We start from the raw sequence: 144,179 nt of genomic DNA, 5'->3' as shown, positions 1-144,179 counted from the left end.
AGCTTGGCGAGGAATCGCATTGTGGTGAGACCACAACCACAGAGGAGGCAGTGTGGAGATGTGGCCGCAGCAAGAGCCTTATGTCGGCAGCTCATTATTGACTGGTTTGCTTGAATGGGGAAGGTGGGTTTGCAGAATTGACTCGCTACTCTATGCCATCATGCCGGCTAATCTACACTTAATTCTGCAATGAGACAAAAGACACCAATGGCAAAGTCAAGCAAACATTTTTATAGACATCAATAATTAACAATATTTCCCCCCCAAAAAACCCGAAACATCATAGGCAGTCTTAGGATGAGTCCTTAGATGGCTGAGCAGTCCAATACGAGAGCCACAGTCCATGCCACAGGTGGGACCGACAGTCATTCAGGGTAAGGGAGGCTGGGACAGGTTTGCCGCATGTTCTTTCCGCTGCCTGCATGCACTCAGCGATGAGACTCGAGTCGCTCAGCGCCCTACCGGATGCACTTCCTCCAGTTAGGGTGGTCTTTGGTCAGGGACTCCCAGGTGTCGGTGGGGATATTGCACTTTATTAGAGAGGCTTTGAGGGTGTTCTTGTAACGTTCAATCTGCCTACCTTTGGCTTGTTTGCCATGAATGAGTTGCTTTGAGAGTCTCGTGTCTGGCATGTGGACAATATGGCCTGCCCAGCGGAACTCATCAAGTGTGGTCAGTGCTTTAATGCTGGGGATGTTGGCCTGGTCAAGGACACTAATTTTGTCCTCCCAGAGGCTTTGTAGGATCTTGCGGCGGCATTGTTGGTGGTATTTCTCCAGCGACTTGAGGTGTCTACTATACATGGTCCATGACTCTGACCAATACAGGAGGCTGGATATTACTACAGCACTGTGGACCATGAGCTTTGTGGAAGATATGAGGGCCTGGTCTTCGAACACTCTTTTCCTCAGGTGGCCGAAGGCTGCGCTGGCACACTGGAAGCGGTGTTGAATCTCCTCATCAACGTCTGCTTTTGTTGATAAGAGGCTCCCGAGGTATGGTAAATGGACCATGTTGTCCAGGGCCACGCCATGGATCTTGATGACTGGGGGGCGGTGCTGTGCGGTGAGGACAGGCTGTTGGAGGACTTTTGTCTTATAGATGTTTAGCGTAAGGCCCATGCTTTTGTACACCTCAGTAAATACGTCGACTATGTCCTGGAGTTCAGCCTCTGAATGTGCGCAGATGCAGGCGTCGTCCGCGTACTGTAACTCGACGACAGAAGTTGGGGTGGTCTTGGACCTGGCCTGGAGACGGCGAAGATTGAACAGGTTCTCACTGGTTCTGTAGTTTAGTTCCACTCCAGCGGGGAGCTTGTCGACTGTGAGGTGGAGCATGGCAGCGAGGAAGATTGAGAAGAGTTAAGGCAATGACGCAGCCCTGTTTGACCCCGGTCCAGACGTGGATTGGGTGTATAGTTGATCCAAAGGTAAGGATTACGGCATGCATATCGTCATGGAGCAGGCGGAGGATGTTGACGAACTTTTGGGGGCATCCGAAATGGAGGAGGATGCTCCATAGATCCTCACGGTTGACAGTGTAAGGTCGAAGAAGTCCACATATAAGGGCTGGTGCTATTCCCTGCATTTTTCCTGCAGCTGTCGCACTGCAAAGATCATGTCCGTTGTGCCCCGTAGGGGCCGAAATCCACTCTGTGACTCCGGGAGGAGCTCCTCGGCCACAAGGAGAAGATGATTGAGGAGGACTCTAAAGACAACTTTCCCAGTGGCAGATAGCAGGGAGATTCCTCTGTAGTTGTCGCAGTCGGACTTGTCCCCTTTTTTAAAGATGGTCACGATCACTGCATCTCTGAGATCACCCAGCATGCTCTCCTCCTTCCAGATGAGAGTGATGAGGTTATGTATCCGTGCCAACAGCACCTCTCTGCCATACTTTAACGTCTCAGCAGGGATTCCATCGCTCCCATAGGCTTGTTGTTCTTGAGCTGTTTTATGGTTTTCCTACCTCGTGCGGCGTTGGGGTTTCACTGAGGTGGTGGCGGGTAGCATGCTACGGGATGGAGTCGAGAACACTCGAGTCAAAGGCAGAGTCTCAATTGAGGAGATCTTCGAAGTGCTCCTTCCAGCGGGCCCTGACTGCCTCGGTGTCCTTGATGAGTGTTTCCCTGTTCTTGGCCAGCAGTGGGGTGGGATCTTGGGAGTTTGGACCGTAGGTAGCCTTGACCGTGATGAAGAATCCTCGCACATCATGGCTGTCGGCCAGTTGTTGTATCTCCTGTGCTTTCTCCATCCACCACCTGTTCTTCAGGTCCCGGGTTTTTTGTTGGACATCAGCCTTGAGCCGCCTATAATGTTGCTTTGCTGCTCCCGAGTTGGGTTGTTGCTGAAGGATCAGAAATGCTCTGTGCTTGCAATCTATTAGTTCTTGGATCTCCTGATCATTCTCATCAAACCAGTCCTGGTGTTTCCTGGTTAAGTGACCAAGCGTCTCTTCGCAGGCACTGGTTATGGAGGCCTGGAGGCTAGACCAAGCGCTGTGGGCATTCTACGTCTCAGGGTCATCAAGGCATGCCAAGATTGCTGTGAGATGCTGGCTGTATAGGGCTCTCTTAGCTGGGCCTTTAAGTGCCCCGGCATTGACTTTTTTGCGGCACTGCTTCTGCTGTCCCCTCTGCTTTGGGGCAATGCTAATATCGATGATGGATCAAATTAGGCGGTGGTCCGTCCAGCAGTCGTCAGCTCCTATCATGGTGCGGGTGATGCGCACACCCTTGCGATCCCTGACTCGGACGATGACATAGTCGAGCATGTGCCAGTGGTTGGAACAAAGGTGTTGCCACAATGCCTTGTATTTGTCCCTCTGGCGGAACAAGGTGTTGGTGATGAGAAGTTCATGTTCTAGACATTTTGTCAGGAGTAGGGTACCGCTGGAGTTGGCTTTCCCTAACCCCTCTCTGCCAATCATGCCTCCCTAGAGGGCTGTATCTTTGCAGACCCTGGCATTGAAGTCACCTAGGAGGACCAGTTTGTCTTCACGGGAAGGCGGGACAGGAACTTTTCAAGGTTGAAGTAAAAACCCTCTTTAGTCTCATTCGTTGCATCAAGTGTTGGGGCGTATGCACTGATGACTGTGGCGCATTGGTTCCGGGATAGGGTGAGTCGAAGATTCATGAGGCGTTCGTTAACCCCGCAGGGGGAGTCTTTGAGACGGTCGACCAGCTCGTTTTTGATGGCAAAGCCGACTCCGTGAAGGCGGCGTTCTTCCTCTGGTTTCCTGTTCCAGAAAAAGGTGTAACTATTGTGCTCCTAATACAGATGAGGCTGCACACAGGGAGGTTAAAGTAACAGTGACCTCAGGATGCTGGGATCCCTTGGGACTTCAGGGGATGAGCTCCCTGGTGGCGGAACATGGGAGTGCATGCTTTACAGATACACAACATCACTCCCCACCAAAGTCAAAGTGAAAACTATTTACAAGGTGAGGCGGTCGGGAGCTTTTCTTTCCCTGGTGGACCGCCTCGGTACAAACGTCTGTTCTGGTGTGTTGGCTGTGCCCTCACTGGGCTGGCGTGTTGTTGGCCCTGCAGGGCTGCGAGGTGAGCCTGGCCTTGCTGGGCTGTTGGGCGTGATGGGTTCGATTTCCTGGTCCGGAGTGGTGTCGTTGATCCTTTGGGTGTGTGATGTGGGCTCGAAAAAGGTGGTGTCTGCTGTGGGTTGTTCAGGGCAGTCTGTGAACTGCAGCCTCGTTTGGTCCAGGTGCTTTCTGCAAATTTGTCCATTGTCTAGTTTGACTACAAACACCCTATTCCCTTCTTTAGCTATCACCGTGCCTGCGATCCACTTGGGACCATGACCATAGTTCAGCACATACACAGGGTCATTCAGATCAGTTTCCCGTGACACAGTGGTACGACCATCATTTACATTTTGTTGCTGCCGCCTGCTCTCTACCTGATCATGCAGGTTGGGGTGAACCAGCGAGAGTCTGGTTTTAAGTGTCCTTTTCATGAGTAGCTTAGCCGGGGGCACCCCTGTGAGCAAGTGGGGTCTCGTGCGGTAGCTGAGCAGTACTCAGGACAGGTGGGTTTGGAGTGAGCCTTCTGTGATTCGTTTAAGGCTCTGTTTGATGGTTTGTACTGCCCGCTCTGCCTGCCCATTGGATGTTGCTTTAAACGGGGCCGAGGTGACATGTTTGATCCCATTACGGGTCATGAATTCTTTAAATTTGGCACTGGTGAAACATAGAAACATAGAAACATAGAAAATAGGTGCAGGAGTAGGCCATTCGGCCCTTCGAGCCTGCACCACCATTCAATAAGATCGTGGCTGATCATGCACCTTAGTACCCCTTTCCTGCTTTCTCTCCATCCCTTGATCCCCTTAGCCATAAGGGCTATATCTAACTCCCTCTTGAATATATCCAATGAACTGGAACTGGCATCAACAACTCTCTGCGGCAGGGAATTCCACAGGTTAACAATTCTCTGAGTGAAGAAGTTTCTCCTCATCTCAGTCCTAAATGGCTTACTCCTTATCCTTAGACTGTGTCCCCTGGTTCTGGACTTGTCCAACATCGGGAACATTCTACCCTCATCTAACCTGTCCCGTCCTGTCAGAATCTTATATGTTTCTATGACATCCCCTCTCATCCTTCTAAACTTCAACGTATAAAGGCCCAGTTGATCCAATCTCTCCTCATATGTCAGTCCAGCCATCCCGGGAATCAGTCTGGTGAACCTTTGCTGCACTCCCTCAATAGCAAGAACGTCCTTCCTCAGATTAGGAGACCAAAACTGAACACAATATTCCAGGTGAGGCGTCACCAAGGCCCTGTACAACTGCAGTAAGACCTCCCTGCTCCTATATTCAAATCCCCTAGCTGTGAAGGCCAACATACCATTTGCTTTCTTCACCACCTGCTGTACCTGTATGCCAACTTTCAATGATTGATGAATCATGACACCCAGGTCTCGTTGCACCTCCACTTTTCCTAATCTGCCACCATTCAGATAATATTCTGTCTTCGCGTTTTTGCCCCCAAAGTGGATAACCTCACATTTATCCACATTATACTGCATCTGCCATGCATTTGCCCACTCACCTAACCTGTCCAAGTCACCCTGCAGCCTCTTAGCACCCCCCTCACAGCTCACACCACCACCCAGTTTAGTGTCATCTGCAAACTTGGAGATACTACACTCAATTCCTTCATCTAAATCATTGATGTATATTGTAAAGAGGTGGGGTCCCAACACTGAGCCCTGCGGCACTCCACCAGTTACTGCCTGCCATTCTGAAAAGGACCCATTTATCCTGACTCTCTGCTTCCTGCCAACCAGTTCTCTATCCACGTCAGTATATTACCCCCAATACCATGTGCTTTGATTTTGCACACCAATCTCTTGTGTGGGACCTTGTCAAAAGCCTTTTGAAAGTCCAAATGCACCACATCCACTGGTTCTCCCTTGCCCACTCTGCTAGTTACATCCTCAAAAAATTCCAGAAGATTTGTCAAGCATGATTTCCCCTTCATAAATCCATGCTGACTTGGACGGATCCTGTCACTGCTTTCCAAATGCGCTGCTATTTCATCCTTAATAATTGATTCCAACATTTTCCCCACTATTGATGTCAGGCTAACCGGTCTATAATTACCCATAGAAAATAGGTGCAGGAGTAGGCCATTCGGCCCTTCGAGCCTGCACTGCCGTTCAATAAGATCATGGCTGATCATTCACCTCAGTACCCCTTTCCTGCTTTCTCTCCTAACCCCTTGATCCCTTTAGCCGTAAGGGCCACATCTAACTCCTTCTTGAATATATCCAACAAACTGACATCAACAACTCTCCGCGGTCGGGAATTCCACAGGTTAACAACTCTCTGAGTGAAGAAGTTTCTCTTCATCTCAGTCCTAAATGGCTTACCCCTTATCCTTAGACTGTGTCCCCTGGTTTTGGACTTTCCCAACATCGCATCTAAGCTGTCCAGTCCTGTCAGAATTTTACATGTTTCTATGAGATCCCCTCTCATCCTTCTCAACTCCAGTGAATAAAGGCCCAGTCGATCCAGTCTCTCCTCATATGTCAGTCCAGCCATCCCTGGAATCAGTCTGGTGAACCTTCGTTGCACTCCCTCAATAGCAAGAACGTCCTTCCTCAGATTAGGAGACCAAAACTGAACATGACCCGTTGTCACTGACCAGTATGTCAGGCAGGCCGTGGGTGGCAAACATGGCCCTCAGGCTTTCAATGGTGGCAGTGGCAGTGCTTCCCGACATTATTTCACATTCAATCCATTTTGAAAAAGCATCCACCACCATCAGGAACATTTTACCGAGAAACGGGCCCGCATAGTCAACATGGATCCTCGACCATGGTCTGGAGGGCCAGGACCACAAACTTAGTGGTGCCTCTCTGGGCGCGTTGCTTAACTGAGCACATACGCTGCATTGCCGTACACAGGACTCTAATTCAGAGTCGATACCGGGCCACCGCACGTGGGATCTGGCTATCGTTCTCATCATTACTATACCCGGGTGTGTGCTGTGGAGATCCGAGATGAACGTCTCCCTGCCCTTTTTGGTAGCATCACGCGGTTACCCCACAACGGGCAGTCTGCCTGAATGGACAGCTCGTCCTTTCGCCGCTGGAACGGCTTGATTGGCTCTTGCATTTCAACGGGGATGCTGGCCCAGCTCCCATGCAGTACATAGTTTTTTACTCATGACAGCAGAGGATCTTGGCTCGTCCAAGTCCTAATCTGGCGGGCTGTGACCGGTGATTTATCATTTTCAAATGCTTCCATGACCATCAACAAGTCTGCGGGCTGCGCCACCATCAACAAGTTTGCAGGCTGCGCCATTTCCACCCCCATGGTGGGCAATGGTAGCCGACTGAGAGCATCCGCATAGTTCTCGGTGCCTGGCCTGTGGCGGATGGTATAGTTATATGCTGATAGCGTGAGTGCCCACCTTTGTATGCGGGCTAAAGCATTAGCATTTATCACCTTGTTGTCAGCGAACAGGGATGCGAGGGGCTTGTGATCGGTTTCCAGCTCAAATTTGAGGCCAAAAGGTACTGATGCATTTTCTTTACCCTGAACACACACGCTAATGCCTCTTTCTCAATCATGCTGTAGGCCCTCTCGGCCTTAGACAAGCTCCTGGAAGCATAGGCGACAGGTTGCAACTTAGCACGTTAGCTTGTTGTAATACACACCCGACTCTGTACGACGACGCATCAGATGCTAGCACAAGTCCTTTACATGGGTTATACAATACAAGCAGCTTGTTGGAGCATAGAATGTTTCTGGCTTTCTCAAAAGCAATTACTTGTTTTTTTCCCCATACCCAGTTCTCACCTTTGTGCAATAACATATGTAGGGGCTCTAAAAGGGTGCTTAACCCCGGTTGGAAGTTACCAAAATAGTTGAGGAGTCCCAAGAACGACCGCAGCTCCATGACGTTCTGTGGCCTGGGCGCGTTCCTGATAGCCTCTCTCTTGGCATCTGTGGGCCGAATGCCATCCGCCATGATCTTTCTCCCCAAAAACTCCACTTCTGTTGCCATGAAGATGCATTTCGACCTCTCAGCCGCAGCCCTACGCGATCCAGTTGCTGGAGGACCTCCTCCAGGTTTTGTAGGTGCTCGGTTGTGTCCTGACCTGTGACCAATATGTCGTCCTCAAAGACCACCGTGTGTGGTACCGACTTGAGTAGGCTCTCCATGTTTCTCTCGAAGATTGCTGCAGCTGACCGAATTCCAAACGGGCATCTGTTGTTGATGAACAGTCCCTTGTGCGTGTTGATGCAGGTGAGGCCCTTCGAAGACTCCTCCAGCTCCTGCGTCATGTAGGCCGAAGTCAGGTCGAGCTTGGTGAACGTCTTTCCTCCTGCCAGCGTCGCAAAAAGGTCATCTGCCTTAGGTAGCGGTTATTGTTCTTGTAGTGAGAAAAGATTAATAGTTACTTTATAATCGCCGCAAATCCTTACCGTGCCATCACTTTTGAGTACTGGAACAATTGGGCTGGCCCACTCGCTGAATTCCACTGGGGAGATGATGCCCTCACGTTGCAGCCTGTCCAGCTCAATTTCCACTCTCTCCCTCATCATGTGACATATCACTCGCACCTTGTGGTGAATGGATCGTGCCTCTGGGACCAAATGGATCCGCACCTTCGCCCCGGAAAAGTTTCCAATGCCAGGCTCAAAAAGGGAAGGAAATTTATTAAGAACCTGGATACATGAGGCCTCATTGACATGTGATAGCGCTCGGATGTCATCCCAGTTCCAGCGGATTTTACCCAGCCAACTCCTTCCAAGCAGTGTGGGGCCACCGCCCGGGACAATCCAGAGTGTCAGTAGGTGACCTTGACCATGGCGCTGCCCAGGACAGTGATAAGCTCTTTGGTGTACGTTCTCAGTTTCATGTGGATGGGGCTCAGGCTGGTCTGAATGCCTTGTTGCACCACAATCTCTGAAACATATTTTTACTCATGATGGATTGGCTAGCGCCAGAGTCCAGTTCCATGGCTACAGGTAAGCCATTCAATTTTATGTTTAGCATTATAGGTGGACATTTCGTCGAAAATGTGTGCACCCCATGTACTTCAGCATCTGCCTCCTCTCTCTGAGGCTCGAAATTGCTTTGATCCACCATGGACCGATCTTCCTCTGCCACGTGGTGGTTAGCAGGTTTTACAGAGCTTGCAGCTCGTTTGCAACCTCGTTGGAGGTGCCCCATTGTTCCACAGCTCTTGCAATCATACCCTTTGAAGCGGCATGAATCGGCTGAATGGAAGCCTCCACAATGCCAACAAGGTGTGAATTGCCTTGCATTCATCCTTTGTTGGGGACTCTGAGTCATCTGGGTCACCTGAGGCCTGCTGGCAGTTGCAGACTCGTGGTTTCTGCCCTGTACATTTCTGCTCCTAAACACAGTTCCAGTTAAATCATGAACATTGCTAGCACTTGTGTGCTGAGAGATTTGTTTGGTGTTATCACTGGTGGACATAAACGCCAGTGCTATCGCAATGGCCTTACTGAGGGTCGGTGACTCTACAGTCAAAAGTTTTTATAGGATGGTCTCGTGGCCAATGCCCAGCACAAAAAAGTCTCTGAGCATTTGCTCCAGGTAGCCATCAAACTCACATTGTCCTGCAAGTCGTCTTAGCTCGGCGATGTAGCTCGCCACTTCCTGACCTTCAGATCGCTGGCACGTGTAGAACCGATACCTCGCCATCAGCACGCTCTCCCTCGGGTTAAAATGCTCCAGAACCTTTTTTTTTGTATACTGTATCCAAAAAGTAAACCTTCCAGTGTGTTACAGGACTGGTAATCCAGAAGCTTAGGCTAATAATCCAGATTCGTTCAAATCCGATTGAGAAATTGAATTCAGTTTTGAAAAAAATCTGGAATAAAGAGCTGGTATAAGAATACAATAAAGAACCAGTCACCGTGAAGCTGGCTGATTGTTATTAAAAACCCAACTGGTTCATCAATGTTCTTGGGGCAGAAAACTTGCCTTCCTTGCCTGGCTTGGCCTATATGTGACTAGTTCTCCACCAATGTGGTTGATTCTTAAGTGCCTTCTGAAGTGGACTAGCAAGCCACTCATTTGCATCAAACCAAGACAAAAAAATGAGTAAAACCGGAAAGACCACTCACCTGCAACCTCGCCATTGGATTAGGACACGACAACTGACAACCAACTCAGTCAACCCCACAAAGTCCTCTTCACTAACATCTGGGGACTGGTGCCAAAGTAGGGACTGCTGTCCCCCAGACTAGCCAAGCAACCGCCTGACCGGTATTATTCTGTGAGTATGACTATCAGCTAATCTACCAGACTAAAAGGACATAGGCTAACTAAGTGGGCAAAAATTTGGCAGATGGAGTATAATGCTGGAAAGTGTGAGGTCATGCACTTTGGCAGAAAAAAATCAAAGAGCAAGTTATTATTTAAATGCAGAAAGATTGCAACGTTCCTCAGTACAGCAGGACCTGGGGGTACTTGTGCATGAAACACAAAAGGATAATATGCAGGTACAGCAAGTGATCAGAAAGGCCAATGGTATCTTGGCCTTTATTGCAAAAGGGGATGGAGTATAAAAGCAGGGAAATCTTACTACAGCTATATAAGGTATTGGTGAGGCCACACCTGGAATACTGCGTGCAGTTTTGGTTTCCATATTTACGAAAGGATATATTTGCTTTAGAGTTAGTTCAGAGAAGGTTCACTAGGTTGATTCTGGGGATGATGGGGTTGACTTATGAGGAAAGGTTGAGTAGGTTGGGCCGTTACTCATTGGAGTTCAGAAAAATGAGAGGTGATCTTGTCGAAACGTATAAGATTATGAGGGGGCTTGACAAGGTGGATTCAGAGAGGATGTGGGGGAAACTAGAACTAGAGGGCACGATCTTAAAATAAGCGGCTGCCCATTTAAAACAGAGATGAGGAGAAATTTCTTCTCTGAGGGTTGTAAATCCGTGGAATTCGCTGTCTCAGAGAGCGGTGGAAGCTGGGACATTGAATAAATTTAAGACGAAATAGACAGTTTCTTAAACGATAAGGGTATAAGGGGTTATGGGGAGCGGGCAGGGAAGTGGAGCTGAGTCCATGATCAGATCAGCCATGATCTTATTGAATGGCGGAGCAGGCTTGAGGGGCTGTATGGCCTACTCCTGTTTCTATTTCTTATGTTCTTATGTTCTTATGAACCAGTGTACACAGCTCCTCATACGACTTATCTGTGGGTTTCACCGGAGCCAGAAGATTCTTCATGAGGCTTTAGGTCGGTGCCCCGCAGACTGTGAGGAGGACTGCTCTCCTTTTTGCAGCGCTTCCTTCTCCGTCCAGCTCGTTGGCTACAAAGTACTGGTCTAGCCGTTCGACATAGTCTTCCCAGTCCTCACCCTCTGAGAACTTCTCCAGAATGGCCACAGTTTGCTGCATCTTTGCGTTGGATTCGTATTCTCGTCACCAGTTATTGTGTTCCTAACACAGATGAGGCTGCACATAGGGAGGTTAAAGTAACAGTGACCTCGGTCTTTAATAAGACACTCCAGAGTGAGGAACATGCCTTAGGGGCTGGGATCCCTTGGAACTTCAGGGGATGAGCTCCCTGGTGGCGGAACATGGGAGTGCATGCTTTACAGATACACAACAGTAACCTCCCCCAAAAAAACCCAAACTATGCAATGGATAAAGTAAATGTAAATAAACACAAAACTTCTTCCTGCAGTAAACAAATTGTAAAGAAACACAAGACTGCTTCCTGCAGTGAACAAAATGTAAATACATAGTAAACTGCTTCCTGCAGCAAGACAATTCAATATGAGTTAACTATTATCACGCAACTCTGTACGTTTTTTACAATGCTACATACATCCATGAGCACCAACTTGTGCCAGGGCTTAATGGCTCTTATCCACACTTTTTCCCCTCTTCCCTTCAACCCCCTCCAACCCCTGCAGCTCCTTCTCAATGGGGCCTCAGTGCCTAGAACAAGGCTGCTAGAGGGCTGCTGTGTTGGGGGGGGTCAGACAATACAGACGGCGTCTGAGGATGCCTTGGTCCAGATCTTGGCCTGGAAGGTCTGGCTGTGGACCGCTGCACCCTATCATCGGCGGGAGCAGTCACTGGTGGCTGGGGTGTCAACCGTATATGGTGCATGGTTGGCAAGTCATTGGTTGGAGCCAGAATGCTGTCAACCTGAGGAAGGACAGCACTTTCCATTTCCTAGGACTAACTGACTCTCCGACGGGGCTGAGCCTGAGCAACCGGAGCATGATGTGTCTCCACACCTGCTTCGGCACAGTCCCTTCCCTGTTCAACAGTGGGGAATGCAGAGAGTATGGTAGCAGACATCGACTGCATCTCTTGACCAAGCTGAAGCGAAGCTTGTGCCTGCAATGCGCCCAAGTCTGCGACGTGATCAAGGGAACACCACTGTCATTGCTCGAGGCCACCAGCTTCTGTATGTGGGCAATGATGGCTTCGCTAGACTCCCGGGCCACACTGACAACCTGTGACATTGCCTCCGCAGCAGTCGCAGTAAGTTTGTCAATGCTCTCTGGGATCCATTCCATAGCATCCATAAGCTCATGTCTGCCTGTCGTTGAGTAGACCGACTTTGCAGACTCACCCTCCAAAGGGCTGGCCTGCGAGACTCTCCTCTCACTTTGTGTTGCTGTACGCAACTGGGGCCAGGAGCCTCCGACTCCTCAAACCCTGGGAAATTCGCCTTGTCCCCAGATGTAGTGAGGTCAGATGGGGCAACTGGTGGGCTCTGAGGCTCAAGCAGAACACTCTCTTCCCATCCCTCATCATCTCCCCCATGGCCAGGTGTAGAAGGCTCCCTTGAAGTCTGCTGAGCTTGTGGCTGGTCATCTGCAAGTAGAAAACAACAGACGTGTGGTTAGCAGCAAGGGAGTGGGTAGAGTGACATGAGGAAGGTGTTCATTTCAAGGCCTGCTGCTACTTAATTATACGTCACAATGCAGTCTCTTTAGTTGCTCTATCCATTTACATACCCGCACTACCCGAAGGGGGCTCAGCATCTCCCCCAGCAACTGTCTGACCTGGTCTCATTCGTAGGCAGTCCCTCGGAATCGAGGAAGACTTGCTTCCACTTTTAAAATGAGTCTTTAGGTGGCTGAACAGTCCAATAGGAGAGCCACAGTCCCTGTCACAGGTGGGACAGATGGTCGTTGACGGTAAGGGAGGGTGGGACAGATTTGCCACACGTTCTTTCCGCTGCCTTCGTTTGATTTCTGTATGCTCTCGGCGATGAGACTCGAGGTGCTCAGCACCCTCCAGGATGCACTTCCTCCACTTAGGGCGCTCTTTGGCCACGGACTCCCAGATGTCAGTGGGGATGTTGCACTTTATCAGGGAGGCTTTGAGCATGTCCTTGTAACATTTCCTCTGCCCAACTTTGGCATGTTTGTCGTGAAGGAGTTCCGAGTAGAGCGCTTGCTTTGGGAGTCCCGTATCTGGCATGCGGACAATGTGGCCTGCCCAGCGGAGCTGATCAAGTGTGGTCAGTGCTATAATGCTGGGGATGTTGGCCTGGTCGCGGACGCTAATGTTGGTGCGTCTGTCCTCCCAGGGGATTTGTAGGATCTTGCGGAGACATCGTTGGTGGTATTTCTCCAGCGACTTGTCATTGCACGTCAAAGGCAAGCGACCTGGTACACCTATGAGGGTCGATACCCGTTCCTGACATCATCAGTGGCAATAATTGGGGTGGCCCTCCACCTATGCGCAGTTGCTCCCTCCTATTGTGGGAGTGCTTCGACTGCAAAGAGAAAAATAGGAAGGGTTCAGAAAGAGTTTATCTGCTGTTCTGGCTCATGTGCCTATCATAGTACAATATGTTCCAGTGGCTTCTGTTCAATCTGTTTGGATGTTGCAGGTGCTTCATGAGGAATTGTTAGGAGGTTAAAGGGATGTAACATGGGGGTTGTTGGTGAGCTTTCTGAAAGGCATAGCAGCAGTGTATTGTGTATTGTGAGGAAGGATGTAAATGATTGAGTTTATGTGCATCGATCATTAGAACCCAATGGATGCAGAAGTAAGCCTTCATCTTTCTTATTCACTGTGAAAGCTATCCCACAGATTGTTGAGAGGGACCATATCCATGAAAAACTTCACAAGTGTGTGAGATTCATGTTAGAAGTAATGGAGACATACATAAATGGAAATGGTACTCACCCTGACAATCCTGTTAAGGTATTTGGACTTTTTACGACATTGTGTGTCAGTTCTCACCACAGTGTTTGCAACAGACACCTCCTGCGCTATGTCCTCCACAGCCTCTTAAAAACAAGTGGGAGTGGTCTGGCTCCCCAGCAAGATAGAGTGAGGATCACCTCCTCTCAACTGCGTTCACTAAGGCCTCACTCGGCTCACTGGTGAGGCACCTGGCACGCTGCCTTCCCTCCTGCTCCTCCATCTCTGCATAAGTGGCTGAAGTGATGGTTTATATGTGCAAGCTGCCACACCCTACATTAGCGTTTGCGACCGGGAAAAAAAACATCACTGTGCATGCGCAAAATGGCCACCTCCTTTAACGCCGCAAGTTTTGGCTCGGGCACACACAATTAGTTGTGCAATGCCTGACTTAATGCCAACGCTCCTCCAACTTACATTTTTGCCGAAACTGGCAGGCGAAGGCGCAAACTATGTTCAGGCGCTAACTTTAACACTCTGTTGCGATTAATGCCCCAAAATCCAAAAAGCCCAAAATTCAGCCCGTAGTTTAGTGTCCCAGGAAAGGTGAAGTTCATCATCATGGTTGGATTAACGTCACTGAAGTTTCAGTTATCCGCGCTGCCCATCCCCATCGGCATCACTTTGTTGTCTTCATCTACATTAAATCCAGCCAGCTGAAGCTCCTGATCAAACATCTGCCCCACCAAAAGGCATATTTAAGCTGAAAATGCCCACTGAAAAATGGCATGAGGTACCCATCAGGAAATAAATAATGCAGGAGAAGAAGGATGCATATAAACTGGAACTGGTTTCTAGACCAGCAAGTAATGCATATGCTATTGATTGAAGAACCATGACGACAGCAACAAGCAAACCTGAAATGGTATCCCCTAAGATACATTCTTTTAGTTTGTACTTTGGGAGCCACTGGAGGATGGGAAAGAAAGCAGTAATCAGGTTTTTAAGGTTGTCCAGTGAACATGTGTAACTTTCTTGCAGCTTCTTTTCAATTACTTTCTTCATGTCAACTTTTTCCTTCAATCTGTACTTGAGATTCTAAATGAAGTTCCATTTTAGGCAATTGTTCTTCGTTTTCCATTCTTCTCCGGTACTGTAGTGCACTGTAGATGAGTAGTTCTAAAGTTCTGTAATTATAAAGTACATTACTTCACACAGCAAATAAAACTTTTGCTTATGCAAAACACCAACTCTATCACTGTTTCACTCCAGTGATTTTTATAGTATGTGAGTATTCTGGATCAGACAGGTATTAATTTGTGTCAAGATCATAATTGCAGGTTACTAAGATAAATATGCTAAAATTGCAATATTTTGACAAAAAGCTATTCATTCAATGTAAAGTGGATTTTGTCTGGATCACACAAGTGAAGTAGGGAAGAAAGTGTTGTGTGTTTTTCTAATCTACATTGAATGTTTCAACTGCCAGACTCTGTGCCATGTGCAAAATGCCGAGATGTAAAATAAATGCTGAAACTTCAAAATGATCATGTAGAGTGCCATATTCTATAAAGACATTAGGGTATTTCCTCAGAGAATCAATAATACTGCATTGAACTAATTTCATACCACCGATTTCAAATCAAGAAAATGTTTGTTGAAGCTGATCTAAGGTAAGCTTTTATAATATCGATAGTTATAGAGCTGTGGTATGAGCAGTATGATTTTCAACCTGCTACTTCTGATCACATTAATTATAAGTTGGGGTTTGTGATTGTCATAAATGTTGACCAGTATTGGGGGTCATTTAAACAGATACTTTTCAATTGCGGTCGGAGGCTTCCTTCGTTCGAAAGTACCTGGTGGTCCTGGAGGAACGTAGAGATGCTGGTCAGAGGCCAAGATTCGCTGCGTAGCACACAAGGAGATGTTTTTCAGGTACGTATGTACAAGCTGGAGTCACGTGGGCCTGGACCACCAATCACTATGCAGTATTCTTATTGATAAAAATGGGAGCTCTGTTTGTACGGACTCCCATTACTATCAATGAAAAATCGTCCTAAAACACCGAAACACAACATAATAAATAAAACAGCTCACATATTTAAAATTAATTAAATGTTTTAGAAAAAATATATATTTTGGGGAATTTTTTTAATGTGTTTTAATAGTGTTAAAAATAAACTTACAGGGTTTTTAATATAAAAATGAGTGTTTAAATTTAACTTTTATATGTTTTAAAATTCTTCCGCTGGTAAAAGTAAGCTATGCGCCTGCTTTTACCAGGCGTAAAAGTTTGAAGGACATTCGCTGGGCATGAGTTGGGCAAATAGCCGAATCTCTCTTGCGCCAATGTCCTTCTCCCAGGGATGCGGAGGATCTGTCAAGAGAAATCTTAACAGAACGGAAAAGGCAGTTTTCAGTGTATGCGCAATGCGCCCCAAAAATTGGCTTTTGCAAGGCCTCACCGGGTCCGCGAGGCCGGAATTTTCAGCCCATAATTTAATTTTATTAAACTAGCATAGATTGTCTATATCTAATTCTGGTTATAAATAGTAATTACATGTAATTATTATTAGAACCATTGAAGTTTACATTACATTCAGTCCATTGTGTCTGTGCTGGCTTTTGACACGTACAATTCAAAATAATAACACTATCAATTATTATACTAATAATCTGTTATGTTACCATTTTTAGAAGGATGACACCTAAGCCTCGACTTTAACTCGGGGATGAATCGGCATGTGAGGGGTTGGGTGGCCATCAAGCATCCATGATTGTTTTGGCATGAAGCCCGAACCATTTTAACTCTCGAATCTCATTTTAATAAGAGTGATGGACTGGTCTCTCAATGACATGATGATTTGGCCAGGCTGCCTCATCTTACGTGTAATTCTAGCCCAACTCCTGAAGCAGAGGTGTACCTCTTAAAGTGAGATTACGTCCCTTGTCTGTGTTTATCTGTGAACAATTAGCACACCGAGACAAATTAGTCAAAGGGCTTCCCCCACCCCCACACTTTTCAGGTGCCTTCCTGGAGGTTGGAGCTGAAGACGAGGAGGGAGCAGCTTCTCCCCAAAATCCGACAAGAGCATTCCCAAGGCCCGAATGAAGCAGGCTTGAACAGAGGCAGCTGAAGGGGTCAGTGCCAACAGTATCACCCACGGGTGGAATGCAGAAAGAGCTTCAATGACCTCACAAAACAAACAAGTATACATCGCTTAATTTCTCCCAACAAAAGCTGGCATCACTCTTTACCTCTTCTTCAATATTAACATTCTCCATAATATTAATCCCTGCTCTTATCATGAAAAGTGTTAAATTCCGAATTAAATAGTGGGAAACAAACTTCATAGTCCTCTCAATTTTGAATTTCCTATTTCAAACATTTATACCAAATCAAAATTGTACATTATCAGTTTAGTCAAAGTATTTTCTGTGTCTTTCTCAATATACAAATAGTGAATTCTTCTAAAGTAGCTTCCTGCAATTTTTATACATCATTACATAACTTGTGTTTTATTAACATTTCACTAAATGTTTAAGAGGAAATCTATATTTGCATTATTCCTGGGACTAGTTAGGACTATAGAATGAAAGACTCCTCTGAAAATTAAAGCAGCAAAACCTGGCTGACATTCAGGCATGGGCTGATAAGTGGCAAGTAACATTCACACCATACAAGTGCCAGGCAATGACCATCTCCAACAAGCAAAAGTTTAACCACCTAACCTTAATATTCAATGGCATTACCAATGCCGAATACCCCACCATCAACATCCTGGGGGATCACCATTGACCAGAAACTTAACAGGACCAGCCAAATAAATACTGTGGCTACAAGAGCGGGTCAGAGGCTGGGTATTCTGCTGCGAATGTCTCACGTCCTGACTCCCCAAAGCCTTTTCACCATCTACAAGCACAAGTCAGGGCTGTGATGGAATATTCTCCACTTGCCTGGATGAGTGCAGCTCCAACAACACTCGAGAAGCTCGACACCATCAGGACAAAGCAGCCCGCTTGATTGGCACCCCATATACCTTCTTCAACATTCACTCCCTCCACCACTAGTGCACCGTGACTGCAGTGTGTACCATCTATAAGATACACTGCAGCAACTCGCCATGGCTTCTTCGACAGCACCTCCCAAAGCCACGACCTCTACCACCAAGAAGGACAAGGGCAACAGGTGCATAGGAGCACCATCACCTGCAAGTTCGCCTACAAGTTACACACCATCCTGACTTGGAAATATATCGCTGTTCCTTCATTGTTGCTGGGTCAAAGTTCTGGAACTCCCTCCTTAACATCACTGTGGGAGTACCTCACCACAAGGACTGCAGCAGTTCAAGAAGGTGGCTCACCACCACCTTCTCAAGGGCAATTAGGCAATAAATGTGGCCAGCGACGCCCACATCCCAGAACAAATAATTAAAGAAAAGACGAAATAAAATGGATTGTGTTTTTCCCTATTTTTGGTTCTCTTCCTAAACGTATTAATGATTTTTTTTAAGTCTAGAAAAAGTAACATGTAACTCCCACAATGTCTCCCTGCCCTCCCCCTCCTCAACAGTATGCTTGCATGTTTGTGTAAAGCTACTCATGTCGATCATTCAAAAGCAAATATTGAGAAATTTAAATTTAAATTGTTTTAAGCATTTTAGATCCTCTTTAAAAGTGTTTAGACTTCAAGACCTGGTTGAAACTTGTTTAGATGAGGGAAAAATTGATTGTTGTTTCTGTTTCTTGCAAAATCTATTCGAAACTTAGAGGGGAACAAAAGTGTTTTTATCGCTCATTTTTGTGAAAAGTTAACAAAAATCTTTGGGGGGAACTTGGCCTCTGTGCCTCCGGGGCAATAATAAGGCGCTACCGGCTGTGCGGCTGGGCCTGTGATCTTGCCAAGGCGGTATCCCCTTGCGCCACGATCTCCTGCGTTCGGAGATCATGACATCATCCAGCTGCACAGGACCCCAGATACGAACATTGGTTCCTCCCCTGCAGCATCGGCAGGCGTCAGCAGCGGCAGCTGCAGGGGGTGTTGTAAGGGAGGCCGGCCGCTTGGGAAGCTGAAATTAAAGGTAAGGCAGCTTGGGTAAGTAAAAGCATCTATTTTCACCGTTTAGGATGTTTTTTCACCATTTTGCTGTGCCGTGATTGATCAGCCCTGTTAGAGTGCTTGGAGCTGATCATCACGGATCATGGCTGCCGTCGGTGAGGAGGGACATCGTTTCCGTGCAGAACCTGCAGCAATGGCCCTTCCGTTTTAGGGAGGGACGGAGCTTCGGATCCCAGCAGCGCGACACTGGACATTGTGCAGCGCTGTAACGCTACCGCCCCTCTTGCCGGCTTTATGCTCCAAGGGAAGTGGTAGCGCTTGATGTGGCACTCCACTTCCTTTCTGGTGTGCAAAACTGGAAGTTTGTATCAGCTTCACTTGTGTAGCGCCGAGCAATACTTTTGCACTACCGCAATAGTTATTGCCCCAAACAGGGCACTACACAAATTCTAGCGCTTTCAATTCTTTCAAGTCTCTGCAGCTTTGACAGAAGAAGTTGCTCCAAGTTTCTCTTTCCCTTTTCAATGCTGTCATTAAATATACAACAAAAAAATAATAAAATAAACTCTAATTCAAAATGGAGCTCAAATAAGACAGTGAATAAAGTGGTTAAACTTCTGAAGAAAGCTATCTATCCCCAACTTTGGCGATGTGTTTGGATCAGTTTTGGAGAAGTTGTTTCCTCTTTTTCTGCTACTGTTCCCTCCAACCTCACAGACGTTGTGGTACAAAAAGGGCTATAGATTTTTTTTCTCCTCTCTCATAACATGATTTAAATAACCCTGATAGAATCTTTCAAAAAGGAGATCTGGCAAAATTTAACTGGAACTTACCATGGGACATTCAACATCACTTTCCCACATTTTTTTCCGGCTTTAAACAATTTTCTATTTTTTGTTAATTCTCATTTTTGTTTCACCGGGTGCCTAAAACTTATTTGTTTTAGCCTCCGTCCAACGGCCATGGTACATGTGCTGTGCCTCCATTTGTGTTATTCCAAAGTGCGACCGCCGTTCAATCCCCAGGTACAGACTACACGCGTCTGGACTCTCTCCGTCCATCCACCCTCTCTCTATCTCTCTCTCCGTCTGTCCCCCTCTCTCTGTCCGTCCCGCCCCCCTCTCTCCATCCGTCCCCCTCCTCTCTCTCTCTCTCCATGCATCCCCCTCTCTCTCCATCTGCCCCTCCCCTCTCTCTCTCTGTCTGTCCCCCTCTCTCTCTCACCATCCGTCCCCCTCTCCCCTCTCTCTCTCCATCCGTCCCCCTCTCTCTCTCTCCGTCCATCCCTCTCATCTCACTCTCTCTCCGTCCATCCCTCTCTCTCTTTCTCTTTCCATCCGTCCCTCTCTCTCCGTCGTTGCCCCCTCTCTCCGTCCATCCCCCTCTCTCCACCCCATCTCTCTTCTCACCCAGTCTCTTTCTCCACCTCCCCAGTCTCTCTCTCTCCACCTCCCCAGTCTCTCTCTCCCAATCTCTCGCTCTCTCTCTAGATTCTCTCTCTCTCTCCCCATCTCTCTCTCTCTCTCTTCCTCAGTGCTTCTCCCTCTTTCCCACAATCTCTCTCTCTGTCCCCAGTCTCTCTCTCTCTCTCTCTCAGTCTTCCTCTTTTTCCCCAGACTCTCTCCTCCAGTTGCTCTCTCTCTCTCCCCCATCCTCCAACCCCCCAGTCTCTCTCTCTCTCCCCCCCAGTGTCTCTCTCTCCCCAGTCTCTCTCTCCCCACGGTATCTCTAGCTGCTCTCCAAGTCTCTTTCTCTCCCCCAGTCTCTCACTTGCCCCCCCAGTCTCTCTCTCCTGTCTCGCTCTCTCCCCCCTCTGACAAGATAGCCACACTCTTACATTGGATATCTGATCTAGATATCCGACTTAAATATTGGCCCTGAAATTCCGGCCTCCCTGGGTCCGTACGGATTTCCTTCAGACCCAGGAAGGCATCGGAAATTACGGTTTCCAGCACGCAATGCGCATGCACCGGAAACTGGCATTTCCGATCTGTCAAGTTTCTGGCTTGACAGATGGTCGCATCTCGGAAGCGAGGACACTTGTAAGTGGAAACTTTCGATATTTAGAAACATAGAAACATAGAAAATAGGTGCAGGAGTAGGTCATTCGGCCCTTCGAGCCTACACCGCCATTCAATGAGATCATGGCTGATCATTTCTTCAGTACCCCTTTCCTGCTTTCTCTCCAGACCCCTTGATCCCCTTAACCGTAAGAGCCATATCGAACTCCCTCTTGAATATATCCAGTGAGCTGGCATCAACAACTTTTTGTGGCAGGGAATTCCACAGGTCAACAACTCTCTGAGTGAAGAAGTTTCTCCTCATCTCAGTCCTAAATGGCCTACCCCTTATCCTAAGACTATGTCCCCTGGTTCTGGACTTCCCCAACATCGAAAACATTCTTCCCGCATCTAACCTGTCCAGTCTCGTCAGAATCTTATATAGTTCTATGAGATCCCCTCTCATCCTTCTAAATGCCAGTGAATAAAGGCCCAGTCTCTCCTTATATGACAGCCCAGCCATCCCTGGAATCAGTCTGGTGGACCTTCGCTGCACTCCCTCAATAGCAAGAACGTCCTTCGTCAGACTAGGAGACCAAAACTGAACGCAATATTCCACGTGAGGCCTCACTAAGGCCCTGTACAACTGCAATAAGACCTCCCTGCTCCTATATTCAAATCCCCTAGCTATGAAGGCCAACATACCATTTGCCTTCTTTACCGCCTGCTGTACCTGCGTGCCCACTTTCAGTGACTGATGAACCATGACACCCAGGTCTCGTTGCACCTCCCCTTTTTCTAGTCTGCCGCCATTCAGATAATATTCTGCCTTCGTGTTTTTGCCCCCAAAATGGATAACCTCACATTTATCCACATTATACTGCATCTGCCATGTATTTGCCCACTCACCTAATCTATCCAAGTCACCCTGCAGCCTCTTAGCGTCCTCCTCACAGCTCACACCGCCACCCAGTTTAGTGTCATCCGCAAACTTGGAGATATTACACTCTATTCCTTCATCCAAATCATTAATGTATATTGTAAAGAGCTGGGGTCCCAGCACTGAGCCCTGCGGCACTCCACTAGTAACTGTCTGCCATTCTGAAAAGGACCCGTTTATCCCGACTCTCTGCTTCCTCTCTGCCAACCAGTTCTCTATCCATGTCAGTACATTACCCCCAATACTATGCGCTTTGATTTTGTACATCAATCTCTTGTGCGGGACCTTGTCAAAAGCCTTTTGAAAGTCCAAATACATCCACTGGTTCTCCCTTGTCCACTCTACTAGTTATATCCTCAAAAAATTCGAGAAGATTCATCAAGCATGATTTCCCTTTCATAAATCCATGCTGACTCGGTCCGATCCTGTCACTGCTTTCCAAATGGGCTGCTATTTCATACTTAATGATTGATTCCAACATTTTCCCCACTACTGATGTCAGGCTAAACAGTCTATAAGTACGCGCTTTCTCTCTCCCTCCTTTTTTAAAAAGTGCCGTTACATTAGCGACCCTCCAGTCCATAGGAACTGATCCAGAGTTGATAGATTGTTGGAAAATGATCACCAATGCATCCACTATTTCTAGGGCCACTTCCTTAAGTACTCTGGGATGCAGACTATCAGGACCCGGGGATTTATCGGCCTTTAATCCCATCAATTTCTCGAACACAATTTCCCGCCTAATAAGGATATCTTTCAGTTCCTCATTCTCACTGGACCCACTGTCCCCTAGTACATTCGGAAGGTTATTTTCTTCCTTTGTGAAGATAGAATCGAAGTATTGGTTCAATTGGTCTGCCATTTCTTTGTTCCCCATTATAAATTCACCTGAATCCGACTGCAAGGGACCTACGTTTGTCTTTACTAATTTTTTTCTCTTCACATATTTACAGAAGCTTTTGCAGTCAGTTTTTAATGTTCCCTGCTAGTTTCCTCTTGTACTCTATTTTCCCATTCTTAATTAAACCGTTAGTCCTCCTCTGTTGAATTATAAATTTCTCCCAGTCCTCAGGTTTGTTGCTTTTTCTAGCCAATTTATATGCCTCTTCCCTGGTTTTAACACTATCCTTAATTTCCCTTGTTAGCCATGGTTGAGCCACCTTCCCAGTTTTATTTTTACTCCAGACAGGGATGTACAATTGCTGAAGTTCATCCATGTGATCTTTAAATGTTTGCCATTGCTTATCCACCGTCAACCCTTTAAGTATCATCTGCCAGTCTATTCTAGCCAATTCACACCACATACCGTCAAAGTTACCTTTCCTTAAGTTCAGGACCTTAGTTTCCGAATTAACTTTGTCACTCTCCATCTTAAAAAGGAATTCTACCATATTATGGTCACTTTTCCCCAAAGGGCCTCACACAACAAGATTGCTAATTAGTCCCTTCTCATTACACATCACCCAGTCTAGGATGGCCAGCTCCCTGGTTGGTTCCTCGACATATTGGTCTAGAAAACCATCCTTAACACACTCCAGGAAATCCTCCTCCACCGCATTGTTCCAAGTTAGGTTAGCCCAATCTATATGTAGATTAAAGTCGCCCATGATTACTGCTGTACCTTTATTGCACACATCCCTTATTTCTTGTTTGATGCTGTCCCCAACCTCACTACTGCTATTTGGTGGTCTATATACAACTCCCACTAGTGTTTTCTGCCCTTTGTAGTTCCGCAGCTCCACCCATACCGATTCTACATCATCCAGGCTAATGTCCTTCCTTACAATTGCATTAATTTCCTCTTTAGCCAGCAACGCCACCCTGCCTCCTTTTCCTTTCTGTCTATCCTTCCTAAATGTTGAATACCCTTGGATGTTGAGTTCCCAGCCTTGGTCACCCTGGAGCCATGTCTCCGTGATGTCAATTATATCATACCCATTAACTGCTATCTGTGCAGTTAATTCATCCACCTTATTCCGAATACTCCTCGCATTGAGGCACAGAGCCTTCAGGCTTGTCTTTTTAACACACTTTGCCCCTTTTGAATCTTGCTGTAATGTGGCCCTTTTTGCTTTTTACCTTGGGTTTCTCTGCCCTCCACTTTTACTATTCTCCTTTCTATCTTTTGCTTCTGCCCCCCTTCTATTTCCCTCTGTCTCCCTGCATAGGTTCCCATCCCCCTGCCATATTAGTTTAACTCCTCCCCAACAGCACTAGCAAACACTCCTCCTAGGACATTGGTTCCGATCCTGCCCAGGTGCAGACCGTCCGGTTTGTACTGGTCCCACCTCCCCCAGCACCGGACAAATGTCCTCAAAAATCTTGTGCCTGAAAAATCAAGTATATAGCCTATTACAGGCGCAAGTGTTTTAAAAAACGCAAAAACATATAAAAATACAGTTATTAAAACATATTTTATCATTAAAAACCCTCCCCACAACAGTAAGTTTATTTTTAAAAACTTTTTTAAAAATCGGAAAATTATTTTTTTAGGACATTAATAACTTTAATTTAAATGAATATAGTTTAATTATTTTCTATTTTTTATTAGTGTTTTGTGTGTTTGGGGCTGTGTTTTGGGTGTTTTGGGTTCCATTACAATCATATAGTAATAGGAGTTTAGGACCTTGCAGAACTCCTATTACTATGATACCTTACCTAATTGGCTGCCCAGAGCCATGTCGATGTGCACACACTGCGAATCGCAGTCGAAGGAGGCCACAGCATCAGAAACTCCAAAGTGGGCACCAGTTTAAGGTAGGTGCGTATTTTTTCTCTAAAATGCCCGCAGGAAGACCAAACCAGAATTTCAGGGCCATTGACATTTGATTTGCTTTGTTACTACCATACAAAAGAAGAAGTGTGATGGTGGGGATCATAGGAGGAGGCCAACATTGATCATCCACTCAGCTTTTCTGGCTGAAGGTGGTTGCAAATGCTTTAGCCTTGATTTTTACACTCGTCTGCCATCATTGAAGATGGGGATGTTCTCCTCCCGTTAGTTGTTTAATTGTCCATCACCATTCAAGACTGGATGTGGCAGGACTGCAGAGCTTTAATCTGATCCGTTACTTGTGGGATCACTTAGCTTTGTCTATAGCATGCTGCTTCCGCTGTTTAGCATGCATGCAGTCCTGTGTTGCAGCTTCCCCAGATTGGCACCTCATTTTTAGGTATGCCTGGTGCTACTCCTGGCATGCTCTCTACATTCAGCATTGAACCAGGGTTGGTCCCCTGGCTTGATATTATTGGTAGAGTGAGAGATTAGCTGGGCCATGAAGTTACAGATTGTCGTGGAAAACAATTCTGCTGCTGCTGATGACCCACAATACCTCATTGATGCCTAATTTTGAGCTGCTAGATCTATCCTGAATCTGTCCCATTTAGCATGGTTGTAGTGTCACACAACACAATAGAGGATGATCTCAGTGTGAAAGAAATAAAGACTTGCATTTATATAGCGCCTTTCACAATCACTGGATGTCTCAAACTGCTTTTCAGCCAATGAAGTACTTTTGGAGTGTAGTCACCTTTGCAATGTGGGAAACGTGGCAGCCAATTTGAATAAAGCTCTGGGGTCCGGCATGCAGGGAGGTTGGGAGGCAGTGCAGGTGGAGAGACAAGTGGGGTTGATAAGTGCGTGGCTTCAGCGGGTCGATGGGTAGGTGAGTAGGTCGGACAGAAAGCAACCCTGCATAGCCAAACAGACAAGCTGGCAAGTATTTGGGATTGGTCAGCAATAGGGCAGGAAGCATTCTTCACACAATGGATAGTGCAAATCTGGAACTCTCTCACCCAAAAAGCTGTTGAGGCTGGGATTTAATTGAAAATTTCCAAACTGAAATTGATAGATATTTGTTGGGCAAGGGTATTATGGGTTACGGACCCTAAGAGGGTTAATGAAGTTGAGAAACAGGACAGCCGTGATCTAATTGAATGGTGGAACAGGCTCTAGGGGTTGAGTGGTGTACTCGTATTCCTATGTTCCTTCCTTATATATAACATATAGTTGACTAAATGATCAGGATCATCCATTCCCATTCCGTGACTGTTCTATTGCTGGATCCACTTGGGGTCCCTGATTGGCTTGGTGCCCAGGCAACAGCACAGTCCTAAAGCTGCTGCTGCCAAACCTTCCCACACTAAACCCTGAGGGTACATTTCCATTCTGGATGGCCAGTGTCAGTGTAAGGTACAAGGAAAACTGGGACAGGGAGATGGCCAGTCCGATAGGATCGGCCTTTGGATGAGTTTCATTTCAATTTCCTGACATATTACCTTTTCCCTAACCATTCTCTTCTGCGTATATGCTCTAAGTCTCTCTCTTCCTTTCTCAAAGCTCATCCCATTAGCCTTGTCCATGCTCCCCACTCACCAAATTCTGAAGACATCACCTCACCGCACAACCTTTTAGTTCTGAGACTTTTCAATATTTCATTGCGTTTTCACCAGCCAATCATCACCACAAACTCTTACCCATTCACCACCAAACCCTTCCCCATTCATCACAACCCCTTCCCCTCTCACCACAACCCCTTCCCCTCTCACCACAACCCCTTCCCCTCTCACCACAACCCCTTCCCCTCTCACCACAACCCATTCCCCTCTCACCACAACACTTCCCCCCCCTCAACACAACATTTCCCCCTCACCACAACCCATTCCCCTCTCACCAGCAAACACTTCCTCACTCACCACCACAACTTCTGGTGGCCAATCCAATCGCATCAGTTTCCCGCTGGGAGGGTGAGGTTAATATTACCCCCATTTCTCAAATAAGACAACCTGCCTTTAAATTTGAGCTGCAGCCAACTTTCTCACATTTTTTTTCCCACCAGTTACTGTCACAAACCCAAAAAGATGCCAGGAACTTATAGTAATTATTGAAATGAACTGACCATGCAGACTGCGGGTAATTAGCTTAATGCCCCTTTAGCCAGCTTTGTGCGAACAGCTCACCATTCCCTTCTCCACTTCATCACTTTCACAAAATGGGCTACTCGAGATCCAGGATATGAGGAAATGAATCAACATTTACAAAGAATTATATGGATTTTACAGCACGGAAACAGGCCATTCAGTCCATCAGGTCTATGCCAGTGTTTATGCTCCACACGATGACTTCAAAGGAGATTGAGCGGAGTGTGAAACCAGCGTTGCACCAGATCACATCAGTTTCCTGATGGGTGGCTTAGATTAAAATTGCCCCAATGTATTTCAGGTCTGTGCTTAACCCCAACCAGCCTCAAACAGCTTGCAGTCCTTATATGGGCTCGCAACCGAGGGCCTGCATCAACCTCTACATTATAACTGAGGAGGTTATGTCACATGACATCACAGTGAAAACCATGGCAACACAGAGGGAAGTGGGTTTCACTAGGAGCTGAAGTGCAGATGCTGAAAAGCTCTCGACAAGTAAGGTGCAAGTTTGTTTCAACCTTACCAAAGTCTTCAGAATCTATGGAGATCAAAATCGTTTGTTAACACAACTCAGTTTTTAAACTCATTAGGAACTGTGGTGCTCAAAACCATTTGTTTCTGGAATTCAGTTCTTAAATACATCAAATTAAAACTGGAGATAATTCTTCCTCACAATATCAGGGAAAAGTCATCAAGGAGACAAAGAGTGACTTCAGACTGTGAGTAAACGAAAGAAGGAATCCTTAGTTGAGAATTACCACAAGTTTTTAAATGATTTAACACTGAGATTTCCCTTTAGTTTGAACAGGACAACCCCTTAATCTCAGGAATCAATCTTGTGCACCTTCTCTGAACAGCCTCCAATGTAAGTATATCCTTCCTTAAATAAGGAGACCAAAACTGTATGCAGTACTCCAGGTGTGGTCTTACCAATGACCTGTACAGTTGTAGCAGGACTTCCCTACATTTATACTCCATCCCCCTTGCAATAAATCCAACGTTCCATTTGCCCATAATTACTTGCTGTACCTGCATGCTAACTTTTTGTGTTTCATGTACAAGAACCCCAGATCCCTCTGTACCACAGCATTTTGTAATCTCTGCCCATTTAAATAATAATTTGTTTTTTTATTTTTCCTACCAAAGTGGATAACTTCACAATTTTCCACATTATACTCCATCTGCCAAATTTTTGCCCACTCACTTAGCCTATCTATATCCCTTTGTAGATTATTTGCATCCTCCTCACTATTTGCTTTCCCACCTATCTTTTTATCATCAGCAAATTTAGCTACATTACACGGGGTCCCTTCATCCAAGTCATTAATATAAATTGTAAATAGTTGAGGCCCCAGCACTGATCCCTTTGGCACCCCACTAGTTACAGTGTGCCAACCTGAAAATGATTCATTTATCCCAACTCTCTACTTTCTGTTAGTTGGCCAATCCTCTATCCATGCCAATATATTATCCCCCAACCCCGTGAACTTGTGCAGTAGCCTTTTATCCCTCAGCTTCCTACATTCAACCAAACTGGTCCATTATGAGCTGGAAGTCGTGTAGCATGCAGCACACTACAATGAATTCAGAGACTTGTTGAGGGGATCATTGAAGACTGCCTCCAGAGCAGTCCAGATATCGGAAGTGCTGCTTGAGCGCCCCAATTGTCTGTTCAATGGTGTTGCAGGTGGCTGCATGGCTCTCATTGTAGCGCTGCTTGGCTTCCGTGGTGGGGTTGCGAAGGGGGGGTCGTGAGCCAGGTGGCTAGGCCGTATCCTTTGTCCCCAATCAGCCAGTCGTGTCCTTCCCTTTGTCACTGAAACATTCGTGAGGCACTGCTCTCATGCAAGATGGAAGCATCATGTGCATTCCCTGGATATGGGGCATTCACTGCGAGGATGCACTGTATGTGGTCGCATACCAGCTGAACGTTTAGAGAGCGGTATTCCTTTCGGTTTCTGAATACCTCTGCGTTGTCGAGTGCTGCTCGCAACGCGATGTATGTGCAGTCAATGGCTTCTTGAACCCTTGGAAAGCCTGCAATTCTGCCAAACCTTAAAGCCCTTTCATTCTGGCTGCCCCTGCTCATTGGGAATTTTATGAAGTCTATTCTGCGGTTGTAAAGAGACTTCGTGATGTGGCGAATGCAGCGATATGTAGCATATTGAGAGATGCTGCATATGTCCCCTGCTTCTGTCTGGAAGGAGATGAAGGCATAGAATGCCAGTCACCTTCACTGCAATGATAGCACAGTCCTGTTGGCGCTGACAGGTTGTCGGTCTGCTTGTAGGAGCTGACATATCTCTGTCAGCACTTCCTTTTGGAAGCGCAGCCTTTTCACATACTGCTCCTCAGAGAGCTGGAGCATTGGCCCCTGTAAAACCGTGGGGAATAATGCCTCCTCCCCAGATGTCTTCGGCCTCTCCTCATATATGGCCCAACATGGCCAGCAGCCCTTCTTCTAGCTTGACGCCGTCTACCAATAACAACCAGCATAATATGCTGGCGAACTAGTAATGCCCCCATTACTCCATTGATTCCCACACTGACCTTGAAAGGACATTATAATGGCAGATAACAGTACCGTTTGTAAGTCGGAGCTTCACACAGCATGCTGTGTGCAATCGTTGCAGTCAATGTGATCTGTGATGTCAGATCCTCCTCACTCTATTTAAATATGCCACCAATATCACCTGCTGCACCATGGGAACACAGTATTTTTCAGACGTTTCCTGGGGTGGACGTTAAATGAGGCATAAGGGCCGAATTTTCCATCCGGGGCGCTAGCGCAGCATTGCACGATGATTGACATCATGATCTCAATCAAACTGGAGGGTGGGGCAGTCAGTCTTTGCACCGCCGCAAATCAGGAGCAGAATTTACCAGCCAGGCGCTAAAACCTGGACTCTCGGCATTACACTCAGAAACACTATTTACCGCCCCTCCTGGGTGCAAACAGGTGCAAAAGTGCGGAAAATCCAGTCCTTCAAGTACTTCTGAACAAGCTTCTCCCATTTCTTTCATTTCTAACTGTTTCTGCATTCATTTCTCAGCAATTGCTTCTTGCGCATCTGGGGTGATGAGGTATTGTCTCTGGGGAGAGGGGTCCACTTCCTCCATGACCACCTCAAACATCATTCATCTGGCAGACCCTGTGCCAATCAAAGATTTTTCCTGTTGCTCTTCCAAACATGCTCCAATAAGGGGACGGCTACCCCTATCCTGAACTAAGGGTCCTTAAAGAATGACTTGTATGGTTAAGGTGCGGCCTCCCAATTTCAATTTCCTCAGTTTTTCTTTTAACTTTTCTACCTCTTTAGCCAATCTATCCCTATCCCCCATCAACTGACCAGTCGGGATCCAGGCACTGCCTAGTCCTGTTCCCTTCATGCGACCCCTCCCAGGATTTATCCACTCAGGCCCTTTCCATCGCTTTGACCCCCTGTCTCACTTCCTTGACGGAGATGGCTGCAGCTCTCTGGTGCAGGCTTTCCACTTTTGTCATCCATTTATCAACACTCTCGTCCCTGCCCCAGGCATCTATTTATGGCACTACTGAGGTGAGTAGAAGAGTCAAAATAATCTCTCACTGTGTATATTCCCCATAATAACTGATGTCAATCCAATTTGTTCGCAAGCTTTTACACAACTGAAATATAATTCTCGCTTCTCTGGGTCCTTCTCCTGGTAGCATTGCAAGATGCTTTATCAACTGTGGCCCTGAGCGTGCACCGAAGATTGCAAATATTATACTAGGGACCTAGAGTTTGATTCAAAACCTTGTTTCCCCAGTGATTCAATAAATCTCAGAAAATTGCATGAACCCTCAGTTTCAACGATATGTCGCCCAACAGCCAGCTAGAATATTACACCACCAGAATATTTCCCACATTACAACAGTGACTACACTACAGAAAGTACTTCATTGGTTGTAAAGCGCTTTGAGACATCTGGTGGCCGTGAAAGGCGCCATATAAATGTAAGTCTTTCTTTCCATTGAGAATACTTATTAAGATCCTGAAGATTCCACTTCACCAAAGATAACTCTCATGTTCTGTACCTTTATCCCGCTTTGCTCATATCAGGAATCCCCAAAACCACTAAGGTAGCGTTCCCTTCAGGACCCCCATAGGGAGCGGGAGATTCATGATCATGCTCCTGCCTTGTCCGCCCGAATGTGCTCCCCCACTCTCCGCATTACCGGAAGGTCAGTTGTAATATTGTGAGGTGACAAGCGTCTGAGCAGCTGAAGAGGCAGCTAACTGCCCCACCTCCGCACCTAAGTCGCTACTCGAACCATGCGGATTTGCGTCTCTGAAATTGAAGAAAACAAGGGGGTGTGGAAGGGAATGGTGGCTATGCTCCCTGTCCCTTAAGCCCCTTTACAACTCTTGGACCTTGGAAATCCTCTGAATATCACCAGGCTTCATCAATTTCTGCCTCTGCTCGGCAAGCTAATACCGCCAACTGCTGCAGCTTAGATATTCCTTTCTCTAGTTCTTGATTCTTGTTCTGTTCATTAGCAAGATGCTGATCCAGCGTCAGACTAGTTCTGGCTGCTCCTAGCGCCTGGAATCGGCAGTTTTCTACCTCTTTTCTGGGCTCTGTAGGTTCAGCTCGCTGCTCTATAAGTTGTGAGACTTCTTTATCTCTGGCCTCAGCCTCTCCTCCTAACTTCTGAATCCCCAGCATTAGACACTGTAACACTGTAACATTCATGCTTTTCTCTTTTTAATGGGGCTGAATTAGCGATCCCACAAGCACATATGAGATGCACGTGGGGACCTTGCAAGTTCCGGGTTTAGGCATGTGAAGCACATGCGCCTCTACCTGGAACTTGCGATCTGTCAAGAATCCTCTTGACAAATCGCACGAAGCTGAAGTAAATGGGCATTTGCTGGCAGTGTAAGACTTTTAAAAGAAAAAATTAATTTTTTTTCAATAATTTAAACATTTTAAATCATGTTAAATAAGGTAAGTTTATTTTCAGACACATTAACATATGTAAATTTATTTATCAAAAAATTTAATTTTTGTTTTAAATAATTTAATTAAATTTTGACTAATTTTAAATATGTGATTTAAAAAATATATATTTTAAGTATTTTTGGGTGTATTCCCATTCATACTTATGGTCATTCTATACAAACGGAATCACCATAAGTATGAATGGGGATTCCTCTTCTTTGATTGGTTGGGCCAGCTCACATGATCCCAGGGATGCATACGAACCACCTATGACCCTGGGATATGTGGGCCTCTATGCAGGCCTTCGCGTAGAGGCCCAAGACTGCAAGTTTACGAACCTCCCGATCATCAGGTAAGTTCGTAGACATTTTTGAGGTCGGAGGCATTTGTCCGCGGGAAGCCTCCGACTGCAATTTCTGCGCCATTCATTTTTAACCTAAACTCCGTTATCTTTTTTAACACTCTCCACTAAGGACTGCCGTGCCTCTCTCCATCCTCCTGTCATTTCTTCCTGCCTTATCCCAAAAGGCCCCCCTTTAGACTCAATCTATTGATTAAGAAAGGACCAGACCTCAACCAGAGTATTCGCTGATCCTCCAATTGCTAATTGGAGATCCCTTTAAGTCGCAACTACTAAGAGAATACTCAGCCCTCAAACTGATGTGTGGGAAACACATCCGCGAACCAACTCCAATTTTAATGAAATGTGAAATCACGTCGGACAAACTTCGACGTGCAAACTTCGTAAATATCACATGAGACGAAGTTAGACAACGATATTTGAAAAAAAAATCATGTCTGACCAACTTCGGCTGAACAAACTTGACAAAATCAAGTCAGGGTAACTCTGACTAACAAAATTTGAAAAAAATCATATTGGGGTAATCAAGATGTTGGAATGCTTTCTTGTTCTGTTTTGTTTTGTTAGTTTAAATGCCAGATTACACACATACTCAGTTGCAGTAATGCAGAATCAGGTCTATATTGAAATCTCATACTGTCCACAACCAATGTGAGTGCACAAGCCTTTTCATATTACACCATTCCAGTATAAGAATGAGCTGCTGTTGAGACATCACTCTATCGATGATTCCAATGTGAGCTTTTAGGACATACTTTCACGATTCCAGCATCAGCTGCTAAACAGTGTTCCCTTACATTTCTTATACCAATTTTCACCTTTGATCACTACATTTCATGCATACTACCAATAAATCACAGTAAGAAAGAAAGACTTTTACTTATATAGTGCCTTTCATGACCACCGGACGTCTCCGAGTGCTTTACAGCCAATTAAGTACTTTTGGGGAGTTGTCACTGTTGTAATGTGGAATACGCGGCAGCCAACTTGCGCACAGCAAACTCCCATAAACAGCAATGTGATAATGGCCAGATAATCGATTTTTTGTTACGTTGATTGAGGGATAAATATTGACCAGGACACCGGGGATAACGTCCCTGCTCTTCTTCAAAATAGTGCCATGGGATCTTTTACGGCCACCTGAGAGGACAGATGGGGCCTTGGTTTAACATCTCATCCAAAAGAGAGCACTTCCAACAGTACTCCCTCAGCACTGCACTGGAATGTTAGCCCAGATTTATGTACTCCAAGTTTCATGAAGTGGGACTTGAACCTACAACTTTCTGACTTAGAAGTAAGTGTGCAACCCACTGAGCCACAGCTGACACTATACAGCAAGGATACAAATGACAACCAAATAACAGCATGAACTAAACAACCATGCACTTAACAGTCCTAATTGTTTTATTGCTGTAATAAAACTCTTCCCATTCATTTTATTACCATAACCAAAAGCGTCCAAGCTGACACATTCCAGACTAATGTGTCTGTCAGCACTCTAGTAATGACTCCACGAGGTAAGGTATTGTAATTGAACTGTTGTGACCTTAGTCCATTTATTGCAGCTCCTGAATGAGGGTACAGTATAGTGAGCTCCCTTTTATACCTGGTTACCTGCAGTGTACAGGTGACCCCTAGGTCTCCACCAGTTGCATCCTCTGGTAGCACAGGCATAGTGTATATAGTGTCAAGATACATTCAGTGGTCTTATGTAACTGTACATTGAGTTTACAGGGTATATACTTATATTATACATATACAACACAGACCATTACAGATGTGGTTGAATGACTCTTACGCATTCTACTGTTTAACATTCCTGTGAAGATATTCTAGCTTTAAAATCCTCTTACCTAATTTACAACCCATGCACAGTAGAAAGCTGTTTTAACTTTTAACTCGTTTGCTGGTCGCACAGACTGCCCAGGAAGAATATTTGTGGTACCTAGGTAGTGTGAACCCACAACATCCACCTTCTCTTCTTTTAAAAAAAGTGGTAAAGATCCTCACATATGTGTCTCTTACAGATCAGACTCCTTTTACTTTGTGCTTCAGTTTTGACCAAAACTCTAGCAAACTATCTGAGTAGACTTGGCCCATCCTGGTCAGACAGCCTTTATCTATCAAACGCATTTGTATGATAATGTTTTTATGGAAAGTACTAATTTAGTTCTCTTCCTTACTGCTGAAAAGGCATTTGGCCAAGTAAAGGTGTTTTTTCTTGAGTGGTACTGCAGTTTGGAGAATCTTTACTCAGTGGATTTGTTGAAGTACTCGTACTCTTGGGGGTCAAAATTGGTCGTCTGCCCATTTCTCGGCGGTATGCCGGTGGTATGTTGTTTCATACTGCCGGGTTCCTTTGGGGCGGAATTTGCGCGATTGTCAACAGTTTTTTTCTCGGTGGTATGCCGAGCGGAGTGCTGTGGGCGGAGCGGAGTGCAGCCGGCGGTGTGCAAGCAGTGAGTCCTTATCACTTGGGAATCTTCGGGTCCCGGGTTCTGCGCATGCGAATGCTGCTGCGAAGCTCTGCCCCCCCGAGAGACACAGACCAGAATTGACAGAGACTGCAGGCCTGAGAGCGCTGTGCAGGTATGTGGGGTGGGGGGGGGGGTCACTTCTTGGGGGCAGATTGCTTCTTGGGGAGAGATGGCTATTTGGGTTGAGGTTGCTACTTGAGGGAAGATCGCTACTTGGGGGGGGGGGGAAGATTGGTTTATGGGGGGGAGATCGCTGTGGGGGGGGGAAACAGGTCACTGTGGGGGGAGGGGACGAGACTGGGGGGTGGGAGAGACTGGGGGGGGGTGACAGATAAAAAAAAATTCACAGGTAATGATGCATACCGCCGACTGAAGATCAACTTAAAACCAACTTTTCCAGGGCGGTCTGCAAGGTCGGCGGTATGTCATCAATTTGGCAATTTTGGGTGGTATGTCAGCGGTGTGCAGGGGCAAATGGTATACATACCGCCCGGCAGTATGTCGCTGATGAATTTTCCATCGGGCAGTATGTGGGCAGTATGTTGGTATTTTTCAATCAATTCCGCGATTGTGGGCATTATGTCTGTGGTCCGCGGGTGGTATGCGGTGCTATGTCCTCCAATTTCGTGCCCTTGGTCTTGTCATTGGTAGTTGCCAACAAGATTGAATTCCTCTCTTTCGAATTTTTCAAAGGCATGCACTGGTGGATGTCTGTTGTACCCCTCTTCTGCTCTTTGCACTGGTTATTGAATAATTAGCTGTGAGTGTACATACTTCCCTATTTTTCTGAGTGATTTGAATAATGAACACAAAATTATTCTTGAGGTAGAGTGTTGTGTATATCCCTTATTAGCTCTCATTAGTTCTGAAGTCTATTCAGTAGTGTGGTCCTTTTTTTAGTTTAAAATCAATGTTTATAAGTCAAAGTCAGTTAACTTGGATCAGCATCTAGTGTTAATGAGCTCTGCATTGTCTTCTCCTTGGTGTAGTTAGCTTTGGGTATTCCTCCCTTTTTTTTAAATACTAGATCGCAGTACATGTCAAATGCTGGAAAATGCATCAACAAGTGTTAAAATTCTAAATTTCCTGGGAGTCATGCCCTAAAGAAAAGTTTTACATCAACTTCCCCCAAAGAAAAGTTTTACACTCACTTCCCCCTACAAAAATGTCTAAATCTACTACGTGAAAAATTTCATTTTTTGTACTTCAATATTTTCCCTATAATATAATTGATGGAATATTATGTATAAAATTACATTAAATGATTTAGAATTTACAACATAAAAATAATCCATTCAGCCCGACTGGTCTATGCCAGTGTTCATGCTCTACACAAACCTCCACCTACCCTACATCATCTAACCCTATCAGAATAACTTATTCCTTTTTCTCTCATATATATCTATACAGGTAAACAACACATGATAGCAAGTTCGACATTCTAGCCATTCTCTGGATAAAGATTTTTTTTTCCTGAATTCCTTATTGGAGTTATTAGTAACTATCTTATATTTATGACCCCTAGTTTTGGATTCCCCCACTAGCAGAAATATTTTATCTACATATAGCTTCACCTGAAGACTACTTCCTGTCCAACAACCCTCCCATTAAAGTTTTAACTTTTTATGGTAATAGATGATGCAATTAGGTTCCAGTTTTTAGAGGAAGCCAACCTGAATTACAGAAAGTGATCCTGAAACACTAAGAAAAATCCTGAAATATAATGGCATAAAAATCGATTTAACTTCTGCAGTAGACTTGGTCAAAGCGCTTTATTTAGGGTTGTTTTCTAGTTGTACAGTGTTTCTTTTTAGTTGTCAGCAATTTGGGGTCTGCGTCAGTTTTTTTGAAGCTGATCTCTGGCTTTTCCAACTTTTGTAGATTGACACATATTTTTATAATTGATACCAATGTCTTTTTGAAAACAAAATCACCTGGGGCTTCTCCCTATTTACTGTAACTTTGAAGGAAGATTGATGGAAACCCAGAAGCAACTATGTAAATGTGCCTCTTCTGATATTTCTACAAGGTCGCTGACAGCGTTCAGAAGTTAATTTCCAGGATGTATCCAGGACAGATTTCTGATACCGGGACCTCAATTTTCACTTCTCCCGATCATTGGGGGTGGGGTGGGGGGGATTTAAAAGATCAAGCAACCTGACTGCAACCTAACCCCATTCCCAGACTCCATCTGGAGTACTGTGTTCAGTTTTGGGGACCACATCTCTGGAATGATAATTTGGCTTTGAAGGGGGTAAAAGGCAGATTCACCAAAATACCAGGGCATTGAGTGTTAAATTATAAGGACAGATTGCATAAACATAGGCCACGATTTCTCCTACCTCGGCGGGTCTGGCATGGCCGGGGTCGGTGGTGGGTCCTGACCTTGTTGCTGGCTCCCACCAGCTGTGTAGAAATGATTTTACTTTGATTGGGCATGTTAAGCCTTCCAAGCGTGACCCTTCATCATTGACCTGAACGTTATTGTTCTGATGAAGGGTCATCGACCTGAAACGTTAACTCTCTTTTTCTCTCCACAGATGCTGCCTGACCCACTGAGATTTCCAGCATTTTCTGTTTTTATTTCAGGTTCTAGCATCCGCAGTATTTTGCTTTTGTGGTATCACTTTTCCATCTCACTAGTCACCCTTCACACCCACCCTCATCCTAGTCCAATCTTACCAACTAACAACACACAAAGGTAGACACTTGGGTGTTTTAGCCATTGTTTATGTAAAGTTTTTATTAAAGTGGTGTCAAACATTGAAATCTTTATTTTTAACACTTTGTATTCTTGGACAGATTTGTGTGCATCTTTGGAGTTGCAGTGAATGGTGAGACATAACAATACCCCTCACAATGGTGATGAGTGTGAAAGGAATGGCTTTGGCATTGTAGGGATGCTTTATGGTGTTGTATGGTATTGGTGTGCGGTGGTGTCAACCTGGCGCATCATGTGGTAGCCAGGATGTACAGCATCAAGTGAAGTAACTCTGGCCATGGTGAGGCCATCCCTGGCGTCCCAGGCAGCAATGTGCTCGGGTGTTGATGCTGTGTCCTGTTCAGCATCAGTTGATTGCGGAGAAGGTTGGTGTTGTTGTTGGTGCTGCTGATGTGACTGGTGCTGTTGGTGTTGGAGCTGATCGTGGTGGGACTCTGAGGACGAAGGTGAAATAATTTCAAGGGTATCGATGCTAATGTGATAGATAGCAGTTGAACTTGAGATGACAGAAGCAATTTGTCAATGGTGAGAGGTTGTTCCAATGAGGTGAAGCTGGATTGAGAGATTGCTCCAAACACTTGCAACTTGCATAAAATTCAATGTGCCTTCTAAATGCAATAAGCAACAGCTTTTGATATTAGAAAGTAAACAGCTGTGAGATGGGAGCTTTTATAGCACAATGGCAGCTGTCAAGTAAAGAAATAAATTCATGGTCACAACTCCTAACGTCCTTACCTGACATGACCTGGTGTCAAATGTATTTGTTTTGTGTTAAAACACTCCTGTGAACCACCTTGGGATGTTTTACTACGTTAAAGATGCTATATAAATACAAGTTATTGTCATTGTTGTGATCCCTGAGCAGCGTAAACCCCGTTGACAACCTGGTAAAATGGCAAGCTCAGCTCAAAATTCTTTTTAATAGGCTCCCAACAACGTCATAATGACCTAAATTGCATGCCACTGCATGTCAGGTCTGTTCAGCGTTAAGACCTAACATCTGGGAAAGTAGCATCATGGCAGGTTGACAGCAGATTCCTAACCTGTTGTCAATCATTTTAAATGTAACAAGTGACCTGCCACCCATCCCGTCTGCTGGGCATGGCAAAATTCTGGCCTTAGCTTTTATTCCCTTGAGTGTAGAAGATTGAGGGGTGACTTAATTGAGATGTCAAATTTTTTTTAAGAATTCAATTGGGTAGTTACTTAAAAACTATTTTTTTCTGGTGGGGAATGCGTACAGTTTTGGTCTCTGTGTTTAAGGAAGGATATACTTGCATTGGAGGCTGTTCAGAGAAGGTTCATTAGGTTGATTCCAGAGATGAGAGGGCTGACTTATGAGGATAGGTTAAGTAGGTTGGGCCTATACATATTGGCATTCAGGAGAATGAGAGGTAATCTTATTGAAATTTATAAGGTAATAAGGGGGCTCGACAAGGTGGATGCAAAGAGGATATTTCCCTCATAGGAGAAACTAAAATGAGGGGACATGGTCTTAAAATAAGGGGCCACCCATTTAAGACTGAGGTGAGGAGAAATTTCTTCTCTCAGAGGGTTATAAATCAATGGAATTTTCTGCCCCAGAGAGCTGTAGGGACTCACAGAATAATAATCTCCTCCGTTTTCTGATTCATATTTTCTTGTGTTCCCTTTTCAGCTTATTTCACCCTCTCTCCGCAACCACTTGCCTCGCTTCGCATAAACTCAATTTGCCACTCGTTTTGTCCTGCTCCCGCCCCTCGCCTCTTCTGATTGGCTACATAGGGAGCTGCCAGATCCGCAGTAGGCATTGGTCGAGCAGCTTGTCAATCGGGAGCAGTCTGAGCGCCAGATGCCCCCTTCGCTCTCTGCCTCGTGTGAGGAGGGGTCCGCGTTTGCTGACGTCAGTGGCCGAGTTTTGTTGTTTGTTGGAAACACCCAGAGGCGGAGGACGCGGCGGGCGCTTTCTTCAGAGCCGGAGCGTAGAATAAACAAGGTGAGGCGGGGCCGGAACCAGCACTTGGTGGAGGAGACGACGCCAAAAGTTTACTTCGGTTTAATTTTTTTCTCGCCTCGAACTAATCGGTAGATCACTGACGTCACAGCGGGCGATGGACAAACACCGATCATTGCTATTTTATTCCCTCTCTCTCGAGCAGCAGTCTCATCCGGTTGGACCGCCGCTTTTAATTTGGTTAAAATTCAAGATTTTCTCGCGATTGCGCTACCGCGTTGTCCGGCGACAGCAGAAACATGGATGGGTGGGGCGCGGTTGGCTGGCGTCGACTTTAGTTCGACACCAACAACCCCACCCCGCCAGACGCACGAGCACGAAGCCTCCCTCGCTGTGGAAATTCAGGTCCTTGAGGGACCCCTGTGAGGAGAAGGGTGGATTCAACTTTCGATCAGCCCCATGTGCGCGGCCCAGCCTCACCTCCTTTGCCCCGTCTCGAACACAAGTGAGCTGAATAAAGGGTTTCGGCCCGGTTCCCGCTGGCGCGCGCGCTGCCTCCCCGAACACGAAACCGTTTAACTGGAAAAGAACCCGGCAACCGCGGCGTGCCATGGCCCCGAGGCCCGCCGCGCCGCGCCACGCGCTGCCGCCACACGATGCTCGTCTTGACCGTCGAGTTAACGGCCCGCCTTCATTTCAAGGGTATCGCTGTTCGGTGGTAGGGAGGGTGGGGGCTCGTTTTCTGTTCCTTTTTATAATGAGGTGATTTGGAAAGTCAGCAGCCCGTCCAGATCAGGTCGCCGTTAGATTTAGAATTCAAAAACGAGCCAAAATAATGTTATACCCGTTTAACCAAGGAACCGTGCCTATTCTGACTGCAATGACTTGTTTAAACCAACAGAAAATGCGCACTCTTCTCACACGCGCCCTTTAACAAAGAATAGGAATTACTGTAAATCACAACCGTGGCCAAGACAAATCACTGGAAACGGATTCATTTTTTTTGTGGGGAAACCAATTATATGGATTGCAAGCCTCAGTGAATAGTGCTGGCATAATTACGTTCATGTTACAACTATGTTCACCATAAGTCACATTCTTCATTACAGAGTCATACTACAGCAATAAGCAGCAGAGAGGAACACCTCAAAGTTGATGTTTCAAAAAGTCTATGTGAACATTTTTCTTCATTTTGGGCCCTTGTTTTGATAACCTGGATTTAATTAGTTATGTGTTTGAGCGTGTTTCACTGTTTATGGAGGGCTAAACAAAGTGTCTTCAATAGTTGTGCATGATACGGGTTTGTGCTTCCTTTGTCTCAATTTCTCTATCAAGACTTGCTGACGCCACTTGAAGCAAGAGAAAGCAATTTTTAAGGACTGTATAGGTCACAGGAGTGAGGACGAACACTGTTAGAGGAGGAGGCTTAGGTAGTGTAATGCATCTTGTTCCCTGAGATTGGGTATGTATCTTAATCAAGGATGCCTTTCAACTCAAGTGTTTGATATCAATATTTGACAATAACTTTGGAACTGCTCTTGGCAGGTACAAGGTAAGTTTGTATTGGTTATGCCCTAGTTGTCTGTCCATTACTGCTGATCTGCAATAAATAATTTCAGCCTTTTTAATATTTTAATACATTGTGAAATGACAGCAACCTAATATATCCATGTTGGAGATTAGGTTCAAGTTGAATTGTCTCTTGTGCTTTCAGAAAGTGCTGGCCATTTTATTCAAGAAGCAAGGTGTCTTCAGCATTGATCAGTTCTGGAAGCAATAAGAAAAATAAACTGAGAAAGGAAATACATTCGATAATTACCTCCATTTTTATCCTGCTGCTATAACTAAAACATGAACTTCAAGCTCAGGTCTTTTAAAAAAGCAGAAAATATGGTTAACCTTGTGATATGGTCTGAAAACCCCTTCCAGTACTTTGTGAGAAAAAAAAACTACGAAGTATTGGGAACCAAAGTTGCACCTAGGGCTTCTTTTACCTTGTCGAATCAATCTTGGTGGAATCATTAGATCACAGTTTTGATCTTAATGAAGAAAGTAATGACTCATCCATCCAGAAAGACTCTATAGTTCCCCCTCTCCTTCCATGGATGCAACTGTTCCTTAAATGGCACCAGAATTTGTAACTCCCAATACCCTGCTAGAAATCCAGCCCATTTGTTGATTATTTGTTGTGAAGATGAACCTCCTGATATAAATCCTAAATTTACCCTTTGACCTATACTTTGAAGTCATGTTAAGATTTAGCTTTTATATAACTTACTATTTGATGTATTTCTATAAGATCACCTGTTGCTTTCTTGCACAACTAAAATGTCCAAACTTTTCTAGTCTTTTTCATACTTCAACGCTCTGATGCTATGAATTGGCCTTAACCAAACTATATTGGACAACAACAACTTGTATTATTTATATAGCACCTTTTAATGTGGTGAAACGTCCCAAGACGCTTCACAGGAGTATTATGAGATTTTAAAAATTGACGCTGAGCCGCCTAAGTAGAAATTAGCACAGGTGACCAAAAGCTTGGCCAAAGAGGTATGTTTTAAAAAGGCATCTTGAAGGAGGAAAGAGAGGCGGAGAGGTTTAGGCAGGAAACTCCAGAGCTTGGGGCCGAGGCAACTTACTCCAAACTAACTTAGAATGGAGCAAGTGTAGATTTTTGTACGCTCAGAAAAACCATGCCTGCACTTACAAATCAGGCGTAGGGAATGAGAGGTGGGGGAGGGGGGAGGGAAGTTTACAAACATTAAACACTTCACTTTTACAAATAAAGAGCCATCATCAATAATAAATGATAAATAAATCAATAAATCAATAAAAAAAAATTTAAAAAACAATAAATAAAAAATTAAGTTTCTACTCACTTACTGCAGCACTGGGAGCCCTCCGACAGCGTGCTGGGGCGCTGCCCCCAGTGTCTCCCTCTCTGCTTCTGTCAGTGTCTCTCTCTCTCTCTCTCTCTCTTGTCAGTGTCTCTCTGTGTGTTTCTGACAGCGAGGTGGGGGGGGAGAGAGACTGAATGGGCCGCCGCCGGCGACACTTTGGGCGGGGCCCGCCCCCAGTGAGATGCCGGGTGGGCAGGCCCTGCCGACGACGTGGAGGGAGGGGGGAGAGGAAGGGGGAAGGACTGAACGGGAGGAGGGGGTAGGGGAGAGGCAGATCTGGACGGAGTGGGAGAAGCTGAACGGGAGGGAGGCCCGAGTCCCAATCTTCACCCGGGGAGCCCATTCGGCCAGGGCTAGGGCTGGTGTGCTTCGTGCCCCTCCCACGCAGCCTCAGGGGCGAGCAGCTACTGCACATGTGAGCACACTCTAGCGCGCATGTGCAGAGGTCCACCATTGTGCTGTGCCACACCGAGCACGAAGACGTCCTGTGGAGATTGGAGAATCACAAAGTAAGTTTTTGGCGCCCTTTTTATTCCAGCGAGTCGTCGCACCTTATGGAGGTGCGCCGTTTTTACAGAGGGCGGAAACTTGGGCCCAATGAATGGCTTTTCTTTCACCTCTGGGACCTAAGAATGAATGGGATGAAAGTCTTATCTCAGTTTTAATTCACAAAGTAGAGTGGGAAAATCGTATGTAAAACAATAATGTGTATAAGGTATAATATTCTTCTAACAGTGAAATACAGCTGCCATTGAAGTTCTAATCCTATGGTAATCAAATTAAATCTGTCATTCATTGCTGTTTTCCATAATACCCATCAACACCGAAAAAAAATAAATCTCGCTGAAAATAGAATATAATGGGGCTAAAATTCCGGCCTCGCTGGGTCGGTGAGAAGTGCGCACGGACCCGGCGAGGCCTTGCACAAGCAGTTTTTGGGGTGCGATGCGCAAACACCGAAAACCAGCTTTTCCGATTTGTCAAATCCTCATCCCCGGGAGAAGGACATTCGCGCGGGAGAGATTGGGCTATATGCCCATCTCTTGTCAGCGAATCTCCTTCAAACTTTTACGCGTGGTGAAAGCAGGCGCATAACCTACTTTTACCAGCGTAAGAGTTTTAAAACATATAAAAATTAAATTTAAATACACATTTTTATAGTAAAAACCCTGTCTATTAAGGTAAGTTTATTTTTAACATTATTAAAAGACATTAAAAAAAATTACGGAAATTTTTTTTCCTAAAACTTTTAATTGCAATTAATTTCAATTAATTTTAAATATGTGAGGTGTTTTATTTATTATGCTGTGTTTGGGTGTTTTAGGGGATTTTCTCATTGATAGTAATGGGAACTCGCACAAACGGAGTTCCCATTGTCAGTGAAAATACTGCATCGTGATTGGTTGTCCAGGACCACGTGACTCCAGCTTGGACTTGCGTATCGCAAAGACAGGTCCCCATGTGCTGCGCAGAAAATCTAGGCCTCCGACCGAGATCTTGCGTTTCTCCAAGACCAATAGATAGATTCGTAGATTTTTTTCGGGTTGGAGGCGTTCGTACGAAGGAAGCCTCCAACCTCAATTTTATGCCCATTATAATGTGTCCCAAAAACTTCGCCTGTGTAAAATAAGGAACAAAGCTAGACCTGAAAACAGATCCTGAAGGTGTTTTTTATACTATGGTATAAAGAAAAACAAATGAAAGCAATGTCATGATAGATTAGGAAAAGGTAATAAAAATTAGACGTTGTTGGAGCACTGAAGGTTATATAGTGCACAGGGATATCATTGACGAGATCATACTTGTATGCTGCATCAGCTTCATTGGTGCTAAGTCATTGATATAAATAAATCCAAAGGAAAAAAAATCACTTGGACCATGATTAGCATCAGGTTCACTATTTTATAAAAGAAAAGACAAATGACATATTCTGTAAATGGAAAGCACTAGAAGCGTATTTCAAAACAGTAACAAAGTCCGGGATTCAAAAATCATGTGAAGTTTGCTTATTTGAATCCATTGTTTTGTTACAATATTTGCTTGCTATATATTCTGCATTTATACAGGAGCTTTCTTGTCCTCAGGTTTTGCATTAGTGGAGACAAAACGTATTTTTTTCCTTTCTGTGTTTTCCAGCAGAGCAACAGAACATTTTTGGAACGTGGATGTTTTGTTGTGCTGTAGAACTCTACTGTTGCCACAGGGGGACACTAACAAACTAGTTTCTTGAAATATATCTGCTAACTCTTGTACAATCTCTTGATTGCAGTCACTAAGTCAGGGTATCTCGATTTTGCGACTGTCTATAATTACATATATGAGACATTTTGATGGTGAAGGTTATTATGGTGCGACTGCGCCATCAAAATGGTACAATTGCAAGTACTATTGGACAAGGAAGGTGTTTTTATCTGGTGAAAATTAATAAATGGAAAATTAAAGAAAGGGAAACTGTAAATTTGAAGTGAAAGGAATAGAACAAATTAAAAGATAGAAATGAAAATCTCAAATAAGTAAGGAACTTTTCAAGGATTGTCATGATTAACATTATTTAAATGTACAAACATACTTTTATTATTTCACCCACAAAAAGGTACTTTGATAATTATTCATTCCTCTGCATATTTTTATAAACCTCTTTATTTTTACAGACCTCTGAAAAATATTGGTAGAGTGAAAAAGCTCTTAATTCATAATAGCTGGAGATTTTGTGATTTTTTTTTTAAACCAGAAAAAACTTGCATTTATGTAATGCCTTTCATGACTTCAGGTCTTCCCAGATCACTTTAAAGCCAGTGAAGTACTTCTGCAGTGTAGTCACTGCTGTAATATTGGGAAATACGACAGCCAGTTTGCACACAGCAAGGTACCACAGACAGCAATGATTCTTAATATTTTTTAATAATGATGTTGGTTGAGGGTTAAATATTGGGCAACTCTCCTGCTTCACTGGGATACTTTACATCAATGTGAGTGGATAGACAGGGCCTCGGTTTAATGACATCAGAATGACCGCACCATCGACAGTACAGCACTCCCTCAGTACTGCACTGAATTGTCAATCTAGGGGGCTTGAACCTGTTACCTTCTGACTCGGGGGCAAGAATGCTACCACTGAGCCAAGACTGGCACTTAAAACGAATAACTAGAATTTCTTTTTACAATAACAATTTATTTTCTAATGCAAATGTGATATCGGTCCCCAACATGTTTTCTTAATTTGTTATTGCTGAGAATATGAAGGCCCTTTAAAGGTCAGAGGAGAAAGATAGTGGTTAAGGTAGAGAGTAACAAGTGAAGTGTGCAAGCCAGATGCATTGGTGATTCATCTTTGGATAAATCACTGACATCCATTTTGCACCTTATTTGTACTAATTTTTAAGTTTATTTGAGCTAAGGTTTTAAAAATTTAAGATAATGGAGAAATTCAGCTGGGGTTACCGACTGGGCGCGACAAACTTCCTTGGTGGTTTTGGCTGCCGCGAAGACTTACAGCCTCGGTCTCTAGCGCCCCGTAGGTCGTGCTGTCATCAAGTGCACAGTGCTATGTTACCGCCCCAGATGAGAAATTTGTTCCTGCCCCCTGCTGCATTGCCGACCGTCAACAAGCAACAAGAGGCATTGTCACCTCGGCTGGCTGCTTGGGGAGCGATAATTAAACATAGAAACATAGAAAAAAGGTGCAGGAGTAGGCCATTCGGCCCTTCGAGCCTGCACCGCCATTCAATGAGTTCATGGCTGAACATGCAACTTCAGTACCCCATTCCTGCTTTCTCGCCATACCCCTTGATCCCCTTAGTTAGTAGTAAGGACTACATCTAACTCCTTTTTTAATATATTTAGTGAATTGGCCTCAACAACTTTTTGTGGTAGAGAATTCTACAGGTTCACCACTCTCTGGGTGAAGAATCTTCTCCTCATCTCAGTCCTAAATGGCTTACCCCTTATCCTTAGATTGTGACCCCTGGATCTGGACTGCCCCAACATTGGGAACATTCTTCCTGCATCTAACCTGTCTAAACCCGTCAGAATTTTAAACGTTTCTTTGAGATCCCCTCTCATTCTTCTGAACTCCAGTGAATACAAGCCTAGTTGATCTAGTCTTTCTTGATATGTCAGTCCAGCCATCCCGGGAATCAGTCTGGTGAACCTTCGCTGCACTCCCTCAATAGCAAGAATGTCCTTCCTCAAGTTAGGAGACCAAAACTACACAATACTCCAGGTGTGGTCTCACCAAGGCCCTGTACAACAGTAGTAATGCCTCCCTGCCCCTGTACTCAAATCCTCTCGCTATGAAGGCCAACATGCCATTTGCTTTCTTAACCGCCTGCTGTACCTGCATGCCAACCTTCAATGACTGATGTACCCAGGTCTCGTTGCACCTCCCCTTTTCCTAATCTGTCACCATTCAGATAATAGTCTGTCTCTCTGTTTTTACCACCAAAGTGGATAACCTCACATTTATCCACATTGTACTTCATCTGCCATGCATTTGCCCACTCACCTAACCTATCCAAGTCACTCTGCAGCCTCATAGCATCCTCCTCGCAGCTCACACTGCCACCCAACTTAGTACCATCCGCAATTTGGAGATACTACATTTAATCCTCTCGTCTAAATCATTAATGTACAATGTAAACAGCTGGGGCCCCAGCACAGAACCTTACCCCACTAGTCACTGCCTGCCATTCTGAAAAATACCCATTTACTCCTACTCTTTGCTTCCTGTCTGCCAACCAGTTCTCAGTCCACGTCAGCACATTACCCCCAATCCCATGTGCTTTAACTTTGCACATTAATCTCTTGTGTGGGACCTTGTCGAAAGTCTTCTGAAAGTCCAAATACACCACATCAACTGGTTCTCCCTTGTCCACTCGACTGGAAACATCCTCAAAAAATTCCAGAAGATTTGTCAAGCATGATTTCCCTTTCACAAATCCATGCTGACTTGGACCTATCATGTCACCTCTTTCCAAATGCGCTGCTATGACTTCCTTAATAATTGATTCCATCATTTTACCCAATACCGATGTCAGGCTGACCGGTCTATAATTCCCTGTTTTCTCTCCCTTTTTTAAAAAGTGGGGTTACATTGGCTATCCTCCACTCCATCGGAACTGATCCAAAGTCTATGGAATGTTGGAAAATGACTGTCAGTGCATCCGCTATTTGCAAGGCCACCTCCTTAAGTACTCTGGGATGCAGTCCATCAGGCCCTGAGGATTTATCGGCCTTCAATCCTATCAATTTCCCCAACACAATTTCCCGACTAATAAGAATTTCCCTCAGTTCCTCCTTCTTACGAGACCCTCTGACCCCTTTTACATCCGGAAGGTTGTTTGTGTCCTCCTTAGTGACTACCGAACCAAAGTCCTTGTTCAATTGGTCTGCCATTTCTTTGTTCCCCGTTATGACTTCCCCTGATTCTGACTGCAGGGGACCTACGTTTGTCTTTACTAACCTTTTTCTCTTTACATATCTATAGAAGCTTTTGCAGTCTATCTTAATGTTCCCTGCAAGCTTCCTCTCGTACTCTATTTTCCCTGCCCTAATCAAATCCTTTGTCCTCCTCTGCTGAGTTCTAAATTTCTCCCAGTCCCCGGGTTCGCTGCTATTTCTGGCCAATTTGAATGCCACTTCCTTGGCTTTAATACTATCCCTGATTTCTCTTGATAGCCACGGTTGAGCCACCTTCCCTTTCTTATTTTTACGCCAGACAGGGATGTACAATTGTTGTAGTTCATCCATGCGGTCTCTAAATGTCTGCCATTGCCCATCCACTGTCAACCCCTTAAGTATCATTCGCCAATCTATCCTAGCCAATTTACGCCTCATACCTTCAAAGTTACCCTTCTTTAAGTTCTGGACCATGGTCTCCGAATTAACTGTTTCATTCTCCATCCTAATGTAGAATTCCACCATATTATGGTCACTCTTCCCCAAGGGGCCTCGCACAACGAGATTGCTAATTAATCCTCTCTCATTGCACAACACCCAGTCTAAGATGGCCTCCCCCCTAGTTGGTTCCTCGACATATTGGTCGAGAAAACCATCCCTTATGCACGCCAGGAAATCCTCCTCCACCGTATTGCTTCCAGTTTGGCTAGCCCAATCTATATGCATATTAAAGTCACCCATGATAACTGCTGCACCTTTATTGCATGCACCCTTAATTTCCTGTTTGATGCCCTGCCCAACATCACTACTACTGTTTGGAGGTCTGTACACAACGCCCACTAAAGTTTTTTGCCCTTTGGTGTTCTGCAGCTCTACCCATATTGGCCCCAAGTTTCCACATGCGGCAAAACAGGCGCCCCTCCGAGCTGGGCGCCCGTTTTTCGTGCCGAAAACGGCGCCTGAAAAATAAATGCGCTATTCTCGAGCGCTTTGCAGCTCGATGCCAGCTTGGCGCGGCGCCCAGGGGGCGGAGCCTACCACTCGCGCTGATTTTGTAAGTAGGAGGGGGCGGGTACCATTTAAATTATTTTTTTTCGTGCCGGCAACCCTGAGCGTGCGTGTTGAAGTGTTCGTGCACGCGCAGTGTGAAGGAAACATTGGCACTCGGCCATTTTTGTCGTTCTTTGTAGCTGTTCAATTTTTATAATTTTTTAATAAAACCACATTGCCCTTCCATGATCAGCACTGAGGCTTCTTACAGCAGTGAGAAGGCTGCAGGACGCCTCAGAAGTTGAGGCAGCCGTTTCCCGATGGGCCCGACCGACGGCAGGGGGGCCTCCCCACCCCTGCCGTCGGGAATGGCTGCCTCAACCTCTGAGGCTTCCTGCAGCCTTCTCACTGCCTCCCCCCCGTTGCCGTCGGGAACGGCTGCCTCCTCACTGCTTCCTCCCCCCCCGCTGCCGTCGGGAACGGCTGCCTCCTCCCTGCCTCCTCCCCGCTGCTGTCGGGAACGGCTGCCTCCTCCCCCCCCCTGCCGTCGGGAACGGCTGCCTCAACTTGTGAAGCTTCCTGCAGCCTTCTCCCTGCCTGAAGCACTTTCACACAGGTTGGAACATGGTTTATTTAATCTTTTCTTTGCTTATAAATTTTTATTCAGGTTGGAATTATTTGTATAAGTATAACTAAGGATTTATTGTAGAATGTAATGACTTCCCTCCCCCCCCCCCCCCCCCCACCTTGTTCCGGACGCCTAATTTGTAACCTGCGCCTGATTTTTTAATGTGTAGACAAGGTTTTTTCAGGCCTACAAAAATCTTCACTTGCTCCATTCTAAGTTAGTTTGGAGTACGTTTTCACTGTGGAAACTTTCAAATCAGGCGTCAGTGGCCGGACACGCCCCCTTTTGAAAACAAAATTCTGTTCCAAAGTGAAACTGTTCTGCATGACTAGAACTGCAGAAAACTTAAATGTGGAGAATTGCGATTTCTAAGATACTCCGTTCTCCACCAGTTGCTCCTAAAAATCAGGAGCAAATCATGTGGAAACTTGGGGCTATAGATTCCACATCATCCAAGCTAATGTCCTTCCTAACTATTGCATTAATCTCCTCTTTAACCAGCAATGCTACCCCACCTCCTTTTCCTTTTATTCTATCCTTCCTGAATGTTGAATACCCTTGGATGTTGAGTTCCCAGCCCTGATCATCCTGGAACCACGTCTCTGTAATCCCAATCAGACCATATCTGTTAACATCTATTTGCACAGTTAATTCATCCACCTTATTACGGATTCTCCTTGCATTAAGACACAAAGCCTTCAGGCTTGTTTTTTTAACACCCTTTGTCCTTTTAGAATTATGATGTAGTGTGGCCCTTTTTATTTCTTGCCTTTGTTTACTCGGCCTTCCACTATTGCTTTTTACCTTTCTACCATCTGTTTCTGACTCCATATTACTTCGCCCTGTCTCGCTGCATAGGTTCCCATCCCCCTGTCATATTAGTTTAAACACTCCCGAACTGCATTAGCAAATGTTACCCCCAGGACATCAGTTCCAATCCTGCCCAAGTGCAAACCATCCCTTTTGTACAGGTCCCACTTCCCCCAGAACTGGTTCCAATGTCCCAGGAATTTGAATCCCTCCCTCTTGCACCACTGCTCAAGCCACGTATTTATTCTAACTATCCTGCTCCCTCTACTCTGATTGCACGTGGCACTGGTAGCAATCCAGAGATTACTACATTGAGGTCTTACGTTTTAATTTAACTCCTAGCTCCCTAAATTCAGCTTATAGGACCTCTTCCTGCTTCTTACCTATATCGTTGGTACCTACATGTACCACGACAACTGGCTGTTCACCCTCCCTCTCCAGAATGTTCTGCAGCTGCTCCATGACATCCTTGACCCTTGCAACAGGGAGGCAACATACCATCCTGGAGTCTCGGTGGCAGCCGCAGAAACTCCTATCTATTCCCCTTACAATAGAGTCCCCTATCACTATAGCTCTCCCACTCTTTTTCCTGCCCTTCTGTGCAGCAGAGCCACCCATGGTGCCATGAACCTGGCTGCTGGTGCCTTCCCCTGGTAAGTCATCTCTCCCAACAGTATCCAAAACGGCATATCTGTTTTGGAGGGCGATGACCGCAGGGGACTCCTGCACTACCTTCCTGCTCTTGCCTTGTCTCTGGGTCACCCATTCACTATCTGTCCTAACCCTTACCTGCGGTGTGACCAACTCACTAAATGTGCTATCCACAACATTCTCAGCATCGCGCATGCTCCAGAGTGAGTCCATCCGCAGCTCCAGTGCCTTCATGCGGTCTGTCAGGAGCTGCAGCTGGACACACTTCCCGCACACATAGTCGTCAGGGACACTGGAAGTGTCCCTGACTTCCCACATAGCACAGGAGGAGCATGACACAGGTCAGAGCTCTCCTGCCATGACTTAACCCTTAAATTAATTTACTTACTAAAATTTACTTAAACACCAAACAGCTGCCTAGTAGTTCACTGCAAATTAAACCAATCTAAAAGTGAAATTAAAGGCAGTGGTGGTCAGGTCGGCCAAACTATATTCTTTGCATCAGTCTGGTGCCTGCTGAAAATTTTGGAAGCCTCATTGCTGCATGATGCCTGTGCCCTCCACTCACTGAGAATGATTGGGGCTGTAATGGAAGTCGCGCAGGTCCCAGAACTAAGAAGAAGAGTGTTGCAAACCATCATTGACTTTTCGCTTTAAGCGAGTGAAGGAGCCTCTCATGCAGCACTGCACTGAACATTCTTCAGTGCTCTGCTGCTACCGTCCTTCTCTCACACTTTAGTGCCCTAAGAGAAGTGGTTAGCGCTTGATTTCGCGCTTCACTTCCCTCTTGGAGAGCTAAAGCTGAAGTTCCCGGGATCAAAAAAGGATTATTGCCTGCTGATAATTTTCTCACATTTCCATAGTTACTGCCCCAAATGTTGTGCAAAGGAATTTACAGCCCAATATTTTTATTTTGTGGAAAGTTACCTTTGTGGAAGGATGCTTCATGGTAAACAGTTGACGTACTGTGAAGGTTATATGGCAATAGCAATAAATTTGCACTGCAAGTGTAGTTAAACTTGTGGGGGCCAATTTTCACTCACTGACAGGTACAAACGGATAAAATGGCAGCACAGTATTTGCTGCTCCATTTGCACTTGCATGGTGGCCGCTGCCATCTTGACTCTTGGGATCCGTGCAGCCCAGGTGATTGCCTGAATCCAGTACCATCATTATTAAAATAGGGTCCTATCATGCAGATAGGGCTCTGTTCCAATTTTCAGGTAATTCAGCGGGACTACTACTGAGAGCAGCACCCGCACATGAAAATGGGCATTGTCGGAAGCCGTGGGCTGGATTTTGCCGGCGCTCAAGAGGGTCGGTTCAGAGGCGGGTCTGCTATCAAAATCTAAAAGACTGACAGCGGGGCAGTATCCCGCTCTGAACCCGTCGCCATGTAAGTTTCCCAAGTGCCGGGCCTGTCTGCGCTTTACAGACCCGGCACTAAGCGGGTGCGCCAATTGAAATAGTTAAGAGGGTGTTTAAAGGCAGTGGAACAGCATGCCACCACCTACTAACCATTTTCCCAACATTTTTATGAGGTTCACATTGCTTTGGGATCACGTCAGGTAAGTAGGTTGGGTTTTCAACAACTTTCCATTGCTTTGAATAGGTGACAGCTGCAAAAGTGGTATAAAAGCTACCATTTCACAACTGTTCACTTTCTTAGAAGCTAGAGCCTTACTTTTCAGCTTTAGGAAGGTAGCAAGTGTTTGGAGTAAGCTATCCACTGTCACCTTGGAGCAACCTCTCTCACCGTTGACAGATCGCTTCTGTCATTCTCAACTTCAGCTGCCATCTATTCCAGCAGCATCGGTGCCCCTGAAAAAAACTTGTCTTGCTCCTCAGAATCCCACCAAGATCAGCCCCAACACCAAAATCACCAGCAGCACCAACAACATCACCAACTTTCTCCGTAATCACTTGATGCTGCACAGGAATCAGGGCATCAGCACCTGACTACATTGCTGCCTGGGAGGCCATGGATGGCCTCGACATGGCCAGATTTACTTCAGTTGACACTGTACACCCTGGCTGCCACATGATGTGCCAGGTTGGCACCACCCCACACCACCACCATAAAACATCCCTGCAATGCCCAAACTATTCCTTTCACATTCATCACCATTGCGGGGGGGGGGAGGGGGGTGCCCTTAATGTCTCACTATTCATGACAACTCACTAAGCCACATCCAAAATGCACATAAATCTGTCTACAAGAAGGCAAAGTGTTCAAAATAAAGTTTTCAATCTTTGACAATACATTAGCAGAAACTCTACATGAACATTGGCTAAAAGACCCAAGTTCCTACCCTTGTGTGCTGTTAGTTGGTATGATTGGACAAGGATGAGGGTGAGTGTGAGGGGTGGCTAGTGAGATGAGGATGTGATAATGTAGATAGAGATAGATGGATGGTTGGAGGTGCAAGGTAAATTGGTGTGAGGAAGGATGTGCACCAGTAGAGTCGGGAAGGCAGAGTGATGGGGATGTGATGAAAGGCACAGCAGGATGAGGTTTGGTGTGGCTTTGCCGTAACGTTTCATGATCTACTGAGATCATTGAAAGGTTTGCGCCACTGCAGCCAGGTTCTCCTGATGACATCCCTACTTGTGCCTTCCTATACAATGTGCAATCAGGGTGCATTGGTGTCCTAGGGAGATCTCTTCCTCCCATTGGATGGGAAGAGAACCTCGCTGTATATGGAAGGAGTCATGGAGAGTCTGGGTGCAGCCATGCACCTCTGTGCAGTGCTTGTCAGTGTTTGCAGCAATTTGTCAGCCCAATCATGACAAAATAACTTCAATAGATTGCGATGGGACCGGGAGCGGGTTTGCAGTCCGTCACTTATCTCGGCTGCACTTAGCCCGCAAAATCGTGGCCCGCCTGTGTGTTTGGAGCGCTATTTATAGGGATGGTTATAGATAAGTAGCTGAATCATAGGACCTGTTTGCGAAGAAATTATTGTTTTCTCCAAAGTGTTGTATATTTGTGGGGGAATTTGCAGCAGACTTTTCCTGGTCTTGAAAAGGTCTGATTAAAATGGGAGCCATTTTGGCTATCCCTGCATGGCTGGTGGAGGAGGGAGAGAGGCAGTAGCATAATATGGAGAGCCACAACCAGGTGAGGAGGGTGCAAGAATCTAGCGAAGAAAGGGAGGAGCAAGAAGCCTACCGTGCCCAACTCAGAAGGTGTACCTCGCTCACTTACCTTAAGTTCTCAGAGGAGCTGTGCCTATGGCGGCTGTGGTTCACGTGGAGCCCAATACATGAGAAGGACACAATATACGAGAAGGCCAGTGCCCGTCAAAATTATGACTACCCCAAACTTCTTCTTTCCTCTGGTCCCTTCCAGGCCGCAGGTGATATGGTGTATATTAACCAATCTGCCATCCATTCCTTTATTCAATAGGTTACGTACATGTTATTTTGGAAGACCAGCACATACATAGCTTTCCTCCTGGACAGCAGCTGGCAACATGCTGGCTGATCGCTTCTCAGGAATTGTTGGCTTTCCCCAAATGCATATTTGGCCATTAGGGTACCTCCCCATGCCGCATTCTTTAATTAAAATGAATTCACTTGCTGAATGTTCAGCTTTTCAGCCAGCATCACATGAGGATAACCGATGTATGTGCAGTCCCAGAGAGGTGCCATGATGCCACCATATTGTGGGAGTGGAATGTGCTACCAACTTTCCAACTGAATGACAAAGGCTATCATCTGAACACCTGACTGATGGCCCCATTATGTCACCCTCGCACCCTGGCAGAACATCGCTACAACTAGAGCCACATCAATCCCCATGCTATGATAGAGCAGGCGCTTGGTGTGCTAAATCAGTGCGTCCGATGCCTGTATTTGAGGGCACCCTTATTGACTGCATCAAGTTTCCTGTATGGTGATGGTGGTTTGCAACATAATACCATAATTTAGTACACCCAAGGATGGAACATTAGCACCTGGATGCTGGCTATGACTGAGGAAGAGGATACTGAAGAAAAAGGCGATGACTTTCAGTAGCACCATCTGGCAATTTGTGCAGCTAGACACAACATAATAGATCTGCGAGTCACATGGTTTTCTTCCCAAATATCACCTTGATCAGACCACACTTAAGATTACCATGGTGTACAATATCTTTACCAGGAAATGTTATCTAACCATGTCTTTTGGTTATTGCTGTAGTAGAGTCCCTTAAGCTATAGTTAGTAACTGTGACTGGAGGCCAGTAATAAGAGAGGACAATTTAAAATGCCTCAGCGATTACGCACACAGGCATGCACGGCAGTTTGAGTCACATGATTTTAGTAGTCAAATCTTAATGCCTGCCTCATAAATAATCCACTGCAAATAAACCACCTATATTCAGTCCACAAGTGTAGGATTCTTCTCTGTTTAGCTTAGAAGTGTAAACGTTTTACTTTTACTAACTCATCTAAGTTATAGCATGTACAAGTCAAAAGCAAGATGCCTTATATTAAAGACATTTTCTGGAACAAATCATGTTTTATTATTGTTTTCTCATACAGATTTAAAGTACTCCTTGTGACCATGACAGCAGAAAGCCTGGACATGACAAATGGTTCCAATAAACTTGGTTCTGTGACCCAGAATGAGGCAGCACTACTTGCCTTGATGGAACAGACAGGCTATACCATGATACAAGAAAATGGACAAAGAAAGTTTGGTGGACCACCACCAGGTAAGAGTGAAACGTAAAAACTGGAATTTCTGTGAGGTTTCCCCAATTTCCCATCATAACTTCAACAGAAGATTGGGAGAAACCTCAGAGAAACATCATAAATAGCAGAAGATCTGAGAACCTCCATGGAAATTCCTCCATAGATAATTGAAGATGAAAACATTTCTTGAAGTATTTTTACTACAACTTTACGAGGTTACATAAGCCAAGGCCTGCAGATACGCTGGGATTGTAGCTACTGATTCCCTCCAGCTGGAGCATGTGAATTTACTGGGAAGGCACTTTCATGGGGCTGATGTGTCCCCATACCACTACAGGTGCATATTGGACTGGTCCCCCTATCAGATAAGTGATGTATATACCTATTACACATTTTGGATCTTGTCTTAGTTCTCTTAGGTATCATGGTACCAGTTACTCCATTAACTGGTCTGAGTGTCTTGTATTTTGGGGTGTGCCTGTATTACCCAATATCTGACTATATAAAGTTGTAACTCAGAAATATAACAATAGTAACCATTGCAATCTGAACTGGATATTTGTGACTTTTATATGTGCTTTTTAAATTTTTTCAAAGATGGACTGAGAAAACACCTGGTAAGACAAGGTCAAATAAAAATCATTAAGCTGCTTTATTTCACATACAATTAAAATCTGGTGGTAATTTAGTACCATCAACAACGACAATAATATAATCAGAAACCGCTGGAGATACTCAGCAGGTCAGGAAGCATTTGTGGCGAGAGAAACAGAGTTAACATTTTAGTCCGTTGACCTTTCATCAGAACTGTTCAGGGCGACGACCTGAAACGTTAACTCTGTTTCTCTCTCCACTGATGCTGCCTGACCTGCTGAATATTTCCAGCATTTTCTGCTTTTATTTCATATTTCCAGCATCCACAGTAATTTGCATCTGTTTTAGTGAACAACAACAACTTGCATTTAGTGAAACGTCCCAAGGCATTCTACGGAAGTATTATCAAACAAAATTTGAAAACGAGTCACATAATGAGATATTAGAACAGCTGACCAAAAACTAGGAATAAGCGGTGGAACCTCTTAAAGAGGAGAGAGATGTAAAGAGGCAGAGGGGTTTAGGGAAGGAATTACGGACCCTAGGACCTAGGCCGTTGAAGGCACAACTGTCAATGGTGGAGCAAGTAAAATCTGGTATGCGCGAAATCACGAAGGCTTGTAGGGCTGGAGGAGGCTAGAGGTAGGGGGGGGGGCGAGGTTATGGAAGGATTTGAAAACAAGGATGAGAATTTTTAAACTGAGGCATTGCCGAACCCAGAACCAATGTAGGTCAGCCAGCACAGTGGTGATTGGTGAACGGGACCTGGTGCGAGTTAGAAGTTGGCAGCAAAGTTCTGGAGGAGCTCAAGTTTATGTAGGGTGGAAGATGGGAGGCCGGTTATGAGACCATTGGAATAGTCGGTCCTGAGGTAACAAAGGCATGGATGTGGGTTTCAGCATCAGATGAGCTGAGGTAGGTGCGGAGTCGGGCGATGTTACGTAGGTGTCTTGGTGATGGTGCGTAAATTTGGTCAGATACGACACCTAGGTTTCGAACGGTCTGGTTCAGCCTCAGACAGTTCCAGGGGAGAGGGATGGAGTTGGTGACTAGGGAACGGAGTTTGTGGTGGGGCCCGAAGACAATGGCTTCAGTTTTCCCAATATTTGGAGGAAATTTCTGTTCATTCAGTACTGGATGTCGGGAAGTGGACCTGTCGAGAGAGGTGGTGGTGAAGTAGAGCTGGATGTTGTCAGCCTAGTTCAATTACATTTTATTTTGTATAACAATATAAAATAATGAATACACCATACTTCCCCACATCAATTGTCTTGCTTGACTGAACCAAAAGATATCGGGGTAAAGGAGATCATGGAATGGGTGCAGAATATTCTGCGGGGGGAAGGGGAACAGCCTGAAGTTGTGGTCCATGTTGGAAGAGATGACATCGGGAGAAAAAGGTTTGAAGTCTTGCAGTCAGAGTTTCAGGAGCTACCTCAAAGGTAGTAATCTCTGGATTACTCCCAGTGCCACGTGCTAGTGATTATTGGATCAGCAAGATAAGGCAGGTAAATGAGTGGCTCGAGAAATGGTGCAGGAGAGAGGCTTTCAGATTCCTGGGGCACTGGCACCAGTTCTGGGGCAGGAAAAACCTGTACAAGATGGACAGAGTGCCCCATAACAAGGATGGGACTAATGTCCTTGCGTGGAAGTTAGCTAGTGCTGTGCAGAGGGTTTAAACTAATCTGACAAGGAGATGGGCACTAGTATGAACCATTAGAGAGGAGAAATAAGATACATATAGGACTAGAAGAGATTAGACAAGAGCATTAGAATAAAGGGTAGTTCAGAAGTAGAAGGGGTCAGACGGGGGAAATGCAAGGCAGACTAGGATGAGTTTGGTGTGCATGCGCATAAATGCACAGAGCGTGGTAAATAAGATTGGTGCACTGCAGGCAGAAATTGCCACCAAGATTATGATATAGTGGCCATAACGCTGTCCTGACTCAAACAAAGAGGACTGGGAATGCAATATTCATGGCTACAAGGTATTCAGGAAAGATAGGGGTGAAAAAAAAGGTTCTGTGGCAGTAGGATCAAAGATACTGTTACAATACCAGACAGGGTTGATGTACTTGAGAGTTCAAAGTCAGAATCTATTTGGTTAGGATTAAGGAACAATAGAAGAGCTGTTACACTGCTGGGTGTATATTATAAGCCACCAAATAGTGAGAAGAAGATAGAGTGGCGTATCTGCAGGAAAATTGCAGAAAGATGCAAGAACTTTAATGTAGTGATAATGGGGGACTTCAATTATCCTAATGTAGACTGGCAAAATGGGGCAAATGGAGCATGTTTCAGTGGGGGAATATTTGAGAAACTGATCATAATTGGGCCTGAAATTCCGATTGAGATCTTCCCATGGGCAAACGAGTGAAATCGGGAAAAAAGATGCGCACTTACTTGTTGCTGCTGCGCCCGTTTGAACTTCCGAGCCTGAGGCCTCTCGTGACTGCGCATCGCAGCGTGTGCACGTGGGACGTGCGCAGCCGGGAGCTGGAGACAGCAGCCAATCAGGTTAGTATATTTTCTCATTCATAGTAATAGGAGTTCCGTAAGTCCGGAACTCCTATTACTATGAATGAGAACCCCCCGCAAACACCCAAAACTCAATAAAAAATAGAAAATAAACTACATATTTAACATTCATTTAAATTAAAGTTCTTAATAAAAAAAACATTTCCTGACTTTTAAAAGTTTTTTTAAATAAGCCTCAAAATAAACTTACTGTAGTGGGGAGGGTTGTTAAAAATAAAATGTGTTTTTATAACTTTATTTTAAAATGTTTCTGTGTATTTTTAAACACTTGCGCCTGTAAAAGTAGGCTATACACCTGCTTTTTCAGGCACACGATTTTAAAGGACATTTGCAGGGTAAGATATTCGGAAATTTTGGAAATCTTGCCCTGCAAGTGTCCTCGCTCCCGATATGCGTTGGATTTGTCAAGTCAGAAACTTGACAGATTGGAAAAGCCGGTTTTCAACGCATATGCGCATTGCGTGCTGAAACCCGGCTTTTCCGATGCCTTCCCGGGTCTGTAGAAACTTCGTACGGACCCGGGACATCGGAATTTCAGGGCCATTATGATTACGTTTAGAGTAGTTACAGAAAAGGACAAGGAAAAATCAAATGTAAAAATGCTCAACTGGGGAAGGGCTAAATTCAGTGAGCTGAAAAGGGGTCAGGCCCAGGTGGATTGGAATCAAAGATTGACAGGTAAAACAATGAAGGAGCAATGGGAGGCTTTCAAACAGAAGATATTTTGGGTACAGACTAGACACATTCCCACAAGAGGGAAAGGAAGAGCATCCAAATCCAGAGTTCCCTGAATGATTAAAGATATAATGCGGGAAATTGGAGCCATTTGCACGGCCGTTAAGTCCGGCTTTGAAGAAAAAATGGCGACCGCCTCACTTCCACCCGCTTGCAGCACGGAACGTGGCGGCTGCCATTTTGGGCAGGTCGGCAGCGCAGCCGTTGCCTGCACTCGCTTCACATATTTAAATGATCCATATCGTGACGTCAATTTGGGATTTTGGATGTTGCCGCTCTTGCTAACGCCCTCTCTAAACCATGCACGGCAGAACGTGCGTCCAGCAGTACAATGGAATTGCAGCAATAGCCAGAGGAAATAATCCAGCAATTAACCTGGAAGTAGTTCAGCATCCCTTTAAGTAGCACTGATGGAGGGGGTCCTTCATGCCGTTCAGCTATGCGAGGTTAAGAGTGGGTGTAGGCTGGGATGTGGAGCTCCAAAATGGCAGCGCTGGCATCAAATTAGCATTACATGCTGATTGATGTCATGATCTGCCTGCTCTGCATGTTGCCAATGGCCGTTCGCACAAACCCTTTATACATTTGGCATCTGGTCCTGTATTAAGGCTTGATGCTAGCACTCCTGCTCTGTGTCAGTGATAGCTCAGTGGCAGCACTCCTGCCTCTGAGTCAGAAGGTTATGGGTTCAAGTTCCACTCCAGTGATTTAGGCATATAATCTAGGCTGATACTCCAGTGCTGTAATCTTTCGAATCAGATGTTAAACTGAGGTCATGCCTACCCTCTCAGGTACATATAAAAGCAGGGGAGTTCTCCTTTGTGTCCTAGCCAACATCTAAAATAGATTATTTGGTAATTTATTTAATTGCTGTATGCAAATTGGCTCAAGTGTTTCCTACATTACTACACTGAATACAACACTTCAAAGTAATTAGTTGTAAAGCTGTTTGGAACATCCTGGAGTTGTGAAAGGCGTCACATAAATGCAAATCTTTCTCTTTGCTCTGATTTGGGAGGCTCTGCCAGGTGCCTTATCTTACAAAATTTATCCTCGAGATTATTCTTTTCCTTAAAATAAAAATGTGTGCTTGCACGCCATGTAAATTTGAACATGTGGCATGTCTGATCTACACCAGCACTGATCTAGCTAGTATAAATTGGCTGGATTTCAGATTCAGTGTGATAGTTGAAGATCAGTATTCTGTCATCACACCTATGAAAGCCACCTAAGTAAACTAATTGAGAGGCAGACACAGACGCAGGAAAGAAGGTATTTTTAGTTCAAAATATTCCTCAGTTCCACATTGTACAACGGTATAAATATATATTGGAAAGAAAAGGTGAGAAAAACCTGTTAGACTCATCACTGATCACTGGATAGGGCATCTTGTGCACTGCTCTTCCTAGCTGCCAGGTACTATTGACTCCTGGGAAGGCAAAAAGTAACAGCAAAACATGGTGGCCAATTTCAGGAAAACCTATGGAAAATTTCTTGTCACACTATAAAGAAATTCCTGGTTAATCTTAACATGATGGCCCGGATTTTGCAGTCAGCAGGGAAGGGACGCCGCTTGCCACTGACCTCGAAAAAAGCTACCCATAAAGATTTAGCGGCCTCAAGAGTGTTGATTTCCCCTATTCCGATGTGACTTTAAATCTGGGGGCAACTAGAGGAGACCTATGGCATCCAGCAGCAGTGACACCATCAAGCAGGCTGATCAGCCAATCAGATTGAAGAATTCTCACACAGTAAACCAGAACATAAAATGCATGGATCATAATTCACTTTTTAATCATTTAAATATCATCCAATTTGTAAGTGTAAGGCAATGACACTCCACACTTATGAAGTTAGTTTTTCAGGACCAAAGAGGTTGTTCAGCAGTAACTACGACATAGTATATCATTAAAAAGTCAGCTACATCTTATTCAACAAGACTTACATTTTCAATGGTTTTTACAGAACAGAATACTGTGTAAAAATCATGTCAAATCATCAAATCTGTGTTGACTGAAACAGCTCACCCTGTGGAGGAGCAGGGTATCACTGATAGCAACTTCCAGATTTCTGCACCTAACTGTATGGGCCCAAGTTTCCACATGATTCGCGCCTGATTTTTAGGAGCAACTGGTGGAGAACGGACTATTTTAGAAATCGCAATTCTCCACATTTTTTTTTCTGCAGTTCTAGTCAGGTAGAACAGTTCTAGTTTAGAACAGAATTTTTTCTTCAAAAAGGGGTGTGTCCGGCCACTGACGCCTGATTTGAAAGTTTCCACAGTGAAAATGTACTCCAAACTAAAGTAGAATGGAGCCAGTGAAGATTTTTGTAGAACTGAAAAAACCTGTTCTACACATTAAAAAATCAGGCGCAGGTTACAAATTAGGCGTCCAGAACGAGGTGGGGGGGGAGGGAACTCATTAAATTCGACAATAAATCCTTATTTATACTTCTACAAATATTATACAAATAAATCCAACCTGAATAAACATTTATAAGGCAAGAAAAGATTAAATAAACCATCTTCCTACCTGTGTGAAAGTGCTTCAGCCAGGGAGAATTCTGCAGCCGTTCGTGCCACTGAGCGGGAGGGGGGGAGAGAGAGAGAGAGAGAGAGAGAGAGAGAGGGAGGGAGGAAGGAAGGGAGGGGGGAACAGGAGCGCGGGTCGGGTCAGTCGGGGGGGGGGGGGGAGGAGTGGGTGTCGGGTCGGGGGGGGGGGGTGGATTCGGGTGTCGGGTCGGGGGGGGGGTGGATTCGGGTGTCGGGTCGGGGGGGGGGTGGATTCGGGTGTCGGGTCGGGGGGGGGGGGAGGAGTGGGTGTCGGGTCGGTGGGGGGGTGGAATCGGGTGTCGGGTCGGGGCGCGGGGGGATCGGGTGTCGGGTCGGAGCGGGTCTCGGGTCGGGGCGTGGGGGGGAGCGGGTCTCGGGGCGGGGAGGGGGGGCTGGCGGGTCTGGTCCGGAGGCGGGGGGGGGGGGGGGGGAGGAGCGAGTGTCGGGTCTGGTCGGGGGGGGGAGCAGGAGCTGGCCGTGGGAGGAGCCTCATTGACGCAGCCCCAGTGAGGCCATTCAGCCAGGGCTAGGGGCTGCGTGCGTCGGGCCCCACCCACACAGTTGGGCACCTGGAGCTACTGCACTTGCATGCCGACTGTAGCGCGCATGTGCAGAGGTCCCGGCACTGTTTTCAGCGCCGGGACCTGGCTCCGCCCCCCCACAGCTCGTGCTGGCTGCGCCGAGGGCCACAGGAACTGTAAGTAGGTGGAGAATACCAAGGATTTTTTTGGGCGCCGTTTTAGGCGTGAAAAACGGGCGCCCAACTCGGAGGGGCGCCTGTTTTTTTTCTTGTGGAAACTTGGGCCCTATATGTGTGGAAGGCAGAAGTTGCTGTCAGTTTTGCACAGTAATGATGGCGAGTGCTGACAGTTTTGCTGTCGTTCTATCCGCAAATTCAAGGTCATTATTAAGTTGAAAGAAAGAAAGACTTACATTTATATAGACCACCGGACATCTCAAAGCGCTTTACAGCCAATGAAGTACTTATGGAGTGTAGTCACTGTTGTAATGTGGGAAACATGGAAGCTAACTTGCGGACAGCAAACTCCCACAAATAGCAATGTGATAATGACCAGATAAACTGTTTTTGTTATAAATATTGGCCAGGAATGTTGAATTAATTTCCACCCAATCCCCCCAATGTCTTTCTCCTTTAAGAACTTGTCAAGTCTCTTCTCAAAGGACTGGCTGTATGGGTATAACCACACATATAGGAACCTATTTCAGAGGGTGGCAAAACTCTTAAGATGTAAGTACTTCCTGGCATCTAACTGACTCTTTGCCTATATATTCAATACCAGCAAGGATTTCTTTACTCCTACTATCATTATCCATTTTGAATATCCTATCCAAATCTACTATTTCCAATCATTTAATAATTACATTTCTCCAAATTAAAGAACCCTAACTTTTTAGCTAATCATCATAACAGGTATCTAGATCCAGGTACTATCATTGTTGCTTTGCTTGGCACCTTCTCAATATCCAAAGCTGGACATGGTACACCCATGTGCAGAGGAACCAAAGCTTATAAACCAGTTAATTATGTTCCAGCAATACTTCAAGATCCATATTTGCTTGCCACCAGTGATTGGTTAATGACTATTATGAGTCCTTCCCTGCTCATTGTATTCATTGGACAGCTATGTGTGGAATAAACATGCCTTAGCCCATGTGCGTATCACAGTATTTCTCCACATTATATTGTAACTTTGCTATCACCATGTACCCGCACCTCCCCGCCCAACCATGGCAGGCTTAAAGATATAAATGCAGGGAACACGTCCTCATCACACTGCAACGGTGGCGGATATTGAGGCATCTGAGTGTCCCGCCATGGAGAGGTGGGACACTTCATTAAGATATTTAAATAGGGCTCCCACAGTGCAATTATGTTCGGTAGGACCTCCGCATCCCTGGCCTTGCCAGGTTCTTCGCCCGCTTTCAGCGCCGCTGCAAAACCCAACCAAAGGATTGTGACAGGGCGCAAGAGACCTGAACACCACTTTTCACGCGGCTCCGGGGCGAAACCCAGAGCGCAAAGGACCAGAAAATCCAGCCCAGAGAGTTTGCTTCATATCAAAGAATAAATAGCTCTTGGGATTTGAGGAAATTCCCACACAAGACTTACTATGCATCTATAAATGGCTGTTTCAGGGTGCTATTTTTGGAGAACTCAAAGATCCTTTGCTCACCCTTTTAGTTACAGTTAGTGCCTAACCTGGAGGGAGCAGAGAAAAAGGGACAAAATAATTTGAGGAAGATGGGTTCATAAACATGCCAAAACATAATGTAACATAAAAGCAGTAAATGCTCACCAGGTCAGGCAGCATTTGTGAGAAGAGAAGCAAAGTTAATGGCTGGAATTTTCTTTACCTGGTGTGACTGGTGTGGGTGGCTACCATGGCGGGTCGTGAGCCCATTGCTGGCTTCATCCTGCTCCACAGAGCGACTTTACGTTAATGGAGCCTCGTAAGCCCATCCTGCATGGTACCCGGCTCAATAAAAAGGTGCGGGTCTGGTGACGTCATCGATGATGCGTTTTCAGTCGAGGTATTTAAAGGAACCATGGCCATATTGCATTTGATGGTTCATCTAGGAATGTGCAGTCAATGCACTTAACAATTTCACTGCTGCACACACCACCAGGGATGACTGCACAGAGGCAGAGGGCTGCACCCAGGTTCTCCAATGACTCCCTCCATATGCTTGTGGAGGGAGTCAGAGAGCACGGAGGGAGGTCCTCTTCCCTGCTGATGGGAGGAAGAGACCTCCCCAGCAGAGCAAAGGAGCCTGGCTCCAAATTGCAGAGGAGGTGAATAACAGAGATGTCGTCAGGAGGACCTGGGTGCAGTGCCGCAAACGTTTCAATGATCTTGTGAATCAGGAAAGGTGAGTCCAAAGCCACACTCACCTTCATCCTGCTGTGCCTCTCGTCACATCCTCATCAATCTACCTTTCCAAAGCTACTCCTGCACATCCACCCATCCCTCTCTACATTACCGCATCCTTAGCCACCCCTCACACTCACCCTCATCCTAATGCAATCATATAAACTAACAACATGCAAGTAGGCCACTTGCAAATGCCACCCCACTCCATCATAGTCACCCTCTACAGATGTAACAAATCATTCCTTACACTCATTCCATCACTCTCACTCAACCTCTTTTCCTTCTTGCAGGTTAAGAGAGCCCACAATAAAAGGGAGAGAACTGGCAGTGGAACAGCATCAATGACCACCCTGACCACAGCAGAGGAGGCTACCTTAGAGCTGGCGGGAGTCACCAAGCACCTGGAGGTGGGAGACTGAGAGCGGGGGACATCTCAGCAATCTGTTGACAGAATTACATATGGCATACATCAATCACTCATGGGGGCTGATGTCAGCAGCCATTCAATGGTCATTATGTGCATAATGGTTTCTGCACCGCATTCTACATATGACATATCTAACTCATCACTTTACTCTCCCACAGGTTCATCAATAGCCCTTACCACTACAGGAGCAAGAGGAAGACGACTTTCTCAGAGGAGCCTCCAGCCTCTGAGGGCGCACTGTCACCAGACAGAAACGCACCCAGTACCAGCGCAGATACGTACACCTTGGTGGGTCCCTCGCGAGATAGAGTAGTGTTGTCAGCTGGTGTGTCACAATTCACAACCGAGTAACAGCAGAAGCTGGGGACAGGGACAGCAATAGAGACTGCACGTTGGAGGACGCAGGACTCTTGCTGCATGCAGTCGCTGAGCCTTGGGGACCATCCAGAAAGACGGAGATCCTGGAGTTGCAGGAACAAGTGCAGGAGGCTCTGACAGGTTTTGCGAACGCGATGACTGCCAGTATTCAGAGAACGCAGGGGTCCATCTCCAACATGAGCACCATCGTGTTGCAGGCGATGGCGACTGCAGGCTCTTTCATGGGTAGGGAGGCCACCTACATGGAGCAGCGAATGCAACACTCAGAGCAGCACATTCTATCTATGCAGAATAGATGGCTATCTATGGAGGATAGATGGCTATGGAGAATAAATATCAGAGGCTCATAGATGTCCTCTCTAGGAAGGATGTCAGCATAGATGTGGGTCCCCATGGTCCCACTGATGTGCAGCAAGGTGCTCTCCAGCTCCTTGCTAGCAGGGAAGTGCAGATGGCCCATGAGAGGGATGATGGTGAGAGGAGACATGGAAGTGAAAGCGCTCACACTTCTCCCCCGTTGCCACTCCCTCAGTCAGAGCTCCAGATGGCTCCTCGGATTGCAATGGCGGAGTCTGCCCCTGCACAGTCGCAGGAGGAGCAGACTTTGGCGGGGCCATCAGAGGCTCCAAAACCCAGAGGATGACTGCCAAAAGTGTTTAAGCAGTCGCAACAGGGAAGTGAGGAGGCTGCCTCTACCTCTGCTGAAGCCACAGGGGTAGTACACGTAGAAGCATGCGTAAGACAAAGATGCCACACAAGTAGATTCACAAGAGTAGCCACTTGGGTGTTTTATTCAATGTTGATGTGAAGTTTCAGTTTATTTAATGTGAACCATAAATGTCTTTCCACAGATTTGTGTGCACCATTGGAAGTGGCTTAGTTAGTTGGAGTGAATGGTCAGACATAACTGTACCTCGAGCAAAGGTAGTGACTTTGAAAGGAATGGATTGGTCATTGTAGGGATGCTTTATGATGTGGCTCTGGGGTGTTGCCAACCTGGCGAAGCATGTGGCAGCCATATGGGTGTATAAGTAAATCTGGCCATCCCTGGCCTTCAAGCTAGTAATACGCTCAAGCGCCTGTGGCATCTGCACTGCAGGTTCCTCCAGTTCCTGCTGCTCCTCATCTTCCAGCTGATGCTCCTCCTCCTCTGAAGAGGCTGTGCATTCAATGCCTTGCTGCTCATGCAGCACTAATTCTCACTACTGTACTATGTCATGCAACGCGCGGCAAACCACACGATTCTGGAGACCGTGGCTGGTGCGTACTGAAGGACCTCCAGATCTGTCAAGACATCTTAATCGCTGAATGACACATCTGGTTGTGGCTTTCATTATATCTCTCCTTGGCCTCAGTACTTGGCCTCCTCGTGAGTGTCATGAGCCATGTCTTCATTGGATAGCCCTCATCTCCAAGCAGCCCTCATCTCCAAGAGAATACACTGGTGCAGGACAAAAGAGTCATGACAGCTGCCAGAGAATTTGGCACACACATGCATGATGATCTTCCTATTTTTGCAGATCAGCTGTACATTGAGGGAGTGGAAGTCCTTGCGGTTGACAAAGACTCCTGGGTGATGATGGGGTGCCCTGATGGCCACAAGTGTGAAGTCGATGAGGCCCTGTACCCGTGGGAAGACAAGCAGATTGACAAAGCCGAGCGCCTGCTCAGTAACACTGGCTTCATCAGTGGCAAAGTTGATATAATTGGCTGACTTGTCAAAAGAGGGCATCGGTGACCTGGGTGATGCATCTGTGGGTGACCGACTGTGAGATGCCGCAAAGGTCCGTGCCGTTCCCTGGAAAGAGCCTGAGGCAAAGAAGTTGAAGGCGCTGGTGACTTTGACAGCCACTGGTATGGTGTGTCCACCCGCTCCTCTGGGCTGCAGGTCGTCCTCCAGCAATGTGCAAATGTCTGCGAAGACCTGGCGTGATAGCCTGAGCCTCCTTTGGCACTGCTGTTCAGTCATGTTGAGGAAGCTCATCCTCTGCTGTATATCCTGTGTTGGATGGATTGCCTCTGGCACGGTGCAGCCCTGTCTAATGCTCTCTGTCCTGTGGATCATTAGGGCGTTGAGGAGAAGGTTGGTGGTGGTGGTATTGTTGTTGGGGCTCATCATAGTCATATTTGAGAAGCAAGGTGAGACAGTATAAACAGCACCCGTGCTGATGGAAGAGAGATGGCAGGTCAAGTAGAGTTGACAGAAACAATCTGTCAATAGTGAGAGAGGTTCTTCGAATAAAGTGACACTGGATGGAGACTTTCCTAGAAAGACTTGCACCCTTCAGGAAGCTCAATCTGTGCTGGGAATGTAATCAGCAACAGCTTCTGCCTGAGGAGAGTGATCAGCTATCAGGTGGGAGCTTTTAAACTACATTTGATGCTGTCAAGTAATCAGCTGGAACAATGGCCACTCAACTCCCGCCTCAGCCTCAGGTTGACAGACAGCTGTGTGAATCCCGTGCACATGCAGGGAAATTTAAAAATGTAGTGGGAAAAAAGGCTCTTAAGTGTCTGTGAACAAGATTCTAATAATTTCAATTAGACAGTCTACCTCTGCCAGTCGGGTTGCTGCCGCTTCGGCAAACGCAAAGGGTTGTTGCATCTGCCCATAATATAAAACTTAACATAAGAAACTGTTTTGTAAGTAAATTCATCTTTGTGATTCTATTCAGATATGATTTACTGCAGATAAATATTCAATTTGAATTTTTGTGGCATTAAAAATAAATCCATTTTTATACCACTATGGCGAACCATGTAATTGTGTACCTCTGTTTTTACAGGTTGGGAAGGTCCTCCACCACCTCGTGGATGTGAAGTCTTTGTAGGAAAGATACCACGAGACATGTATGAGGATGAACTGGTACCTGTGTTCCAACGAGCAGGAAAAATTTATGAGTTTAGACTGATGATGGAATTTAGTGGTGAGAATCGAGGTTATGCTTTTGTTATGTATACGACTAGAGAAGAAGCCCAGAATGCAATCAAAATGCTTAACAATTATGAAATTCGACCTGGAAAATTTATTGGTGTCTGTGTTAGCTTGGACAACTGCAGATTGTTCATTGGCGCGATTCCAAAAGAGAAAAAAAAGGAAGAAATCCTGGAAGAGATGAAGAAGGTTACTGAAGGTGTTGTTGATGTCATTGTCTACCCCAGTGCCACTGACAAGACAAAGAATCGTGGATTTGCATTTGTAGAATATGAATCTCACAGAGCTGCTGCAATGGCTAGAAGAAAGCTTATTCCAGGTACTGCATTGATTTAGGAACAATTTAATGTGTCAGCAGGAATCACCACATTTGCCAATTCTAATTTTATTATAGAAGTAGTTTAGGGGAGAAATAAAAATGGACACAAGAAATTCTTCTAAAAGTGGCTCAACTTGCTGATGTAATGATACCCACTGCTGTTGTGCTCCTGATCTCAGCTGAGTTTTTGGTCGAGTTAGTGAGTGAATGTCTGGCACTACCCGATTGGGAAGAACAAAGGAAAAATCCAAGTGCAAATCACCTCGTTGATTTCACACTGGCCTTAAAGCCTACTGCAGAGTGACTTAGAAACAGGAAGTGCAGTATATCTGCCCTTTAGTTGGAAATGGGTGAACCTAAAAAGAAGGGATAAATTATCATTAAAAATTGATCATTTTCTCTTTAGTTTGATGGAGAATATAGGGGCCAATGTTCTTGGAGCTTCTCCCTCTCTGCCACCGTAACTTTAGGGAAAAGTGTGGCAGGAAGCCCCTTTATATGTGAAGTTAGTGGTTGAGCAAGAGAAGTTCTGAGAAAATTCAGCCCCATGACAAGGGAAATTTTTAATTTGAATATAGTACACTTTAGAATCAACAGCTTCTTAGTAAGTTTAAAGGACTAGAATTTCTACGGGAATTCTCCAATCTCCCGTCGTAATTTTGGCGAAAACCCCATCGAAATGAGGTTTGTACTGAAGTTACGCCAGGAGGTTGGAAGAAACACCACTGAAATTCCAGGCAAAGTAGTTTAGATGGAACTTTTTGTAAGCTGAACAGGTGTTTCACTCATGATAAGTGGGTACTCGAAGGAAAAAAGCTGCTGTTTCCATTCTACCACACAGCAATGATTCCTACTCATAATATATAGTGGCATGATAGAAATTCACAACCTAAATTGCTATAAATTTCTTAAAGATAGCATCCTCCAGTGTATTTTTTCTCCTAGGAATCATATTTGTATGTGCTGGTTGAATAAGAGGAACCCTGTCTGGAATAGATATATGTAACATTTTTGGAGCAAAATAACTCCTTAAGAGATTTCTACAATTTGGCACGAAGCAAATTCCAAGTTCTACAACAATTTTTTAAATTAATGGCAGTCAGAATTACGGCAAACTGGCAGCGTTCACCATCATTCCGCCTTTGAATTTGACTGTAACTTCAAAAATCCTGAAGTTGCGGTCTGCCAATGACCGCTCCAAAACTGGCTGCATGGTGCTCCATCCCCTCCCCTCCTAGAGTCGGCAATCTGTGCAATCAGTCAAATCAGAGAAACCGACGAAAACTTTGGCACTTCCGCAGCAAGTACACTGTTAAATTCCCCATTAAAAGTTAGACCCAAAGGGATGAACTGTAACTGGGGTTTTGTCAGTGTTATTAATGCTAAACAAATGTTAATTAACTAATTTTAATTTTCTGCAGTGAAATTTGTTCAAATTAATAAAAATTTTAATTTTGAAGTAACTTTTCAAAAACATTTTTTTAAATAAAATTAGTGCATCTTTATTTAAGGTGTTTGCTTTTTCCCTGTGTGAGAGCCCCAATCTTCGTTTTGCTCTTTCTAACATTTTTTAAAAGTTAGCATTTTAAGAGCTTACTCACTTCCTTGTTTGCTTGAGAATGATGCGTTTCGCTTCGCTGTATAGACAGCCTGTTGATGTCACAGCATTTTGCACAAGGGGATCCCCATTAACTTCCATTAATTGGAACTGAAGGTCGGAAAACCTGAAGTTCATGAAATGCGAGATCCTTGTGGGAAGCATACTTTGGTGCAAGCAGTCAATGTCTTTGTTTCACTGCTGACCGCAAATTCTGGACCGTGTTTTTGAGGTGTCAACTTAGCTCAATTGGTAGTAGATCATCTAAATTGGCATTTAAATTCAATACTGAGGCATTTATGAATTGTTGTAAGTGCTGTACTTTGGATGAGATATTAAATGGAGGACTGGTTCAGGTGGATGGATGAGAAAGAGTAGGAAGTTTTTCCAGTGTCTTAACCAACATTCTTCCCTCAGCCAACATCACCATAACAGATTCAGGTCATTCATCTCATTGCTGTTTGTGGAATTTTGCTGTGTGCAATAATAATAGTGCTTTGGGATGTCCTGAGAGACATGGCAAGATGTTATATCAACTCAATTCTTAAATGTCGGACATGGGAAAAATAATTTTAAGAGTATTTTTTGGCAAAGTGCTGTAATTAGTATGTTATAAATACAGCAGAATCCCTGAGTGGCAGCAATTTTTTTTGTGCATTTATGATTTATCTCCCAATTTTCAGCTAGCAAAATACACTTGATCAATAAAAATTTGATTTTTGAAGAAATCTGGATTTAGTTTTAAGTTCAAGAACAAGAAATTAGGACAATATTTTAGGCAGTTTTATACTCCAAACCACCATATTGTAAGCACTTGTACCAAAGAATTTGTGAACTGTGCTTCAGTTTGATAAGCCTGATTAAAATATTCCAGAGTTTAATCATGGCACTTAAATGGCTGTCTAACAAATGTTTTAAAATAACGTCAGTAGGCCTTTGTACATAGGAACAGGAGTAGACCATTGAGCCCCTCGAGCTGATCTGCAACGAATTTCATAGGGGCCGAAATTGATGAAAGTTAAGTTCTGCCCGTTTTTCGGCGGTACCCGGGCAGTGCTTGGTTTTTTACCGCCCAGTACCGCTGGGGCCGAGTGGGTGGGAGATTCATCCCGCTTTTCTCGGCGGGGGCGGGAGTGGAATGCAGCAGGCGGAGGAGGCCTTCTGTTCCCGAGTTGTGCGCACTCGCGCTTGTCAAGCTCCGCCCCCCAAAAAGCACCAACGAAAGGCCAGAGACTGCCGACCTGAGATCGCTGTGGGGGAGGGGGAAGAGAGATCGCAGTGAGCGGGGGGGTGGGGAGAGAGGAGAGGGATTGCTGTGGGGAGGGGGGGTGGGGGGGAGAGATCGCTGTGAGGGGCGAGGGGGGGGAAGAGAGAGATCGCTGTGAGGAGCGGGGGTGGGGGGGGAGGAGAGAGATCGCTGTGAGGAGCGGGGGGGGGAGAAATTGCTGTGGGGGGCGGGGGGAGGTCGCTGTGAGGGGCGGGGGGAGAGATCGCTGTGAGGGGCGGGAGGGGAGAGATCGCTGTGGGCGGGGGTGGGGGAGATTGCTGTGAGGGTGGGGGGAGAGAGAGATCGCTGTGCGGGTGGGGGGAGAGAGAGATCGCTGTGCGGGGGGGAGAGAGAGAGAGAGAGAGAGAGAGAAAGAGAGATAGATCGCTAGGTGGAGGGGAGAGAGATCGCTAGGGTGGGGGGGGTGGGGGAAGAGGGATCGCTGGTAGGGGAGGGGGAGAGAGAGAGAGATCGCTAGGTGGAGAGGAGAGAGATCCCTGTGGCGGGCAGGAGGGTGAGGGGGGTGGAGATAGAGATTGCTGTGGGGAAGGGAAAGTGGTGGGGTGGGGGGAGAGATCGCTGTGGGGGGGAGTGAGAGATCGCTGTTCGGGGGTGGGGGGGGAAGAGTCGCTGTGGGGGGGAGAGAGAGAGAGAGATTGCTGTGGCGGGCGGGGGGGGGAGCGATCGCTGAGGGGGTGGGGAGAGAGATTGCTGTGGGGGGGTTGAGGGAGTGAGATCGCTGTTGGGGGGGAGGAGAGAGAGACTAATAACATTTTTATTATAGTTCATAAAGGAGTAAATCTTTATTAGACCATTTATAAAATAAAATCAATGTGAACACGCACATAATTTCTAGACTCAGTGGTTATATTGCTATTCAAACTGCATTATTGGCTAACACTAGAAAATACTAGAAAACCAATCCATTTAAAAATACATCAACCTGGAGAACAATAAAGATCTGTGTAATATCAAACATGCCACACTTCTGTGAAACAATTATACTTGTCAGCTCTGTGTCCATACCGCCCACTTAAGATCCACTTAAAGCATCTTCTCCAGGACGGTATGCAGTGTTGGCGGTATGTCATGAAACTTGCACTTTTAGGCGGTATATATATGGGTGGTTCTACATGGGCGGACAGTGTGCAGACTGCTCGACATTAGGTCAATCATGAATCTACCGCTGAGCGATATGTCGGCAGTAGGTATCTGTTTTTTGATGAAACTTGTATTTCTTGGTGGTAAGCGGGTGGTAGTGGGTGGTATGTCAATAAATTTCAGGCCCATAGTCTTTGGCCCATATCCCTTAATACCTTTAGTTAACAAAAAGCTATCAATCTCCGATTTAAAATTAACATTGATCTAGCATCAATTGCTGTTTGCGGAAGTGTTCCAAACTTCTACCACCCTTTGCATGTAGAACTGTTTCCTAATCACTCCTGAAATGGTTCTAATTTTTAGACTATGCCCCCTAGTCCTAGAATCCCCAACCTGCGGAAATAGTTTTTTTCTATCTGCTCTATCTGATCCACTTAATACCTTGAAAACTTCGATCGTGGAACCCCTTAACCTTCTAAATCCTAAGGAATACAACCCTAATTTGTGCAATCTCTCCTCGTAACTTAACCCTTGAAGTCCAGATAACATTCTGGTAAACCTATGCTGCACCCCCTCGAAGGACAATATATCCTTCTGAAGGTGTGGTGCCCAGAACTGCTCACAGTACTCCAGATGTGGTATAACCAGGGCTTTGTATAGCTGCAGCATAACTTCTACCCCCTTGTATTCTAGTCCTCTAACTTTAAAGGCCAGCATTCCATTAGCCTTTTTAGTTATTTTCTGCATCTGTTCATGACATTTTAATGATCGATGTACCTGGACCCCCCAATTTTCTTCGGCCCTCCACTGTTTTTAGCTTTTCACCATTCAAAAAGTACCCTGTTCTATCGTTTTTAGATCCAAAGTGAATGACCTCACATTTCGCTACATTGAAATCCATTTGCCACAGTTTTGCCCATTCATTTAATCTGTGGATATCCCTTTGTAGTTGTATGCGTTCATCTACACTGCCTTTAATACTGCCTATCTTTGTATCATCGGCAAATTTGGATATATGACTTTCTATGCCACCATCTAAGTTCTTAATAAATGTTGCGTTTCTCTCTTTCAAATGCTACATTGAACTCGATCATGTTATCAACACTATTGGATAAATGTTCACACACAGTTAGGCTGTTAACTAAATCTGTCTCATTACTTATTACTAAATCTAACATGGCATGCCCCCTTGTTGCCTCCAGGACATATTGTTGTAGAAAACTATCCTGGAACATACAAGAAATTCACTACCTTTCTGACAGGTGCTAGTCTGCTTATCCCAATCTACATGAAAGTTAAAATACCCCATTAAATGCACTCTGACTTTACTACACGCTTGTCTAATATCTGCATTTATACAATCTAGCACTTCACAGCTGCTACCGGGGGCCTACTGACACCTGGAGTCCCTGGCCATAGACCGCCTTAAGTAGAGGAAGTGCATTCAGGAGGGCGCTGAGCTTCTCAAGTATTGTCGCCGAGAGCATGCAGAAATCAAGCGCAGGCAGCGGAAGGAACATGCGGCAAACCAGGCTCCCTGCCCACCCTTTCCCTCAACGACTATCTGTCCCACCTGTGACAGAGACTGTGGTTCTCGTATTGGACTGTACAGTCACCTAAGAACTCACGCTAAGAGTGGAAGCAAGTCTTCCTCGATTCCGAGGGACTGCCTATGATGATGATACACAACTCCCACTACAGTCTTCAATCCTTCCCTATTTCTTAATTCTACTCAAAGTCTCCACTGCCTGCTTGCCTCTCGTTATATCCTCTCATCATTGAAGTGACTTCACCCTTAATCACTAAGGCGACTCCTACCCCTCTGCCATTTTCCCTATCTTTTCTGTAGACCTGATAACCTGGCATATTTAGTTCCCATTCCTGACCGTCCTGCAGCCATGTTTCAGTAATGGCTACCGTAATAACTTTGGGTAGGACTGCCCATGCCGGACAGATTGAAAGGTAATAGGTAGAATAAACAAACCTTTAACTGTGAAAATGACCCAGAGACAAGAAAAATTTGTTACAGACTTGCAAATGCAAACATAACTGGAGAATCGAGATCTGCTGAAAGCAAGTTAATATGATACTCTGACCATCAAAGATCTAGCTGTGGAAGAAATGGGTTGCCTCATGCCACTAAGCACAGGAGACTCTTAACTCCTTGTGTTGCTTTCCTATATTTAAGTCCACTGTAGCCCTATTGGAGGTACAGCGAGATTGGTTCCTTTGTATATGTGCAAATGTTATGGTGAATGCAGCAAACTAAAAATGACTTAGGATTACATAGGATATACAGCACAGAAACAGGCCATTCGGCCCAACCCGTCCATGCAATGTTCATACTCAGCTCGAGCCTCCTTCCATCCTTCGTCATGTAACTCTTACCAGAATAACCCTCTATTCCCCTCTCCCTTATATGCTTGTCTAGCCTCCCCTTGTTCTGAAGACAGATCACAAAACACATAGAAAAAATGTCTGCACGGATGAATTTTCCATTCTTGCTGACTTCTTAAAGCAATATTTATGGGGAGTAAGGGAGGAAGAGAACGGGGGAGCCTGTCAGCGGCCAGGAAATGCCGGGAACATGGAGTTCCTGCCAAATTTAATTGCACAATCTCATTAGACTTTTTCTACTCTGTTTCCCACCTGGCAGCCAGCCAGCCAGATTGAAGGCTTGACAGGCCGGGTGCAGTGGCGCGCGCCTGTGATCCCGCTGCTGGGAGGCTGAGGCTGCAGGATTGCTCGAGGTCAGGAGTTCTGGGCTGCTGTCGCCTGTGCCGATCGGGTGTCCACACTACGACCGGTATCCACATGGTGATCCTCGGTTAACCTGGGATCACCAGGTCCGATGAAGAGGGGTGAACCGGCCCAGGTCGGGAACGGAGCAGGTCAAAGCCCCCGTGTTGGTCAGTAGTTGGGTCGTACCTGTGAATAGATGCTGCAGTACAGCCTGGCCAATACAGTGAAGGCTTGACAGATGGGAAAGGCGACAGCACAAGGCTACAACAGTCAGAGGTCCCTGCCAATCAAGAAAATTGGTGTGGGCGGTCTTGGAGTGAAGCAGAAAGGAGGGAGGATGGAGAGTTGCGAGGCGGGGGAAGCGCCTGTTTTCACGTTTTAACTCTTTCACCAAAATAACCCCTAAGACTTGAGTCACATATAGGCCAGACCAGGTAAGGATGACAGGTTTCTTTCCCGAAAGGACATTCGTGAAATATTGGATTTTTACAACATTTCACTGATGCTGGGGTTAATATTATTTTTTAAACTGATTTCAAGTTCCCAGACTGCCATGCTCTCTGGATTATTAGTCCAAACCTCTGAATTACGAGTCCAGTAATAAGAACATAAGAAATAGGAGCAGGAGTAGGCCATATGGCCTCTCAGGCCTGCTCCACCATTCAATACAATCATGGCTTATCCGATCATTGACTCGGGTCCACTTCCCTGCCCGCTCCCCATAACCCCTTATCCCCTTATCGTTTAAGAAACTGTCTATTTCTGTCTTAAATTTATTCAATGTCCCAGCTTCCACAACCCTCTGAGGCAGCAAATTCTACAAATTTACAACCCTCTGAGAGAAGAAATTTCTCCTCATCTCAGTTTTAAATGGACGGCCCCTTATTCTAAGATTATGCCCTCTAGTTCTAGTCTCCCCTAGAAGTGGAAACATCCTCTCTGCATCAATCATGTCAAGCCCCCTCATAATCTTACACATTTTGATAAGATCACCTCTCATTCTTTTGATTTCCAATGAGTAGAGGCCCAACCTACTCAACCTTTCTTCATAAGTCAACCCCCTTATCCCCGGAATCTACCTAGTGAACCTTCTCTGAAGTGCTTCCAAAGCAAATATATCCTTTCGTAAATATGGAAACCCAAACTGCACACAGTATTCCAGGTGTGGCCTCACCAATACCTTATATAGCTGTAGCAAGACTTCCCTGCTTTTATACTCCGTCCTCGTTACAATAAAGTCCAAGATACCATTGGCCTTCCTGATCGTTTGCTGTACCTGCATATTATCCTTTTGCGTTTCATGCACAAGTACCCCCAGGTCCCGCTGTACTGCAGCACTTTGCAATCTTTCTCCATTTAAATAATAACTTGCTCTTTGATTTTTTTTCTGCCAAAGTGCATGACCTCACACTTTACAATGTTCTACTCCATCTGCCAAATTTTTGCCCACTCACTTAGCCTGCCCATGTCCTTTTGCAGATTTTTTGTGTCCTCACACATTGCTTTGCCTCCCATCTTTGTATCGTCAGCAAACTTGGCTACGTTACACTCAGTGCCTTCTTCCAAGTCGTTAATATAGATTGTAAATAGTTGGGGTTCTCGCACTGATCCCTATGGCACCCCACTAGTTACTGATTGCCAACGAGAGAATGAACCATTTATTCCAACTCTCTGTTTTCTGTTAGTTAGCCAATCCTCTATCCATGCTAATATATTACCCCCAACCCCGTGAACTTTTATCTTGTGCAGTAACCTTTTATGTGGCACCTTGTCAAATGCCTTCTGGAAGACCAAATACACCACATCCACTTGTTATCCTTTATCCACCCTGTTCGTTACATCCTCAAAGAATTCTAGCAAATTTGTCAAACATGACTTCCCCTTCATAAATCCATGCTGACTGTGCCCGACCGAATTTTGCTTATCCAAATGGCCTGCTACTGCTTCTTTAATAATGGACTCCAACATTTTCCCAACCATGGATGTTAGGCTAAATGGTCGATAATTTCCTGCCTCTTTTTTTAAATAGGGGCGCTCCATTTGTAATTTTCCAATCTGCTGGGACCTCCCCAGAATCCAGGGACTTTGGTAAATAACAACCAATGCATCTACAATCCCTGCCACTACTTCTCTTAAGACCCTAGGATGCAAGCCATCAGGCCCAGGAGATTTATCTGCCTTTAGTCCCATTATCTTACTGAGTACCACCGCCTTAGTGACTGTGATTGTGTTAAGTCCCTCCCACCCGCCCCCCGCCCTATAGCCCCTTGACTATCCACTGTTGGAATATTGTTAGTGTCCTCTACCGTAAAGACCGATACAAAATATATGTTCAGAGTTTCTGTCATATCCATGTTCCCCATTATTAATTCCTCGGTCTGGTCCTCTAAGGAACCAACATTTACTTTAGCCACTCTTTTCCTTTTTATATACCTCTATGTTGTGGAGTATATAAATTTCACACTCGACAGAAGTCTGTATATATGGAGAAAAGAGTTGTTTATTTCGCTCAATCGATCAAGGGAGAAACGGCTCACACCAGTCCCGGAACTGGATACAACCCCCAAAGCTCTTTCCGAACAATCGTCGGGTCACTGTCTTTATTCAGTCAACATACATACAAAATCATGAAGTTCCGCGCGGAAGTTTTCCATTTGTTGTTTCGCCTACCTACTACGATTACATTGGTTAATACAATTATAGTGACAGAAAGTTTTGTTGCATCCCCCTGTGCGCCCTTTATCTGATTAGTTATGTGCCGCATCATTTTCATGTCTGATCCCTTCCCCACTGCCCCCTGCCCCCCCAGCTGGGATGTTCTCAATTAACCTTTGTTTCCCATTATCTCCTACCACTCCATGTGACACCTATCTTAGCCTTGGAGTTTATTTTTTGTTGAATAATGTGTCCAACCTAACCCAACTGTCTGGTTTTTCTGCGATAAGCTGATTTATCTTCCTGAGAGTTCTTTTGACCTCAGCCACGACATTTGCTAAGTCTCAGAATGTTCTAGTTCCCTGTGTTCAGCAGCGTGTGTTTTTTCTGACTTTTCTTTCAGCCTTGCTTATGATTTTAACTTTACTTAATTAGGTTCCCTCTGATTAATTTTTCCCCATTACAATCCCCCATTTAGTCAGATGATTACCCCAAATACCCACCATGACCAATAATTCACCTTGTCTGATTCTCGTGTGCTCCGCCCCGGTCTCGGTGATCAAGCGATAGGTTGGGTGCACCCACAAATCATATCAGGTATTCATTCTGCAACAATTTGACCTGATCCCTAGCTTGTAGCTTTGCTCGGGTATACCTCTTCTGTCTTTTGGACTTGTTACATAACATCACCAACTAACTCAAGACTACTGCTATCTGTACTGCCACTAGAGTATGTGAAAGGATCCTTATCCACGGATGTATTTCAACGTTCATCTCAAGTACCAAGGCGGGTTTTTCAAGTTATCCTTTATTTCACTGTCCAGTTCTTTGCCTTTAACCTTTAGCTCATAATATCTTTTAATGTTATTTCTTAATGGTCCTTTGAGCTCAGTTAAATGTTCAAGTAACAGGGGAATTGGTGGTGCTTGCTCTTCCATGTAATCATCAATATTTTTCTTAATCTCATCGCTTATATTTAATGTCATTTTCTTCCTGCCGTGTATATACATCATATGTGCTCTTCCCACCGCCACCGGTACTCTGGGAGTAAAGCAAAAGTTAGGCATTGTAATGTTACAAGTCAAGCCTCCGTAATCGTAAGTTCCCAGGCTAGTTACCACACAATATTCTCCTCGTCCTTGATAGCTGTCATATGTGGGTTCGGGCAGGGCAGGGCTCATTTCAATGACGCATCCTTCCATAGTATTGTCAAACTTGCAGCTATCCTTGCTCCCGTCTCCCACTGGGTGAGGGCACATAGTTAGGCTTCCTTCTCTCCGGCACCCAGATAAAGATATTCCACTCATCTTTCCATTCTTTTTGATCGCATAATGGTCCATCGGGTAATGGCGGATGTACTCTTCCCCTCGTATTATCCCAATGTTTTCAACTTCATATTGAGGATACGGGTATGAGACTTGGTTTATTACGGGGATCACTAGTATTATCCCTATGATCGGGGTTTGTTTCCCCTTACATCCTCCTGTAACCGCATGCACCCTAGTCATTCCTTTCAGGGTGCTGTGCCATTTCTTTCAACTGGGTGCTATTTATCCAATGTGGAAATCGCCCAGTTTGTATCTGATCCATATTGTGTCTCACCTGACAGATCATCCATCCCCCATAGGCATGACATGTGTTTCTTTTCCTGTCCTCGGCATCGTCCTCTCGTTCCTAGTTACTTAACTCGTTAATTGTTCATGCATGGCCTTCCGATACGGATATACTCTATAGCAGTATTTTGGATGTTTTAGATCCTAACTCTCAAGATTCTGTCCCTACCAGGGCCTGTTTCCTCATTAGGACCTCCATCGTTCCCTCAAACTATTTACCCCTGCTTGGATCGCCTGTATATCTAGTGCATTTACTGTATTTATTCCAATTAGTACGTCATTTACTATAGATCTCCTCTGTCTTCCTCCTTTGTGTCTCAGCTGCTTGTGATACTCCCTCGTTCCTGATGCGTCACTAGCTTTTCTCAGGATTGTGTGTAGCAACCGTGTATACAGCGCTTTAGTCTTGGGGCTACACTTTTCTGGCAGGTATAGGCCTGTTAAATTTATGATCACAGGTAACATTTCATGCTGCGCATTGTCAAATAACAACATTCCCTCCGATCTCGTCACCAACGCACCAGGCGGACCTTCAGTGTTGAATGGTCCTGTGGTCGTGACTATAGGTTTTTGCCAATAAATCATCCTGAACACTTTCTCTCTTCCTGACATATGACCCATTCTATCGCTTTTAACGAGGATGGCTCCAAGACCGTTTCTCTGGGTCCAGACAATGTACTATTATTTCTATTCCAGGTTTAACTACCACGCGCTTTCCCGAGGTTACTTCCCTGGTTTATAATATTCAGGTAACATTTTGTTACCCACTCATCTTGTGGCTTCAAGATACACGCTCCTGACACTCGGATGCCGCCCCCTAGGGGCTGCTTTATGTAGTTGTTGTACCCTCTGGTATGGGCATTTACTAGAGAGCCCCCTAGGGGCAGCCTTGTAGCTTGTCCTTGTAGAATTCTGCTGATAAAACACATCCTGGATATTCCAGGTTTTTAGTTAGATTCTTACCATTTCTACTTCTACCGGATCATTTGCACTGTTTCTCCGGACATGTGACCTTTCCCAGATGACAAGTACCCCTAGTAGTGCAAATATTAATCCTAGTCCCCCGAAAAATCAATCAATGCATCTCTCCATTCCTTATACTCGAAGGCATATTTTAAGGAGTAGATTACCGGGAGTATCTTAGGTTCCGCCATCAGCTGTACCCTTATATTCTTTCAGCTGGGACCAATGTTTCCATCGGCCTCCACCTTTCATACTTATACACGCACATATGTCACCACTGATTAATACTTCATACGTTCCACTCCATCGTGGGTCAAATCCAGATTGTCCTGGCAATTCTCTAACCATTACCTTCTCTCCAACCTCCGGCACTACCGCCAGTGGTTTGTCCCTTTGTCTTTACCTTCGTCCCTTTGTCTATCTGTTACTTCCTGCCGCATCTCTTTCAGCTGCTTATTCAATTCCATCACATATTTCCTGATTCTATCTCATAATGGTCCTAATTCTGCCTCTCCTGTAACTATCCCCTCGGGTAACTTCATTGCTCATCCAGACATGAGCTCATAGGGGGTTATTAATCCTGTTGTTCGATTTGGTGTGGTGCGTAACCTCATTCTGGCCAGGATTGTCCGGTTTCCTGTATTTCAAAAACAAGTGATAATTTATAAACTATCTTAACATACAAGTGCTCACAATTCAAGTTCTCGCAAATCATTTCCAAGGTTACTTCCATATCTTATCTTGTCTCCCCCAAACGGCATTTCTGTCCCTCATCAGAGAAAATGACATTTTCCAAACTTTTTAGTATTTTTTTCTAAACTGTTTAGTATTATTTCTTTTAAAAAGATTTCCAAACCGAAGATTTTCCAATACAACCAAAATGTTTATCAAGGAAAATCACCTGAAATATCTCAAAATCCCAATTCAAATACTGTACTGCCAATCTTTTACTTAAATCTCTTTTACTTAGCTAGAAGCTTTTATGTCATTTAAAATAAGATTCTACACAAAGGAAAATGAGGGCATAGCTTCCCCCAGACCGTAGCCTCGAGAAACCCATGCAGGCTTTTTTTTAAGGCATTACACCCTCCCATCTCCTTTCTTTATCTCATTCATTGACTAAATTTATTGTCTTTCAACCCAATGATTACGTGTTTTCTTTTGACAAGTAAGTGAGCGGATCGGAATTTTAAAAAAAACGCGACCACGCATTTTTTTACTGTAATCCAATTAGAACGTCCAAATTTCTTGGCACAAGAGCTGAAGCTTCTGTGTCGGTTCTATTTTCTCTTTTTTTAAAAATATTTTTTAGCAAGGCTGAAGTTTTTATCTTTTGTGAAACAAACCCATCCTTTGTGCATTTCATCGCTCCGTAAATCATAATCAAAATAAATCCGTATCTGCGTTTCTAACTTAAAATGTAATTCAATTCTAGGTTCATACTTTCTTAAAACTTCCCACATCTAGGACAACACTACAAAGAGTTAAAAACTTTCAGCTCTCTGTCTGAAAAAGTGGGTGGAGCTAAAACAAACACACAGCTGCACCATTTTTCTTTCAAAAGACAGGCTTTCAGACTATTGAAAAATTCATTAACTCCCACCTCAAATATTCCACAGTCAAGAAAACTTCCACACAAGCACTTTCATTTAAAGACAGACATTCACACCAACTTTTCATTCAGCAAAGCTTATTTTCTATTTCTTTATTAGTTTTTTTTCAGCAACTTATTTTCTGGTTCCCTTGTATTTCTTCGTCGGTCTCTGTCCCAACTGTCCGGTGGGGGTCATTCTCAAACTACTCACTTCTACTCTTAACCTCCGTAATTGTAAGCACTGACTTATTACCATTAATCCTGCTTTGGCTGTTTTCTTATTTTTCAATTTCTCCTACCATAATTTCTGTTTGGCCGCCTCTGGTAGCTGTACAAGGTATATACAAGTTTACATACATAACAGTGCCCAAACGTGAGATTATAAGGCATCGATGGGGATTGTAGACTCTAGGTTCAAGGAACCCGATTAGAGGGACAATCAGTATCTAAGAATACAGTGAAATCGATAGAAATATCGGTGGGCCTCACAGGCTGGAGAGGCATGCTGGAGACCTGCAATAAAAGACTAAGGTCACACTTTACTTTGAGCTCACAGTATCCAGTCAGACTCTTTATTCATATATAACAACTGGCGACGAGATACAGATGACGAACCCAACGATGCAGAGAACAGTGGGCATCCTGGAGAAATTTTCGGAGGGAGATGATTGGGAAACCGTCATGGAGCGACTCGACCAATACTTCGTGGCCAACGAGCTGGAAGGAGAAGCAAACGCTGCCAAACAAAGGGCGATTCTCCTCACCGTCTGCAGGGCACCAACGTATGGCCTCATGAAAAATCTGCTTGCTCCAGCAAAACGCACAGAAATCTTATGATGATTTGTGCACACTGGTCCGGGAGCATCTGAACCCGAAGGAAAGCGTTCTGATGGCAAGGTACCGGTTCTACACCTACAAAAGGTCTGAAGGCCAGGAAGTGGCGAGTTATGTCGCCAAGCTAAGATGCCTTGCAGGACATTGCGAATTTGAAAGACATTTGGAGCACATGCTCAGAGACGTTTTCGTACTTGGCATTGGCCATGAAGTGATACTTCGCAAACTTTTGACTGTAGAGACTCCAACCTTGAATAAGGCCATAGAGATAGCCCAGGCATTCATTGCCACCAGTGACAATACTAAGCAAATCTCTCAGCACACGAGTGCTGCTACAAGTACTGTGAGCAAAGTGATATTGTTTTCAAATCACAACGTACAAGGCAGGCACCACATGCCTGCAGCTGCACATCCGCAGATGTTTCAGAGTCCACCATCAAGGGTGATGAATGCAAGGCCATTAACACCTTGTTGCCGCTGCGGGGGTGATCATCGTTTCCATTCATGCCGCTTCAAAGGGTACGTTTTCAAGGGCTGTGGAATGATGGGACACCTCCAACGTATGTGCAGGCGAGCTGCAAACCCAGTTAATCCTGAAAACCACCATGTTGCAGAGGAGGATAGATCCATGGCGGATCATGACGAACCAGAGCCTCAGACTGAGGAGCAGAACTTACCACAAAGTGTCCCCCTATAATGCTGAAGGTTGAATTAAATGGACTCCCGGTGTCAATGGAGCTGGACACGGGCACGAGCCAGTCCATATGAGCAAAAAGACTTTAGAAAAATTATGATGCAGCAAGGCCTCAAGGCCTGTCTTGACTCCCATTCGAACGAAACTGAGAACTTATACAAAGGAACTGATTCCCGTAATCGGCAGTGCTACTGTAAAGGTCTCCTACAATGGAGCGGTGCACAAGCTACCACTCTGGATGGTACCGGGCGATGGTCCCTCGCTGCTCGGCAGGAGCTGGTTGGGAAAGATACACTGGAATTGGGACGACGTTCGAACGCTCTCGTCCACTGACGACACTTCGTGTGCCCAGATCTTAAACAAGTTCCCTTCGCTGTTCGAACCAGACATCGGGAAGTTCCAAGGAGCTAAAGTGCAGATCCACCTAATTCCGGGGGCACGACCCATCCATCACAAGGCGAGAGCAGTACCGTACATGATGAGAGAAAGGGTAGAGATGCAGCTGGATCGGCTGCAATGAGAGGGCATCATTTCGCCGATCGAATTCAATGAGTGGGCCAGTCCGATTGTTCCAGTCCTTAAGGGAGACGGCTCTGTCAGAATCTGTTGTGATTACAAAGTAACAATCAGTCGTTTCTCCCAGGAGGATCAATACTCACTACCAAAGGCTGACGACCTTTTTCCTACGCTGGCGGGAGGAAAGATGTTCACGAAGCTGGACTTGACCTTGGCCTACATGACGCAGGAGCCGGAGGAATCATCGAAGGGCCTCACCTGCATCAATACGCACAAAGGTTTCTTCATTTATAACAGATGCCCGTTTGGAATTCGATCAGCCGCGGCAATATTCCAGAGAAACATGGAAAGCTTACACAAGTCGGTCCCGCGCACAGTGGTCTTCCAGGACGACATCTTAGTTACAGGTCGGGACACAATCGAGCACCTGCAGAACCTGGAGGAGGTTCTTAGTCGACTCAACTCCGTGGGGCTCAGGTTGAAATGCTCAAAGTGCATTTTCCTGGCGCCTGAAGTGGAGTTCCTGGGGAGAAGAATCGTGGTGGACGGCATCAGGCCCACCGACTCGAAGATGGAGGCCAAGGAGAATGCACCGAGGCCACAGAGCGTGACGGAGCTGCGGTCATTTCTAGGACTCCTTAATTACTTTGGTGACTTCTTACCGGGCACACTGTTAGAACCACCGCACGCCTTACATGCGTAAAGGAGATGAATGGGTATGGGGCAAAAGCCAAGAAAATGCCTTTGTAAAAGCTAGAAAATTGTCATGCTTAAACAAATTGTTTGTGTTGTATGACCCATGTAAGCATTTGGTACTAGCATGTGATGCGTCGTCGTATGTCGTCGGGCGTGTATTGCAACAAGCTAATGAATCTGGAAAATTGCAACTGGTTGCTTATGCAGCCAGAAGTCTGTCTAAGGCTGAGAGAGCCTACAGCATGATTGAAAAGGAAGCGTTCGTATGTGTCGTTGGGGTAAAGAAAATGCATCAATATCTGTTTGGGCTAAAATTTGAATTGGAAACGGACCATAAGCCACTAATATCCCTGTTTTCCGAGAGTCAGGGGATGAATACCAATGCATCGGCCTGCATCCAGATATGGGCGCTCACGTTGTCCGCATACAACTACATTATCCACCACAGGCCAGGCACAGAAAACTGTGCCGATGCTCTCAGTAGGCTGCCATTGCCCACCATGGGGGTGGAAATAGTGCAGCCCGCAGATTTAGTCACGGTTATGGAAGCATTTGAGAGTGAGCAATCACCCGTCACCGCCTGATATATTAGAACCTGGACGAGCCAGGACCACTTACTGTCCCTCGTAAAAAATTGTGTGCTTCATGGGAGCTGGTTCAGTGTCCCAGTGGAAATGCAGGAAGAGATAAAACCGTACCAGCGGCGCAAAGATGAAATGTCTATAAAGACAGACTGCCTTCTGTGGGGTAATCGGGTAGTGGTCCCCAAGAAGGGCAGACATGTGTGGTGGCCCGGTATCGATGCGGACTTAGAGTCCCGCGTGCACAGATGTAACAAATGCTCGCAGTTAAGCAATGCACCCAGGGATGCGCCACTAATTTTATGGTCCTGGCCCTCCAATCTGTAGTCCAGGGTCCATGTCGACTATGCAGGCCCGTTCTTGGGTAAAATGTCCTTTGTGGTTGTAGATGCAAACTTCAAATGGATTGAATGTGAGATAATATCGGCAAGCACACCCGCTGCCGCCACTGAAAGCCTGCGGGCCATGTTTGACACATGGACTACCTGATGACCTCGTGAGCGGCACGAGCCACGTTTTACCTGCGCCGAGTTCAAAGAGTTCATGACCCGTAACGGGATCAAAAATGTTATATCTGCCCCGTTGAAACCAGCATCCAATGGTCAGGCAGAGAGAGCAGTGCAAACTATCAAGCAGGGCTTGAAGAGGGTAACTGAAGGCTCACTGCAGACTCGCCTATCCTGAGTTCTGCTTAGCTACCGCACGAGACCCCACTCGCTCAGTGGGGTCCCTCCCGCTGAACTGCTCATGAAAAGGGCACTTAAGACAAAGCTTTTGTTAGTTCACCCTGATCTACATGAACAGATAGAGAGCAGGTGGCTTCAATAAAGTACATATCATGATCGCGCAATTGTGTCACGCGAAATTGAAATCAATGATCCTGTATTTGTATTGAATTATGGACAGGGTCCCAAGTGGCTTCCTGCCACTATGGTGGCCAAAGAGGGGAGCAGGGTGTTTCGGGTCAAACTTTTAAATGGACTCATTCACTGGAAACACTTGGACCAAATCAAACTCAAAATTTGCGGACTATCCTGAGCAACCCACTTTGGACCCTACCTTCTTTGACCCCCCAACATACACACCAGTGGCAACCGACATCGCAGTTGACCACGAAGCAGAACCCATCACCCGCAGCAGCCCAGCAGGACTCACCACACCAGGCAGCCCAGCAAGGCCAGCTGCATAGCAGCCCAGTGAGGGCCCAACAAACGATTCACCAAAACCAGCATTTGCACTGAGAAGATCAACCAGGGAAAGAAAGACCCCAGATCAGCTCACCTTGTAACTAGTTACACTTACGACTTTGGTAGGGGGGAATGTTATGCATGTAAACTTGCATATACCAGAGGGCACATCCCCTGGAGTCCCAAGGGATTCCACAATCCCTTGGGAGCACAGGTATTTAAGGGAGCCTCACAGGCTGGAGAGTCACTCTGGAGACCTGCAATAAAAGACTAAGGTCACACTTTACTTTGAGCTCACAGTATCCAGTCAGACTCTTTATTCATATATAACAGGCACGTCTACCCCTTCATCGGATTCTGTGAACTGTCTCCAAGCCCTTGGACACCTCTAACATCCGGCTGGACTAACAATACTGATTGCCTCCATAATCTGGTCCTGAAATTTTGAGTTTACAACCCACTACCAGTTTCTCATTTTGATTTATATAGTGATGAATATACAACACATTTAAATTACCCCCAAATCTTTTGGACCATAACAGCCTTTTCACAGATTCAGGTACCCCGGGCAACTAACATGTTTCGTAACAGCTTACATTGGATTATGAGTGGTAGTTTAAACATACTCACTCGTGATGGTCTGTAATACGCCCGTCTGCCTTTTGCCCGTAGGTACCCTGCTCGCAGCGCCAGTTGTTGTGGAGTATTTAAATATAACACTCGACACAAGTCTGTATATGGAGAAAAGAGTTGTTTATTTCGCTCGATCGATCAAGGGAGAAACGCCCGCACCAGTCCCGTAACTGGATACAACCGCCACTGTTCTCTCCGAACAAGTTTTCCATTTGTTGTTTCCCTGACGCGCCACAAGTTTTCGCCTACCTACTACGATTACATTGGTTAATACAATTATAATGACAGAAAGTTTTGTTGCATCCCCCTGTGCGCCCTTTATTTGATTAATTACGTGCCGCATCATTTTCATGTCTGTGAACTCTTTCCCCCACCCCCCCCACCGGCCTATCCACCCTCAACCAGCTGGGATGTTCTCAATTATCCTTTGTTTCCCGTTATCTCCTACCACTCCATGTGACGCCTGTCTTAGCCTTGGAGTTTATTTTTCATTGAATAATGTGTCCAACCGAGCCCAACTGTCTGGTTTTTCTGCGATAAGCTGATTTATCTTCCCGAGAGTTCTTTTGAGATGACCACCACCCTTGCTAAGTCTCAGAAGGTTCAACAGCACGTGTTTTTTCTGTCTTTTCTTTCAGCCTTGCTTATGATTTTAACTTTACTTAACTTTACTTAATTAGGTTCCCTCTGATTAATTTTTCCCCACTACCCTATAGGAACTCTTGCTATCTGTTTTTATATTTCGTGCTAGTTTACGCTCAGAGTCTATCTTCCCTTTCTTAATCATTTTTTTAGTCATTTTTTGACTTTTAAAAGCTTCCCAATCGTATGTCCTCCCACTAGTTTTGGCCATTTTGCATGCCTTTGTTTTAAATTGGATACCGTCCTTTATTTCTTTAGTTAGCCAGGAAGGCCAATGGAATATTGGCCTTTATTGCAAGCGGGATAGAGTATAAAAGCAGAGAAGTCGTGGAACAACTGTACAGGGTATTGGTGAGGCCACACCTGGAATACTGCATACAGTTTTGGTCTCCGTATTTAAGGAAGGATATACTTGGATTGGAGGCTGTTCAGAGGAGGCTCACTAGGTTGATTCCAGAGATGAGGGGGTTGACGTATGAGGATAGATTGAGTAGGTTGGGCCGATACACATTGGAGTTCAGAAGAATGAGAGGTGATCTTATTGAAACTTACAAGATAATGAGGGGACTCGACAAGGTGGATGAAAAGAAGATATTTCCACTCATAGAGAAAACTAAAACTAGGGGACATAAGGCTAGATTTTCCACGTTTTTTGCATGCTTAGCGCCCACTTAATGTCCATTTTACCGCTGAAATGACGTATAACGCCCATATATCGCCCACTTATCCACAAAATGGAAACTGACGGGCATTTTTCGGAAACTTATTATCGAGCGTTACTTTCCCCATGTGCGTAACGGCGGGAAAAAATAATACCGCCCACCCACTTTTTTTGGACCGAATCAACGTCCATAATATCGCCCAGCATTAGTTTTCGCACAAAATTAACGGCGAGATTCAATAATACCGACCGCCAACTTTTTTTTGTCATAAAGATCACATTTGCTGAAACTAACGCCCAGGAGATAGCCCACCGTCACTTTCACCACCTCATACACATATCGCCCACAATATCGCTCACCCAAAAAAAAGCCCGGAAAAAGTGGAACTAACCAGAACTAATCACAGCGTTATGGATGCCATTTTCTACATCACATGTCGCATCATTTAAAAGGCTGCTCTGCTTCAACCTCAGGGGAGTTCGGATGTACCCTGGAGGTGTTTAGAGGTGATGTGAACATCTATACAAACATCTTCACCATACTGTGAATGATTGGAATTTAATAGCTGTCTTCGTCGGGCATTCACTCTTTGTGACCAATTGGTTGAAAACAGAGCTATTGCAATGGGACATGTCCTTTCTCACCTTCTCTTGATGACCAATTATATGCTGCAGAGTTGAGATGGGTGAAGGTACGCTCCACAGCATTATGTGCCCAATGTAAGACGTGCCAGACTAATGAGGAGGACCAGATGTTACACCCCCTGCAAGTACAGGGACAAGCGGTCTTACCTCGACTTGCCCGACACCACCTACCTTCGGAGACGATGCTTCCTCAATTGGTTATCACTGAGGTATGCCAGCTCATAAGTAAAGATCTGCAGCCTGCCAGCACCATCAGTACTGCATTGTTCATCGAGGTCAAAGTCACCGCGGCACTGTCGTTCTACGCGTTGGGTTCTTTTCAGGCCTCAGCTAGTGACATTTGCGGTCTGTCTCAGCATGGCACACATTGCTGCATTGGACAAGTCACTGAAGCCCTGTATGCATGCAGGAGGGACTTGATCAGCGGGAGGTGCAGACTGAGAGGGCTCTAGGATTCTGCAGAATTGCAAACTTTCCCAAGGTGCAGGGAGCAATAGACTGTACGCACATCGCGATGCGGGCACCTTTTCAGGATGCAGACGTTTTCAGGAACCGCAAGGGATTCCTCTCCCTGAATGTCTAACTCGTTGTCGACCACCAGCAAATTATATTGGCAGTAAATGCTAAATTTCCAGGCAGCATCCATGATGCTCACATCCTGTGTGAGAGCACTGTATCTGACTTGTTTACCAATCAGCCACAAGGTCAATGCTGGATGCTTGGTGACAAAGGATATGGCCTCGCCACCTGGCTGATTACCCCCCTGCGTGATACCCATACCGAAGCCGAGAGGCGATACAACAAGAGCCACAGAGCCATTCGCAATACCGTGGAGAAAACCATTGGAGTGCTTAAGCAGCGCTTTAGATACCTGCAGCGCTTTAGATACCTGGACCACTCAGGAGGAAACCTCCAATACCACCCTGAGCAGATAGCTCAATTCGTGGTGGTGTGCTCCATGCTGCACAACTTGGCTATCAGGAGGGGACAAGAATTGCCTGAAGAGTCTGACAGTCCACCTCACCATAGAGAGGAAGAGGGGGACGAGGAGGCGGACGCTGACATCGGCCCAGACAATCAGGCTGATGCTGAAGCTATGCCCCCGCCCTCCTGTAGACCGCATGAAAGGGCCCGTGGTGGCATGATAGCTGCAAGAACTTTGTCAGAAGCTCATCAATGAGCGCTTTGAAAGAACATTGGTGTTATTTACAAGGCTGAGACACTGCTGGATGTGCAGGTCATACATCAAAGGTGGGCATCACCCTTGGTGACAGTTAAAGTTTAAGTTGATTGAAGTTAAGTGTAATTGTACCCTTTGATGTTAAGGTGCAGCTATCTGAGCCAACGCGCAATAAGGCTTTGTTAAATAAAAAACATTTAAACCCAATATTTGTCTGAAATCATCAGTATTTCTGTAAAAGCCAACCTTCTCCACCCCCCAACCCCCGCCCCCCCCCCCCCCGTTTCTCTTCCCCATCTCTACCCCTTCCCCTCCTGACTCCAAGCCGCCTGGCCGAGGAGCTCCTCAGGCAATGCTTCATTGCGGGGGATGGGGGGAATGACGGCCGAACCGCTGCTTGGATGGATATGGGAGAGGACGGTCCTGAGGTGGAAACGTGCTCCGAGCCAGAAGCAAGATGTTGCTCCTGGCTCTCACGTGTTGTTGGCAATGGGGGTGCGGCACCTTGGGGTGCAGTGCTGCGCTCCGGGACCACTGGGAGCCCTCTGCCACCAGTGTTCCTGGCTACCAGCTCCAGGGCTTCCACCATCCCTTCCATGTTATATCTTATTTGTTGGACAAAAACTCGGTGCCAACTATGTTCTTGGTGCTTAGTAGGCTTTTTGCTGCAGTTGAATCTCCCTCGTGCCTTCCACAACAGCCAAACAAGCACACACCACAGCCACACACGCTTTCAGTCCCTCTCAGCTCCCTCACTGTCTCCTCTTCTGCGCATGTAATGATGACTTTTGACCTCCTGAATCGCGGGAATCGAGCGTTGCCATGCCATTGCTAAGGACGGCGACAGTTTATGGCAGAAGGTCAGAGAGATTTAACACTGCCGCCCATTTTATATTTTTCACGGTAACGCCCAATTTAAAAAATGGAGACTAGGTACTTTGAGACTGGGCGAGAAGCTGGCGATCTGAAAACCCATTTTTACTGCCCACGCTGGAAGTAATGCCCATTTTTGGGCGATCTGCACAAAAGTGTAAAATCTAGCCCACAGTCTTAGAATAAGGGTCCACCCAGAAATTTCTTCTCTGAGAGTTGTAAATATATGGAATTCTTGGCCCCAGAGAGCTGTGGAGGCTGGGTCATTCAATATATTTGAGGCAGAGATAGTCAGATTTTGGAGTGACAAGGGAGTGAAGGCTTATGGGGAACGAGCAGGAAATGGAGCTGAGTCCATGATCAGATCAGCCATGATCTTACTGTATGACAGAGCAGACTCGAGGAGCCAATTGGCCTCCTACTGCTCCTATTTGTTATGTTCTTATGTAACATAGCCAGTATAGTACCATACCCATTGGTACATGCAACATAGTTTTGCTATCCAGTGAGGCCTGACCAATGGAACAGGTGGGAGAGGATGTCATTTGTGACCAAAAGCAGAGAAGGATACTGACTGGACCAGAAGAAATCCCTGCTGAAACACCTTTGCTGGCAGAAAAAGTAATTTCCCTTGTCTAATAGATCAGACCTTTATCTAATTGCCTGATTCATTTGTGTGTACAATACAATTATCCAATACACATTCACCAACATTGGCCTCTTCGGTATCTCAATTAACATGGATAACCATCCTTTGACTTTCTGTTAACCTACCTTGCATCATCAGGAGAAAACTCTCTGGTCAAAGCTGAAATAAAGTGAAGTCAAATTTAATACTGCAAAAATGAAAAGTGTACATGTATTACAACTTTAGGTTATTGTCTTATATTCTCTTGGCCTAAATAGCTGCTAATCACTTTTATAAGTGAATTACATTGTGGGGTATTGCCCGATAGTACGATAGGGTAACACGGGTATAACAACAGTGTCCCTTGTGATCTGAAATGAATGTTTGTGTCTTTTGCATGTGTGCTTCATTTTCTCCGAAGGCAGATTGAGCAATCACTTGGCGAGACATAGAATCATTGGAGGTGAAATTGCCACTTTTATCGACGACAGTCTGGGAGGTGCTAATGGGTGCAAAATGGTTTTCGCCCGGGTGCTACAAGGTAGCGCCTTGCTCCTGCTGGGAGCGCCCCGCTGGGCTACGTGCGACGATAATAACATCATTGCCATGCACTGCCCCGGAAGTTAAATTGCTCTGCGCACCTACCTTAGCGCTTGGCGATGGCAGCGTTGGCTTCAGCTGTCGAGTTGCAGTCGGGAACCAATGGAGCAGTGCTATTTAAAGGCGTCATCTTGAAAAATATTTTCTGTCGGCCATTACTTTTTTCTGCTTTCCAACAGATAGGCAGAGTGGCTGGTGGACCGATAGCAGCAATTTTTACCTCAAGGGGTCTTGTGCCTCCTAACTTTTCCCCTGTATAACTCTCAGCAGTTTTGAACTTAACAACATTTCTGTCGCTTCATGAGGCTGTGCTGACATTCGACCTCCTGCTCCGACGTCACCGTCCGAGAATGCTTAGGCCAAGACCAAGGTGGTGCCAATTACAGAAAAAAAGGCATAGAGAGGGAGCACCAGAGGGAGAGGCCCATGGAGCTAGGCACAGGGAGAGGCCCATGGAGCAAGCCACAGACAGCTGGACAGGGAGAACCAGAGGAAGCAGGACAGGGAGAACCAGAGGCAGCAGGACAGGTAGACCAGAACCAGAGGCAGCAAGACAGGGAGGACGAGAGGCAGCAGAATAGGGAGATCCAGAAGCAACAGGGAAGGGAGAACCACAGCAATATGTTGCCAGAGGAAGAAGGTGCCACAGGGCTGGCAACAAGAGGCCTTACTCTCCCTGGGTATTCCGGCAGCAGTTCTCCTACAGCAGTTTCATTGAGGAGCAGTGTATGCAAAGGCTGCATTTCAGCAAGAAGGTGGTCACAGAGCTCTGCCATCTTCTGCAACCAGACCTCGAGCCTCATACCTGGGTGAGGATGGCTCTCTGAATGGCAGTCAGGGACACCATCGTGCTCATTCTCTACGCCAGAGGATCTTTCCAGGGAGCAACAGGAGACAACTCCCAGTTTGGCATCCATTTTCCATCCGCAAGGTCACATGCTCTGTACAGAAGGAGGAGGGACTATACCTCCTTCCCATGAGCAGAGAGAAGCAGCACGAGTGTGCATGTGGCTTTGCCAAGATAGCGGACTTTCCCGTGGTGCAGGATGCCATTGATTGCACCCACATCGCTTTGAGGGCACCACATCACGATTCTGAGATCTTCCGTAACTATAAAGGCTACCACTCACTGTGCAGTTGGTGTGCGACTACACACAGAATCCTTACCATTAATGCCTGCTATCCTGGCAGCAGCCACGATGTCTTCATCCTGCGTCAGACCGTTGTGCCAGCTCCGTTCCAGCCCCCAAATGAAACTCACGGCTGGCTGCTCGGAGACAAAGGCTATCCACCTGGCTCATGACTCCCCTCCGCAACCTCACCACTCCTGCCCAGCACTCGTACAATGAGAGCCAGTCCGTCACCAAGAACATCATTGAGCAGACAATCGGAGTGATGAAGCAACGGTTCCGCTGCCTTGACCACTTGGAAGGACTCTTGCAGTACTTGCCTGAGCGGTTGTCCCCATTCGTCGTCGTCTGCTGAATGCTGCACAACCTGGTCATCATGAGGGCACAGCATTGCCACCAGGCATAGCCCCACCACCGCAGGACGAGGAGCAACAGCAGGAGGACAAGGAGGAGCAACATCTGTGATGGAGAAGGTAGCAACTCTCGTGATCCTGCAAGGGAGGTCCGCATCATCAGAGCTCGTTTCTGCCATGAATGTAACCTTCATATAACTGTAACCTTCATAACAACACTGCATACTGTATACACCTAAGAAATGCACACCTTGACCACAGGGGGTGAACTTGTGGGAGACACTCCTCACCTGGTCATCCAGGTACATAAAGGGAGGTCCCACGCAGGGTCATCACTTTTTGGTCCTGTGAATAAAGGTTCAGGTCACAGAGTGATCTTGTCTTTAGAATGTGCCTCGTGTGAATTTATAGTAGTGTGTAAGGACATTACAGTTTCCACTGATTTCCCCACTTATCGATTCCTGTAGACATCCCCATCAACACATCAATTTGCCCTTCCATACCAAAGCCCCAAGACTAAAATGGAGAGACAACATTAAACATTCCAATCAGCATTTATTAAACAACAATAAAATGTATAAATGTGTATTTATTCATCACCTTTGTGTGTTTCCTTATATCCCCTCTTTCGTTGAGCTATTACATAAGAACATAAGAAATAGGAGCAGAAGTAGGCCATGCGACCCCTCGAGCCTGCTCCGCCAATTAAAACGATCATGGCTGATCCGATCATGGGCTCAGGTCCACTTCTCTGCCCGCTCCCCATAACCCCTTGTCCCCTTTTCGTTTAAGAAACTGTCTGTTTCTGTCTTAAATTTATTCAATGTCCCAGCTTCCACAGCTCTCTTAGGCAGCGAATTCCACAGATTTACAACCCTCTGAGAGAAGAAATTTCTCCTCATCTCAGTTTTAAATGTGCGGCCCTTATTCTAAGATTATGGCTGCTAGTTCTGGTCTTCCCCCATCAGTAGAAACATCCTCTCTGCATCCACCCCATCAAGCCCCCTCATAATCTTATCTGTTTCAATGAGTAGAGGCCTAACCTACTCAACCTTTCCTCATAAGTCAACCCCCTCATCTCCGGAATCAACCGAGTAAACCTTCTCTGAACTGCCTCCAAAGCAAGTATCCTTTCGTAAATATGGAAACCAAAACTGCATGCAGTATTCCAGGTGTGGTCTCACCAACACCCTGTGTAACTGTAGCAAGACTTCCCTGCTTTTATACTCCATCCCCTTTGCAATAAAGACCAAGATTCCATTGGCCTTCCTGATCACTTGCTGTACCTCATTACTATCCTTTTGTGGTTCATGCACAAGTACCCGCAGGTCCCGATGTACTGCAGCTACTGCAGCACTTTGCAATCTTTCTCCATTTAAATAATAACTTGCTCTTTGATTTTTTTTCTGCCAAAGTGCATGACCTCACACTTTCCAACATTATACTTGATCTGCCAAATTTTTGCCCACTCACTTAGCCTGTCTTATATTCTTTTGCAAATTTTTTGTGTCCTCCTCACACATTGCTTTTCCTCCCATCATTGTATCGTCAGCAAACTATTCTAATACTCCTCACGCCATTTTGAAAGCTTATTATTGCCTTGTATTTTGTCGCAGTCTTCCTCAGTATTAACTATGCTCCCAATGAGGTGTCATCCGCAAATTATGAAATTGTGCTTCTGATTCCCGAGTCCAAATTGCCTATGTAAATTGTGAATAACAGACACCACAATACCAATACTTGTGGAACACTACTTTACAACTTTTGCCAATCTGAGTAACTCCGTAGGCTGGAATTTTCACCTAAAATAAAGGTTGGGTTTGGAGCGTGGGGACAGTTAAAGTGTTAAAAATAGGATTTCCGATCTGATCCCTCCCACTTCTGATTTTACTAGAGGCAGCGGGTGGGCAACCAACCCACTCCCAGGGAGTGTGACCTCAATTTAAATTGTAATGAGGCTGGAAGCCTCTTTTTTGCCCCTCCATTTTGTGTTTAACTGTCTATGGATGGGACCCAGCAGTTAAACAGAGGCGGGAACTGCTGCATCCAGGTAGTAAGTGCCTTTACACCTACCTCCTGGATGCAAGTCCCTACCATACCTGGGCTCCCCTCGATCGGAGGCCTACCACGAGGCCTCCGATCATTACCCCCACCCTCCCCCAATGACGGTGATGAGACCGGCCATAATCCTCCGGTGGCCAGCCCCAATCCTCTGTTCCCCACTAATTGCTGCCTCCCTCCCACAAATTACCAACCAAGGCCAATTGCTAAACCCCTCCTGTGATCCCTCCCCTGGACCGGCCCATCGCTTCTGAGGCGTACCCACCTGCAGCCAGTCAAATCTCTCAATCTGGCTAGCTGTGGCCGGGAATCCGAGACCTCACATTCAAATCAGGCCCTGCCGTTAAAGTCAGCAGGCCTCCCAGGTTTCCTGCCCGCCTCGGAGGCCCCCGCCTATCTTGAGAAAATTCCGATCCTACTCTCTGTTTTCTCTTCTGACTCTAGCTTGTTATCCAGTCTGCTACTGATTCTGACACCACATAGAAACATAGAAAATAGGTGCAGGAGCAGGCCATTCAGCCCTTCTAGCCTGCATTCAATGAGTTCATGGCTGAACATGAAACTTCAGTACCCGCTTCCTGCTTTCACGCCATACCCCTTGATCCCCCGAGTAGTAAGGACTTCATCTAACTCCCTTTTGAATATATTTAGTGAATTGGCCTCAACTACTTTCTGTGGTAGAGAATTCCACAGGTTCACCACTCTCTGGGTGAAGAAGTTTCTCCTTATCTCGGTCCTAAATGGCTTACCCCTTATCCTTAGACTGTGACCCCTGGTTCTGGACTTCCCCAACATTGGGAACATTCTTCCTGCATCCAACCTGTCCAAACCCGTCAGAATTTTAAACGTTTCTATGAGGTCCCCTCTCACTCTTCTGAACTCCAGTGAATACAAGCCCAGTTGATCCAGTCTTTCTTGATAGGTCAGTCCCACCATCCCGGGAATCAGTCTGGTGAATCTTCGCTGCACTCCCTCAATAGCAAGAATGTCCTTCCTCAAGTTAGGAGACCAAAACTGTACACAATACTCCAGGTGTGGCCTCACCAAGGCCCTGTACAACTGTAGCAACACCTCCCTGCCCCTGTACTCAAATCCCCTCGCTATGAAGGCCAACATGCCATTTGCTTTCTTAACCGCCTGCTGTACCTGCATGCCAACCTTCAATGACTGATGTATCATGACACCCAGGTCTCGTTGCACCTTCCCTTTTCCGAATCTGTCACCATTCAGATATTAGTCTGTCTCTCTGTTTTTACCACCAAAGTGGATAACCTAACATTTATCCACATTATACTTCCATCTGCCACGCATTTGCCCACTCACCTAACCTATCCAAATCACTCTGCAGCCTCATAGCATCCTCCTCGCAGCTCACACTGCCACCCAACTTAGTGTCATCCGCAAATTTGGAGATACTACATTTAATCCCCTCGTCTAAATCATTAATGTACAATGTAAACAACTGGGGCCCCAGCACAGAACCCTGCGGTACCCCACTAGTCACTGCCTGCCATTCCGAAAAGTACCCATTTACTCCTACTCTTTGCTTCCTGTCTGACAACCAGTTCTCAATCCACGACAGCACACTACCCCCAATCCCATGTGCTTTAACTTTGCACATTAATCTCCTGTGTGGGACCTTGTCGAAAGCCTTCTGAAAGTCCAAATATACCACATCAACTGGTACTCCTTTGTCCACTTTATTGGAAACATCCTCAAAAAATTCCAGAAGATTTGTCAAGCATAATCTCCCTTTCACAAATCCATGCTGACTTGGACCTATCATGTCACCATTTTCCAAATGCGCTGCTATGACATCCTTAATAATTGATTCCATCATTTTACCCACTACTGAGGTCAGGCTGACCGGTCTATAATTCCCTGCTTTCTCTCTCCTTTTTTAAAAAGTGGGGTTACATTGGCTATCCTCCACTCGATAGGAACTGATCCAGAGTCAATGGAATGTTGGAAAATGACTGTCAATGCATCCGCTATTTCCAAGGCCACCTCCTTAAGTACTCTGGGATGCAGTCCATCAGGCCCTGGGGATTTATCGGCCCTCAATCCCATCAATTTCCCCAACACAATTTCCCGACTAATAAAGATTTCCCTCAGTTCCTCCTCCTTACTAGACCCTCTGACCACTTTTATATCCGGAAGGTTGTTTGTATCCTCCTTAGTGAATACTGAACCAAAGTACTTGTTCAATTGGTCTGCCATTTCTTTGTTCCCCGTTATGACTTCCCCTGATTCTGACTGCAGGGGACCTACGTTTGTCTTTACTAACCTTTTTCTCTTGACATACCTATAGAAACTTTTGCAATCCGCCTTAATGTTCCCTGCAAGCTTCTTCTCGTACTCCATTTTCCCTGCCCTAATCAAACCCTTTGTCCTCCTCTGCTGAGTTCTAAATTTCTCCCAGTCCCCAGGTTCGCTGCTATTTCTGGCCAATTTGTATGCCATTTCCTTGGCTTTAATATTATCCCTGATTTCCCTAGATAGCCACGGTTGAGCCACCTTCCCTTTTTTATTTTTTACGCCAGACAGGAATGTACAATTGTTGTAATTCATCCATGCGGTCTCTAAATGTCTGCCATTGCCCATCCATAGTCAACCCCTTAAGTATCATTAGCCAATCTATCTTAGCCAATTCATGCCTCATACCTTCAAAGTTACCCTTCTTTAAGTTCTGGACCATGGTCTCTGAATTAACTGTTTCATTCTCCATCCTAATGCAGAATTCCACCATATTATGGTCACTCTTCCCCAAGGGGCCTCGCACAATGAGATTGCTAATTAATCCTCTCTCATTACACAACACCCAGTCTAAGATGGCCTCCCCCCTAGTTGGTTCCTCGACATATTGGTCTAGAAAACCATCCCTTATGCACTCCAGGAAATCCTCCTCCACTGTATTGCTTCCAGTTTGGCTGGCCCAATCTATGTGCATATTAAAGTCACCCATTATAACTGCTGCACCTTTATTGCATGCACTCCTAATTTCCTGTTTGATGCCCTCCCCAACATCACTACTACTGTTTGGAGGTCTGTACACAACTCCCACTAACGATTTTTGCCCTTTAGTGTTCTGCAGTTCTACCCATATAGATTCCACATCATCCAAGCTAATGTCTTTCCTAACTATTGCATTAATCTCCTCTTTAACCAGCAATGCTACCCCACCTCCTTTTCCTTTTATTCTATCCTTCCTGAATGTTGAATACCCCTGGATGTTGAGTTCCCAGCCCTGATCATCCTGGAGCCATGTCTCCGTAATCCCAATCACATCATATTTGTTAACATCTATTTGCACAGTTAATTCATCCACCTTATTGCGGATACTCCTTGCATTAAGACACAAAGCCTTCAGGCTTGCTTTTTTAACACCCTTTGTCCTTTTAGAATTTTGCTGTACAGTGGCCCTTTTTGTTCTTTGCCTTGGGTTTCTCTGCCCTCCACTTTTCCTCATCTCCTTTCTGTCTTTTGCTTTTGCCTCATTTTTGTCTCCCTCTGTCTCCCTGCATAGGTTCCCATCCCCCTGCAATATTAGTTTAACTCCTCCCCAACAGCACTAGCAAACACTCCCCCTAGGACATTGGTTCCGGTCCTGCCCAGGTGCAGACCGTCCGGTTTGTACTGGTCCCACCTCCCCCAGAACCGGTTCCAATGCCCCAAGAATTTGAATCCCTCCCTGCTGCACCACTGCTCAAGCCATGTATTCATCTGCGCTATCCTGCGATTCTTACTCTGACTAGCACGTGGCACTGGTAGCAATCCCGAGATTACTACTTTTGAGGTCCTACTTTTTAATTTAGCTCCTAGCTCCTTAAATTCTTTTTGTAGGACCTCATCCCTTTTTTTACCTATGTCGTTGGTACCAATGTGCACCACGACAACTGGCTGTTCTCCTTCCCATTTCAGAATGTCCTGCACTCGCACCGAGACATCCTTGACCCTTGCACCAGGGAGGCAACATACCATCCTGGAGTCTCGGTTGCGTCCGCAAAAACGCCTATCTATTCCCCTTACCATCGAATCCCCTATCACTATCGCGCTCCCAATCTTTTTCCTGCCCTCCTTTGCAGCAGAGCCACCTACGGTGCCATGAACTTGGCTGCTGCTGCCCTCCCCTGATGAGTCATTCTCCCCAACAGTACTCAAAGCAGTGTATCTGTTTTGCAGGGGGATGACCACAGGGGACCCCTGCACTATCTTTCTTGCACTGCTCTTCCTGCTGGTCTTCCATTCCCTATCTGCTGTGGACCCTTCTCCTGCGGTAAGACCAACTCACTACACGTGATACTCACGTCATTCTCAGCATCGTGGATGCTCCAGAGTGAATCCACCCTCAGCTCCAATTCCGCAACGCGGACCGTCGAGCTCGAGGCGGATACACTTCCCACACACGTAGCGCCCAGGGACACCGGAAGTGTCCCCGAGTTCCCACATGGTACAGGAGGAGCATATCACGTGACCGAGCTCTCCTGCCATGTCTTAACCTTAGATACCCTTAAATTGGTAATAACAATGCTACAGTTCACTTACTGATATAAAAAAGAAAAGAAAAGCTACTCACCAATCACCAGCCAATCACTTACCCCATTGGCTGTGACGTCACTTTTTGATTACTTTCTACTTCTATTTTGCTTTCTCTACCGCTGTAGCTGCCTTTTGATAGGCTGCTCCCGCGTCTCACCAACTGCCGCTGGCTCTCGATCTCCCGCTGGGCCTTTTGATAGGCTGCTCCCGCGTCTCACCAACTGCCGCTGGCTCTCGATCTCCCGCTGGGCCTTTTATAGGTCGCTCCCCTCTCACCAACTGCTGCTGGCTCTCGATCTCCCGCTGGGCCTTTTATAGGTCGCTCCCCTCTCACCAACTGCCGCTGGCTCTCGATCTCCCGCTGGGCCTTTTATAGGTCGCTCCCCTCTCACCAACTGCCGCTGGCTCTCGATCTCCCGCTGGGCCTTTTATAGGTCGCTCCCCTCTCACCAACTGCCGCTGGCTCTCGATCTCCCACTGGGCCTTTTATAGGCCGCTCCCCTCTCACCAACTGCCGCTGGCTCTCGATCTCCCGCTGGGCCTTTTATAGGTCTGACCTTCATCATGAGTCCATTATGCGGTATATCTAAGGCCTTTTGAAAATCGAAATATATTTTGTTAACCTTCTCTACTCTTTCTGTTACTGCTTCAAAGAATTCAATAAGATTGGTCAAGCATGACCTCCACTTTTGAAATCTATTGAGACTATTCATTATATTTTGGTTTCCTGATGTTTTTCAAATCTATCTTTCAGTAAAAATTTCATTTTTGCTACCATCGATGTTAAGCCATTTGGTCTAAAGGGCTGAATTTTCACCACCATTCTGCGCCGTTTTTTTTAGCCTAAGCTATTTTTTTGAGCAGACTAAAATCTGCACGTATCACCAAAGCTTCTGCGTCATCCTAAAGTACTTAAGGCTGATTTTTTAGATCCCGATTTTTTAACGTCACTGGGAGCACGACCGCCATTTCTGACCATTGAAGTGAGTTTGGCCAAGTCGGATTTTTTCAAAAACGGCCACAGTGCACCGTTCTAAAAAACCTTACCTGCACTTAAGAAAATCGACACAGAGAAGAGAAAATCAGCCATTGTTTTAGCGGAGCTGAAGACACAGCACCGGGGGTGGGGAGCCTTTTGGCCCAGGATAGGAGCGACCCCGGGATTGGAGCGGCACCTGGGGTGGGAGGCCTTTTGGCCCGGGATAGCAGTGACACCTGGGGCGGGGGCCTTTCGGCCCGGGTTAGCAGCGGCACCTGGGGCTGGGGGCCTTTCGGCCCGGGTTAGCAGCAGCGGGGAAGCATTCGGCCTAGTATAGGAGCAGCACGGGGAGCCTTTCAGCCTGGGATAGCAGCGGCACCTGGGGCAGGGGCCTTTTGGCCTGGGTTAACAGCAGCAGAGGCTGGGGGGGAGGGGGTGCAGTCGGCCCGGGATAGCAGCAGCGGGGGGGCATTCGGTCTGGGATAGCAATGGCGCGGGGAGCCTTTCGGCCTGGGATAGCAGCGGCACCTGGGGCAGGGGTCTTTCGGCCGGGGTTAGCAGCAGCGGAGGGGTGAGGAGGGGTGGGCAGTCGGCCCGGGATAGCAGCAGCGGGGGGACATTTGGCCCAGGATAGCAACGGCACGGGGGGCCTTTTGGCCTGGGATAGCAGCGGCACCGGGGGCTCTACAAAAAAGCGGTAACCTAATGTGCGATTGTGTGTGGAATGACTTTCATTTTATTAGGCCTGTTTCATCTAAAATTAAAGAAAGAAATATTACAGAGTATGATAGTTTGTCACTACAATCTTCCAATAAACAGAAGTGAAGAGATCTTGGCAATGGAATATGTACCTGCATCTGTCTTGCTGCCTCTTGTATGTTTCACTTTGCAGCCTCAGTCCTTCAGTGTGTCCCTCGTTACCCTGGCAACCTCAGTTTATCGGCGCAGACCTTAAGCTCCATCCACTGCACTGCTCCAAATTGAAAGGTTATGCCGGCAAAACTGGGAACTTATTTTTTGTCGCAGTCGGCCACTAAATAATCGAACGTACCTCTACAACTGCGCCAAAAATCAGCCATGTGGAAAATTGGCCTCATAGTCGCCTGGACTTTGTAAATATAGGTATTACATTCGTTGTCCACCAGTGCTCTGGCACTATCCCCGTTTCTAATGAATTTTTATATACATATATGTAATAGTACATCCGCTATCACTTCTGTAGCTTCTTTTGATACACACAGATGCAATCCATCCGGATATAGGGTTTTATCGTCTCGCAGTTTAATTAGTTTATCAATTATTTCCACCTTTCTGTCTTAAATAACTTCAAAGGTTTTTTGATCTCTTCTAATGCCGGAGACGGTAATGGGCCTCTCAGGAAGGGGCAATTTTGGGTGTAGGGAGCATCATTATAATGTTGGCAGATTATACGAAACTTGGAAAAGTAGTAAATAAGTATGAAAGTAAACGAGCACGAAATATAAAAACAGATAGCAAGAGTTTCTATAGGTATATAAAAAGGAAAAGAGTGGCTAGAGTAAATGTTGGTCCCTTGGAGGACGAGACCGGGGAATTAATAATGGGGAACATGGAGATGGCAGAAACTGAACAAATATTTTGTATCTGTCTTTATGGTAGAGGACACTAATAATATTCCAACAGTGGATAGTTAAGAGGCTATAGCGGGGGAAGAACTTAACACAATCACAATCACTAAGGAGGTAAGATTATGGGCCCAAGTTTCCAGAAGAAAAAAAACGGGCGCCCCTCCGAGCTGGGCACCCGTTTTTCGTGCCTAAAACGACGCCTAAAAAAATCCTCGGTATTCTCCACCTACTTGCAGGTCCTCTGGCCCTCGGCGCAGCCAGCACGAGCTGTGGGGGGGGGGGGCGGAGCCAGGTCCCGGCACTGAAAACAGTGCCGGGACCTCTGCACATGCGCGCTCCAGGCACCGAACTGTGTGGGAGGGGTTCGAAGCACGCAGCCCCTAGCCCTGGCTGAATGGCCTCACTGGGGCTGCGTGAGTAAGGCTCCTCCCACGGCCAGCTCCTGCTCCCCGCCCCCGACAAGACCCGACACCCGCTCCGCCCCCCCCCCGCCCCGACCCGACACCCGCTCCCCCTCCCCCCGTCCCGACCCTACACCCGCTCCCCCCCCCGCCCCCGACTGACCCGACCCGACCCGCGCCCCCCTCTCCCCCCCCCTCTCTCCCTCCCCTCTCTCTCCCTCCCTCCCTCCCCTCTCTCTCTCCCTCCCTCCCCTCTCTCTCCCTCGCTCCCCTCTCTCTCTCTCCCTCCCCTCTCTCTCTCCCTCCCTCCCCTCTCTCTCTCCCTCCCTCCCCCTCTCTCTCCCTCCCCCTCTCTCTCCCTCCCCCCCCCTCTCTCTCCCTCCCTCTCTCTCTCTCTCTCCTCCTCCCGCTCAGTGACACGAACGGCATTCTCCCCCCCCCGCCCCCCCCCTCCCGCTCAGCGGCACGAACGGCTACAGAATTCTCCCTGGCTGAAGCACTTTCACACAGGTAGGAAGATGGTTTATTTAATCTTTTCTTGGCTTATAAATGTTTATTCAGGTTGGATTTATTTGTATAATATTTGTAGAAGTGTAAATAAGGATTTATTGTCGAATTTAATGAGTTCCCTTCCCCCCCCCTCCCCCCCACCTCGTTCTGGACGCCTAATTTGTAACCTGCGCCTGATTTTTTAATGTGTAGAACAGGTTTTTTCAGTTCTACAAAAATCTTCACTGGCTCCATTCTACTTTAGTTTGGAGTACATTTTCACTGTGGAAACTTTCAAATCAGGCGTCAGTGGCCGGACACGCCCCCTTTTGAAGAAAAAATTCTCTTCTAAACTCGAACTGTTCTACCTGACTAGAACTGCAGAAAAAAAAATGTGGAGAATTGCGATTTCTAAAATAGTCTGTTCTCCACCAGTTGCTCCTAAAAATCAGGCGCGAATCATGTGGAAACTTGGGCCCAATGAGACTAAAGGCAGATAAATCCCCTGGACCTGATGGCTTACATTCTAGGGTCTTAAGAGAAGTCATGACAGGAATAATGGATGCGTTGGTTGTAATTTACCAAAATTCCCTGGATTCTGGGGAGGTCCCAACAGATTGGAAAACTGCAAATATAACGCCCCTATTTAAAAAAGGAGGCAGACAAAAAGCAGAAAACTAGAGACCAGTTAGCCTAACATCTGTGGTTGGGAAGATGTTGGAGTTCATTATTAAAAAAGCAGTAGCAGGACATTTGGAAAAGCAAAATTCGGTCAGGCAGAGTCAGCATGGATTTATGAAGGGGAAGTCATGTTTGACAAATTTGCTAGAATTCTTTGAGGATGTGACGAACAGGGTGGATAAAGGGGAATCAGTGGATATGGTGTATTTGGACTTCCAGAAGGCATTTGACAAGGTGCCACTTAAAAGGTTACTGCACAAGATAAAAGTTCAAGGGGTTGGGGGTAATATATTAGCATGCATAAAGGATTGGCTAACTTGTCAGAAAACAGAGAGTTAGGATAAATGGTCCATTCTCTGGTTGGCAATCAGTAACCTGGATGGGAGGAAAAGCAATGTATGAGGAGGACAAACAAAATCTGCAAAGGGACATAGACGGGCTACATGATTGGGCAAAAATTTGGCAATGGGGTATAATGTTGGAAAAATTCAAAGAGCAAGTTATTATTTAAATTGCAAAGTGCTGCAGTACAGCGGGCCCTGGGGGTACTTGCGCATGACATACAAAAGGTTAGTATGCAGGTACAGCAAGTGATCAGGAAGACCAATGGAATCTTGGTCTTTATTGCAAATGGGATGGAGTATAAAAGCAGGGAAGTCTTGCTACAGTTGTACAGGATATTGGTGAGGCCACACCTGGAATACTGTGTGCAGTTTTGGTTTTCATATTTATGAAAAGATATACTTGCTTTGGAGGCAGTTCAGAGAAGGTTCACAAGGTTGATTCCAGAGATGAGGGGGTTGACTTATGAGGAAAGGTTGAGTAGGTTGGGCCCCTACTCATTGGAATTCAGAAGAATGAGAGGTGATCTTATTGAAACGTATAAAATTATGAGGGGGTTTGACAAGATGGATGCAGAGAGGATGTTTCCACTGATAGGGGAAACTAGAACTAGAGGGCATGATCTTAGAATAAGGGGCCGCCCATTTAAAACTGAGATGAGGAGAAATTTCTTTTCTCAGAGGGTTGTGGATCTGTGGAATTCGCTGCCTCAGAGAGCTGTGGAAGCTGGAACATTGAAAAATGTATTTGACAGTTTTTTAAATGATAAGGCAATAATGGGTTATGGAGAGCGGGCAGGGAAGTGGACCTGAATCCATGATCGGATCAGCCATGATCGTATTAAATGGCGGAGCAGGCTCGAGGGGCCGTATGGCCTGCTCCTGCTCCTATTTGTTATGCTCTTAAAGTGATGATAGTTGTAAACTTCAGAATGACATGGGCAAGATGGTGAAATGGGCAGAACCGTGGCAGATAGAGATCCATGTGGAGAAGTGTGAAGTAGTGCACTTTCGGAGGACTAATATTGTTATGTATGCAACCCTATGTAACCAGCATTCTACCGCCACCAGAGGACGTATCTGTTGGAGTATCAAGGTATCCCAACATCCCTTGGGAGCACTGTATATAAGCAGGCCTCCCATGCTGTACCAGTACTCTGGAGTTAGAATAAAGGGACTAAGGTCACACTTGCGTCTATAGTACTCAGTCACATTGCTTTATTCAAGACATAACAACTGGCGACAAGATAACGAACCATGCAGAGAACTGTTGGAGAAATTTTCAGAAGGGAACGATCGGGAGGCCTTCGTGGAGTGACTCGATTAATACTTCGTGGCCAACGAGCTGGAAGGGAGTGTGAACGTTGCCAAACAAAGGGCAATCCTCCTCACCGTCTGCAGGGCAATAACCTATGGCCTCATGAAGAATCTTCTTGCTCCGGTGAAACCAGCAATCAAATCGTATGAAGAACTGTGTATGCTGGTCAGGGAGCACCTAAATCCGAAGGAGAGCGTTCTGATGACAAGGTATCGATTTTACAAATGTCAACGGTCTGAAGGCCAGGAAGTGGCGAGCTACGTCGCCGAACTAGGAACCTTGCAGGACATTGCGAATGCTAAGAGACTTTTTAGTGCTTGGCATTGGCCATGAGGTTATCCTTCGCAAACTATTGACTGTTGAAACACCGAACCTGAGCAAAGCCATAACTATAGCCCAGGCATTTATGTCCACCAGCGATAACACCAAACAAATTTCGCAACATAAAGATGATTCGGCAAATACTGTACACAAAGTAACATCGTTTTCAGGCAGGAATGCATATGGCAGAACGTACACGCCTGCAGCTGCACGACCTCAGATGACTCAACCATCAAGTGTTAATGCAAGGCAATTAACACCTTGTTGGCACTGCGGAGGTGATCATCGAGCCCATCAATGCCGCTTCAAACACTGTGTGCAAAGGCTGTGAAACAATGGGACACCTCCAGCGAATGTGCAGACGAGCTGCAAACCCTGCAAACCACCACATTGCAGAGGAAGACCGATCCATGGCGGATCAAACTGAACTTGAGACTCAAACCGAGGAGGCAGAAGTGTATGGGGTACACACCTTCACCACGAAATGTCCACCGATCATGTTAAACTGAACGGAATTCCAGTATCCATGGAATTGGACACGGGTGCGAGTCAGTCCATCATGAGCAAAAAGGCCTTCGCGAGGCTGTGGAGCAACAAGGCACACAGGCCCAAGCTTAGCCCTATTCATACCAAGCTGAGAACTTACACTAAAGAGCTGATCCCTGTAATTGGCAGCGCAGAAGTAAAAGTCTCCTATGATGGAGCAGTGCACGAACTACCACTTTGGATTGTAAGAGATGGCCCCACACTGTTCGGCAGCAGCTGGCTGGGAAAAAACAGCTGGAACTAGGACCGATATCCAAGCGCTTTCGTCCGTCGACGACGCCTCATGTGCCCAGGTTCTGAGCAAGTTTCCGTCGTTGTTTGAGCCAGGCATCGGCAATTTCTCGGAGGCGTAGGTGCAGATCCAATTGATTCCCGGTACACGACCCATCCACCACAAGGCACGTGCGGTGCCATATATGATGCGAGAGAAAGTGGAGATCGAGTTGGACAGGCTGCAGCGAGAGGGCATCATCGCACTGGTGGAGTTCAACGAGTGAGCCAGTCCGATTGTTCCGGTTCTCAAGGGCGATGGCATGGTCAGAATTTGTGGAGACTATAAAATAACGATTAACGATTTTTCGCTGCAGGACCAGTACCCGCGACCCAAGGCAGACGACCTATTTGTGACGCTGGAGGAAAGACGTTCACCAAGTTGGACCTCACCTCGGCCTACATGACGCAGGAGCTGGCGGAATCTTCGAAAGGCCTCACCTGCATCAACATGCACAAAGATCTGTTCATCTACAATAGATGCCCGTTTGGGATTCGATCGGCCGCAGCTATTTTTCAAAGGAACATGGAGAGCCTGCTAAAGTCGGTTCCGCGCAACATGGTTTTCCAGAACGACATATTGATCACAGGTCGGGACAGCATCGAACAGTTGCACAACCTGGAAGAGGTTCTAAGTCGGCTAGATTGTGTGGGACTCAGGTTGAAACGCTCGAAGTGTATTTTCCTGGCACCAGAGGTCGAGTTCTTAAGGAGAAATATCACGACAGACAGCATCAGACCCACCGACGCCAGGACGGAGGCCATCAAGAACGCGCCGAGACCACTGAATGTGACGGAGCTGCGGTCGTTCCTGGGACTCCTCAATTATTTTGGTCATTTCCTACCCGGGTTAAGCACCTTGCTAGAACCTCTACATGTGTTGCTACACAAGGGAGATGACTGGGTATGGGGAAAATCACAAGGGACAGCTTTTGAGAAAGCCCGAAAACTGTTATGTTCCAACAAACTGCTTGCCTTATATGATCTTTGTAAACGTTTAGTGCTAGCTTGCGATGCATCTTCGTACGGGGTCGGGTGTGTGTTACAACAAGCAAACGATTCGGGAACATTGCAACCGGTCGCTTATGCGTCCAGGAGCTTGTCCAAGGCCGAAAGGGCCTACATACAGCATGATTGAAAAAGAAGCTCTGGCAAGCGTTTACGGAGTAAAAAAAAATCCATCAGTATCTGTTGGGGTTAAGTTCGAGTTAGAAACTGACCATAAGCCGCTCATATCGCTGTTCTCAGATATCAATACCAATGCCTCTGCTCGCATCCAAACATTGGGGTTCACGCTGTCTGCATATAACTGTAATTTGCCACAGGCCAGGCATAGAGAACTGCACTGACGCCCTCAGTCGGCTACCATTGCCCACCACTGGGGTGGAAATGGCACAGCCTGCAGACTTGCTCTTGATGATGGATGCATTTGAAAACGAAAAGTCACCCGTTACGGCCCACCAGATCAGGACCTGGACCAGTCAGGATCCTTTACTGCCTCTTGTAAGAAACTGTGTCCTCCATGGGAGCTGGTCCAGTGTTCCAGCGGAGATGCATGAAGATATCAAGCCGTTCCAGCAACGTAAAGACGAAATGTCCATACAGGCAGACTGTTTTTTGTGGGGTAATCGCGTGGTTTTCCCCAAGAAAGGCAGGGAAACGTTCATACGCGACCTACACAGTACCCACCCAGGCATAGTAATGATGAAAGCTATAGCCAGATCCCATGTATGGTGGCCCGGCATCGACTCAGATTTGGAGTCTTGCATGCGCTAATGCAACACTTGCTCTCAACTGAGTTTGTGTCATGGCCCTCCAAACCGTGGTCTAGGATCCACGTTGACTTCGCTGGCCCGTTTCTAGGCAAAATGTTCTTGGTTGTTGTGGATGCTTATTCAAAATGGATTGCGTGTGCAATAATGTCTGCAAGCACGTCCATTTCCACTATCGAAAACCTACGAGCCATGTTTGTCACGCACAGCCTGCCCGATGTCCTTGTCAGCGACAACGGGCTGTGTTTCACCAGCGCTGAATTGAAGGAATTCATGACCCGCAATTGGATCAAGCGCGTCACATCTGCCCCGTTCAAGCCCGCATCCAACGGCCAGGCAGAACGGGCAGTCCAAACCATCAAGCAAAGCTTGAAACGCATGTCGGAAGGCTCCCTGCAGATCCGCCTGCCCCGAGTTCTGCTCAGCTACCACACTAGACCGCACTCGCTCACCGGGATTCCCCCAGCCGAGCTGCTCATGAAAACGGTGCTCAAAACAAGGCTCTCTAGTCCACCTTGATCTCCATGATCACGCCGAGGGCAGGCGGCATCAACAAAGCATGTACCATGATCGCGCAAATTTGTCACGCGATATTGAAGTCAATGACCCTGTATTTGTACTCAACTATGGACATGGTCCCAAATGGCTTGCTGGCACTGTCCTAGCCAAAGAAGGGAGTAGGGTGTTTCGCAAATGGACTAACTTGCAGAAAGCATTTGGACCAAACCAAACTGCGATTCACAGACAGCCACAAGCAACCTGAAGAGGACACCATCAACTTCGACCCTCCGACACACACACACAAGTGGCAACCGACATTACAGTTGACCACGAAGCTGAACTCATCATCCCCAGCAGCCCAGCAAGGCCAGCTGCGCAGCAACCCAGCGAAGAACTAACCAACCAACCTGCATTTGTACCGAGACGATCGACTAGGGAGCAGAAAGCCCCAGATCGTCTCACCCTGTAAATAAGTGTACTATTGACTGGGGAGGGAGTGATGTTATGTATGCAACCCTATGTAACCGCCACCAGAGGGTGTATCTGTTGGAGTCCCAAGGGATCCCAGCATCCCTTGGGAGCACTGTATATAAGCAGGCCTCCCATGCTGTACCAGTACTCTGGAGTTAGAATAAATAGACTAAAGTCACATTTACTCACATCTACAGTACTCAGTCACATCACTTCATTTAAGACATAACAAACATGGAAATACAGTGTAAATGGCACAATTTTGAAAAGTGTGGATGAGTAGACAGACCTTAGAGTCCATATTCGCAAATCCTTAAAAGTGGCGGTGTAAGTTGATAATATAAAAGCAAAGAGATCATGCTGGAACCTTATAAATCACTGGTTAGGCCTCACTTGCAGTATAGTGGACATTCCTGGGCATCGTACTTCGTGGATGATGTAAAGGCCTAAGAAAGGGTACAGCGGAAATTTACCAGTATGTTGCCAGGGATGAGAGATGTCAGTTATGAGGAGCGTTTGGATAAATTAGGGCTGTTCTATTTGGAACAGAGGTTAAGAGGTGACCTAATTGAGGCTTTCAAGATAATGGGAAGTTTTGATGAGTAGTTGCAGAATAAAAACATAAGAAATAGGAGCAGGAAAAGGCCATTTAACCCCTCGAGCCTGCTCCGCCATTCAATAAGATCATAGCTGATCTGATCTTGGCCTCAACTCCACTTTCCTGACTGCTCTCCATAACTCTTGACTCCCCTATCGTTCAAAAATCTGTCTATCTCCACCTTAAATATATTCAATGACCCAGCCTCCACAGCTCACTGGGGTAGAGAATTCCAAAAAATCATGACCATCTGAGAGAAGAAATTCCTCCTCATCTCTGTTTTAAATGGGCAACCCCTTAATCTGAAACTATGCCCCCTAGTTCTAAATACCCTAACTAGGGGAAACATCCTCTCTGCATCTACCCTGTCAAGCCCTCTCAGACTCTTATGTTTCAATAAGATCACCTCTCATTCTTGAACACCAAGGACTATAGGCCCAACCTGCTCAACCGAAATTCACGTATCATTTGTAACAAAATAGATGAGTTGACGGCACAAATAGATACAATAGGTATGATCTGATAGCCATTACAGAGATGTGGTTGCAAGGTGATCAGGACTGGGAACTAAATATTATGGTGTATTTGACAATTCGGAAAGACAGACAGAAAGGAAAAGGAGGTGGGGTATCATTGGTGAGAAACGATATTGGCTCAGAGGATCAAGAGGTTGAATCAGTTTGGGTGGAGATAAAGAATAATAAAGGGAAAAAGTCGCTGGTGGACGTAGTCTATAGGCTCTCCAACAGTAGCTACATGGTTGGACGGAGTATAAATCAAGAAATAATGGAGGCTTGTAAAAAAGGAATGGCAATAATCATGGGTGATTTTAACCTTCATATTGATTGGACAAAGCAAATTGGCCAGGGTAGCCTTGAGGAGGAGTTCATAGGGTGCATCCAGGATAGTTTCCTTGAACAGTACGTTGTGGATCCAACCAAGGAGCAGGCTATTTTAGATCTAGTACTGTGTAATGAGGCAGAATTAATAAATGATCTCGTAGTGAAAAATCCTTTCGGAATGCATGACCATAATATGGTTGAATTTCAAATTCAGTTGGAGGGAGAGAAAGTTGGTTCTCAAACCAGGGTCCAAAGCTTAAATAAAGGAGACTACAAAAGTATGATGGCAGAGTTGGCTAAAGTAGACTGGGAAATTAGACTAAAGTATGGGACGGTTGATGAGCAGTGGCAGACATTTAAGGAGATATTTCATCACACGCAACAAAAATATATCCCGCGAGAAGGAAAGACTATAAGAGAAGGGATAGCCATCCGTGGCTAACTAAGGAAATAAGGGAGGGTATCAAATTTAAAACAAAGGCATACAATGTGGCCAAGACTAGTGGGAGGCCAGAGGATTAGAAAATTTTTTTAAGCCAGCAGAGAACGACTAAAAAAATGATTAAGAGAGGGATTATGAAAGTAAACTAGCACGAAGTGACCCATTTATCCCGACTCTGTTTTCTTAGCCAAATCTCTATCCATGCTAATAGATTACTCCCAACCCCGTGAGCTCTTACCTTGTGCAGTAACCTTTTATGTGGCACCTTATCAAATGCCTTTTGGAAATCCAAATACACTGCATCTACTGGTTCCCTTTTATCCACTCTGCATGTTACATCTTCAAAAGAACTCCAGAAAATTTGTCAAACATGATTTTCCTTTCATAAAACCATGCTGATTGCTTGACTGCATTTTCTAAATGTCCTGCTGCTACTTCCTTAATAATGGACTCCAGCATTTTTTCAATGACAGATATTAGGCGAACTGGTTTATAGTTTCCTACTTTCTGTCTCGTTCCTTTCTTGAATAGGGGCGTTACTTTTGCAGTTTTCCAATCCACTGAGACCTCTCCAGAATCCAATTAATTTTGATAGATTACAACTAATGCGTCCACTATATCTGCAGCCACTTCATTTAGGACCCTAGGATGCAGGTCATCAGATCGAGGGGACTCATCCACCTCTAGACCCATTAGTTTACCGAGTACCTTTTCTCTAGTGATTGTGATTGTTTTAAGTTCCCCCCTCCCTATAGCCCCTTCATTATCTATTATTATTGGGATGCTTTTAGTGCCTTGTACCGTGAAGACCGATACAAAATATTTGTTCAAAGTCTCTGCCATTTCTCTGTTTCCCATTATTAATTCCCCAGTCTCATCCTCTTAAGGGACCAATGTTTACTTTAACTACTCTTTTCCTTTTTATATACCTGTAGATCTTATTGTCTGTTTTTATAATTTTTGCTGGTTTACTCTCTTCTCTCTTTATTATATTTTTAGTCGTCCTTTGCTGGTTTCTAAAAAAATTACCAATCCTCTGGCCTCCCACTAATCTTGGCAACATTGTGTGCCTTTGTTTTCAATTTGATACCATCCTTAACTTCCTTAGTTAGCCATGGATGGTTCATCTTTCTCAGTCTTTCTTTCTCACTGGAACATATCTTTGCTGAGAGTTATGAAATATCTCCTTAAATGTCTGCCTCTGCTTAACTACCGTCTTACCCTTTAATCTATTTTCGCAGTCCAATATTATTCCCTGTGAAGAATGGGTCAGTAACCAGAGGTAATAGAAGTAAAATCATTGGGAGATGAAGAGATTTATTTTTACTCAGAGAGTTGTTGGAATCTGGAACGCTCTGCCTAAAAAGGCGGTGAAAGCTGATTCCATAAATAATTTTAAAGACTTGTTGTACAGGTACTTGAGGATGAGGAACTTACAGGGTTACTGACAAAAAGCAGGGATGTGGGACTAAGCACGACTACTCTTTCAATGAGCCAGCACAGGCAGGATGGGCCAAATGGCCTTCTTTGCTGTAAAGTTTCTATATACAGAGAAACTCCATGCCTTGACCCTGCAAACCTTAGTGGGGTCAGTGAACCAATTCTGTGTGCACAATCCCAGGCCCCTGCAGTTTGTTTAGATTAAGTTTATTATGGGACACATTTGTTAGACCAGACTGTAAATATGATTTTATACCACTCCCTGGGGAGAAATTGGCCTCCCGTCAGTGCCGCCGGGGCGGGTACCGACACCCGCAAACTTCCCTTGCAGGTTAGCGCTGGCAGTAAACCTTAAGGTCTCGATCTCTTGTGCCCCGGAAATTGTGACATCATCCGGTGCGCAACGCCCCTTTACCATTCCAGATCCTAAATTCACTTCCGTCCCCTGTAGCATCGCTGGGCATCAACAACGGCAGCTGCAGGAGGCATTGTGAGCTCGGCCTACTGCTTGGGGAGTGGTAATTAAAGGCAGTGGTGGTCAGGTAGTCCAAAAAAAATTCTTCACCCCTCTGTGCAGCTTTTTGAACTTTTCCAATGCTGCGATTGATCAGCCCTGCACTCTGTGTAGTGTCTCTGCACCTTGTTACAAACTCACAAGAGGCATGTATATATCAGACACGGTCACTCTGCCGTCACTTTATTCACAGGACCAAAGAGTCCTGACCCTGGATGGGACCTCACATTTTATACCTGGAAATCCAGGTGAGGAGTGTCTCCCACAAGCTCACCCCCTGTGGTCAGGGTGTGCATTTCAAGGGTACAGGTACAGCGTGCATGAGTTACAGTTATATAACTATTGTCATAGCAAGATGGTGAAATACATGACATCACCTCCCCCCTCGAGTCTTTTTAGTTTCAGAGGTTAAGTCTATCGGGTGGTCGATGCTCTCTCATGGAGCGCCGCAGTTGTGGCTCTGGTGGCTGAGCCTCAACACACGTCTCTGTCACTTGAGGTAATTCCGGCCTGTCCAGGCTGGCCGCAAGGACTGTGCATGCTGAGGGCTGTCTTTGTTGCTCGTACGCTGGCAGTGGTGTGGGTGCTATCTCATCATGCTTTTCTTCCGGTTCCTCTGTGTCTATGCTGAACCTTGTCTTTACTTGGTCCAAGTGTTTGCGGCATGTCTGCCCATTGTTTAGTCTGACCACCATGACCCTGTTTCCTTCTTTGCCAATTACGGTGCCCCCAAGCCATTTGGGTTCCAAAGCATGGTTAAGAACAAATACCGGGTCATCTATTTCTATACACCTCCCCCTTGAGCCTCGATCATGGAGCTCGGTTTGGGACTGGCGCTTGCCCTCAACAATGTCTGCCAGATCTGGGTGAATGAGGGACAGTCGCGTCTTGAGCGTGTGTTTCATGATGAGTTCCGCTGGCGGGACTCCCGTGAACGAGTGCGGCCGGGACCTGTAGACCAGCAGGAGGCGTGATAGGTGGTACTGAAAGGAGGGTCCTTGGATGCGTAACATGCCCTGCTTTATGACTTGGACCGCCTGTTCCGCCTGGCCATTGGAAGCCGGCTTGAACGGCGCTGTCTGGACGTCCTTTATCCCATTGCCCGACATAAACTCCTGGAATTAATGGCTGCTAAAACACGGGCCATTGTCGCTGACCAGGATGTCCGGCAAGCCGTGGGTCGCGAAAACCGTACGCAGACTCTCCACTGTGATGGATGGCGTGCACGAGTTCAATATATTGCACTCGATCCACTTCAAGTATGCATCGACTACGATCAGGAACATTTTCCCCATGAACGGGCCCGTATAGTCTACGTGAATGCGTGATCATGGCCTGGTGGGCCAAGGCCACGGGCTGAGTGAAGCCTCCCTGGGGGCATTGCCCAGCTGGGCACACATCGTGCACCTGCGAACCCAGTGTTCCAGGTCTGAGTCAATCCCCGGCCACCATACATGTGACTGGGCAATGGCCTTCATTAACACGATGCCAGGGTGCTCGCTATGGAGTTCTCTGATGAACGCTTCCCTTCCTTTCTGGGGCATGACTACCCGGCTGCCCCATAACAGGCAGTCGGCTTGGATGGAGAGTTTATCCATCCGTCTCTGAAACGGCCTGACTTCCTCGGGCCACGCCCTGTGTGCGGGCGCCCAATTCCCAGTCAGGACACATTTCTTTATCATGGATAGGAGGGGGTCCCTGTTGGTCCAGAGTTTGATCTGTCGGGCTGTGATGGGGGAGCCCGCAGTGTCAAAAGCCTCAACAGCCATGACCATCTCGGTGCTCTGCTCCGACGCCCCCTCGGTGGTGGCCAGTTAGAGCCTGCTGAGTGCGTCAGCGCAATTTTCGGTGCCTAGCCGGTGCCGTATGGTGTAGTCATATGCAGCCAGCGTGAGGGCCCATCGCTGTATGCGAGCTGACGTGTTAGCATTGACAGCCTTGCTGTCGGACAACAGGGATGTTAACGGCTTGTGGTCCGTCTCTACCTCGAACTGTCTGCCGAAAAGGTACTGGTGCATCTTTTTCACACCATACACACATGCGAGTGCCTCCTTCTTGACCATGCCGTATCCAAGCTCTGCCTGGGAGAGCGACCTGGAGGCGTAAGCCACCGGTTGGAGTCGGCCATCATCGTTACCCTGCTGCAATACACACCCAACCCCGGAGGATGACGCATCGTATGTTAAAACCAGTTTTTTACAGGGACCATACAAAGTCAACAGTTTGTTGGAACCCAGCAGGTTCCTCGCCTTATTGAAAGCCCGTTCTTGACAATCCCCCCAAAACCACTCGCAACCTTTACGGAGTAGCATGTGCAACGGCTCCAACAATGTGCTTAAGTTTGGTAGAAAGTTCCCAAAATAGTTCAAAAGTCCCAGGAATGATTGCAACTCCGACCTGTTGCCGGGCCTGGGCGCCCGGAGAATCGCCTCAGTTTTTGATTCAGTGGTCCGGATCCCGTCTGCGACAACCCTCCTGCCCAGGAACTCGACTTCTGGAGCCAAAAACACGCACTTGGCCTTTTTCAGCCGCAAGTCTACCTGATCCAATCGGCGTAGCACCTCCTCCAGGTTGCGGAGGTGTTCCTCGGTATCTCGACCTGTTATAAGGATGTCGTCTTGGAATATGACCGTTCCAGGGATGGACTTGAGCAAGCTTTCCATGTTTCGCTGAAAGATAGCCGCTGCCAAACGAATGCCAAACGGGCACCTGTTGTAGACAAATAATCCTTTGTGCATCGTGATGGTGGTCAGAAGCTTGGAATCTTTCGCCAGTTCCTGAGTCATGTAGGCCGAAGTGAGGTCCAGCTTCGTGAACAGCTTTCTACCTGCCAGCGTGGCAAAGAGGTCCTCCGCTTTTGGAAGCGGGTATTGGTCTTGCAGCGACACTCGGTTGATGGTGGCTTTGTAGTCGCCACAAATCCTAACCGAGCCATCTGCTTTAAGGCCGGGAACATGGGACTTGCCTAGTCGCTGAATTCAATGGCTGAAATTATGCCCTCTCTGAGCAGCCTGTCCAGTTCACTTTCAATTTTCTCACGCATCACGTACGGCACCGCTCTGGCTTTGTGGTGCACTGGTCTGGCATCCGGAGTGATGCGTGTCACTACTTTAGTGCCCTTAAATGTACCGACACCGGGTTGAAACAGTGACTCGAATTTTTGCAAGACCTGCGAGCATGAACTTCGCTCCACGGATGAAATGGCGTGCACACCTCTCCACTTCCAATTCATCTCAGCTAGCCAATTCCTCCCCAAAATCGCGGGGCCATTTCCCGGAACAATCCAGAGTGGCAGCCGGTTCTGTAATCTATTATGCGTTACCACCAAGTTTGCACTGCCCAGCACTGGGATGATCTCTTTGGTGCACGTACGTAGCTGCGTCTCAATGCATTCCAGTTTGGGCCTGCTAGCTCTGTGTGGCCATAGTCTCTCAAACTGTTGGGCGCTCATGAGAGATTGGCTAGCTCCTGTATCCAGCTCCATGTGCACCGGGATGCCATTCAGTAAGACTTTCATCATCATGGGTGGCGTTTTAGTGTATGAGCTGTGGACATCAGCCACATGAACTCTCTGAACTTCCGCATCCATGGGTTGTTCCCCAAGCTTCATCCTGCATTGCAGACCCCTCGTCTGGTTCCTCTGTCTCGCAAACTAGCCTCGCTACTGCCTTTTTGCACATTTTGGCCAAGTGTCCACTGACATTACAAATCCTACAGGTGTAAAGCTGGAACCTGCAGCTTTTGGCAGAGTGTCTACCTCCACATCTCCAGCATGAGCTGAGATTGCTGTTAACAAAAGGACTATTCCCAGGCATTCCTCTCTGATGGCCCGTTTGGCTGTTTCTAAGAACTCTGAATCGTCCCATCACGGGATGCATCGTTCCTCGTGATGGCGTGAATTGCCAATCCCCTTTCCATTGTCACTGTTGCGGGCCCACCCTGGAGATTGTTGCTGCCTGGGCGGTGTCGAATTGCCCTTGCCTGTTTGCCTGGGTGGTGTCGAATTGCCCTTGCCTGCCAGCGGTTCTGTGTTCTTGGTTCTGTATCACTTTTACACCATTAACTCCCTGGTTCATCGCAATGTTAAAACCAGGGCTGCGTGTGTAAAGTAGCTTGGTCTCCTCTTCCCCTGCCATAAAGGTCTGAGCTATCAACGCCGCCCCTTTTAAAGTCATGTCCTTGGTCTTTATAAGCTTACTGAAAATGCTGGCATGATTAATGCCCTCAATGAAAAAGTCCCTTAACATCTCCCCCCTGCAGACATCGGAGAACTTACAGAGACTGGCCAAACGCCGCAGTTCCGCCACGAAGTCCGAGACGTTGTGACCCTCCCAACGCCAGTGAGAGTAGAACCGGTGCCGGGCCATGTGTATGCTACTTGCCGGCTTGAGATGCTCACTGATCAGCTGGCTGAGCTCTTCGAAGGACTTGTCCACTGGCTTTTGGGGTGCGAGCAGGTCTTTCATCAGTGCATACGTCTGTGGACCACAGCTGGTCAGTAGATGAGCCCTCCGCTTGTCAGCTGCTGTCTCTTCCAGCCAGTCGTTTGTGACAAAGCTCTGCTGGAGTCTTTCCACAAAGTCGTCCCAGTCCTCACCCACACAGTAGCGTTCCTCTGTGCTACCGGTGACCATCCTCGTGGTTCAGTGATTCCCGTTTCTCGTCGCCAAATGTAGTATCTCTGCACCTTGTTACAAATTCACATGAGGCAAGTATATATCAGACACGGTCACTCTGTGACCTTCACTTTATTCCCAGGACCAAAGAGTCCTGACCCTGGGTGGGACCTCCCCTTTTATAGCTGGAAATCCAGGTGAGGAGTGTCCCCCGCAAGCTCACCCCCTGTGGTCATGATGTGCATTTCAAGGGTACAGGTGCAGTGTGCCTGAGTTACAGTTACATAACTATTGTCATAGCAAGATGGTGAAATACATGACACTCTGTTACAGTGCTTGGAGCTGATCTTTGCGGATCACAGGTGCCATCGCCGACCAGGCAAATCCTTACCTTGCAATGCTCTCGGCATTGGCCCTACCCATTAAGGGAGGGAAGGAGCCTGTGTTTCCGGCAGTGCTGCACGGGACATTGTGCAGGGCTCTGCCACTACCACCCCTCTTGCTTCGTTTAGTGCACCAAGGGAAGTGGTAGCGCTTGATTTAGTGCTTCACTTACCTCCTGGAGCATTAAACCAGAAGTTTGTGTCCACTGGAATTGGGTAGCGCACAGCGATAATTTTGCACTCCTTCAAAAGTTATCACCCCAAACGGGGCACTATGCAATCTCTAGCCCCATGAATTTGAAACAATGCCCAAAATACCTGGGTCTGGGAGGGCGGAAGGATTCTTAAGCTCCAATTTTAACTTGGGTGGCAGTTTTGTGGACGGTGAATGAGGTGGGTGTTCAAACCGTCATGACCTCAGCAGTGCTAGCCAATGGGCAGAAATGTAATATCAAGTGACAGGAGTCTGCTGCCGAACACTGAAGCAATGGTCCCTAGCAGTCGGTTAAGTGACTGGGAGGTGGTTCAGGAAGGTCTCTCGATCGGGGAAAACATAGGGCAGGCCTTTGAAGGAAAGTTAAAAAATGTTTTTAAAAAAGTACCTTTTTTGGCCTCTTCTCACAGGTTGGTCTGGAGGGAAAATCTACGTAGGCCTGTAGGTAAAATAGCAGTTGGGCCCCAGTGACGTCATCAGAGCCTAGTCTGTCATTTAAGGAAGGACCATGCTGATTTCGAGTGGGTATTCCTCTCACCAGCTTAGGTTAAACTCATTAAGACACGCCAGGTTAGCTTTGAGACACTGACTGAATAGGGCTCTCATAGCTGGATCTTTAAGTGCCCCAGCATTGACTTTTTTGCGGCACTACTTCTGCTGCCCCCTCCGCTTTGGGGCTATGTTGATGTCAATGATGCATCGGATTAGGCGGTGGTCCGTCCAGCAGTCGTCAGCTCCTGTCATGGCCCGGGTGTTGTGCAAATCCTTGCAATACCTGGCTCGGACGATGATATAGTCGAGTAGGTGCCAGTGTTTGGAGTGAGGGTGTTGCCACAATGCCTTGTATTTGACCCTCTGGCGGAACAAGATGTTCGTGATGACAAGTTCATATTCTCGAAATTTTGTCAGGGGTAGGGTACCGCTGGAGTTGGTTTTCCCTACCCCCTCTCTGCCAATCACGCCTCCCGAGAGTGCTGTGTCCTTGCCGACCCTGGCATTGAAGTCACCGAGGAGGATCAGTTTGTCGTCCGCAGAGACGTGGGACAGAGATTTTTCGAGGTTGGTGCAAAAACCCACTTTGGTCTCATCTGTTGCATCAAGTGTTGGAGCGTATGCATTGATGACTGTGGCGCATTGATTCCGGGTTAGGGTGAGTCGAAGCGTCATGAGGCGTTCGTTAACCCCGTAGGGGGAGTCTGAGGCAGTCGACCAGCTCGTTTTTGATGGCGAAGCCGACTCCGTGGAGGCGGCGTTCATCCTCTGGTTTCCCTTACCAGAAGGAGGTTTGAGCTGGCCTTCCCCTGCCCGCCGGGTCTCGCTTAGGGTGGTGACGTCGATATCAAAGCGTCTTAAGTTCCCAGGTAACTATGGTGGTGCGGCGTTCCGGCCTGTCGCTGTTGGAGTTGTCCATGAGGGTCCTGACGTTCCAGGTCCCGAACTTCATGTTAGAGGAGTGGAAGATGCCTGTGCTTGAGTTCTTTTAACGAGGGGTTGAACACCGGCTACCCACGGGCTTAGCTGAGCAAGATCTTGATCCAGTTCCAAGACAACTGGAGACCAGGCACTGCTGTACATAAGAAATAGGAACAGGAGTAGGCCACACGGCCCCTCGAGCCTGCTCCACCATTCAATAAGATCATGGCTGAACTGATCATGGACTCAGCTCCACTTCCTCGCCTGCTCCCCATAACCCCTTATCTCCTTATCGTTTAAGAAACTGTCTATTTCGGTCTTAAATTTATTCAATGTCCCAGCTTCCACAGCTCTCTCAGGCAGTGAATTCCACAGATTTACAACCCTCTGAGAGAAGAAATTTTTCCTGTATGGGCCTAGTTGCCTACGGCGAGATGTTGGCTGCAGGCTCAGCGCTGAGTGGTGCCCTTGATAGTAGGTCATCCTCCGCCTGCTCCATGACGACATGCCAGCCGTGATCCTTACCAATGGATCCACTACAGGCCCAATCCACGTCTGGACCGGGGTCAAACAGGGCTGCGTCATTGCCCCAAAACTCTTCTCAATCTTCCTCGCTGCTATGCTCCATCATCATCATCATAGGCAGTCCCTCGGAATCGAGGAAGACTTGCTTCTACTCCTAAAGTGAGTTCTTTGGTGGCTGAACAGTCCAATACGGGAGCCACAGACCCTGTTACAGGTGGGACAGACATTCGTCGAGGGAAGAGGTGGGTGGGACTGGTTTGCTGCACGCTCCTTCTACTGCCTGCGCTTGACCTCTTCATGCACTCGGCGTTGAGCTCAACGCCCTCCCGGATGCACTTTCTCCACCTAGGGCGGTCTTCGACCAGGATCTCCCAGGTGTCAGTGTCGCACTACACCAGGGAGGCTTTGAGGTTGTCCATGTAACGTTTCTGCTGCACACCTTTGGCTCGTTTGCCATGAAGGAGCTCCACATAGAGCATTTGCTTAGGGAGTCTCGTGTCTGGCATGCGAACTATGTGGCCTGACCAACGAAGCTGATCGAATGTGGTCAGTGCTTCAATACTGGGGATGTTAGCCTGGACGAGGACACTGATGTTCGTGCGCCTGTCCTCCCAGGGGATTTGCAGGATTTTGCGGAGACCATCTCTAGTGACTTGAGGTGCCTTCTATACATCGTCCATGCCTCTGATCCATACAGGACGGCGGGTATTATTGCAGCCCTGTAGACCATGAGCTTGGTGGTAGATTTGAGGGCCTGGTCTTCGAAAACTCTTTTCCTCAAACAGCCAAAGGCTGCACTGGCGCACTGGAGACGATGTTGAATCTCTGCATCAATGTCTGCCTTAGTTGAAAGGAGGCTCCCGAGATATGGGAAATGGTCCACGTTGTCGAGGGCCGCGCCGTGAATCTTGATGACTGGAGGGCAGTGCTGTATGGCGAGGACAGGCTGGTAGAGGACCTTTGTCTTATGGATGTTAAGTGTAAGGTCCATGCTTTCATATGTCTTGGTGAATACGTTGACTATGTCCTGGAGTTCAGCTCAATGACAGAGGTACAGAGGTTGGGGTGATTTAGACCTGGCCTGGAGACGGCGTAGGTTGAACAGCTTCCCACTGGTTCTGTAGTTTAGGTCCACTCCAACGGGGAGCTTGTTGACTGTGAGGTGGCGAGGAAGATTGAGAAGAGGGTTGGAGCGGGCTGGTGAGAGTCCTTTTGGCCCAGGGCCGGTGTGGAGTTCTTTCGGCCCGGGATGGGTGCGGGCCGGTCCTTTCGGCCTGAAATTACAGCGGGCCGGTGCGGAGTCCTTTTGGCCCGGGGCCAATGTGAGGTCCGGTGTGGAGTCCTTTGAAACAAGGCACGTGTCGCGCTTCCAACTGTTATGTATGCAAACCTCACCAATGTGTAAGACTTGCCACCAGGGATTACACCTATGGGAGACCTAAGGGTCACCTGTGCATCCTGAGCGAGCAGGTCTAAAAGACAATCCACAATGCTGCTTCCTCTTCATCCTCAGGTTGAGTTGCGCCTTCTGCTCGTTCAACATGATCCGCGCTGGATCGGTCGTCCTCTGCTGATTCTGCCACGTGGTGAGTCAGAGGTCGTTTGCACATTCACTGGAAGTGCTCCATTGTTCCACAGCCCTTGCACACATAGTGCTTCAATCGACATTGATGGGCTCTATGCCTCCACAGCGCCAACATGGTGTTAATGGATATGCATTCACACCCCACAGTGGCCTCTGAGTCACCCTAAGCCTGGCCTCTGCGCTCGTGTAAGCCCTGCCATGTAGTTCTGCCTGCTGAAGGCATTATTTTATGCACGGTACTTGCCGGTGAGCTTCGATGCTGTGAAGGTATCTGTTTCGTGTTGTCGCTCGTGGATATGAAAGCCTGGGCTATCGTGATGGCCTTGCTCAGATCTAGGGATTCGGCAGACAGCAGTTTGTGAAGAATGACCTCGTGGCACGAAAAAGTCCCGCAACATTTCCCCCAAAGATCCGGCAAATTCGTATTGTCCCGCATGGCGTCTTAGGTCGGCGACAAAGCTCGCCATGTTCTGGCCCTCGGAGTGATGGTGCGTGTAAAAACGATAGGATGCTCTCCTTCGGCTTGAGATGTTCCCGAACCAGCATGCACAGCTCTGTGTAAGTCTTGTCCGTTGGTTTGACCAGTGCCAGCAGATTTTTGTCGAGGTCATATATCGAAGACCCACATACGGTGAGGAGAATTGCCCTGAGCTTGACCACCGTCTCAGCCGTGTCCAGCTCGTTGGCCACGAAGTACTGGTCGAGACGCTCAACGAAGGCCTCCCAATCATCACCCTCAACAAGTCTCTCAAGAATACCAATGGCAGCCATTACCGCGTGAAAGTTCGTGATCTGTAACTTGTTGCCAATTGTAATGTTTAAAATAATTCCACAAGGTTGTGTTGTAAGCTCAAACCATTGTGATCTTGGTCTCTTGAATGTAACACCAATAAGAGGACACAGCCTGGTGGATTGCCTTTTATACCTGCTTGCCCAGGGTGCACAGGTGACCCTTATGTCTCCCACATTGGTGAGGTTTGTATACATAACACCAACCGCCCCATGTGTATAGCTTACACCTGACTCCAGAATGTGTCCCAATGTCCTAGAAGCTCCCAAGTGCTCCACCTCACAGTCAACAAGCTCCCCGCTGGAGTGGAACTAAACTACAGAACCAGTGGGAACCTGTTCAACCTTCGTCCAGGCCAAGTCCAAGACCACCCCAACCTCTGTCATCGAGCTACAGTATGTGGACGACGCCTGCGTCTGTGCACATACAGAGGCTGAACTTCAAGACATAGTCGACGTATTTACTGAGGCATACGAAAGCATGGGCCTTACGCTAAACATCCGTAAGGCAAAGGTCCTCCACCAGCCTGTCCTCGCCATACAGCACTGCCCCCCAGTCATCAAGATCCACGCCGCGGCCCTGGACAACGTGGACCATTTCCCATACCTCGGGAGCCTCTTATCAACAAGAGCAGACATTGACGATGAGATTCAGCACTGCCTCCAGTGCAGCCTTCGGCCGCCTGAGGAAAAGAGTGTTTGAAGATCAAGCCCTCAAAACCGCCATGAAGCTCATGGTCTACAGGGCTGTAGTAATACCTGCCCTACTGTATGGCTCACAGACATGGGCCATATACAGTAGACACCTCAAGTCGCTGGAGAAATACCACCAACGATGCCTCCACAAGATCCTACAAATCCCCTGGGAGGACAAACGCACCAACATTAGTGTCCTCGACCAGGCCAATGTCCCCAGCATTGAAGCACTGACCACACTTGATCAGCTCCGATGGGCAGGCCACATCATTCGCATGCCAGACATGAGACTCCCAAAGCAAGCGCTCTACTCAGAACTCCTTCATGGCAAACGAGCCAAAGGTGGGCAGAAGAAACGTCACAGGGACACCCTCAAAGCCTCCCTGAAAAAGTGCAACATCCCCACTGACACCTGGGAGTCCCTGGCCAAAGATCAACCTAAGTGGAGGAAGTGCATCCGTGAGGGCGCTGAGCACCTCAAATCTCATCGCCGAGAGCATGCAGAAATCATGCGCAGGCAGCGGAAAGAGCGTATGGCAAACCTGTCCTGCCCACCCTTTCCCTCAATGTCTATCTGTCCCACATGTGACAGGGACTGTGGCTCTTGTATTGGACTATTCAGCCATCTAAGGTCTTATTTTAAGAGTGGAAGCAAGTCTTCCTCGATTCCGAGAGACTACCTATGATGAGGGCTAGCCGATGGGGAGGAGTGTAATATCCAGTCACAGGAGTCTGCTGCAGAACACTGAAGCAACAGTCCCTGGCAGTCGGGTAAGTGGCTGGGAGGTGGTTCAGGAAGGTCTCTCGATTGGGGAAAGTGTAGGGCAGGCCTCTGAAGGAAAGTCAAAAATTTTTTTTAAAAAACGTACCTTTTTTGGCCTCTTCTCACAGGTTGGTCTGGAGGAAAAACCCACATAGGCCTGTAGTTAAAATAACCGTTGCGCCCCAGTGACGTCATCAGAGCCTAATCTGCCATTTAAGGAAGGACCATGCTGGTTTCCAGTGGGTGTCCCTTGTTATGTAAGCAATAAAGGTACAAACTGAGTACTGTTTTTAACTGAACAAGGTATGATCTTGGCTCTGCTTTATTACGGCTCAAAGTGCCTGACTCACAAAATGTCTGGCCTTTTAGACCAGAGCAGCTCCATGTGCGTGCTGCTCAGTGGCCTCCAACAACGACACCATCTGTACATACATGACAATACCCTCCTCAGATCTTAAAGTCTTTCACAGGTTGAGACGGTCCGGTGCTTTATGCTCTCGGGTTGACCGTCTCAGTTCGATTCAGGCCTTGGGTGAATGTGCAGAGTCTGTTGTGGCTGGTGGCTGGATGGCTGACTTGTTGGGGTGGCAGTGGCCATGTCAGGAATTGCACGTCCATTTTTAATGAACAAATCCATGATGGAAATTCCCGGTTCACTGATGACCCTTGAGTCCACTGAAGGCTGCTGGTAGGTTGGTTGATCGTCGACGGTTTCTTTGTCCCGACTGCTCTGGCTCGTCTGTGTGCCTCAGCTTTGTTTGATTCATGTGTTTCCTGCAAGTTTGCCCATTCTTGAACTTAATAACAAATACTCTGTTGCCCTCCTTGGCCATGACCGTACCGGCGATCCATTTGGGACCCTGACCTTAATTCAACACATATACAGGATCATTAAGAGAAATCTCGCGTGACACATTTGCGCGATCGTGGTGCCCTTGTTGACTCTGTCTTCTGTATTCAACATAATTATTTAAATCCGGGTGTAGAAGAGATAACTTGGTTTTAAGATCTCTTTTCATCATGTGAGACCGCTGTGAATGTGTGGGGTCTTGTCCTGTAACTCAGCAGTATGCAAGACAAGCGGGTCTGCAGTGACACTTGGGTTACTCTCCTTATGCATTGCTTAATAATTTGTACTGCACGTTCTGCTTGCCCGTTGGACGCAGGCTTGAACGGTGCTGACCTTACATGTTTTATGCCGTTAGCTCCTGACTGGTGAAGCACGACCCATTGTCGCTCACCACTATGTCAGGCACACCATGTGTCACGAACATGACATTGAGATTCTCTATGGTTGCCATGGATGTATTGGATGACATGATTATGCATTCTATCCACTGCGAATAAGCATCCACCACCACTAAAAACATCTGGCCCAGGAAGGGACCTGCAAAATCTACATGGATCCTGGACCAAGGTTTGGATGGCCATGACCACAGACTCAACGGCGATTCCGCTGGTGCTTTGCTGAGCTGCATGCAGGTGTTGCACTGATGCACGCATGCTCCCAGCTCCGAATCAATTCCTGGCACCATACGTGGGACCTGGCAATGGCCTTCATCATCACTATACCAGGATGTATGCTGTGTAACTCACGCACAAACTTCTCTCTCCCTTAGGCATTACAAGTCGATTGCACCACAATATGCAAGATGCTTGAATAGACAGTTCGTCCTTGCGACGAATGTACGGTTTGGCCTCCTTGCACATTTGCTTAGGTATGGCAGACCAATCCCCTTTGAGCATGCAACCCTTTACCACCGATAATATCGGATCCTGGCTGGTCCAGGTCTTAACTTGTTGAGCCGTGACAGGAGTACCTTCACTCTCAAAAGCATTCATGATTAACATTAAATCTACTGGTTGTGGCATTTCCATCTCTGGTGTGGGCAACGGCAACCGGCTCAAAGCATCGGCACAATTCTCTGTGCCAGGTCTGTGGCGAATGACATAATCGTAGGCAGATAGTTTGGATGTGGGGTGAAGCATTGGTATTTGTTATATATTTATAGTTGTATTTACTCTGTACAGCCACCAGAGGACTCATCCCCTGGAGTCCCAAAGGGAATCCCATAATCCCTTGGGAGCACAAGTATTTAAGGAGGCTTCACAGGTTGGAGAAGCACTCTGGAGACCTGCAATAAAAGACTAAGGTCACACTTTACGTTGAGCTCACAGTATTCAGTCTGACACTTTCTCCAAATTCAACAACTGGCGACGAGCTACAGATAACGAAACGAAAGATGCAGAAAACAGTGGACATCCTGGAGAAATTCTCAGAGGGAGATGATTGGGAAACTTTTGTGGAGCGACTCGACCAATACTTAGTAGATGGGGACGAGAGAGCTGCCAAACGAAGGGTGATCCTCCTCACCGTCTGTGGGGCACCAACGTGTGGCCTCATGAAGAATCTGCTCAATCCAGCGAAACCCACGGAGAAATCGTACGACGATTTGTGCACACTGGTCCGAGAGCATTTGAACCCGAAGGAAAGCGTTCTGATGGCGAGGTACCAGTTCTGCACCTACAAAAAGTCTGAAGGCCAGGAAGTGGCGAGTTATGTCGCCGAGCTAAGACACCTTGCAGGACATTGCGAATTTGAAGGACATTTGGAGCACATGCTTAAGAGACTTTTTTGTATTTGGCATTGGCCACAAAACCATACTTCGCAAACTTGACTGTAGAGACCCCAACCTTGAGTAAGGCCACAGCGATAACCCAGGCGTTCATTGCCACCAGTGACAATACGAAGCAAATCTCTCAGCACACAAGTGCTGCTACAAGTACTGTGAACAAAGTGAGGATGTTTTCGAAACGTAATGTACAGGGCAGGTCATACATACCTGCAGCTACACGTCCGCAGATGTCCCAGAGTCCACCATCAAGAGTGATGAATGCAAGGCCATTAACATCTTGTTGGCGCTGCAGGGGTGATCATCGTTTCCATTCATGCCGATTCAAAGAGTACGTTTGCAAGGGCTGTGGAACAATGGGACAACTCCAACGTGCAAGCTGCAAAGCCTGTTAAACCTGCAAACCACCAAGTTGCAGAGGAGGACAAATTCACGGAGGATCACGACGAACCAGAACCTCAGATCGAGGAGGCAGAGGTACATTGGGTGCACACATTCTCCACACATTGTCCCCCGATATGCTAAATGTTGAACTAAATGGACTCCCGGTGTCAATGGAGCTGGACATGGGCGTGAGACAGTCCATCATGGGCAGAAAGACTTTCGAAAGGTTGTGGTGCAACAAGGCCTCAAGGCCAGTCTTAACTCCAGTTCGCACGAAACTAAGAACTTACACGAAAGAACTGATTCCTGTAATCGGCAGTGCTACCATAAAGGTCTCCTACAATGGAGCGGTGCGCAAGCCACCACTCTGGTACCACAAGGTACTGGGTGATGGTCCCACCCTGCTCGGCAGGAGCTGGCTGGGAAAGATACCCTGGAACTGGGACAATGTCCGAGCGCTACCGCCTGCTGACGACACTTCGTGTGCCCAGGTCTTAAACAAATTTCCTTTGCTGTTCGAACCAGGCATCGGGAAATTCCAAGGAGCAAAAGTGCAGATCCACCTAATTCCGGAGGCGCGACCCATCCATCACAAGGCGAGAGCAGTACCGTACGTAATGAGAAAAAGGGTAGAGATCGAGCTAGACCGGCTACAGAGAGAGGGCATCATTTCTCCGATCGAATTCAACGAGTGAGCCAGTCCTATCGTCCCAGGCCTCAAGGCACCGTCAGAATCTGTGGCGATTACAAAGTAACTTTCAATCGTTTCTTGCTGCAGGACCAATACCCACTACCAAAGGCCGACAACCTCGTTGCAACGCTGGCGGGAGGAAAGACGTTCACGAAGCTGGATCTGACTTCAGCCTATATGACGCAGGAACTGGAGGAATCATCGAAGGCCCTCACCTGCATCAACACGCACAAAGGTCTTTTTGTTTATAACAGATGCCCGTTTGGAATCCGATCGGTGGCGACGATATTCCAGAGCAACATGGAAAGCTTACTGAAGTCGGTCCCGCACTCCGTGGTCTTCCAGGACGACATCTTGGTTGCAGGTCGGAACACAGTCGAGCATCTGCAGAACCTGGAGGAGGTTCTTAGTCGACTCAACCGTGTGGGGCTCAGGTTAAAACACTCGAAGTGTGTTTTCCTGGTGCCTGAAGTGGAGTTCCTGGGAAGGAGGATTGCGGCGGACGGCATCAGGCCCACCAACGCGAAGACGGAGGCAGTCGAGAACGCACCGAGGCCACAGAACGTGACGGCACTGCGGTCATTTCTGGGACTCTTGCACTACTTTGGTAACTTCTTACCAGGTCTCAGCACACTGCTAGAACCACTACATGTCTTACTACAAAAAGAGGGCGAATGGGTTTGGGGCAAAAGTCAAGAAAATGCCTTTATAAAAGCAAGAAAATTGTTATGCTCAAACAAGCGTTTGGTACTAACATGTGATGTGTCGTCATGTGGCGTCGGGTGTGTATTGCAACAAGCTAATGATTTCAGGAAACTGCAACCGGTTTCTTATGCATCCAGGAGTCTGTCTAAGTCTGAGAAAGCCTACAACATGATTGAGAAAGAAGTGTTAACATGTGTATGGGGTAAAGAAAATGCATCAATACCTGTTTGGGCTAAAATTTAAATTGGAAACTGACCCTAAGCCACTTATACCCCTGTTCTCCGAGAGTAAAGGGATGAATACCAACGCATCGGCCCGCATCCAGAGATGAGCTCTCTCATTGTCTGCATACAACTACGCCATCCGCCACAGGCCAGGCACAGAAAACTGCGCAGATGCTCTCAGTAGGCTGCCATTGCCCACCACGGGGGTGGAAATGGCGCAGACCGCAGATCATGCCCGCATGGTTATGGAAGCATTTGAGAGTGAGCAATCACCTGTCACTGCCCGGCAGATCAAAACCTGGACAAGCCAGAACCCCTTATTATCTCTTGTCAAAAGTTGTGTGCTTCACGGGAGCTGGTCCAGTGTCCCAGTAGAAATGCAGGAAGAGATAAAGCCGTTGCAGCGGAGAAAAGATGAAATGTCTATACAGGCAGACTGCCTTCCGTGGGGCAATCGAGTAGTGGCCCCAAGAAGTGCAGAGACACCTTCATCAATGACCTCCACAGTACCCACCCAGGCATCGTAATGATGAAAGCAATAGCCAGATCCCACGTGTAATACATGCTCGCAGTTAAGCAGTGTACCCAGGGAGGCGCCGCTAAGTTTATGGTCTTGGCCTCCAAACCATGGTCTAGGGTACACATCGACTATGCAGGCCTGTTCTTGGGTAAAATTTTCCTTGTGGTTGTAGACGCATACTGCAAGTGGATAGAATGTGAGATAATGTTGGCTAGCACGTCCGCTGCCACTACTGAAAGCCTGCGGGCCATGTTTACCATACATGGCCTACCCGATGTCCTGGTGAGCGACAACGGGCCATATTTTACCAGTGTTGAGTTCAAAGAATTCATGACCCGTAATGGGATCAAACATGTCACATCTGCCCCGTTTAAACCAGCGTCGAATGGTCAGGCAGAAAGAGCAGTGTAAACCATCAAGCAAGGCTTGAACAGGCTAACTGAAGGCTCACTGCAGACTCGCCTATCCCGAGTCCTGCTTAGCTACCGGATGAGACCCCACTCACTCACTGGGATCCCACCTACTGAACTGCTCATGAAAAGAGCACTTAAGACAAGGCTCTCGTTAGTTCACCCTGATCTACATGAACAGGTAAAGAGCATACCATGATAGCGTAAATGTGTCACGCGAGATTGAAATCAATGATCCTGTATTTGTATTAAATTATGGACAAGGTCCCAAGTGGCTTCCCGGCACTGTTGTGGCCAAAGAGGGGAGCAGGGTGTTTCGGCTCAAACTTTCAAATGGATTCATTCACCGGAAACACTTGGACCAAATCAAAGTCAGATTCATGGACTATCCTGAGCAACCCACCTTAGACCCTACCTTATTTGATCCCCTAACATACACACCAGTGGCAACTGGCACCACAGTTGACCACGAAACAGAACCCATCATCCACAGCAGCCCAGCAGGGCCGAACACATCAGGCAGCCCAGCAAGGCCAGCTGTACAGCGGCCCAGCGAGGGCCCAACAAATGATTCAACACCAGCTTTCACACCAAGACGATCAACCAGGGCAAGAAGGGCACCAGATCGACTCACATTGTAAATAGTTACACTATTGACTTTGGCGGGTAGTGTTATATATGTATACTTGTATTTACTCTGTACAACCACCAGAGGACACATCCCCTGGAGTCCCAAGGGATCCCATAATCCCTTGGGAGCACAGGTATTTAAGGAGGCTTCACAGGTTGGAGAGGCACTCTGGAGACCTGCAATAAAAGCTTAAGGTCACACTTTACTTTGAGCTCACAGTGTTCAGTCTGATTCTTTCTCCATACACAACAGTATTGATACCTTTGCTCTCGGAAAACAATGAAATGAGCGGCTTGTGATCGGTCTCTAATTCAAGCCTCAGACTGAACAGGTATTGATGCATCTTATTAACACCGTACACACACGCTAAAGCTTCTTTTTCTACCATACTGGAGGCTCTTTCTGTATTAGACAAACTTTTGGATGCATACGTGACAGGTTGAAGTTTTCCCGACTCATTGGCTTGTTGTAACGCGCAACCAATTCCATATGACGATGCGTCACAGGTCAAAACGAAACGTTTACATTGGTCATAATGTCCCAGCAGCTTGTTCGAGCAAAGCAGATTGGTGGCTTTCTCGAAAGCTCTGTCTTGCAATGCGCCCCACACCCAGTTGTTGCCTTTTCTCAATAGCATGTGCAGTGGTTCAAGTAAGGTGCTCAATTTAGGTAGGAAGTTACCAAAATAGTTGAGTAGACCCAGGAACGAATGCAGCTCCGTCATTTTCTGTGGCTTGAATGCATTCTTGATGGCTTTGGTTTTCACGTCAGTACGTCTGATGCCATCAGCAGTGATTTTCCTCCCGAGGAATTCGACCTCCGGTGCCATGAAGACGCACTTCAAGCGTTTAAGTCTGAGTCCCACTCTGTCCAAACGCAGTAGAACCTCTTCCAGGTTGTTCATTTGTTTCTTGGAATCACGACCGGTGATCACGATGTCATCTTGGAACAGACTTCAGTAGACTTTCCATATTCCTCTGGAATATTGCTGCAGCCGAGCGAATTCCAAACAGGCAGCTGTGGTAAATAAACAGTCCTTTGTACGTGTTAATGCACATAAGTCTCTTCGATGTCTCAACCAACTCCTGCGTCATATAGGCCGACGCCAAGTCCAGTCTTATGAGCGACTTCCCTCTGGCTAGCGTCGCAAACAAGTCATCAGCCTTTGGTAACTGGTACTGATTTTGTTTTGAAACCCTGTTGATTGTAGCCTTATAGTCTCCACAAATTCTAACTGTACCATCACGTTTTAGCACAGGAACAATGGGGCTGGCCCATTCATTAAATTCGACTGTCGATATGATCCCTTCACGCTGGAATCTGTCCAGTTCAATTTTGACCTTCTCCCTCATCATATACCGCACTGCCTGAGCTTTATGATGGACGAGTCTTGCATCTGAGTCCACGTGGATCTGCACCTTGGTTTCCATGAAATTGCTCGGATACCGGTTCGAACAGCGAGGGAAACTTGCTCAATACTTGGACACATGTACCTTCCGACGACGACAACGCCTTTATTTCGTTCCAGTCGCATCTGATTTTCTCCAACCAGCTCCCGACGAGCAGCGTTGGGCCATTGCCTGGAACAATCCACAGCGGTAACTCGTGAACTGCACCGTTATACGACACATTAATTTGTTCACTGCCAATCACCTTTATCAGTTCTTTGATGTACATGCGGAGCTTGGCGTTAACAGGGCTCAGCCTGGGCCTCACAGTCTTAGTATCCCACAGCTTATTAAATGCCCTCTCGTTCATGATCGATTGACTCACCCCGTGTCCAGTTACATCGGTATCCCGTTGAACTTCACATTAATCAAAATTGGTTTACACTTGGTTATGAAAGAGTACAGTCCATACACTTCCTCCTTCGGCATCTCGGATTCCGTATCTGGATCTGTGCTAATCTGACTCTTGTCCTCCATGTGGTGTGTCGCAGCTCGTTTGCTCATCTGCGGACACTTGCCCCACTCTCAGACAGCCTTTGCAACTGTATTGCTTAAATCGGCACTGCTGGTGCCGATGATTTTCCCCCCACAACGCCAACACAGAGAAGTCGGATACCTTCCCTCTGGCGGACTTTGGGCAGTCACAGTTTTGCGAACGCAGCCGGATAGGCCCTGTCATGTGCCGCTCTGTCGAACTCTGAATCAATCGCATTTACAGTACTTGCCGAGGTTCGGTTCTTCACCGATATTTGCTTTAAACTCCTGTCCGTCGTCAAAAATGATTGAGCGATCTGGATGGCCCTTTTTACATCCAATTCCTCCACCGCCAGAAGTTTGCGCAGGATCACCTCGTGGTTGATACCAAAGCAAAGAAGTCCCGCAGCATGTCTGCCAACACCATTCCGAACTTGCACGGTCCCACTAGACGTCTCAGGTCGGCAACGAATTCCGGCACGCTCTGGCCCTCCGATTGAACGTGTGTATAAAACCTGTATCTCGAGATGATGATGCTGTCGTCTGGCTTGAGGTGCTCCCGTACCAATGTACACAACTCCTCGTATATTTTCTTTGTTGGATCACTAGGCATGAGTAGATTCTTTATCAGACCATTGATCTTTGAATCGCACACAGTGAGGAACACGGCCCGGCGCCAATCTGCATCGTCGACCCCCTTCATTTTGTTGGCCACGGAGTACTGGTTCAAATGGCTTACAAAGTCTGCCCAATCTTCTCCCTGCATGAATCGCTCTAAAAATCCAATCGTGCTCATTTTGCAAACAAAGGTTCTTGTATTCTCATCGCCAAATGTTATGTATGCAAATGTTATGGGTGCAAACTGAGTACTGTTTAACTGAACACGGTACGACCTTGGCTCTGCTTTATTACGGCCCAAAGTGCCTGACTCACAAAATGGCTGGTCTTTTATACGAGAGCAGCACCATGTGCGTGCTGCTCAGTGGCCTCCAACAATGACACCATCTGGTGGCTACAAACAGCATGTACATACATGACATCCCTCTCGCCAGCTCAGGTTAAACTCAGAACCTGGGAAGAAAGTGTGTACGACCGACCTGCCTACTCAGGTTCCACCTGGTTGGCATGTATTAAAATTGCTCCTTTAAGTTGGACAGGAGGCCGGGGCGGGGGGGTGGGTGTGTGGGTGGGTGGGATAATTTGGTGTAGGAGCTGGTTCTGCTGGCTCTCCACCCCTACAATTAAGTTGGAAAATTCTGACAGACGTGGGTGGTCACTTTTTGCGCCCGCTCCCTTCTATTGTGATGTCATCTCAATTTATCAATGACAATTGGTTAGTGTGATTGATTACCTTTAGAAAAGCAGCAATAGGCATTTCCAGCAGCGTTTAAAAAATATCTTCAGCCAATCTACTATCTCAACAGAGTGGCAAGGTGTGCTGCTCTAATATTCCTGGTCACTATGCCGTGTGAACATCCATTCAGTGTGGTAAATGCTGCAGATGTCCGCCTCTTTTATGCTACGACCCCGTCTCCAGAATTTGGCAGCCAGAAGTCCTGTTCCGCTCATCATCATCATAGGCAGTCCCTCAAAATTGAGGAAGACTTGCTTCCACTCTAAAAGTGAGTTCTTAGGTGACTGTACAGTCCAATATGGGAATTACAGTCTCTGTCACAGGTGGGACAGATAGTCGTTGAAGGAAAGGGTGGGTGGGGAGTCTAGTTTGCCACATGCTCCTTCCGCTGCCTGCGCTTGTTTTCTGCATGCTCTCGGCGATGAGACTCAGTGCACAGCGCCCTCCCGATGCTCGTCCTCCACTTACGGCCAGGGATTCCCAGGTGCCAGTGGGGATGTTGTACTGCTCTGTTACACTTCCAGTGGCAGCTGCAGGAATGTTGGACCCTGTGTAACTTTTTTTCAAAAAAGCATAAAGTGATTTAGATGTGTTGATGTAATTTAATCTGGGTTTAAGCAATAGTTATAACTGGATATGATATCACCTGAATCTCTTGTTCAGACTAGTGTCTTGCAATAACGTGGTAACTTTATTGGGCTGGGATTTGCAGACGGAGGCGTATGCTTCCGATCTGATAAAAAAATCCGCACCCACCTTCAGACTCCCAGGCACCGGAGATTTTGGGCCCTGGGCTTGCAGGCGTATGACTGCGTAAAGGCCCAGGGATGTGGGCGGTTTTTGAAGCATGCCCTGGGATCACGGCAGCCTGGCCCGAAGCATATGAGGAATCCGCAAGAAATTTAATCATTGATACAACTGGGATAAGAATAAATGTTCCCATTTTCACATTTAATTAAAAGACCCTTCAATAAAGCATTTACAATAAAAATTTAATTTTTTGAAAAATAATTTTAAAGATTTTAATCCGGGCCAAGATTTACATAAAATAATTTTAAATGTTTGTGGATGTTTTTTTTACTTTTGAATTATTAATTTAAGATTCATGTTAACCCTTATACTGCTAAAAGCAGGCCCTGTACCTGCTTTTTCCTGGTGTAAGGATTTCGTGGGCATTTTCTGGCAGTATTTGGGTAAATAGCCCAACTCTGCACCAGCGGAAGTAATGTTAGGCTCGTTGCAGTGGCGCAAGTTCCAACATTTCGTGCATATGCAGCGCATGCTGAAACCTGGAACTTGTGGGGCATTTTACAAGGTGTATAATGGCGTACGCTGAGCGCATGCCATCATGGGGAATGCAAAATCCAGGCCATTAAATAGTCTTTACAGATAAGGTAGACAGATTTCCTTAAGATTTCACAACTTGTATACATGAATAATGCAATACTTGTAATAGCATAGTGATGTAAAATAACAAGTATTTTAGAGTTAACAACTTAGATCTAAGCTTATGTTGCTTTAGAAATTAAATCCCACCTGTTACCTATTTTTTCAGGTACTTTTCAATTGTGGGGACATACTATTCAGGTGGATTGGGCAGACCCAGAAAAAGAAGTAGATGAGGAAACTATGCAAAAGGTTAAGGTACTATACGTGCGAAACCTGATGATATCTACAACAGAGGAGACTATCAAGATCGAATTTAACAAAATTAAGCCTGGAGCTGTTGAACGTGTGAAAAAGCTCAGAGATTATGCCTTTGTGCACTTTTTTGATAGAGATGATGCCGTTACTGCTATGAATATTATGAATGGGAAGTGTATAGATGGTGCTAGCATTGAAGTCACTCTTGCAAAGCCAGTCAATAAAGATGGGTCTTGGAAATACACTCAAGGTAGTCAAGTCAATCTTAATTGTGAAAGTCAACGACTGACGTTTACAAACAAAGAGGATGGGGGACCAAAAACCCCCGGAAGATCACCAAGTTTACCAACACGCCTGAATGGTCACCATAGTCCATGCTCACCTGAACTGGAAAGGTGCACGTATCCTCTTTTTCCAGGAATAAAGCTTACACCTTTGAGTATTTATTCATTAAAGCCCAGTCATTTTCAGTCTTCAGTCACGCACTTGGAGTATTACTGCAACAAAAATAACTGGGCACCACCAGAGTACTATTTATACTCTACTACAAGTCAGGATGGGAAGCAGCTGCTTGTTTATAAAGTGGTTATTCCATCCCTTGCGAACAGTTCACAAGGTACACTTAGCCATTTCATGCCCGATAAGCTCTGCACAATGCTGGAAGATGCCAAGGAACTGGCAGCACAATATGCATTAACACATTTAGGTAAGTATTTCTTTTTTTCCTGCTTGTGTTAATTTTAAGGTGTTCAAACTAATGAAGTCTGCATTTTATTGCAACAATGTATATTTTATAATTAAGGCACCTTTTTAACTGTAGTTTTGAAGTAAAGAAGTCCTACATTCTTCCTCGCACATAAAGTTAATTTAAAATAAAATTCTAACTTTTAGGACATATTAATTCTTCTACAGATTACAGATTCCATGTGCCACTGGAATGGACTGAGATTGAGCTACGTTCTGAAAAATCACAAAAACGACACAACCTAATTTTATGATGACATTGGAGACTTTTCCCATGTGAACAGCTCTAGTCTTCCTGATTTGGAACATCTTTTTTACCATTATTGATAAAATAGTCAGCATAGAAGATTATTCTGAACATCTCCACCTAAGGGTCTAAATGAATGGATACTCTTTGCCAATATTGTTACCAATAAAGCTCTAATTAGGTTAGGTTAGTGTGCCACCAGGCCCTTTGAGCAAGGTTTGTTCACAAAAGGGTCACAAAACTCCAGGCAATTGGAAAAATGTTACTCATTTTCCAAATTCAGTACAGGTTGAACCTCCCTTATCCAGAACCCTCAGGACCTGGCCTGTTCTGGATAAAGGATTTTTCCGGACGAGGGGTGGTCACGTTAAATTGGATGGTACAGGTACTGAGCAAGGGGATATCCGGGCTGGCTGGTTTGGGGCTGGTAGTGGAGCAGAAAGATCATGGTGGGGGGGATGGTGGATGGATCGGGGGTCAGGCTAGCGATTGTGGGAGTCAGCAGGACTTCAATTTGTTCATGTTGGAGTTCTACGCATGCGCCACCCGGTGGCCGGTAGTGGTTCTGGACAAGGGGTGGTTCCGGATTAGGGAGTTCTGGATAAGGGAGGTTCAATCTGTACCAAATTCAGTACCGCTCCTGATGTTGGATCAAATACAGAGTGGAGCAATAGAGCAGGAAGCAACAGCTCTTGTTCTGGATTCATCAGCAAGGAACATGGCTTTTGGTGTATTGTTTTGCACACTGGCATGGAATGATATAGCGATGCTGCTGTGGAAACTACAGCGGCAGTTATTACAACTATCTTTTGACTGCATGGCATTTTGGGGGGACAAATATAGGAACTGCCAGAATATTTCAGCAGAATGTAAATGCTGCGACAGGGATAGTTATGAAAAGTAGAATCCTTTTTAAAAGTCTCATTCAATGACAGACTGGCAGTGCACACTTCAGCTACAACCTTTACTGTGACACTCTCAAGAGTCCTGGACATCTTGCTCTACACAGCAGCTTACTTCTTCATCTATAGAAAGATGTTACAGGGCAGATGGAAATACATTTGATGCCAAGGAGAGCAAAGGGAAAACAGAAAAAATTGGGTGGATGAAAGCACAATTAGAGAGTATGGCATTGAATTTCAATGCTGGTAGAAGTCTGCTGTAACTTGGGCGAAGATCTGCCGAAACCCAGGAGAAACAGCATAAAAGCTGTTGATGCCATTTCTCTGAGGTTTCTCTGGATCTTCTGCCAAAGGTACCATGGACACTTGGGAGAATCTCCAGGGAAATTCAACCCTGACTTTTTTTTGAAGCATTTTGTTAATAGGAAAGACAGTGGTGAGGCAGAGGGTTTTGGGAAGGCTGAAGGAGTGGAGGGAGAAGAGAATAAGGAGCAGACCAGCATTAGAAGTGTGGAGGTTATGTGCAAGCACATATGTCTGAAGGAGATTGCTGAAATAGGATTGACTGAGCTCATGGGGGAATTTAATAGTGATGAAAAGGATGTTAAAGTTAAATTGTTGGGGCTCAGAGTCAGTTTGGCTTGGAAGGATGGGTGGGGGCAAAACTGATAATTCTGAATAAGTTGCAATTTGCGAAGGTGGGTTAGTTAGCTCAGAGAACATTTTAAAAGTGGAGTTTCCAGATAATAAAATTGTGGATCAGTGTTTTGGCAGTGGTGGAGAAATAAGGTAGAAATGTGAGGTGTTATGGAGGTAGAATTAAGTGATCTTGATAATAGAATGACATCATCATCATCATAGGCAGTCCCTCGAAATTGAGGAAGACTTGCTCCCACTCTAAAAGTGAGTTCTCAGGTGGCTGTACAGTCCAATGCAGGAATTACAGTCTCTGTAACAGGTGGGGCAGACAGTGGTTGTAGGAAAGAGTCTGGTTTGTCGCACTCTCCTTCCGCTGTCTGCGCTTGGCTTCTGCATGCTCTCGGCGATGAGATTCGAGGTGCTCAGCGCCTTCCTGGATGCTCTTCCTCCATTTTGGGCGGTCTTGGGCCAGGGATTCCCAGGTGCCAGTGGGGATGTTACACTTCATCAAGGAGGCCTTGAGAGTGTCCTTGAAGCATTTCCTCTGCCCACCAGGGCTCATTTGCCATGTAGGAGTTCCGAGTAGAATGACAGCAATAGAATGAAATGGGAAAGGAAGCTTTGGTTAGGGTTGAACAAAAGGCTTCACACTTCTGTACTTAGCCTGAGGTCACATTTGGGAAGGTGGATGGTGTCAAGACCACAGGTAGATAGATAGTGGTGGGAGCCAAAGAAGATGGTTTTAATTTTGCTGACACGGAGTTGAAGGAAATTATGGCTCATCTAGGTTGTAATGTTGGACAGGCAGTTGGAGAGTATAGCAACTGGCTTGGGTTTGATGGATGAGGTACATATGTGTGTTCTTGGCATACATGTGAAAGTTGATTTGCTCCTGAATGTTATTACTGAGGAGGGGTAGCATATAAATGATGAAGAGAAAGGGTCTAAGGATAGAGCCTTGGGATATGTTGAGTTGCCCCTGCACTCATGGAAGAAGAAAATATGGGAAGAAATGACTGTTGCGATTTGTGTGAATGGAACCAGGAAAGACCGGTAACAGAAAGGTAGATTGTAGAGGAGAGAATTAAGTTGGAGGTGAAGTGGTCGATGGTATTAAAGACAGTGGAGAAGATGAGGAAGATAAGGAGAGATAACAAGGCATAGTTGCTGTAGTCCAGGATGTCCTATGTGATTTTTCACTATTATAGATGCCAGATTGGAAGGTCTGAATGGTAGAATAGTTGTGAGGCAACAATACATTCCAAGACTTTGGAGATAAATGTTGAAAATGGAAGATGTAATTTTACAAGCTGGCCTATCTGAGAAGATACCACCAGGACTCAATGAGTCAGACCTGCGAGACCTTATCATGGTTTTGCCATCCCTGATAGACAACTGCAATATCAGTAACAATAGAAAGATTGCCTCTTCCCCCATCCCCAAACAAAATCGGGACTGCAATATGCTATAGATTTCACAGGCTAGAAATTGCATACAGCCCCGTTTGAGGTGATACTTTTGCGCTCTTTCAAAAGTTATCAGGCGAGAAAGATTTGCTGCTCCCGGGAACTTCCGCTTTAACTTTCCAAGAGGTAAGTGGAGCGCTAAATCAAGCGCTACCACGTCTCTCTCTCTCTCCCGGGAGAGTTTCTCTCAGTCTTCTTGTGTGTGTGAACCGGGGACCGAGAATGGGACAGGACAGCCTTCCTGTGTGTGTGAACCGGGGACCGAGAACGGGACTGGACAGCCTTCCTGTATGTGTGAACCGGGGACCGAGAATGGGACCGGACAGCCTTCGGGCGGGGTTGGAGGTAAGTTGCTGCTATGTGTTTTTCAATTCTTTCACTGTGTCCGGGCATCTGCTGCGCCTCTGCTGATCTGCGGCGATTTCCTTAACTCTCGGGAAGGTTTTTCTGGAGAGGCCACATACGCTGCCCTAATCAGAACTGGAGTAACTCTCAGCTGGCCAAATTTCCATAAATGGCCAGAAGTAGTGTAGGTGGCTGGTTACGCCCCCTTTGGCTGAAAAAAAAATTTACTTAAAAAAATCATAACTAACTGAGTTACACTGGTGCAAATTGATTGGGGAAACTGGTTTTTCAACTTAGGTCAAAAAGTGCAACCTGCTCCAAAAAAACGGCGTAAATCACTGGGAAAAATTTAACCCATTAACTCTGAGATTGCGTCATACTTTACATTTTTTGTAATGAAAACCAAATTCTATAATTATACAATTTTTGCAAAATAATGTGCATATTTGTGTATTTACAGACTACAGTTTGCGTCGGACCAACTCGGTCAATAGTCTATCTCAAGTTGGTGCACCTCTCCAAACCTCTGCATCCAGTCTACTTCAGTACACATCTAGGCCTTATTCCTATCCTAGCTACCCATTGTCAACAACACTACCTCTTGGTAACAGCAATCATATCGGACAACGGTTATATGTTTCTAGTCATGGGTCTTTCTTCTAAAGAACTACTGTAAGTGGAATGCCCAAGTATTGTAAAGTTTTTTTTGTTTGGAATGCAAGTTAGCTTTCTAAAAATATCTTTTGTTCAATTGTTACACTATGAAATTTACTGAGGCACAAATGTGTAATTTTTTTCTGTGTACAAAAGCTTTTCAAATTGTTTTTATGTTCTTGTTAAAGATTTAGAATACTGTTAATGAATTTGGCAAGTTTTTCATCACAGTGACAATCTACTTGTCTGTTGCCCTTCAGTTATCTTACTCCTTAATACCGCCAGCATTATTAGTACACTACTCGGATTAATAGCTATAGTAATGTATGAGAATAATGCTGTATTTTCTTTTCATGTTGCAGTGTTCACTATCTCCCTGGGGTTCATTTTCACTTAGCCCATCCATCGCGAAACTGATGAGATCAGGTGCAACGTCACTTTTACACCCCATCCGATTTAACTCTCCATTGCAGTCGATGGAGAGGAATATTTGATGGGGTGTAAAACCGATGTTCTGCCCGATACCGTGGGTTTCCCGCCCGATGAGTTAGGTTAAAATTATACCCACTGTTTCAAATTGTTAAGCTTGACATTTTTCTTGTTTTTGCCATGCCTACATGTTCTCGTTGTTGAGAGAAAAATTATTTATATTGTATTGGTTGAATTGTTGCAATCATGTGTTCAATTAAATATCACTAAAATGTTTCCTGTTTTGATTTTTTTTAAATGGAAAGTACATTTGATAAGAGGTTAATTGACCAATGTGGAGCAGTGATCAATTGTAGGGTCATAAAATTCACACAGTGGAACAATTTGGGCCACATAATGTGGGAAAATAAATTTTTAAAAGCTGTAATTTTTTTGTAATTATTTTTCATACTTAGTATGAGAAGTGCACCAGCTAAATAGACATCTAGAATAGAATTAAATGCTATGATTTTTAAATTTTTGATTAAACAACTCTAATTCAAAAATCACGTACTTGGATACGCAGCAAGCATATCTGTAAAGTAATTGGTTTGGAGTTTCCGCAAGATTTCCACCCAGAGATTGGCTTAATTAGGGAAGAATGGAATGAAATAACGTAAGTGAGTTGCGCCTATAACCACTTTGCGTTGCTTCAAAGGTCCATTTGCCTAAAGCTGTCCCCAGCCACAAAACTGACCATGTTCCAGGTTGGAATGGTGCGTGGCCGCCAATTGCGCCCGTTCGGAGTGTTCATCAAATTATACCCATATGTTGGGCGCACAGGCACCCATGTTCACAGCGTTAAGTATGTGGCCAGTAATGACCAGCAATCAATTGAAGGATGACCCAGGTCTGTTTCTCCTGCTGTTGCTGCAATTAATTTACTTTAAATTCAGTTTAAATTTAGTCAATTGATTTGCCCTTGGTAGATAAGACCTGAGATCAGCAGTCAATTGAATCCACACGAGTGTGTCCTCCTCTTCTGCAGTAATTAGTTAATTGAAAACAACAGTGACCAGCAGTCAAATGAAGACAATTAAAAATAATACCAAGAGCATTAAATCAGTCAGATGAAGAATTAAAGATTTCCTGGCAATCCCACTCTGTGTGATGCTGGGAAATGCCATGTTCCAATCATGAATCGATCACACTGCTTCATTGCACATGGGAGATTTTATTTTCAGAATTATGCTCATGAGTAACTTGGGCATAACTTCACCTTGGCAAAACGGCACAGCTTTCTGTGCAATTTTGGCGCATATTGTTTTATTCATTCATGGGATGTGGGCTTTGCTAGCAAGCTCAGCATTTATTGGCAATCCCTAAATTCCCTGGAGAAGGTGGTGGCGAGCTGCCTTCTTGAATTGCTGCAATGAAGATTGTTGTTAACTTGTCCTGGTTGTTCTAGGATTTTGGCCCAACGACAGTGAAGCAACAGCGATATATTTCCATGTCAGGATGGTGTGTGATTTGGAGCGGAACTTGAAGGTGGTGGTGTTCAAATGCGCCAGCTGCCCTTGTCCTTCTAGGTGGTAAAGGTCACAGGTTTGGGAGGTGCTGTTGAAGAAGTCTTGACGAGATGCTGCAGTGCATCCTGTAGATGGTACACATTGCAGACATGTTGCGCCGGTGGTGAAGGGAATGAATGTTTAAGATGCTGAATGGGCTGCTTTGCCTTGGATGGTGTCGAGCTTCATCAGTGTTGTTGGATTGCTCCCCTAGCAAAAACTCCATGTCATTGAATCAAGCATATTTGCAGCTTTCACTCTTTCAACAATGTTTTCCTGTTTGTATTTCAGAATTATCCATCATTTTCTCTCATCACAACATTCAGCTAACATTGTTAGCAAATGCTTTGTTGGTTGGTTGTTTGTACATGGGATTGATTAACACTATTTGTGTGGTCCTTCTCAAGCTATGTAAATAATAAAGTCATGAGATTCTGGTGGGAGACCTGTGGAACACCCACAAAATTTCAGGGCCTAAGTGTTTACATTAACTGGAGAAGACTGCAAATCCAAAATGGTACATTAAATAACAATACAACAAACAGCTGAAGGTGTACTGAACTTATACTTTGATATGGTTTAACTATATGAACTATTCATTTTCAAAGAGTTCCTGAGAGAACATTTATTGAGTTGGCACTGCATGAAGATATTGGGCATCTGCTAACGAGGGGGTGAAAATTAAATGGAGTTTCGCCAACGGGCTCCATTTGTGCGCCCTTTGGCGACTGGGTAGCAGTGGCATTGAAGGTAATTTAAGAAGCAGGCCACCCACTATACAGTCTTCTGCCAGGTGTATGCCCTTGTGAGAGAAAATTGGATGAAAATATGTTTTCTTCTTAATTCGTTAAAATCTATGTACTACTAGTCAGTCGCCTTTCCAACCTGGAATAATCCCCTTTTAGAAGACTGAACAGAACCACACATTTTTCCAGTTCAACAAATCAGATCTTAATTGTTCTCAATTTTTGCTTCTGTAGCCATCATTACTTTCTTGGACTACAGCAAAATACTGCAGATGCTGGAAATCGGATATAAAAACAGAAAATACTGGAAATACTCAGCAGGTCAGACAGCATATATGGAGAGAGAAGCAGAGTTAACAGTTCAGGTCGATGACCTTTCATTACAACTGG

The 144,179-nt window shown here is 46.2% G+C and overlaps 1 protein-coding gene across 5 annotated transcripts; it reads left to right on the top strand.

Annotated features, from left to right (window-relative positions):
• Positions 1-38,903: 38,903 nt before the first annotated feature.
• LOC139247555 (probable RNA-binding protein 46) lies at positions 38,904-141,771 on the top strand. Of its 5 annotated transcripts, none has more exons than XM_070871673.1 (5): positions 38,904-39,057; positions 54,924-55,096; positions 67,983-68,450; positions 135,982-136,776; positions 136,983-137,505. In XM_070871673.1, exons 2-5 carry the CDS (start codon positions 54,946-54,948, stop codon positions 137,066-137,068), a joined length of 1,500 nt encoding a protein of 499 aa, XP_070727774.1. In that variant the 5' UTR covers positions 38,904-39,057; positions 54,924-54,945; the 3' UTR covers positions 137,069-137,505. The 5 variants fall into 5 exon arrangements, with proteins under 5 accessions (XP_070727774.1, XP_070727767.1, XP_070727772.1 ...); XM_070871666.1 differs by lacking the exon at positions 136,983-137,505 and adding an exon at positions 140,874-141,771 and having other exon boundaries at positions 38,906-39,057; XM_070871671.1 differs by lacking the exons at positions 38,904-39,057; positions 136,983-137,505 and adding exons at positions 39,096-39,232; positions 140,874-141,771.
• Positions 141,772-144,179: the final 2,408 nt, after the last annotated feature.

Source organism: Pristiophorus japonicus, chromosome 2, assembly GCF_044704955.1.
Source record: "Pristiophorus japonicus isolate sPriJap1 chromosome 2, sPriJap1.hap1, whole genome shotgun sequence".
Lineage (NCBI taxonomy): Eukaryota > Metazoa > Chordata > Chondrichthyes > Pristiophoridae > Pristiophorus > Pristiophorus japonicus.
The sequence above is the reverse complement of the archived record's forward strand: the minus strand, read 5'-3'. Positions and strand labels throughout refer to the sequence as shown.

What these genes read in the sequence shown, in the direction of transcription:
- LOC139247555 (XM_070871666.1), top strand. Translation starts at nt 54,946, where the DNA reads ATGACAGCAGAAAGCCTGGACATGACAAATGGTTCCAATAAACTTGGT. An exon ending in TAGAAGAAAGCTTATTCCAG is followed by an intron (nt 68,451 to 135,981) that starts GTACTGCATTGA and finishes CTATTTTTTCAG; the next exon opens with GTACTTTTCAATTGTGGGGA. An exon ending in ATATGCATTAACACATTTAG is followed by an intron (nt 136,777 to 140,873) that starts GTAAGTATTTCT and finishes GTGTATTTACAG; the next exon opens with ACTACAGTTTGCGTCGGACC.